Source organism: Triturus cristatus, chromosome 7, assembly GCF_964204655.1.
Source record: "Triturus cristatus chromosome 7, aTriCri1.1, whole genome shotgun sequence".
NCBI lineage: Eukaryota > Metazoa > Chordata > Amphibia > Caudata > Salamandridae > Triturus > Triturus cristatus.
The window spans coordinates 615,768,447-615,895,579 of NC_140590.1; the positions used below are offsets into that span (position 1 = coordinate 615,768,447).

Sequence of the window (127,133 nt, forward strand, 5' to 3'; positions counted from 1 at the left end):
TCACGGTGCAGTTTGACGTTTTCCAGCCAATTAACAAAACAAGAAATAACTGTGAAGCCAGACCTAAAAATGTATTTATTTTTTCATTAATTTTTTCAATTAAAAATTTTTGTATAGCGCGATCAAGACCCAATCGGGTATTAGAGCACTTTACATAGGCAGGTTGACAGACAAAACGAGGCGACAATAGGGGCAAATCAAGAATAAAATACAATAACAGTAATGTACAACAGTAATAACAGGAACGTAGAGAAGGATGTCAGAGCCATGCCATTTCAGAATATCATAGGTAGTCAGTTGTCCAAACAGGTTGGCCGGGTCTGAACTTTAGCCCAGAGAGGAAGTCATAAGTAGAATTTTCACTTCCTTTTAAAAGACTCTGTTGATGGAATCAGTCTAATTTCTGTAGGTAGGGAGTTCCAGATTCTCGGGGCGACGCCTGAGAAGGTACGATTGTAGGTTTTTGTTTTTTAAAATTTGTTAGGTTTCAACAGCAAGGTGCTGGATCTCCTAGAGGAGCAGGTTCCTCCCGAAAGGACTTGCTTATTTTCAAGGTATAGAGGAGTGTTGAAATGAAGTGCTTTGTGGGTCATAAATGCCAGTTTTAGTTATATCCTTGCCTCGAATGGTAGCCAATTTAGAGCTTTCAAAATCGGGGAAATGTGGTTGGATTTCTTGGAGCCCGTGATGATCCTTGGTGCAGCGTTCAGTGAGGCCCTGAGAGGGGCCAGCCTGTATCTTGATAGTCCACAAAGGGTTGCACTGCCATAATCGAGTCGGGCGAGCACTAGTGCTTGCACAGCAGATTTGAAGTCCTCGGAGGGCAGGAAGAGTTTGAGTTCCTAAGAATGCTCAGATGAAAGTTGGCTCCTTTGGTAGCAGCGCTGATGTGCGCTTGTATGTTCAAGTTTTTATCCAGCACTATTCCCAGGGATCTCGTAGAGTCTATGATATGCGGTGTGCAGTTGAGAGCAGAGAGATTATTTATAAATTTCTTCACAATGAGGTCTTGCTTGTGGGGGGAGATAAGGAGGAATTCCGTTTTGAGGGCATTCAGTTTGAGATGATTGAGGGTTAACTAGTTTTGTGTTTTGTGCAAGGTTCCGTTGAGAGTCGTGATATCGTCGGGTGAAGAGATTTTCAGGTTTAGCTGTGGCATCGGCATACATGTGGTAATGTATGTTAGGATACTTTGAGGATTTCAGTAAGAGGTTCAATGAAAAGAAAGGTTAAACAGGGTGGGGGAGAGAGATGACCCTTGGGGTATTCCCAGAGTGCAAGGACTGGGATTGGAGAGGGTTTGATTGTTTTTGACTCTTTGAGATCTGTTATTGAGAAACGAGGCAAACCATTCCAGAACTGTGCCAGAGAACCCCATCCTATGTTCCAAAAGGTTAAGGAGGTTATCATGTTTGACAGTGTCAAAAGCTGATGAGAGGTCAAGTAATATTAAAAGGTGGGATTCGTTCCGGTCAAGCATAGTAAGAGCGTTGTCAACTATATCTGTGATGGCCGTTTCGGTGCTGTAGTTGGAATTCTTCAATGTGGTTACATAGTTGTACCTGAATGCATTTCTCAAGACGTTTGGCCAGAATGGGGATGTTTGTGATAGGTCGGAAGTTGTCCAGATCCTCCGGGTCAGCCAATGGTTTTTTAAGAATAGGGAGCATCAGACCAGACTTTAAGCAGTCCGGGATTTCATCTTGAAGAAGGAAAGCATTAATAATCGTTGACCAGAGAGGGACTAGTGACCTTATCAGATCTTTGAAGAGAGAAGAGGGGAGGGGTCCATTGAAGTAATTAGAGGGTTTAAGGGTAGAGAGAATGTTGTAAATGGATGTGTCAATGAGGTGGGCGAATTGACTCCAACAGGCATTGTTTTTAGGGGAGTGACTTGCAGCCATCTAAGGGTACGAGGAGAGTTGGTATGTGTGATGGGTCCCTCAGGGCCGAGCTTAGCTCCGGAGCTAAAGGAGTTCCAGCGATGGAGAAGATCTTCATGCGCGTTCTGCAGATCTCAGGTTACATCTGTCGGAGTTTAAACCGTCATTGTACCATGGATTGGAATCTTTGTTGGACTTCCCTTTCAGTTTTAGAGAAGCAATTACATAGAGGACTTTCAGTATAGAGTTGTTGTAGTGTTCAGTGAGTTCATGACTGTCTGACATTGATGTAGGAGGAGGCAGGGCCAGATTACATTGAGAGATGAGCTTTTTCACTTTTGTGTTTTGCAACGTTCTTTTCTAGTGTCTCTGTTTCTTGGTTTGGCCTTTCTTAATGTTCCAACGTTCTAAAATGAGGAAGGTGATATAGAAGTGGTCCGACCAGTCACAGGGGGTAATTGATTCCAGCTGAATGGAGTTGGGGTTCGAAATGATTAGGTCTACGGTCGCGCCTAGGTTGTGCGTTGGGCTGTCACAGAATTGAGTCAAATTGAGGCTCATCAAGAAGTTTTAAAGACTGTTCACCGCCTGAACCGCCATGTGGGTTAATGACTGCCCTCCTCCCATCTCTGCTGCTTGAGAAAAACACCATACATTATCCAGATATATAGGACACTTAATAGAATTACAGTTTCATGTATTTGTGTAGAAGATAAACAGCGACACCAAAGTGTTAGTTTTATAAGAAGGTTTAATCAGTACAAGCCCACAACGCTCCCAGGCATCCGGTAGGGAATCCACAGCAGGAGTAACTGCTGTAGAACTAGACCATCGCCTAGGAACCCCCGAGGGAATTCACAACAATACATTTGAGGGCGTTCGGGGAAGCCGCGCGTCCTCAACAACAAGAGCAGTAGAAGGCAGTGTACACTACATCACCTTCCCCCTCACAATGACAAAGAAAGGAAGGAACAGAAGTGCATATAACAACATAGGTAAAACATGTCAATAAGTATCATGCAATAATGTAGAAGGTAAAAAAAGAAACAAAACACAACAGAATCAATACATCACAAAATCTCTAAATTTAGAAGGCAATTTTACATGACGGGACCTATATGTGGGAACATGGTCCACTGAAACGCCCTAGTCAGTTGAAGTTGAAGCGTGAAGCTCAGGCGAAGCCGATTGCGCCAAAGTAGATGGTTCCACCCAAATGGCACAATCAGATTCAAACATAAGTTTAAACCTGCTATTGATGATGTTGGCTTGTTGAGGAGTCAACTTGACTAATTGCCGTTTGTTCCACCACCCTCTTACTGTTAGTAGGACTGAAGCTTTGCCAGCTCTTCCCACCTGAACGGGAACAGAATAGGTGGATTGACCTTTAGTGACTTTCATAGGACTTTTTATGAGTGCCCAATCACCCACAGTAAATAGTTGAAATGAAACTCTGTTTCTTTGATCAAAGTATCTTTTCATGTAGGTTTGTGCTTGAGATACTTTGGAAAAAGTTCTCCCTTTATGGGACGCAACAATGTTCAATCATTCACCTAACCAAGAAGGAAACAAACTTGTATGGGCCTCTCTACCTCTAAGCAAAGGAAATGGTGTTACACCTGTGGTGCAATGTGGAGAGGTGTTATAGCACCACACTTTTGGCTTTTTTGCTTAAGAAACGTACCAACATCCATGTTACTAACCAGCGCAGTTTGAACACCTTCCTTGATAAATCTGTTGCCTCTTTCGATTAAGCCATTGGATCAAGTTGCATAGAAGGCAGTACGTAAGTGTGAAATATCATGCTGTCCAAAAAATTCAGACATGCGATCAGAAATGAAATGTAAACCATTGTCAGTAACTATTTGCTTAGGTGAACCTTCAATGTAAAAAACTTGTCTTAAGAATTCAATAGCTGAGACAGAATCTGCAGATTGCACAAAATAAAAATACATCCATTTAGAGTGATAATCACTTAACAACAGTTTGCCGTTTGTAAAAATGTGCAGAAGGGGTTTGTGATCTGTTTGAAGAATGAACTTACTATCCCAAATGTACATTCTACATTTATGGACAGCCCAGATGCAAGTTAACGCCTCTCACTCAATTGTGCTACATTGTTTTTCACACAGCTTGAGGGCACGTGAGGAAAAAGCAATAGTGCTTTCTTTACCTCAGTGTTTTTGGCTTAATATAGCACCTAGAAACGATTGGCTCGCATCAACAGTCATAACAGATATGAGGCCTTGAGAAACATTTAACGCAGGGGCTTGTTCAATGAGTAATTTGACCTGAAGGAAAGTAGTTTCCATGTCTTGAGACCATATGTATTTGGTTCCTTTCTTCAGCAATGAGCAGAGGGGTTCCACGGTTTTAGCATACATGGGAACAAACCTGCCGTAATATTCTGCTAGGCCTAAGAAAGAGCATAAAGCATCCTTGTCAACGGGTGCATTAGCTTCTTTGAAGCCTCTGCTGAGTGACATTTTAGGCTTTATGCCTGAACTAGAAATGGTGTGACCCAGGTAATGTAATTCATTAGTGGCAAACTTACATTTGTCCTTCCGGATTGTCATGTTTTTCTTTGAAAAAGTGTCTACAACTATGCTTAGCAAGCAATTGTGTTCTTCTAGGGTGTCAGCATGAATAAGATATGCCTGTACACTCTGCCAAACAGATGATCCATTAGTTTCTGAAAGACTCTTGCGGCGGATGCCAAACTGAATGGCAATCTGAGGTACTTGTACACTCCAAATGGAGTAACAAATATAGTGAGTTCTTGTAAGTCTTTGCTTAGAGCAAGTTGGTGATAAGCGGACCGCAAATTAATAAGTGAGACCCATTTGGAACTACCCAAGTTAGCCAGTAACTCATGTATCTTGGGAAGAGGATGACAGTCTATGAAGATGTTGGCATTGAGACTCCTCAAATCAGCGCAAAGTCTGATCTCCCCAGACTTTTTGCGAGCAACGACTATAGGTGCAATCCAAAGTGAGGAGTCACAAGCTTCAATAATCCCTTGAGAGCACAAGTTTTGTAACATGACTTTTAGCTCTTCCTTGACACTGAGGGGAATCGGTCTAACTTTGTATACAACTGCTTGACCATGAGGCTTGAGCCTAATGACATGCTCAAAACCTTTCACACTGCCTACCTCTTCACGAAATACATGCTCAAATTGTGTGAGTATGCTTTGTACAGGGTCTATAATGTTACAAATGTGGTTCAAGGGTACTTCACCTAAAACAATAGGATTGTCAGACCCTGGCTTCAAAATGATGGCCATTTTTGCTAAATCACACCACCCAATGAAGTTCTTGCCCTTGACTGCAACATACATTTTTGTTTAAGTCTCTCTGACCAAACAAAGCAGTTTTGTTGAAAAGAATCCTAGCATGTCTATATCCTTTTTGCCGAATGCTTTAGGATTCACATCAGTAGGGAGCAGTTCTTTGTCCCAGAATTCATGGAAAGTAGTGTCTCTTAAGATAGTGATGGGAGAGCCAGAGTCTGCCTTCATTTGCAAGTTTATGCCATCAATACTAGTTTCTCAGCTGTGACCTTTGATTGGTGTGTCTACAGAATTGCATTCTACTATCACAATTACGTTGCTGATGGAGTCATTGCACTCCTCTACTTGTGCATCGAACTGACTCTTACGGTGTTTCTACTTCTGCACACTGATTGAAAATGTCCCAGTTTTTTGCAGGAAAGACGTTTTCCAGAAGCAGGACATCCAGGAAAGTTACCATTGTGAATCTTCGATCCACATCTGAAATAAAAGAAGCCAGATCTATGCATAGTTGGTATGGTACTTTTGCACTTGGCGTTAAGAGCACAAACAAGATCAATCTGAGGTTTGGTTTCCGTTGTACAGGTGCTGACAGAGCCATCGCCATGTAGAGTTTTAGTGGAAATAAGAGAACGCTCAATGCTCTTAGCCAAATCGATGACCTCATCAAGTTTGGGATTTACGACAACTAAGGATTCTTTCTTGAATTTTACGTGATCGACAGTTGAATACAAACTGGTCACGTATGCTAGTTTCGATGGTTGGACCAAATTGGCAAGAGGATGCAAGAATCCTGGGTTTTGCTATGTATTCTTCTATGCATTCACCTTCAGCTAGTTTGCTTTTGAAGAACTTATGACATTCCAACATTATGTTGGGTTCAGTTGCAAATTGTGTTTTTAAACGCTCAAGAGCTTCAATGTAAATGTTCCATTGTGAATCATCAGATTCCTCAGCAGGAGCTTGAATAGGGGAAACATTGTAAAGTATTTGTTGGGCAGCACGTCCAAGACTCCCGAAAAGTAAATTGAATTTCCTTTGAGGATTGCAGTTGACAGCATCAATAGCGACTAGATAGTTTTCAAAGAGCCTTAGCCACTCTGACCACTGGTTTACCTGGTTTGGCTGGACAAGGAGGTGGCTGGGTGATTTGATGGGTAGTAGCCATGTTGAAAGAAGACAATGTGGTAAAATGAGATTGTACAGAATGTCCTTCTTAAAAATATATTTTTTATTTTTTTATTTTAATGAAATGTGAGAAAAATATTGATGAAATATTAAATGTGCGGAACCAGTACGTTGAAAAATACAATGTACATGAAAACGCTGAAGAAATCCTTTAAACGATGAAAAAAAAAATGCTTTAGAAACCAATGAAGAATTGAAGGCAAAACTGTATAAGATGGCCGTCACACTGCATGTAGAATAACGGGATGACGATGATAGGGGCACGCACAAAGCAGAGCTCAGAGCGCGCAGGTCACAGTTTAATGAAGAAGGCGCGGCTAAATAAAGGTAAACTCACTGTGAGGCACTGGAGAAGGCTCACTCCGCTCCATTCACTAAGCACACTCTGGTAGCGTTCAAGCTGATTGAAGTGGTGAATAAAGTATGAAGTGCACCGTGGCAGGTGGTAGGCGTAAAGACGGTCGGTGGGCTTGAAGTCCCGGTCGTCGCCAATATGTAGAAGATGAACAGTGGCACCAAAGTGGTCGTTTTATAAGGAGGTTTAATTGGTACAAGCCCATGACGCTCCCAGGCATCCGGTCGGGAATCCACAGCAGCAGTAACTGCTGTGAAACCTGACCGTCGCCTAGGCACCACCAAGGGAATTCACAAGAATACATTTGAGGGCGCACGGGAAAGACCGGGCGTCCTCAACAACAAGAACAGTAGTAGTATGTGTACACTACAATTTGCCCCTGAAAGTTCAATCTAAGGCAGCTGTATAAATAAACAAAACACAGCTGTGTGAAGGGAAAGCACTTTTTTTGGGAAGCACTCTGCCCAATTGAAACATGTGCTTCTTGCTCCAAACATCTAGGAAGAGCCAAAGCCCCTTTCTAGCGAAGCTCACATAACTGCCTGGTGACCGCTGCACTGTCATCAAAATGCATTTGCTACACCTTCAACATCACAGTGTAAAGTTGTCACCTTCCCATGGCATCTGGGATGTTTAAAAGTCCCGGAAACACCTGGGAGCCTCCAGGATTTTGGTGACCGTTCCACAAGGCACATCTGGGGAGGGTGGGAATGAAGTGTCATTGGGGCTGGGTGAAAGCTGGTCAGACATTGGGCAAACTGCTGACTGACCTGGTACTGGGATTGCTTGTACCCAATACATGAAGCTGAGAAGGCATTCATAGCGCTGGGCCCTATTAATTTCATTAGCCAAGGGGCAACTTGTTTTGAAGCACATGTGAACAGGTACCAAATATGCAGTTCCCACCCCTGAGTCTACCACAAGCTCACTTTCAGGCAATACAGTCGCTATGTGTGGATGAAGTGATCTTAGGGGATATACTCTATCCGCAGCCACAGGAATTATGTGGTAGGGAAGGAAGAGGTGTGGCGCCACGGCCAGGGCGACTAACTCTGGAATCTGGGGATCAGCACCATGTGACTCTGGGCAATAGCTTGCTTAATCTTCCCGACTGCCCCCAGCGCCTAGAGACCCTTACGGGTGATTGTTCACGCTTTATATAAAATGTTCTTAAATATATCCATTCAATCACAAACAAATCATGATTTTATACACATTCAGACAATATCTGAATGTGTATAAAATCATGATTTGTTTGCGATTGATGTGATAGTTTTGTTTTTAAAGTATATGTTTTTGATGAACGGATTATATTTAAGAACTTATTTTAATTGTATAGTTTTTATGCATTATGATTTTTTTTAACAACTGATGAAGGGTAAATGGACTGTGATAGTATTGAATAGTTAAACTTTGTTGTGATATTGAAGGATCTACGGTCGTTGGTCTATGACTATTCAAATTGTACAGACTTTATATATTAAATAGAATAATAACAATTTTTGTATACAGACATAAATACATATTTTTAAATAGGAGAAATGTGTTGATTGTCAATATTGATCATTGTAATGTTTCAGTGCATATTTATTGGATCTAATATTAGTAGTTACAGCACAAAAGGGAGTTTGTTTTTTAGGCCTACCCTGTCCCTTTTGGCTAAAGAGGGTGACTCTTACTTTTAGATCATAGTTAATTAAAGCCATCACAATATACAAACCGAAAAATAAAACCACTCAATTTTTAAAAGGCAGGCGAGATACTAGAGCGTTTAAATGTAATGTAATGTAAGTGTTTTTTGTAAAGCGCACTGCTGCCGAGGCGTCGTGGCGCTGTAGACCGCTGGGGAACCCGTCCTGGCTATCCCTGTGAGATGGTCCCTCCTGGGGATCTCCAAGGTGAAACCAGGCATCCCCAGCAAATGTGGGGGGCCGTTGTGGAGATGAGGCAAGCTAATGCCCAGAGTTGCCGAGTGTGATCCCTGGTTAGAGTGGGCACCGAGGCGAGAATTATCGAGTCCGCTGGCCCTGGTCCACAACCCTGCCGCGTCAGGAGTTGAACCCTGGTCCCGGGCCGTCCTCTGCTTCCGGGTCTGCCGCCTCTAACCAGTGAGCCACACTACTCATCAGATAGATGAAACGTAATTACCAAAATGATCTGAACAGGTGCTGTTTTCGGCTTTTGCGAAAAGGCAGATTCTTAACTGTTCGCAGAACAACCAGGGTTGAGTTGTTAGTTGATTGCAGTGTGTTCTCATAGATGTGTGAGCTTTTTTGTGCGAATAAACAAAGGGAGTAGCGGTTTAAAAACAGTGGCACCTCTGAGAGAACAGCAGGTTGATTTCTGTCCAGTGATGTTAAAGGAGCATTTAAAAATGGCAAGCTGTTAGAAATGATAGCCCTCAGAAGCAACGGTCTTGGTTGGAGTCTTTTCGTTCCCATAATCCTTTGTTCCAAACCAGAAGAGTAGTTATTTTTTTGTAAGTTAAGTGTGGGCAAACTGGGGCGTCCCAGAGCCATGTCTGTGCTTCCACTCGACAGTTTGTTTCCTACTAGTGCTAAAGTTTGAATAACTTGCAGTTTGAATGCGAGTCCTCTGGTTTGAATCAAGCTATCACTGTCTGTCTCTGCGTGCGGATCCCATGCTGGTGTGTGCTCATAGATGTGTGAGCGTGCTGTGCAAATAAGCACAGGGAGTAGCAGTGCATAAAGAGTGGTACCTCTGGGAGAACAGCGGATTGATTTCTGTCCAGTGATGTTAAAGGAGCATTTAAAAATGGCAAGCTGTTAGAAATGATAGTCCTCAGCAGCAGCAGTCTTGGTTGGAGTCTTTTGATTCCCACAATCCTTTGGTCCGAGCCAGAAGAGTAGTTGTTTTTGTGAGTTAAGTGCGGGTGGCCCGGGGTGTTCCAGTAGTCATATTTCTGCTTGCACTTGACCGTTTGTTTTCTACTAGTGCTAAAAATGGAACTAACTTGCAGTTTATCTGCAGGTACCCTGGTTTGAAACAAGCTATCACAGCCTGTCTCCGCATGCGGATCCCACGCTGGTTGAACTGCAGTTGAAGCAGGTGAGACCTCTCCTCCTTCAGGCTGGTATAGGTGCAGATCAGATGTGCCATGTGCTCATTGCCATTGCTGCACAAGCGGCGTCACAATGGTATTTGCCCCCTCAGCCATGGTGGGCGATGCAGCAAAGCGGGGAGTTTTCCCAAACGATGTCTCAGAAATGTTTCCTTGGGCTTCCTGGAACATCCCAGGCTGAAATATGACTGTGGTCTAAGCGATGTGTAGCACTGATTGTCATCCAGGCATGACCTCTTCCTGAGAAGGTGGCTTTGCCTTTTACTAGGGAGAGGCTCCTTATTGCCTTTTAAACCACTTTTTTAAAAACTGCATGTGTAGTTGGAGCTTCCCAGAGTTCGGTGAGCCCAGTGTTTGCAAGAGAATCCTGTAGGAAATTTCTTGCCGCTGATGTTGTTATGTGCTGCCAAAGTAGGTGATTTAAGCTGTTTGGGAGGGGCATTCCTGATTTTGTGCCAACAGGTTATGGAGGCTCCCTGTCTTGCTAGCTGTTGTTTGGTGAGGCCAAAATCCAGCCGAATCTGTGGTGCAGAGGCATAAGTTGGAATGTTGAACATGATGCAGTAGAAATGTGCTGTCCGGAGTTTTAGAGTCTCTTCCTCTCAGGGCTTCACTACCATATGTGATGATGGGCAGAATTTTGGATTGTACAACCTGGAGGAGAGGGGAGAGCATGGGGCCTGTCAGCTTTGATTTTAAGTGCCTCAGAGTTGTTGCTATGGCCATCCATTTCATTTTGATCATCTCAAGCTAGCTAGCGAATTAACCTCCATTATCTATAGTTACCCCTAGATATTTGTAACTAGATGTATTCTGAATTTGAGTGTTACTTGTTACTCAGGTGCCAGACATGAGGTTTCTCCCTTCTCCTTTTTATGGACATTGTTTGTTTTTCTCGAAGTTCACTTCAAGGAAGTTGTCTGTTTCATATCCCTGTAGAGTATGTAGGAGGCGTTGCATACCCACTTGCGTGTGGATGACTAAGACCACATCATCAGCGTATAAGATACTGGATAAAGCCTTGCCACCGATCCTTGGAGCATGTGCATTGCATGAGTTAAGGGTCTGTGTTAAGTCCGCCATGTAGAGATTGAACAGGGTTGGGGCGAGTACACATCCTTGTATAAGCCCTTTGGTGGTAGAGATTCACCTTGAAAGACGAGTGCCATCGCCCAGTTTTACCTGCACCCAGGTGTCTGTGTGTAAGCATATTAGCATGTCGAGCAGAGCTTGCAGAATGTTCCAGAGTGCCAGTTTTCTCCGGAGTCTTGCTCGATCTATGTTGTCAAATGCTGCCCTGAAGTCTTTAAAGCAAAGATGGAATGTGTGTTTGGACTATTTTGCCATGTTCATAAGCATTTACATAGTTAAGATGTTGTTTGTTGTAGCTACAGCTTTGGAAAAACCAGTTTGATTGGACAGTATGGTTTCTTGCTCTGCAGCCCAAGCCTGAAGTTCTTCCAAAAGAGTGTCAGCGAAGTACTTCGCTTCAATATCAAGTAAGGCATCAAGGCAGTCATTTTTTTGTACAAATTTGTCTCCACTCTTGTAGGTTGGAGAAATGACAGAGCCCTTCCAGGAGGCCGGTAGTTGTCCCAGTTGCCTTATTTCCTGGAATAGTGAGTCTAGGATCTCTGCCCAGATGTCTGAGTCCTGCTTAAAGATGGCTGGTAGAATCCTGTTAGGTCCCAGTGCTCCTTCTCTCCTGCCTTAAGCAATTTGATGTTTGATTGTTGTTGTGTGAGATGGTCTGTCCACATCCTGATGGTGTGTGTGGATTTCAGAAGTGTGTTTTTTCTGGAGGTCTCGGATTGTCCTCAAGTCAAATATTGCGGTTACCAGTCCGCTCTTAGTTTGTTGATTTAAATTAGTTGACAGGAAGTCTGTCCAGTTCTCTTCGGAAATGTGTGATGTCACCCCTCCGTCAGATGGGCGCATTATTTTGTTTACCGTGGCCCAGAATTGTGTGCTACTTTTGGCTTTGGTATCGCACAAGAGTTTCGTCCAAAGCTCATCTTCGCTGGACCTTTTGATAACCCATTTTAGCTTTTTGAGCATATTTCTCTGTTGTCGCAGTGATCATCTGAGATTTGGATCTCTGGGTTTGTGCCTCAGGAGTCTTAGCATTTTTTTTCATTGCTTTTAGTTGATTCCGTTGAATGCTGGGAAGCCATCCTGTTTCCATTAAATCGAGGGGCGGCCTTTATTTGACTATCGTTGAAAATGTACTTGATAGATTGGCGGTGAAAGTTTCCTATTTGCTGATGGGACTGTCTATGAGGTCATTTCGAGCCTTCGCAGCTTGAAGCACATCTGCTGTGTTTGCTAGTGAGGATTTGATTCTTTTAAGGTTGATTGGTTGACTGGAGTGAGGACCCCCCTGGTAGATGTTCTAAAGCTGGTCCAGTTGCCAGAAGGGTTAATCCTGCGGTCAATGGACGCTAATACCCTAAACTTAATGTGCTCTATGTCTTCCAGTAGGTGCCTGGCTGTTTTGCTCACTCTGCGTTGTGGGTTTTTGCTTTGTTCAGGAATGTTCCAGACCAAGGACTGTGCTCACCCCTTCACGTCTGTTGAGGAGCCTAGAAGATGCAGTTTTAGGTCCCCTGAGAGGACGAAATTAGGGGTTTCCTATTTCTTTATAGATGACAAAAGACAGTCCACAAGATGCCTTGAGTGTAAGATTTTTTTGTTTTGAATTTATTTAGGTGTTAAAGATTAACACCTCCTCCTTCTTCCCTTTGACAATGAGAGAGATCTTGATCGTGTGACAGTTTTTGAGGAGGGAATTTCTTTAATAGTGGTTGTACTAGTTATTGACACATAGGTTGCCTAATTGTGGCTGTATTGTGATTTCTTGGCTTCTTTTTGCAGATTTTGTCACTGGGTGCCCACAAGCCTGTAATAGTTCTAGTAATCTGCTGAGTGTCACAGTACCCAGGCAGTTGCTGTGATGGAGACTGGGGTCGGCTTTGGCGGACGCTGTTTACCTTCTCCCTTATAGATGATTGGCCCAGCGCTCCCCTGAGCACTGAACTGGTGGTTTTCCTGTTGTTGCTGGTTTTGTTCCCTATGTTGGTGAGTAGGGGAAAAGGGGTTTCATGCACTATGGTGGAGTGACATGACTTAAATATTTTATGTTCGTCTATCACTTTGTTGGCCAGCAACGTCGATCTCCATGTCGCCTTGGTGGTTTCTCTTTCTGAGTGCATCTGTCCTGATAAATTCTATTGAAAGCAGGTTGGTTGTTTTTATGTCTCTTAGAGTTGGAATAGCTGCAGAATGTTACCTCTATTCAGGACATCACTGTTTTTCTTTTGACTTGCATTCAGGTTTCAGAAGCAAGGTAGATTAGTCCACTTGCTGTCTGGTAGGGCTATCACTTGTGTCATCTTGTCACCTTGGTTGACGTCTAGGTGATTGCAGATTCAGTGCCCCGTTTCCATGGTTGGGTTGCGCCGTCGATATGGGGTTATAGTTAACTTGTGGTGGTCCTCTGCCTGCCGACCGCCGACCAGACGGGCCTTCTGTGCCAGCCGCTCTAGGCGCTTGGCCCCCTGTGCTGTCTGGTACAATTGGGAGGCCAGAACTGGGTTCATACATAGCTGTGGTCATTATGTCCCGGCCCCTGTGATTTATCTGTGCCACTCTTAGGACTGTGCTTTCTCTATCGCTGTCAGTTGCATGATCTCTGGCAACTGCTGAGTCTCTGCTGGGGCCTCCCTGTGGGAACTGGGCCTGCACTTATGGTAATGTGCTAGTTGTGGTGCTTAGAGTTCTAAGAGAAGTGGCTGGTGCCCTCAGAGGGATTTTGGTCTCCTCCTTGTGTCTGCTGTGAAGCTTTTGGCTTCTGTATTTGAAGTGGCCTGCATGGTGGACTCCCTATGCTATCTGTTGATGGGATTGGCCTCCTGGCTGGAGGCTTCTAGATTGCTTGATGTTTGAGAAGGTGTACTGGGTTCACGCTGTGTTCCGTTGTTGTGAGCAAAAAAGTGGGTATGCTTATATTTGACGCGTTTCTTGGCTTTTGTTGCAGCCTTTTATCCTGAGTTGTCGCCTTTGTTTGCCATTTTGGACCGGGACAGCTCAGGTTGAGGTGGTGTTGATCTGGTGACAGATGCTTCCCTGGATAGGCTTCCTGTATTTACTGTGTGTAGGGTTTTGACAGCGGCTTACAGTCTGTCATATCCTCTTTCAGATCACCAAGGAGAGTCGACAGCATGGAGCGAAAGGAAGATAGTTTCTCAGCAGTTGGTCCACAGCTGCAGATCATATTTGCTTCCAGCTGGGATCCAGTTATTAATGAGTTAAGAGTCCCTAATTTTTCATTGATTCCCCTGTTGAATAGGGCCAAGGTGTTGAGAAGCATCAGTTGTATGTCCATCTTGTCGGAATGGTACTGGAGGGCTTCCACAGTCCAATGCGTAGTACTTAGCAGGGAAGCACACATGTTAGTTGTTTGAGGTGGAACAGTGTTATTTGGAAGGGCTCTGCTTTTGGAGTCCTTTTTCTTCACTGCATTGACCAGAGCCAGTTTGAAGAAATCAGTGTGCAGGCCTTTTTGGGGGATCCAGCGAGTAAGATGCCACCATGTCAGCCCATTCATGGGTTCCCAGATAAGAAATGACTTCCAGCTCGTCCTCCTAGATCTTGTTGTCCTCCCCCCCTCTTCGGATCTTGGTGGGATCTCCATGGTCCAACGATGTCAACAACGGATTGAGGGAGTTTAGTAGGCGCTTTAGGGCGGTGCCGTTATTCTTGTTCCATAGATTCTCCCACTAACTCATTCTTGCTGGCATCCAGTTTTTGCATGGAGTGAGTTTCTAGGCTGTGAAGGTAAAACTTGATTTGGTGGGGCGAGTTTATCTGCACTGGTTCCATCACTTGAATGCCTCCTGTATGCATGGCTACATGCAGGCCGTTATCTGGCAGGTCTATTGGCGGATTAATGGCGCTTGGGCCAGGTGTGTCCCTCCCTTCTCAAGTTTCTTTCCACGATATGTGAGTCGTGGGGTGCCTGTCAGTCTCGTACACCTACTCAGCTGCTGCTTGAGGTTGTGGTAGTTGCAAAGCTTGCATAGTGTTAGTCCTGGCACCATTGGCGTGGGTCTCCCTTCCATTTTTTCCTTTGCCTCCTGTGTTTTGCTGTGTGTTGGACTCTATTTTTGCTAGTCTAGATGCTTTGGGCCCTTTGCCACTGCTGTTCAGTGCCAAAGTGCAAATGCTCCATTTTGTAAATTGTTGTTACGGATTAGTGTTTCCATGATTGGCTATTTGATTTACTTGTCAGACCCTAGTACAGTGCAATGTGTGTGCCCAGGGCCTGTAAATCAAATGCTGCTAGTGGGCTGCAGCACTGATTGTGCCACCCACGGAAGCAGCCTGTAAAATGTAACTCTGGCCTGCCATTGCAGAGCCTGTGTGCAGTCTGAGACTGCATTGTCGACGTCCCTAAACCTTCCCTTTTCTACATATCAGTCACCCCTAAGGTAGGCCCAAGGTATCCCTGTGGTCTGGGTGCATTGTATGTGAAAGGTGGGACATGCCCTGATGTGTGTGGCATGTCCTGATAGTGAAATACTGCCGATTTCGTTTTTCACTATTGCAAGGCTAACTGTTCCCATAGGACAAAATGGGGAGTTTGTTTAGAACATCTTCTAGACATGACTGGCCCTGGGAACAAGATCGAAAAGTAAAGCTTAGTATGCCTGAACACAGAATGTTAAAGTGCATCTTTTAGTGAGGGTGATTTTTACATTCCGTATTTGAAAATACCACTTTTAGAAAGTTGGTATTTTCTTGCCTAACCATCCAGTGTGCCTCATCTAGGTTTGTGTATTGCACGTTTGGCTTTTGGATGACAGGGGGCTGGAGAGGGGCAGTGGCTCCAGAAGTTTGATGAGTCAGGCCTGGGCTTCATTTAGAATAGGGGGAGGGGATTTCCCTTCACCTGCATGGGCCTGGTCTGCCTTCAACAATGCTGTCTCCACCTCCTGCCAGGAAGCTGCACCAGTGAGGACAGAACTGGTTTTGGCTGGGTACAGACACTCTCTGCCTTCAGAGAACAAAGGATTTTTGTGGATAAAAAGAGGGGCCGAGACCCTGGACATTTGGATAACTTCTGGGAATTAAGAGGAACCTTTGCCAAGGAGAAGAGCCTGAGAAGCTGAGGAGGAATACTGCCCCTGTGCTTCTTTGCTGTCTGGGGTTGACCTGCAGTGGCTGCTTGCAGCCAAGGAGAGGAGAAAAAGGACTTTGCTGTTTGTTTGTCACCTGGTTGAAGAAAAGATCTCCAAGGGTTGAAACTGAGCTTGCCTTCTGTTCTGAAATCTCAGGGACACAAAGACTTCATCACTTCTGACTCGCTGCATCTGGAACTGCAGTTTCAGCTGCCATAGAAGGAAATTACAACATCGATGCCGACGAGCGATGCCGTACCTGCACCGAAGCTGTGGGCACAGCTTGTGATGAGCACGATGCACTGCCCCGACTTGCACCGTAGGCCCGACGGAGCCCATCCTCGACATGGCTGACTCCTGAATCCATCGGCATTTCACTGTCGTAAGGAACCGCCACCTCGCCTCCATCCATGACGTCACCTCCCCGACACAGTAAGGAATCGACGTCTCACCTCCCCTGAGCTGTATTAAGGAACAGAGGCATCACCTCCCCTGGGGTTGTAAGGAACCGACGCCGCAGGCGCCAACAAAGTATCACCTCCTCGACACCATTCACCATCTTTGCTTTAACCAATCCAAGGTACTGTCCTTTGTGGTACTGTCCTTTGTGGGTCTGCTTGACTCCGGGCCCGATGCTGCGCATCTCGTGGTCGGTGCCATTCTTTGTCATTTTCATCTGTCACAACGTCGTAATAACTCCAGGTGGAGTTATATGTTGCTAGAAGCTTGATTTGAGTGAATAACCTATTTTTAAGGATATTTTTGACACTGTATTGTGGATTTTTGTCGTTTGGTCTTGTTTTGGTTTAGATAAAGATTACTTATTTTTCTAAACTGGTGGGATGTTCATTTGTAGTGTTTTCACAGTGTTACTGTATGTGTTCACAAATGCTTTACACACTGCCTCTGAGATGAGCCTGTGTGAACGTGCCAAGCTACCAAGGGGGTGAGCAGGGCTTATTTTAGGAGTGTATCCCCTTTACGCTGACTAGAAGCAAGGGTCCATATTTGGACAAAGGTGCCTAACTCTGCCAACTAGAGACCCCTATTTATCACATTGGTGGTCAGCGGTGAGGATCTGGACTTGCATTTGAGACTTACATACAGTGATTGGTGTACACTACTAGTGAGTGAAGACCAATACGCAACCACATATTTTTGTAGACTTTTTCCTTTGAATTTCTTGCATCCTGAGAACTGCCAATTTTCGCCATGAGTAAAGCAGCATCACTTGCATCTGTGGATCTTGAATTTGAAGATGAGAGGGTTGATACCTACGCTGTGCCACAACTTAAAAGCCATCTGCAAAAAATGTACAATCTCCGTGAGAGGCTTCACCAGAAATGAGGAGTTCCAAAAGTCGCTGAGGTCGTGGATGGAAGCAAGGAATGCAAGTGGCATACTGAGTAACCTTTGGTGGAGGGGGAGAATTTAGATGGGCAGCATGAGGGATGTTGGACCTAACTGGGTAAAGTTGCCTTCCAGGGGAGGCAGCATTGTGTTTGCAAAGGGTCTGTCTCCAGAGGAGTTGGAGGACAGAGAGAGAAGCAGAGTGCATCAATTGAAGCTTGCTAAGCTCAAGCTGGGGATTCAGGTTGACTTAGAGAATAAGAGGTTGGAGTTGGACAGCAAGAAATTGGCCATGAAGGAAAAGAAGATGCTTTTAGAGCATGAGAGAGGGTTGAGGGAGTTGGATCTGATGGCAAAGAGTTTAGAGATCAATCCCTCTGGTGGCAGCACCGCATCAGTGCCTGGGGAAGGAAAAGTATACATTCCCAATGATGTTATCAAAGATTTCATGGAGCATGAGGACATTGAGGCAGTGGTTTAAGCCTATGAAATAGCATTGAAGTCCCACCGGGTCCCTGAGAGAGATTGGGGGGGGGGGTGAGGTTGAGGGGCTGCTTCATAGGGGAAGAGGGAGAGACCTTACTAGCTTTGCCCACTGAGGATCAGATGTCCTATGCCCCCATGAAGGAAGCCTTAATAGTGAGGTATGGGTTGACCCCAGAGCTTTATAGGCAGAAATTTAGGAATTGCAACAAGCTTGAGTCAAGTACTTGGGTGGAGTATGTATCTTATTTTTGCAGAGCACTGGATGGATGGGTGAAGGGTTGCAAGGTAACTGATTTGCAGGGGCTCTAAGATTTGGTTGCATGGGAGCACTTGTCCAGTAGTTGTTTTCCAGAGCTACGCAAGCAACTGATTGATAGCAACCTGACTGACCCCAGGAAGCTTTGTGTGCAGACGGACCGCTGGGTCTGTACCGGGGTCCACAACGGTCCTGTGGGAGACTCCGCCAAAGGTGGGCAGGGTCCCCAGCAGAAGAGTGAGGGGGACAAGGGTAAACAAAAGGAGCTCCAAAAAGGGCCCCAAAGTAATCCCCAAGGGAAACAAGGTAGGGGTTCCCAGCTTCCTACTGAGAAGAAACCATGGGTCCCGACAGGTAAGCCTGTTTACAGGGGTCCCAAGATCTGTTTTAGTTGTGGTTGGGTGGGCCATTTCCTGGGGGATCCTAAGTGTCCCGAACCGGTTTCCACAGCACCCACTGGTGCACAGCCCCCGGAATTGGCTAGTGTAGCCTTGGGGGGAGGAGTCAGGTGCCTAAGGTGGGGAGCGGCCAGGTTGCGCCCCTGCAGCCCAAGATTGATACCATTCTGGCTTGGGAATCCCCCGAGACTCAGACAGAGGTGAGAGCCTTTTCAGGACTCACAGGGTATTACAGGAGATTTGTCAAGGGGTGTGGCACCATTGTTGCTCCCTTGACAGAGCTGACTTCCAGGAAGCAGCCCAAGAAATTGAATTGGACTGACGCCTGCCAGAAGGCTTTTGATGCCCTGAAATCTGTCATGTGCACGGCGCCCATGCTTAAGGCACCCAACTTCTCAGAAGAGATCATTGTGCAGACAGATGCTTCAGAGCATGGTGTGGGGGCTGTGCTCTCACAGCTAAATGAGGAGGGTCTAGACCAACCTGTAGCCTTCATTAGTAAGAGGTTACTTCCACTGAATGGAACAGAGGTGGAGTGGGATTTAGCATGAGGCCCCTCAGATGGTTGATGCAAATGACGGGTGAGAATCCAAAGCTGTTGAGGTGGTCCATGTCCCTACAGGGGATGAACTTTAGAGTGGAACACTTCCCTGGTACAGAACACGCCAATGCTGATGGTCTGTCCAGATTTTTCCGCCTTAGTGAAGAGAACTCCCAAGAGGGTGGGTAGTTCTCCCCACATTTCACACAATTGCGGGCTGAATGCAGTTTTAAACTGCTGATTCGACTTGGTAATATAACCCCCTTGCCAAGCCTTAAACTCCTATTTTATTGCATATAAGTAAACCCTACGGTAGGCCCTAAGTTGTAGCTCATGGGGCAGGGTGTATTGTAATTAAAAGGTTGGGCATGTACCTTTATGTTTTACATGTTCTGGTAGTGAAAAACTCCTACATTTGTTTTTCAGTACTGTGGGGCCTACCTCTTCAATAGGATAACATTGGGGTGCCTTATTATATTTAATAAGTGCTAACATTTGATTGCGAACAGGTAAACATTTCATGTTTAGTGTCTGAGAAATTGTAATTAAAAACCTTCTTTAATGGTAAAGTTGGATTTCAAGTTACAATTTATTTTGAAAATGCTACTTTTAGAAAGTTAGTAACTAGGGGGGTTAGGCCCAATGGGACAGATACCAGGTAGGGCCGTATTTCAAGTAGAACAAAGATGAGGACCTGGTAATCATTCATTTTTTATGCCAACTATTTTCAGCAAAGTCAAAAAGAAAATAATTCAATTTGATCTGGTTATTTATGAAACCTCTTTTCTTTATTAAACAATTTTTTTTGTATTTTTTTTTTCATTCTTGTATGAATAGGAATGTAACCTATTCATTCCACAGAGCCTTACGAAAATGATACATACATTTAGGGAAAACAACAATAATAATCAACATACATTTACAATGTATAACACGACACATAAATGAATTCATCCACCAATATCATTTCAACAATTGACAGGCCCATAACATTTCTTTAAACCAAACAGGGAAACTGTCAAACACTGGGAACGGTCTATGTGATGTTGTATTCAAAGGAGAGGGGATTAGGAATCTAGGGTTTTGTTATATTAAGGTCCAGCATACGTACCCCAGTACTTAAGTATAAACAACAAAGTATGCAGTTCCTAACTAAAGAGGCAAAAAAAAAATATATATATAAGGACAAAATTCTAACTGTAAAAAGGGATACCAGTGAACGACAGGAGAGTGAACTCCTATTGTTGGAATAAAGCCCTCACACACCTGACAAGAAGGTGTCTTGCTTCATCATCGGGCCCTGCTCCTACTCGGGCCGGCGCTGCAATGCCCGATCAGGCGCCCGTGATGGGGCCTACTTATCGGAGATCTTTTTCCAAAGGCCGTTAGGTGAGATGTAAGTGAAGGTCTTGGTGTAGGTGAATGGGTGAGTATGTGAAGTGATTTAAAATAGGGGAACAAATCCAATCAAAACTATTTTAATGTACATGGTTCTTCCCCTAGTTAAAAAATGTGAAAACTTGCGCGTATGTACACACAATGTTGTGTTTTTATATGCTAATTTATGTGGTCAACATGTTTCATGCCTATTTAATCAAGTAGATGGCAATTCATCAGGACCTAACCAGTAATCCTACCTACACACATTTTTTGGTGGTGGACACAAAACACAGGAAGTGAGGAGTGACCACCCTTACAGCACCCTAAAAAAGTGTGAGGGTACCTCTGGTATAATCAAAGCTAAATGTAACCTGTGGAAATAAAAAACAGTTAGAATAGTCAGGGATAAAAACCTTATTGTACCTCTTCACACCAACCACCATGATTGATTATGACAAGTGGTAGTGAATCACACGCGTGTAAAGCTCGTAGGCTGTGACATGCTGAATAAAAACACATCAACGTATTAGGAGATGGTAAGGTGATGGAGGGCAGTCAGGCAATCACAATGAGATTGATAAAAGACAAGAGAAAACTTACATAGTTAAAGGTTTGTTTGAACAAGAGCTGCGTCCTTACCCATGTCTCTAATGATCCGGGCCAAGTCGGTACCGGTCGCTGCGGACACTCAATTCTAGTGCCCTGATTTAATAAAGGTATGTTAGTGAGAAATATAGACAGCAGAAATAAGGGGGTGTACAAATATGCAGTGAACCCCATGAGGTTAAAGGAACTGACCAAAAACGGTCTTATGGGTCAGAGAAATGAAATAAATAAAACTAAAATGACAGAGGAAGTCATCTACACGCTTATTAGGATCATATAAGGTGCGGACCAACCAACTTATTTTACAAAGAGATGTGACAAGCACTCCAAAGTATAGGAGATGCTAGTCAAAACGTGCGTTTCCACAAGAAGCATTACCAAATGAGAACTCCAAATAGCTAGGCGGAAAAGCGAGTGCTTTAGGAGTAATACGTATTTAAAAAAAAAAAAAAAACCTCCCGCATATAAGCCGCCCCGTAAGGGAAATATTAAGAGGAAACACACTTGATGGCAGTAGGGAGTTTGAAGCCACAGGTATGGCGGGCTGCTGTTAGAGGATAAAACACAATATTGATGAGTAATTACTCACGGTTCCCTTGGTGGAAGTCAACTGACATCCTACCCGAGCAGCGTCACCGGTCCGTGCGCGCTGTTCGAAAGACTCCCACGCCGACAGGAATATAAATAAAGGGCGTCAGGGGAAATGACCAAAGGTGGCCAATGAGACGGAGCGAAACTAATAAGCACGCTGGAAACGCGAGTAACGCGTTGTGGGAATGGCGGGCACCTGGCAACAAGACGGTCATGTGATCGCTTGGCCAGCCAATCGTGGTTGTCCTATCGTGTGGTCGTTGTCAAGGTGAACACAAGACGAACGATCGGCAATCCGGCCAGTTACGGGAAAAATGTGAAAAAAGCATATAAGGTCTATGAGGCATGAGAGGCAGACCCCCAAGTGCAGTCAATGTTGAAGTAACAAAGAAGGTCAGTGTGGACCAAACCAATCAAGGACGTTTGAGACAAACATGAAAATAAAAATAAAAGTAAAAAAATAAATGCAAATACCACAAAAAACTCTGTTGATGGTGACAGTGTGTAAAGTTGGTATTAAGATTCATTAATTAAAGCAACTCCATTGGGTAGAGCCTTATGTAGAGGATGTACGAAGCATAAAAATTATGCGTATGTAATCTAGCAAGATGGTATTACTAAGACGGTACTGGATTATAGCCCATCAATGTATAGTCCCGATGATGGTCCTGGCGACTTCGATGAAGTAACTATGTCAAGAGATTCCAGGGAACGTTCTCATTCAGGCCTATTTTGTCACATGATAGTCTCAGAACCCATCGCTGTTCTAAGCGAAATAAAGCGTTTTTGGACATACCCGGATGCGCCTCTAAGACGTACCACTCAAAGGACTCAGGGGGATGTTGTCTTTCAAAAAAATGTGTCGTCATTCTAGTATTTGTTTTTTCACATCTGAAAGTGCTCCTGTGTTCCATTATGCATGTTTTTATTTGTCTGGTGGTCATCCCTATATAGTACAGGTTACAGATGCACTTAACCAAATAAATACAATTGGTAGTATTGCATTTAGTGTGTTTCATTAAACGCCAACATGTATCATTAGGAAGGTTCAGAACTTTGGACACCTTTGTCTGCGGGCACGCGGAACAAGATCCGCAGGGGTAGTGGCCTTGTACTGGCGGAAGGTCCCAAAGTGTATTCTGTGGTCGGGGTTGAGCTTTTCTGGGTCTGGTATGTATCAATAGATCTTTGATATTGTTGGTACGTTTGAATGCAAAACGGGGTACGGGAAAAATCAATGACCCAGTATTGAGAATGCCCCAGTTTTTTCTGATAATTTTCCTCAATTGATTAGAGTGGGGGGTGTACGTGGTGACACAAGTAATCTTGGTGTCCGAATTTCTAATCTTATCCTCCAGAAGGGCCTCTCGGTTATTATTCCTGGCTCTTTTGTAAGCGTCTGCAACCACCTGTTTGGGGTATTCACGTTGGAGCAAATCTTCTTTCAGGATGTTAGCTTCTTTTTTGTAGTCACCAATACTACTACAGTTCCTTCTAATACGAAGGAATTGGCCGATTGGTAAATTCTGTCTAAGCGCCTTGGGATGGTGACTGCTAAACAACAGAAGACTGTTTCTATCGGTGGGTTTCCGATATAGGGTGGTAGAAATGGACCCTGTTTCCAATCTGATGAGGAGATCAAGGAAGGGGATCTCACTCGTGGAAATTGTGTTGGTGAATTTCAGGTAAGGGTTAAGGGTATTTATCCAAGTGCAGAATTCACCGCATCTGATGGCGTTGCCTTTCCAAAGGATCAGGATATCATCTATAAATCTTCTCCATAATAAGATGTTAGATGAGAATGGATTGTCAGGGTGAAAGATTTTGCGCTCCTCAAAGGCTGACATGTACAGACATGCCAGACTGGGAGCAAAGGTACTACCCATTGATGTACCTTGGGTCTGGTGAAAAAGTTGGGTACCGAACTGAAAATAGTTCTCAGTGAGTGCCATGGTCGCGCATTCCATAATGAATGACACCGGGGTTGGCGAAACCCATTCTGAACCATTTAAAATGTCTTCAACGACCTCCAATGTTGCTCTCTGTGGAATATTGGTATAGAGGGCCTCAACATCCAAGGTGACTAAGAGGTTCACCTCATTAGGATGTTGGACCCCCTCCAGAAGACGCAAAACATCAGTAGTGTCTCTAACAAAAGATGGAGTCTGTTTCACAAAAGGTTGGATAAAATGGTCAGTGAATTTTGAGAGGGGTTCAAGTACAGAACCAATCCCTGAAACGATGGGACGTCCAGGTACTGGTGTCACTCCTTTGTGAATTTTGGGGAGACAATAGAAATAGGGTACCACAGGTTCTTTTGTTGTGAGGAACTCAGCCTCCTTCTTTGTGATCCACCCCATTGATTCAGCCGAGAATGTCATCACTGAAATCATGTTCTGTAATCTCTGTGTGGGGTTATCTCTTATCGGAGTGTAGTATCTATTGTCACTCAGTTGTCTCTCACATTCAGTATTGTAGTCAACTGTGTTCATTATTACAGTTGCTCCCCCTTTGTCAGCTTGCTTGATCGTAATGGATTCATCACTGGCCAAAGCCCTGATGGCATTAGTTTCGTCACTCGAGAGATTGAAAAAGGGGGGAACACAGGAGCACTTTCAGATGTGAAAAAACAAATACTAGAATGACGACACATTTTTTTGAAAGACAACATCCCCCTGAGTCCTTTGAGTGGTACGTCTTAGAGGCGCATCCGGGTATGTCCAAAAACGCTTTATTTCGCTTAGAACAGCGATGGGTTCTGAGACTATCATGTGACAAAATAGGCCTGAATGAGGACATTCCCTGGAATCTCTTGACATAGTTACTTCATCGAAGTCGCCAGGACCATCATCGGGACTATACATTGATGGGCTATAATCCAGTACCGTCTTAGTAATACCATCTTGCTAGATTACATACGCATAATTTTTATGCTTCGTACATCCTCTACATAAGGCTCTACCCAATGGAGTTGCTTTAATTAATGAATCTTAATACCAACTTTACACACTGTCACCATCAACAGAGTTTTCTGTGGTATTTGCATTTATTTTTTTACTTTTATTTTTATTTTCATGTTTGTCTCAAACGTCCTTGATTGGTTTGTTCCACACTGACCTTCTTTGTTACTTCAACATTGACTGCACTTGGGGGTCTGCCTCTCATGCCTCATAGACCTTATATGCTTTTTTCACATTTTTCCCGTAACTGGCCGGATTGCTGATCGTTCGTCTTGTGTTCACCTTGACAACGACCACACGATAGGACAACCACGATTGGCTGGCCAAGCGATCACATGACCGTCTTGTTGCCAGGTGCCCGCCATTCCCACAACGCGTTACTCGCGTTTCCAGCGTGCTTATTAGTTTCGCTCCATCTCATTGGCCACCTTTGGTCATTTCCCCTGACGCCCTTTATTTATATTCCTGTCGGCGTGGGAGTCTTTCGAACAGCGCGCACGGACCGGTGACGCTGCTCGGGTAGGATGTCAGTTGACTTCCACCAAGGGAACCGTGAGTAATTACTCATCAATATTGTGTTTTATCCTCTAACAGCAGCCCGCCATACCTGTGGCTTCAAACTCCCTACTGCCATCAAGTGTGTTTCCTCTTAATCTTTCCCTTACGGGGCGGCTTATATGCGGGAGGTTTTTTTTTTTAAATACGTATTACTCCTAAAGCACTCGCTTTTCCGCCTAGCTATTTGGAGTTCTCATTTGGTAATGCTTCTTGTGGAAACGCACGTTTTGACTAGCATCTCCTATACTTTGGAGTGCTTGTCACATCTCTTTGTAAAATAAGTTGGTTGGTCCGCACCTTATATGATCCTAATAAGCGTGTAGATGACTTCCTCTGTCATTTTAGTTTTATTTATTTCATTTCTCTGACCCATAAGACCGTTTTTGGTCAGTTCCTTTAACCTCATGGGGTTCACTGCATATTTGTACACCCCCTTATTTCTGCTGTCTATATTTCTCACTAACATACCTTTATTAAATCAGGGCACTAGAATTGAGTGTCCGCAGCGACCGGTACCGACTTGGCCCGGATCATTAGAGACATGGGTAAGGACGCAGCTCTTGTTCAAACAAACCTTTAACTATGTAAGTTTTCTCTTGTCTTTTATCAATCTCATTGTGATTGCCTGACTGCCCTCCATCACCTTACCATCTCCTAATACGTTGATGTGTTTTTATTCAGCATGTCACAGCCTACGAGCTTTACACGCGTGTGATTCACTACCACTTGTCATAATCAATCATGGTGGTTGGTGTGAAGAGGTACAATAAGGTTTTTATCCCTGACTATTCTAACTGTTTTTTATTTCCACAGGTTACATTTAGCTTTGATTATACCAGAGGTACCCTCACACTTTTTTAGGGTGCTGTAAGGGTGGTCACTCCTCACTTCCTGTGTTTTGTGTCCACCACCAAAAAATGTGTGTAGGTAGGATTACTGGTTAGGTCCTGACGAATTGCCATCTACTTGATTAAATAGGCATGAAACATGTTGACCACATAAATTAGCGTATAAAAACACAACATTGTGTGTACATACGCGCAAGTTTTCACATTTTTTAACTAGGGGAAGAACCATGTACATTAAAATAGTTTTGATTGGATTTGTTCCCCTATTTTAAATCACTTCACATACTCACCCATTCACCTACACCAAGACCTTCACTTACATCTCACCTAACGGCCTTTGGAAAAAGATCTCCGATAAGTAGGCCCCATCACGGGCGCCTGATCGGGCATTGCAGCGCCGGCCCGAGTAGGAGCAGGGCCCGATGATGAAGCAAGACACCTTCTTGTCAGGTGTGTGAGGGCTTTATTCCAACAATAGGAGATCACTCTCCTGTCGTCGTTCACTGGTATCCCTTTTTACAGTTAGAATTTTGTCCTTATATATATATATTTTTTTTTTTGCCTCTTTAGTTAGGAACTGCATACTTTGTTGTTTATACAACGGTCTATGTGAAACAAGCAAAAACGGGGGGATAATGCTTTCAATTCATTTCCCTCACGCTGTACATAAATCCATCAATTATAATTCCTCAGTGTTAAATGAAATGCCGACGCGTTTCGAGACCCGGTGAAACTCCAGGGGCTCTCATCAGGGCTTCTGATTTACAAATATTGGTGTGATCTAAAAGAACAAATGAAAAAGTGTAACTAATTTTAAACTACTCTCTTGTTCTCAGAACCCATGAGTCAAATGACAAAAAACGTTACCTAATGGGAGGAATTTACTCCATCAAGGTTGCGCTTGTTTTTTTTGTTTTTTTCATAAATCTGCAGAAAGTCCTAACAGCCCTGTTTAAGAAAAAGCTATTATCAAAAACCTGTGTGTTTAATTTTGGAACACGAATACGCACGCAAGTTTAAATAGTGCCTACCTTCACTGACGGGGGGATAGAGTATTGTTCTCATCCAAAATCAACAAAATGTATCAGCCCAACTTTTATGATAAAATCTGAAAACAAGGGATACACGTGTAAGGAAAGTCTCACACATAGAAGACTGCACACTACTGTTTTAAAAGCAGTGCTCCACATTAAGGTGTTTGTAACGTACCTTTGAGTGTTTATTCTTTTATTTAGCAACCGTAACTCAGTGCAAATGCAAGCTCGGGAAGGTATCGATGTTTTCTTTAACGGTAACTCTTTAGTTTTTAGACGTAACTTGACGCCATCCCGACTTCGGGAATATTTCAGCGTTTCTGAAAGAAAACGTGAAACGAGTTGTCACTATAACTTGCTCGTGTGAGAGCGTTTTCTAAAAAAACATTGCAGTTGAAGCTAACTTACTTGTATCTAGTCGGGCTTTCTGTGTCAGTGGTCCTTTCTCAGCATAGAACTTCGCATGAGCAATAACAGAGGAACTTCCTGTTGGCATTCAATTAACTGCTCGGTGTGACATGATGTTTCATGGGACTTGTAGTCTGATCAGAGCCTCTCAACAAACTGAACTTATAACTATTCCTTACTGTGCCTTATGGGTCTTGTGGCGCAGATATTAGAACTAATGCATGAAATACAAATTAATGTGATTCATTTACATGAACACGAAGTGGAGGCGTAACCAACCTTTCCCAGTCAATGCATCTCAACACAAATTATATAAATTGAAAAGGTAAAGCTTAGGTTTTTGATAGCTCAGTCATTTGTTCAAACCCGTAGTGGCACTGTTGAATTTTAGAATTAAATAAGCCTCTCACTGCAGGAGTGAGGCACTGAAAATCTTTCTCAGTATGTGCATTTGCCAAGAAGTGCTCAACCATAGGGGCTGCAACCATTTTCTTCTTGATTCTGGACCAGTGCTGCGTGATCCACTGATTTATCTGTTGGTTAGTTTTCCCAATATAGATCTTGGTACATGGGCACACCACAGCGTAAACAACAGTTTTTGTCTTACAATTGGTAAAAGCTGTGTGTCTCCATTTGATGCCTTGGTGAACAAACTCTGTTCCTTCTATTGTAGAGTCACAAGCTACACAATTACCACATTTGTGGTAACCTTGTATGGGTTTGAGTTTCCACTGTGTGCACAAACCTGCCTTTTGTTGAGGTTGGAATATGTCTGCCCTGACGATTTCTTGTCCAATGCTTCTATTCTGTTTCATGGCAAACAACGGCCTTTTGAAGGACATTGCAAATTTTGTAACAGATGCCAGTTGGTTAGAATAATTTGTCTACATTTATTGGTATCGGGCCCAAATGTAGAAACACAAACCAGTTGTTCAAGAGCGGGTTTTGCAAGAGAACCTCACAAGGTGTATACCAGGCTCTCTTTGTAGCATGTTTAAAAAAATTTTTAGGATTACCCCTCTTAATCATTTGTTCGCAGAAGGATGCCACATGTCGTTCAGAATCTTTCGATTTTTCTTTAACACATACTTTTAACAATATGTAATTAAGGTCTATTTGCATTCTCTTTACTTTCATAATAAACAGATCACTCCAAAGGAATCTGACATAACTCTTCACAATTAACTAATAAGACCTCTAACATTCACCATTGGCTACAAACTATATACAACTCAGGCCTACAGAAGCACACAGAAGCTAACAAAAATCAAGCATATATTTATAATATTACAAACATGTACAGAAACACAGTTGGCAAAGCAATATACAGCCCAGCAAGAATCTTCACAGTGAAGTTCTACTCCCAGAGTATGATTTGTCAGAGTAGGTTTCCAACACCATAACCCTTGCCTAATAAGGTAATCTATGATATTCCATGTTATAAAAACCCTATATGCAGACTTGAAAGTGCTAACAAGTAACATTGAAGAGCCTATTGATTTTAGTATATGCTTTTCACAATCTATGTCAGGCCTACTGCCTCTAGTGTAACTTTTCATATTAAACAATTAGTCATATAGCCTTTATCATACAGTCCTACGCCGACTCTAAACTACCCAGAACACCACCACCACATTCATCTGGAATATTCTGCTAAATAACCACATCCCTCCACACCTCAACAATCTTCACTAGCTCCCAGTCCAGAAAAGATGTAAGTTCAAGCTACTCACCCACACCTACAAAGCTCTCCTCAACACCAGTACAGCTTACCTGAACCACTGCCTCAACTTTTACTAACCCACCAGTCACCTTCGCTCTGCGTCTCAGGCAAAAGCACACCTCCCTCGCATCAAGGGGACCAGAAGCAAAGGATGCTCCTTCTCATACCTTGCAGCCAAAACCTGGACCGACCTCCAGAAACGCCTCAGAACCTCCACTTCCTCATGGACTTCCAAAAGGAACTTCAAGACATGGCTCTTCCAGACCAAATGGGCATGATCTCCTCCTCCCCCAAAGGCCTGCCCTACTCAGCGCCTGGATGTGCTCATGGTGATTAACTATGCTCTACATATTCACATAACATAAAATCAAGTGTCACCATAACCATCTTAATCCAATTGTATGGAGTATAAGCTTTCCACAATGCAACCATCTGGCATACAGTGGTAAAAGTACAAATGAATATAAAAGTACGTTTCGGAAAACAAAATATTATCTCTCCTAAGAGATCCTAATAAGGGATCAAAGGTTTCAAAGTTGCTCCATGCAGGTGCCGACGAGTGTTTCAGACCGGGTTTTCCAGCCAGCCTGTCAACGTGACCAAGCCGAAGCCGAAGTTGCAACCGCGAGTCCAGCAAGGAGCCGCTGCCGCAACCGCTGTGCCCCTAACGCTGGCATTGATTCTCCTTATCTCCTTATCAGACGGAGAGGGGTCCTGAGGATTTCCGCATAACCCCAGGGGCTGCATTGTGCGCTGTGCTCTGTGAGCGTGAGCTGGGAGAGGAGGAGAGGAGAGTCGCCGCCGCCTCAAGCAAGCATGCTGAGACTGAGGAGACTCTGCATTGCTACTGGGGGCTACGTTGAGCCCTGCTGTCTCCCCCCGCAGCTGAGCTATCAGGCCGTCCTTTACAGCCCTGAGGAAAGCAGACTCCCTGACTTTGCCCCTGCCTTGCCTGCCTTGGCAGGTGTTTGGCGGGTGATTGGAGGGCGCTGGGACTGCTGGCACGGCACAATACTTTAAACCAGCCAGCGGCCCCTCGAGGCCTCTCGAGGAGCTGGGGGGCTAGGGGCCCAGAAGACTTAAAAGGCAAGGCAAGTGAAACCAGCTCCTGAGCTCCTGAGCAGAGTGGAGCCTGGATTTAACAACGATCCCCATCCCAGCTCAGAACCAGCGTTAGAAGCAGGAACCAGGAACTGGGAGTCACTACATAGGTTACAAAAGCCGCAAAAAGCAAGTCAAGCCTGCGGTAAGACGCGCCAGAGATTGTTTTTTCTGGGGGCTAAAGGAAGCTTAAAACATCTGCTGGTACAGTGGGCGAACTGCAGGCAAAAACTAGACCTGCTATACTGAAACCTGACGCTATATTTGAATTAACTCCAGATACCTAAAGGACAAGCAACATAAACAACATAACTCCAGAAAACCAAATCTTAAAACGTCGCCTTTTCCAGCCAAAAATAGATACAAAATGTTGCTTCCTAAGAAACCGCGGGAGACACTCTTCTCTTAGGCTTGACACCAACAATGGACCTTTTGACTCCCCTCCAGCCCCTACACCAAATGGAAAGTGGAGAGAGAGAAGGAAAACTAGATCAAAGTAGTAGGGCAGCGAGTTCTGGTCTACTCAGTCCAACCACTCTAGTCAGTTCACCAATAATCCCACCAACAATCCTACAGTGTCAAGCTATCTCAGCCTCCCGGACGTCTCAGACCCTCGGAAATAAACCTAAAGAAGTTGTTACGGGGATGACTTGTGAGTTGAACTCAAAGAATGGGACCAGGGTGAGGAAATATTAATTTTTATGGTCAATTGTGTCCCCTATCTAGACCCCAACGGCTCCATGTACATGCTACAAGTACATGTATGTTCCCTCCACTTCAAGCTATGAAGACGCAAATACAATTGTGTCCAACGTTAATATGTACTCTTTCATATCTGCCATGAATGGGCCAGATATTCCGTTCCTAAGTATGCCTTGCCACCGTCTTTATATGGTATACTTTTCACGTTTTCCAGCTCTGGCAAGGTAGGCCCTGAATTCTGCCATCGAGCTTTTTCCTGCTTCTGCCTCTGAATGCTCCAGCCTGGACCTGCATCTGTATCCATGAACTTTGTCTTACTTCCTGCGCGGCTAACGGTGCCTAGCCCGGCCTGTTGCCTGCCAAAACTGTATTCAGCCTTCAAGTTATCTTTTCCGCTCCTCAAGAAATGCATTCTTGTCTAGTAGCTTAGGTAAACATTCCCCCCCAGCTGCAGAGTAAAGGGCCCGGCCTTACTGTCTCCGTGCAAGTAATTCATGACTCTCGTTACCATGGTAGGCCCATGCCCCCTCGCATCTCATGTAGACACTTAGACGCTTGTACACGCACTAGCAGTCAGTACAGAATAGGATCTGTCCGAGAAGACCTTTCCTTCCAGATAATATAGTTCCTTAAACGCAAGATATTAGATATGATTTAGGACTAGGTTGTCCTGACACCCCAGACTTCTGTCTCCTCATGTAGGGCTAAATGTCAAGTTCCCTTCACCCTCTAGTTACACGTCAATCACACGTCATGCGGCTGCGCGCGCATCTCTGCCATGTATTTTTGCTGACTTTGCAGAATTCTCTTATGGATCCACCCACTTGTGTCATCATCATAATGACGTTTTTTAGTATACGCCTCTATGCACGCCTATTGTAACGCCTTTTCTATTACGTATGTGTATTCTTATCAGCTGTTACGCCTCCTGCATCTGTCTTTACTGTAATGCATTTCTATATATACTATAACCTGTCAATAATGTATTGCTGATCCCTTCCTGAACCTTCGTGGTGACGGAACTCGATTGCCTGGTTCGAACCATCATTCCTTTGTAAGGAATAAATTCCCTATTATACCCTCGAATACCACGGATTCTGCCTCTTATTTTTACTGAGTTATTCGTATTGTATTTTACCGCATAAATTAAGTCTAGGTAATTTAAATTTACCACATAATTGGCGCCTGAATAGGGACACCTCTCACACCCCACGCGCCGGAGGTGCGTTGCAGACCCGGTCTCCTGCCACAGCCGAACGGACAATTACGCGTACCCGCAGGATTTCCTGTATCTCCCTCAGGCCAACGGGGGCGACTGAGGCTGCGATCAACACCCAGACGAGGCGGTGAGGAGTGCGGAGAATCCCGACCAGAGCCTAGCTGAGAGAGCAAGATCCGAGGTATACAGAGGCCCACCAGATTCCGAAGTTCCGAAGTATCTAAGTCACGAGTCGAGTCCAGTCCAGTTTGGTCTAGTCCAGTCCAGACTTCCGAGGCCTTCCGTTCCGTGCTTCCCGGTGAGTACCGTTGCTGGGGACGCATCTAGACGTGCACATTAGTTTGTGCCGGTCAAGACGGGTCTGGGTACACAGACCTGGTCTGCACTGTTTTAGCAGTGTATCTGTGCTGTTTAGCAGTACATACAGTATATTTAGCATTATGCAGTTAACTAGTTTCATTCTAATAATTATTGTTCGTTCTAAAATGTTTTGATATGTTTTAAATGTCGTGGTATGAGTGATTGTTCGATCTTCCTTATTGTGTTTATTGTAATTATTGTGTTCAAGACCGAGTAAGAATTAAGTAGCAAGGTTCAAGATGCCGTTATTTTCAAAATTAAGACAGATAAAAACTAGAAAAGGGATACTCGAGGAAGCTGTTCCCATCCCACCTAGGGACACCCCAGGGTACTTTTTGTACCATAAACATGGCCTAGATGCCGTATTATATCTTGATCTATGGGTGGACTACACCAAGGATTTAGCAGAGAGTCAGAGATGGCCCGCTGCTGGAACATGGGATGCAGATTGCATCATGAGAATAGAAGAAGTACTATGGAAAAAGAAAGCCAGACAGTCACAGAAGGATGCCATTGAACTATGGCGTAAAGAATCGCATAGACGCACAGAGAAAGCGCTCAGAAAGGAAGAGAAGAGTAGGGAAGATTCAGAAAAAGCCCGAGAAAACATATTAATTGACGAAGGTACCCGAGTAAAATCAGAACAAGTAGACAGACAACGAAACACTCTTATGAATGGTATGTATCCTCTTCTGGCCGAGGGTTTGCCTAAGGCCACCTTGGAGGTACCAAAAGATCTGCCACCTCCGTTACTCCCGATTAAAGTACATCCCAAGACCGCAAAAGACATTTTCCTTTCTTCCTATTTAGACGATGCAGCCCCCGAATATGCTAATGGTGCGCAGCCACGCACACCACCCGTTAACGACGCTCAACCCCAAAATCAGCTGCACCCACCTCCGCAGCAACAAACTCCTACTCAAGTTCTAACCATTCCATCTGTTTCTACAGTCCTTCCTGCACCCACACTCTCTACCCTACACCCAACAAATCCTTTTGGACTTGGCACCTCAGGAGGTGCGACAGGAGGTTTTTCCACGCCACCGCCAACAACTAGATTGACTTATAGGGATTTAGCATACCAACGTACACCCCAAAGAATATCAGACAATATATTAAATGAGCCTCTTTCCGATTGTAGATATGATCCAGTGCCAGGAAAACACGACAGAATGTTGCTGTCTTCAGTACGTTTGCGACGAGCTGCAAACTATTTAATGACGTTACCAGGAATGGTTGAACATCTAGACAAAATATATCGCTTTATCCAAACAGGGCAAGGTCCTGAAAGTATTGCCGAAGCCATGGAATACCAGAAAGTAGACATGCAAAAATTATTGTTACGCTTTTTCATAAACTGCTTGATCAGAAACAGAGACAGGCCTGAGGTAGATTCGGAGGAAATGCAAGTACTTACCAAATGGGGTCAGAATATAACAGACGGGAGACATGATAAACAGAAGTGTATAGAAGTCATGTGCCGAAGGATCAGAAAAGAAGTAGAACGAATGCATGAAAGAAGAGAAGAAGCAGATAAAACTGAATCAGAGGAAGAGGAGGAGGAACAGTCAGAAACGAACACAGGACAATTTGAATTACCAGCTAAACAAATGATAGCTTATGTAGGAAAAGGAAGATCTTTTAATAAAACAATACGTCCGATACGTCCAGAATGTAACAGAATTTTTCAAACAGTTATCTCAAATACAAGGACCCCTGAACACTTATTCCAGGCTACTGATAAATTACTTCGAGAACGAAGGGGGTACCATGTGCTCGATTCTATGGATGAACAAGAATTAGCCAGGTCAGCAGTACAATGGGCTGACAACTCTGAAAAATACAGTGATGATGCGCTAGCACACACGTTTCTGAATCTCGCCCCAGACGAACAGCGTTTAGCTAGTATATACATGATACAACATCTCCTTATATTATATAAAGGCCAACACTCCGATCCTGGTCCCCTACCTGATATATTGATAGAACTACTCATGAATAAATGGAGAGGTTTAGGTACCGATCTAATTAAAGTAATTCTAGAATACCGACATAGATATAGTGCCTTTTTGTGTCCAGAACATGATCCAGCTCCCCCCATGGAGAGAAAAACGTATTACATAGACAGACAGAATCCCTTACGCGAAGTACACCCAGTTAGAAATGATGACAATACGTTTAGACGCGTGTTTGTGTACACGCCCATAACCAAAATAGAACTATTGGAAATGAAAAAATTAGTGCCCAGCCATGACAAAGATCCAGCAGGTTTTCACCGTGAACTAAAGGACATGTTACTCATGGGTGATTATACCTATCCTGACATTATGAAAATATTGAAAGTATTATTGCCTGCCGGTATTTATGAGAAACTCAAAGAAAAAGAATGGGAGGTGGGAGACCAAAAGATTGATTGGACCGCATTAGAAACTGAAGAAAATAACCGAACTGCAGGCGTAGGGCTTGGGGACAAAACAAAAGCATTGCCAGGTTTATTAGTACAAGTATTGCCACGTTTATTAACTACGAAAAAGGAAGATTGGGGAGCAATCTCAGCTTGTAAACAGAAACCCGAGGAAGACACTAGTGATTTTTATTCCCGATTTGAAAAATGTTTTGGTATTAATAGCGGCCTGAAAGCAAATAGCGAGTCATATCCACATCTTTTTGTAACAAAACTAGTCGAGAATTCCCTACCACAGGTTAAAAACAGAGTATTGAAAGTTGAGAGCACTTGGCAAGCTAACACTCCTTCACAAATGTTACAAATGTTACAGTATCACCAGAATAGAATTAGAGAAGAACAAGAACACGAACAAAGACGTATGAAAGACACGAAAATGAAAATGCTTGTCGCTCAGTCAGTTCCAGCTGACGGTCATAAAAAGGGTGCGACACAGTCCAGTAACTCAGCGGTTCCCGTTAAAGGGACATGCAACTATTGTAAACAGCCAGGTCATTATATAAACGATTGTGCAGTTCTAAAACATAATATCTCCACGGGTAAAACAAAGGAGAGACCACGTCCGCCTAGACAGGATCAGATCCAACAACAAGCACCTCAACATGCACAGCCTATGCCGGTTCCACAACAGACCGTAGTGGTTCCACAACAACAGCCACAGCCTATCGCTGCAACACAAAACACGACACAACAGATGTACCAGTATGCACAAAATGACTATCCAGAGTATCAGCGCTACACATGAAACAGCCTAGAGAGGGAAGTTGGCTTACCCCTTATTGAGGTTCCTGTAGATCAAGAGGGTCCTTATGTACAGAGTCAAGTATTAGGGAAAGACAGAAAGTTTCTACTTGATACAGGGGCAAGCAGAACAACTATAGGTCACGATGAAGTCCCAGGGGCACCCCTCTCAGGCTCACAAAATATTTCCCTTGGTTTTTCAGGAAAGCCTACTATTAACGAAGTATCGCAACCACTTGCATTTACAGTCGGTCCATTGACACGGACTACAGATCTATTGCTTACGAAATCATGTCCAGAAAACTTGTTAGGTATAAAAACATTGAAAGCTCTAGGAGCTATAATATGTTGTTCTCCGGACGGAGTACGACTATTTTTGCGTGACTTTAAAGGTCACTACGTGTCTAGAGACATGGATCACCGGTTACAGAATCTACCTGCACATTTATGGGCACAAGGCCCCACTGATGTAGGTTGTATGCACATTACACCATATCGAGTTACACTCAAAGCAGGAGTGGTACTACCACGAATGCGACAATACAAGTTACCGCCAGATGCTGTAGTGGCTTTACTGCAAATCATTGACGAGCTCATTGCACAAGGAGTGGTTGTAGAAACCGACTCCAATGTATGTAATTCTCCGATCATTCCGATTCTTAAACGAACCGATCCAAAAGCACCCCCAGTATATCGATTAGTTATTGATCTGCGCGAATTGAACAAATGCATTGTACCACAATATCCCGTGGTCCCAGATATCTCTTCATTACTGACAGCTATTGATTCAGAGGCAACGTTCTTTACTGTAATTGACCTCAAGAACGCCTTCTTCAGCGTCCCAATCGATCCGGAAAGCCAATATTTGTTCGGATTCAGTTTAAATGGACGAAGTTTTAAATTCGCACGCGCACCTCAAGGATTTACAGAAAGTCCTAGCATCTACAGCCAAGCACTGAAAAGACAACTTGACAGTATCCACATGCCTGTTAACACTGCACTGCTTCAGTATGTCGATGATCTGCTGATCACCGCCCGAAGCGAACCCGATTGTGAAAAAGCATCACTGACGGTTTTACATTTCTTAGCCGACAAGGGGCACAAGGTGTCCCCTTCAAAGCTGCAATTCTGTGCCCAGCAAGTTGTGTACCTAGGGCACTTGCTGTCCAAATGGGGGAGACAGCTCACACCTGACCGCATCCAGTTAATTGTAAACATGCCACCACCCAAGACACAAAAGGAGGTACGGGCCTTCATAGGCCTCACTTCGTACTGCAGGCAGTGGATTCCCCAATATGCATTTGTAGCAAAACCACTCATTCAGTTGACAACCCAGGAGGCAGCGACATCGACTGTCCTCCCTTGGACTCCAGAACATACACAAGCTTTTGAAGACTTAAAGAAAGCTTTATGCCAAGCACCTGTTTTAGCGACACCATGTTACAGTAAGCCTTTTACACTCTTTGTTACAGAACGCGAAGGTACTGCCTTGTCAGTACTCACGCAGGAACAAGCAGGATCACACAAGCCATGTGCTTACTTTTCTAGCACATTAGATCCCGTAGCTCAAGCTCTTCCTGCGTGTCTGAAATCAGTTGCAGCAACAGCTCTAGCGATCAGACAAAGCGATTCCATAGTATTAGGACATCAATTGACAGTACAAGTACCACACGCAGTAGAAGTTCTCTTGAACCGGACACAGACACAACACTTGACTATAGCACGACTGACAGGTTACGAACTCACATTGTTTCAGCCACACATAGAAATCAGACGTTGTAGTACATTAAATCCTGCCACACTTTTGCCATTAAGTGGAACAGACCCACTGGCACATGATTGTATTGAAGTCATTACTATTACGACGAAACCCAGACAAGACTTGACAGATGTCCCATTACCAGACCCAGACCTGACACTTTATGTAGATGGTTCATGTATGAGAACAAGTACAGGAAAGTTAGTGGCCGCTTATGCAGTCACGACAGACACCGAAGTCATTGAAACAAATTGTATCGACACATTATCAGCTCGAGCAGCAGAACTTATTGCTCTAACACAAGCTTGTATTCAAGCCGAGAATAGAAAAGTTAACATATACACAGATTCACGTTATGCTTTCGGAGTTGTACACGACTTCGGAGTCCTTTGGCGAGAGAGAGGTTATTTGACTTCTCACGGTGCCAACATTCAACACGGTCCCCTCATTCAAGCCCTGTTAGATGCAATACATCTACCTACTTCAATATCTATCATGAAGTGTAAAGCTCATACAAAAGTCACCGATATTATTTCCCAGGGTAACGACCTAGCAGACCGAACAGCTAAGCAAACAGCACAGAATCAGACTCATGCAACTGACTTGACAAAGACAATAGTTCCGACGCCGACACACTGCATGACAGTTAAGGATCCCGCCCTTGATGTAATTGACATACAGACACATGCTACACCAGAGGAAATAAAGAAATGGACTGAATTAGGAGGGATCCAAACAGATCAGGGATGGATGACGAAGGGAAGATCTATATGGTTTCTTCCCGACTCAATGGTTCAAGTCATCATTAACACAATACATAGTCCAGCACATCTAGGAGAGAAAGCTATGTTAGACAGTATTCAACACATTTGGTTCAACAAACACTTACGAGCTGCAGCCAAACAGAAAGTCCGAACTTGTATGATTTGTTGTCAGTTCAATCCAGGTAAAGGCGTACCTGTAGAGCAGGGTGGATTTCAACCTCCCGATCACCCTTTTGAAGTCCTCCAGATGGTTTATATCCAGATGGAACGATGTCGAGGATTCAAATATGTTCTCGTAGTTGTATGCGCTCTCTCCCGTTGGACAGAGGCGTATCCCGTCTCAGATTACACTGCCCCAACTACTGCCAAACAATTAGTTCGTGAATTCTTCCCACGGTATGGTTTGCCCCGTATCGTGTACTCAGATAATGGCCAGCCGTTCTCATCCGAGCTAATGAAACACATTTCACTCTTGTTAGGCTATCAATGGAAATTCCACTGTGTCCGACATCCCGAGGCAGCAGGTCTCGTGGAACGTCATAATCAGACCCTGAAAATACGACTTTCTAAAATCTGTAGAGAGAAAGGTGTCGACTGGATAGTAGCATTACCGGTTGCACTATTTTACATGAGAATGGTAGCACATTCTCGCACAGGGCTATCCCCGTACGAGGTGGTCTTCGGTAGGCCACCAAATATGTGGGGGACGCCTATACCTCGTAAAATAACTGATGTTGATTGTAATATGCTGACAGATTACCTTGCTTCCTTGATGTCTGCACTACAATCTTGCCGTTCACAGGTAGCTGCAGCTTTTCCCGACAACACGGAGGTAAAGCCCCATGAAGTGGTTCCTGGAGATCTAGTTTTCGTCAGAAACTTCGACAGGAGGAGCCCGTTGGAGCCTCGCTGGCAACAACCAAAACTGGTTCTACTAACGACGAGGACAGCAGTGAAGGTCGAGGGTCACAAGGGTTAGTTACACTCGAGTCATATCAAGAAATTTCATGGACTACCATCCGATCTGAACTCTCAGCCCTGCCCCCTTCCAGAGACTGATTCAAAACTCCCCCTGGTTGAACAGACCGAATCTCAAAACTATAAACTGAAACTAAGGTCTAGCAAGTCAGACAATTCGATTGTTTAAGTCCTCTCCAAGGTGAATCGGTTGAATTAAGTCTTTGACATGTATCCTCTAGACCGAATGAGAGAGAGAAATAGACAGAAACAGCTCAAGAAACATGCATACTGTAAATCACTTCATAGTCACTGTATAGTGACATTGTTGATTATGTTTTTTCTAAGTCTTTTTATTATTACTGCAAGTATACTGTTACACATGTACTATCCTATTTTCAAGCGTGCTTACAATGTTACAGCCGAACATTCTTTTAGTGAACTACCTCCACATGAGTTGTCCTATAGATTTGCGCTGCGCAACAACACATTCATTAGTATGTTACATCATTCCCATCAGACCAGCAATGCTACAAATTGTTGGATATGTGGCCGACTCCCTCCCTATCAGAAATACAAAGGAGTTCTGCCTCTCTTTCCGTACCCGTTTACACACAATGGTTCCTGTGGAGCATGGTTTAGTTTGATTAACTCTTTAGATTCAAACACTGTAGTTTACCAGAGCAACTGGGTATGGGGAAACCTGAACTTAGTTTTGCTTAAGGCCTGTTATCCTAACAAGGAGGGACTTCCCAAAAGAACAGGAACTGACCTAGAAAATGAAGTATATGGATTAGGTAATTTTACACTTAACCTCATGATTCTGAATGTTGAATCTGAAGCTACACTAGTCTTGCCTGCTATGTCTGTATTAGCAGTCAAAGGTGAATTATGTGTGAGAAAGAATGGTTCAGTACACCTGGGTCATAGTAAATGTACTACTGTGATCGAATTCAGTGATAAAGGCAAGTCTACATTTAGAGCTTCCCGTCACTCCTACTTCATCTGTGGTCACACCGCATATATACGCCTACCCCTAGATTGGGATGGTACCTGTTACATTGCATTTCTTCTGCCACCTGTTTTCCTAGCCCCTCCTGATTATCATAGAAATACCAATCTAGTACACCATAGACCCCAGAGAGATATCCCGATTGTTGACTACACCGAAACAGCATGGGAACAATATACAGACTTCAATAAAGGTCTCTTTCCTTACATAGGTGTTGTCTCAAACAGTAAACTGATACGTAGACTAACCAGAACCCTTGAAGCAGTAGTGAATGAAACTACCTCTGCCCTAGGCAACTTAACAGAGGAGCAGTCTGCGATGCGGATTGTTGTTCTCCAAAATCGTCTTGTCCTTGACGTCATCCTAGCAGATAGGGGCGGAGCTTGTAGGGTCATCGGATCAAGTTGCTGTGTTTTCATCCCAGAAAACGCGCCATCCGTATATAAAGCCATAACTCGTCTTCACAAGATTGCAAACCAGATACATCAGAATGCAGGCACCTGGACATGGTCCGGTTGGTTCTGGAGCGTGTTGTCAGCCTGGGGATGGAAAATCCTATCCTTCCTAGGTATTGGCCTTCTCATAGTATTCAGTTGCTGCCTATGTCTACAATGTGGACCAGCGATTTGTGGCCTGTGTGCCACATCGTGTATTCCACGTTCAAGTTTTCATTCAAGATCCCGGAAGAAGAAAGAAGAGCAAATGATGTTACATGAACAGATTGATGGATTCCTGAAGATCGATATTTCATGAGGGTCCGTAGGGGACAAGGAGGGAATGAGGAAATATGAATTTTTATGGTCAATTGTGTCCCCTATCTAGACCCCAACGGCTCCATGTACATGCTACAAGTACATGTATGTTCCCTCCACTTCAAGCTATGAAGACGCAAATACAATTGTGTCCAACGTTAATATGTACTCTTTCATATCTGCCATGAATGGGCCAGATATTCCGTTCCTAAGTATGCCTTGCCACCGTCTTTATATGGTATACTTTTCACGTTTTCCAGCTCTGGCAAGGTAGGCCCTGAATTCTGCCATCGAGCTTTTTCCTGCTTCTGCCTCTGAATGCTCCAGCCTGGACCTGCATCTGTATCCATTAACTTTGTCTTACTTCCTGCGCGGCTAACGGTGCCTAGCCCGGCTTGTTGCCTGCCAAAACTGTATTCAGCCTTCAAGTTATCTGTTCCGCTCCTCAAGAAATGCATTCTTGTCTAGTAGCTTAGGTAAACATTCCCCCCCAGCTGCAGAGTAAAGGGCCCGGCCTTACTGTCTCCGTGCAAGTAATTCATGACTCTCGTTACCATGGTAGGCCCATGCCCCCTCGCATCTCATGTAGACACTTAGACGCTTGTACACGCACTAGCAGTCAGTACAGAATAGGATCTGTCCGAGAAGACCTTTCCTTCCAGATAATATAGTTCCTTAAACGCAAGATATTAGATATGATTTAGGACTAGGTTGTCCTGACACCCCAGACTTCTGTCTCCTCATGTAGGGCTAAATGTCAAGTTCCCTTCACCCTCTAGTTACACGTCAATCACACGTCATGCGGCTGCGCGCGCATCTCTGCCATGTATTTTTGCTGACTTTGCAGAATTCTCTTATGGATCCACCCACTTGTGTCATCATCATGATGACGTTTTTTAGTATACGCCTCTATGCACGCCTATTGTAACGCCTTTTCTATTACGTATGTGTATTCTTATCAGCTGTTACGCCTCCTGCATCTGTCTTTACTGTAATGCATTTCTATATATACTATAACCTGTCAATAATGTATTGCTGATCCCTTCCTGAACCTTCGTGGTGACGGAACTCGATTGCCTGGTTCGAACCATCATTCCTTTGTAAGGAATAAATTCCCTATTATACCCTCGAATACCACGGATTCTGCCTCTTATTTTTACTGAGTTATTCGTATTGTATTTTACCGCATAAATTAAGTCTAGGTAATTTAAATTTACCACAAGGGACAAACAGGAAGCCACTACCGGAGGAACAGGCATTTATAACCTTGAAGTAATAGACAATTCAAATGCGCCTTCGCCTGGGAGTATACCACGAAACAAAGCTGAAGGAGGAAATTGCGTTACAATAGAGGCATTAAGTATTTGTGAGCTAGACAGCCCCAAAGAAAACCCACTGGCAAGGAAAAGAACATACATGCCTGCAGATTAAATAGAAAAACCAAAAACAACAGTGGGTGAACCCGAAATCCTAAATGAAAATCTGGGCTCAGAGCACAAAAAATTGCTTGCAATATCACCAACTCAACATAAACCTGTGATATCCCATCTCAGCGAATTGGATGATAGTGAAGATCGGGACAAATTCTCATACCTCGACAAGGAGGAATGGGAGGGTGTCCTTGAAACCTACTCACAGGATAACTGAAGGAATAGCACCCCGGCAGATATAAAAACAGAGGGGCAAATGGGACATATGGCCCATAACGCAGGGGAGGGGATGCAAGTAAAAGCAAACCTACCAGGATGCCTAAAGAGTGCATCCGGAAATCAACACTAAGATATACACCAATCAGATAATGGGAAAGCCTGGGCAAGTCTGCTAAAAACAGTGCAACTTCTGGTAGTGGCCTTGCAATATCAATCCGATAAAATCGACACACAACTAACTTTAATGAATACTTTGACAGTCTTTGTGGTTGCAATTGACAGCAAGCTAGGCGCGTTGAACACCTCTCTGCAAAGCATCCAGGACTATGTCCTCGCTAATAGTCAAACTTGTGGATGCAACCTGATTATCAATAAACTAGCCACTCTCCCGACAATGTTGAGTGACTTATGTACACAAATCAAAAAGTGTTCAAATAACGGCCATACTGAACTGACAGTGGAACAATTCTTAAATGGAAATTATAAAGTCACGACAACTCATCCAAATGAAATCATCAAGGATGAGAACCTTCCCACCACGTTTAAACAAACACAAAACAATGGAAAAAATATGAACAGCCAAAAAACATACACACCAAGTAAAGTGCCGGATACCTCAGGAGAGGAGAAAGGGGAAAACAAAATGAATGCAAAACAAAGAAGCGCACAAAAACGAAAAAGTCGGAATCAAAAACAAATCTGTGATAAGAACAGATTTTTGCGCCTCTTCGGGGCAACATCAACCCTAACAGAAATAAATCAACAAAATCCATCCACGCCAGAAAAAACAAAAACAAAAAGTACTCAAATAAAGGTGGGATTAAGTCAAAAGTCTCCAAACAGGATCCAAGAAGTTAGAAAGATAGAGCAACCAGGGGAGGCAGTGGAAATAGAATCTACACAGCCACCTTCGGAAAGGAACAGCACTATAAATTGTTTCGAAAATATTTTAGTAGAAACTACGATGGGAACCCAGCTGTAAGACTGGAACCAGGATGACACTCCATCTGGAATTTCTCAAAATCCTAGTACAAATGGTCAAGTCTCTGGGGCATGCAAGGTGAGCTTGGGCAACCAGGAAATTAAATGCATAGAACCAAAGAACACAAGGAGGAGCCACTTTTTCAATAAGGTTTTGGTCCATAGGGAAATGGAGAATACAAGGACCTGTCATTTTCTCCATAAGGATATGATAGACACACAAACATCCTCCTCTATAAATATAGAGCATTACCAAGGACAGCATCCTGATGCATTCTCAGAGCCTAACCGAATTAGTTGGGAATTAAATCAGAGAGAATCCGCAGGACGATTGACGGAAGCTGAACAAAAGGCGCAAATGATAAGAGCAGAAGGGAACCTGCGGGGAACAGGAGGATGTCAGAACAACACTGCTGTTCAAATTACTAAGCAAAAAACTGACCCCAAAGGGATAAACGGGAAGGAAACAAGCGCCCTATGGTTTTTACCAGAATATACCTCTAAGGGATGGTATGATATCATGAATCGAGGCAACATAATCTGCTATCCCACGTTCCATCCTTGACTGAGATAAAGACAACTGACCTAGACTCGATTGAATTCATCAAATGCAAGGGCTCCATGGCAATTGCACAAAGAATATTTCTATATTTCTAGAAAGCTGCATTTTAAAGACCTGTGGGATAACTATTACCCCATATCTCATGCCAGGATATCCCGACCTGTTTAGGCCAAAGCACATAAGGGGAAAGGAGGTGATCGCAAACAGGCCTACTGCATCGGCACTGAATGGAGCCATGGGGCACTGCAAAATAAACGGAGAACTCACTTCAGCAGAATCTGAAACCTATTGTGACTCCATTACATTGCCGAATTGGGATTCAGATATAAGATGGATCTCAAGAACAATAAATAACAACAAAAATGATTGACAATTTCCTGGTACACTAAAAAAGGTCAGGCAGGAAAGGGTTTATACGGATATGCTCATGGAATGTGAACGGACTGGGAAATAAATTATCAGATCTGGATTTCATCAACCATATCAGGGCTTTTGATATTGTGGCTCTACAAGAGACCTGGCTGATTGATCCTCCTCATATGCAAGGATTCCTGCGTTTCTACACAAGTGCACTAGTAGGGGCAAAGTACGGACACCTCCAGGGAGGTCTGGTCATATATGTTGCAAGTACAATCAATCTTATCGCCTGTGAATTTGGTCCTACATCACCAGCTGAAGTACTGGGAATTTTAAGCCCAGCGGTGCAGGGGAACACACCCTATGACTTCGGGTTCTTCCTGTTTCAGACCTACAGAAACACAGAGTCTTCTAGGTGAAGTCAAAGATCAGTTTATTGGCTGCAGACCAATTACAGGTATCCTAGAAGTACAACAGCGTGTATGTTCTCAGGAGACTGCTGAAAATCACAGAAACGGGCTTCTCCTTAAATACAAAATATCCTGCTTCAGGCACACATTCCTTGGTTTACGATATGGCCATTACATGTATACATTACAAATGAAAAAGGCAGAGTCATGATGACCATCCCACATTCCAGTTAAGCCAGCCCGTAATTATTTACCCAGCAAGGCTCAGATACCACATCAGATATTGATAGGCCCCAATAAACATGAGCATGTCCTGTTTGGAAAACAAGCCATAAAGCAGGAACAGTCAGGTGCGAAAGAGATTAGCTGGAGGCTTGTGTAGGATGAAAAGACTTTATGGTGTGTCAAGCCCTGATGCTAATCACAGGTAGCCAGAGGACGGGGAACTCGTGAGACCGGACTGACCTGGGGCAGCAGAGCCAAGCTGCCCAGGTCACAGAAAAGTCAAAGGAAAGGCACATGTGCTCTAAAAGGCCCGTATTTGCTTCATGCTATGTAGCCTATGTGAGGGCAACCATAAGATGGCCACCGCTTCTAAAATGGAACCCACGTAGTGATGTATAATAGCGTATACACAGTGCATTCATAGCTAAAACGTTACAAAAAGCACTTGTACATACCGCATTAACCATTTGCGGTTCACTAATACCGGGATAGACAGGGGTAGGGCCCTGCCTCCTACGCGGTCCCAAATTCTAAAGTACGACAGACCCTCCTTTTGCCCTTACATAGGCAATAACTATACTCATTTCAATCCGAGTCTAGGTCAATAATCATGAAGTCATGGAGATGTTGGTGTAGCATCATCCTATTACTTAGCGCGTCCCTCGATACAGGTTTCCTTACACATAATGTAGCACAGAGGCCACATATCGCAGGAGCACACTGTATGCACAGACAGAACAGGAAAAGGATGGCTAAGATCATTCCAATGACCATCAGAACTTTCCAACCCCAGGCAGATATCAGTTCCCAGAACCACCCCACCAGTGACCAATCTCCTTTATCCACGTGTATGGACTCAGATATTTTATGTAGTTTGGAGATGGCTTGATAAACTGTTGGAGCGTTGTCTGGTATGAAAATGCAACAACTAGATTGGATAACCTTACATACCCCACCGCGGTCTGCAAGTATGACGTCTAGAACCATGCGGTTCTGCAAAGTCATGAGGCGATCCGCTTGGAGCTCAGCTGTCAAATTACCAAGGGCACCAGCCGTAACATTAACAGTGGATTCAACCACACGAGTCAGTTGTCTCAAGTTCCTACTATTGACCATAGGTCCCCAAAACGACAGGAAACCCAAAAAGAAATCTCCCGCTTCCTGACCGGCAGTATCCTCCTTACTAATCACGCCTCTCACAACTCTGGTCTTGTGATAGTCAGAGGCGGCAGTAAATGTTGGCGGTAGCAGATTTGCAATATAACATGTGCCCGAGAAGTCAGGGGGCAACCATGTATATGCTCGGTCATTGCAGATAAAATATGTACCCTTGGCAGCCAAAAACGCAGGGGAAAACTGTGACGGAAAAGTGTACGTTTCAGTACAGTCACTTCTTCCCAGTTGAGCTCTAGGATTCTGACCATTACCTTGCAAACAGAACCGACCTATGTGGGGTACGACCCAGATTGGGGATGAAATTTTCCGCTGTCTTTCACCCAGACTAATACTATACCCCGTCGCGTTCCACCCTACATAAGCTCTCAACTCTTCTTTGGGAATAGATGAGTATGCGTCGATATCTCTGCTCATATCGGTAACTCCTTTCATTAAAGCTTTGTTATTGGTGCTAGGTCTGATGGAACGCGGTTGTCGCGGGGAGTAGGCATCTAGTGCATAGAGAAACATGGTCTGGAATGCCCATGACGATCCATTGTAACTATACGGCAGCACTAGATAGGGAATACCCTTATTAATGGTATGTGGCATTAAACCACACACCCAGCAATTGGTTGTATTCATAACTAGTTGGTGCTGGTGCAGGAGCTGGATAAACGAGTTGTTTACAAATTCAGACCGTCTAGCTTGTTCATGTTCAGGCAGAGGGTGAAAAGAGTGTGAGGAGACAGTAGGAGGAGGTATAGGCTGTACAGTGGGTGCAATGGGCTCTTGAGAGGAGAAGAATACAAATCCTACAGTAAACACTACCATACTACATAATACAAACAGGCATAAAAATACAAAACGTTTGCTCTTCATTATTTTACACATTCTTGCTTTAAAGTTCATTTCCTCAGTGAGTCTCTCCATCTTAAAAAACTCCATCCTCTAATCGTGCCGCTCGCGGCGGGTGAGTTTCTTCTGCTAAGGAGTACGCCTGTCAGTCCAGGGAACGCCCTAGACCAACCAGAACCGTCGACCTAACGTCTTCGGCCTGTACCCCAAAGTCTTGGCACCGCGACCCTGTGGCTGAACCCGGATGGTGGTTCGAAAAAAAAAAAAAATCAAGAAAGTCCTTCAGATGGGAGAGCTCTGGTCATCAAAAAATAAAAAGGTAAAAGAAAGAGAATATTTATTTGTCCATAGGCCTTGGTCTTAGATTATAATGGAGACGGCCAGGTACTGTTTGATCTTGAAACAAAAGTTCAGGCTCTGTAGTGTCCAATCGAATTGACGGTGGCACAGCTTCTTGCAAAATATCGTCACTTTCCTGTGCTGAAGTTGTGCCTTTTATGCGTGCATCACTGAACGGCACAAAACGAGGTACAGTGTCTGTTTCAGAGTCTGCGATACCCTCCTGGACCCACTGGTCATACGGCAGAGGCAAAGGTATTCTCTTCACGTGGGCGCCGTGGATCCAGTTCTTTTTCCCCTTTACTCGAACAGCTGATCTTGTGGATAGGAGTACGAGATGAGGGCCGATCCAACGAGGCTCATCGTTGCTCTTGCGCTGAAAATTTTTCACCAAGACCCATGTGCCAGGGTCGATAGGGTGTCCTGGAGCCTCAGAGGCCTGGGGGAGAGTATCATGCACCTGTTGGTGTAAAACACGCAGTTTAACCGTCAAATCATACAAGTAATCAAGCAGTACTGGATGTTCGATTTCACAGAATTTTGTCGGTCTTGGCACACCCCATACATTGGCCAAAAACAATCTCGTAGGGACTAAGTCCCACTCGTGAATGCACAGTCATTCTGGTGGACAGGAGTGCTAGAGGCAGAGCGTCAGGCCATTTAAGACCTGAGCTCGCTTGGATTTTTGCCAGTTTGAGTTTTAGAGCGCCATTGTAGCGCTCTACTAATCCAGCTGATTGGGGGTGATTTGCAGCATGAAATTTCTGCTTTATCCCTACTCCCTCACACACATTCTTCATCACTTGACCCACAAACTCACTCCCATTATCACTCCACACCATTCTTGGCATTCCAAACCTAGGGAAAAATTCCTTCACAAGGGCTTTGGCTGTGGACAGAGCAGTGTTATCCTTTAGGGGATAGGCCTCTATCCATTTTGAGAAAGCGCAAACAACCACCAATACATATTTCAGGTTGTTGCATCTTTCCATGTGGATAAAATCCAACTGCAAAACTTCAAATGGATATGATGGAGGCGCAAAATGACCGGCTGGAGTTGGGGTTCCCCTACCAGGGTTGTACTTCAAGCATACCATACAATTCTTGACCACATTCTCTGCACACTTAGGAATTCCAGCATTCTGCCATACTGGAGCCAACAACTTACAAATTCCTTTCGTACTGATATGTGCCATTCCATGTGCCATAGTAACCACTGGAAGCACATATGCATCAGGTAACAACCATCGCCTATGTTCTGACAAATCAATCCAACAACCATTCTCATCCAACTTACCCATACTTTCTCTCCACTTGCTCAACTCTTTCTCTGTGGCTTCAGCTTGAAGGGACTTTACACTCTCTATTGTGTTATCACACATTCCAACATCACCAACCCATCTTGCAGGGCCTGCAACATACATTCGAGTCTTCACATCTTTTGCTGTTTCTTTCGCGACTTCATCAGCAAACGCATTACCACGACCAACATCATCAGTGATTTTCTTGTGCGCACTGCATTTCATAATCGCAACTTGCAACGGTAGGGTCAGCGACTCAAGGAGATCATTCACCAACTTGCCATTCTGAATCTTAGCTCCATGCGAAGTCAGGAACCCACGTTCCTTCCACAATCGCCCAAAACTATGAGCCACGCCAAAGGCGTACTGGCTATCCGTATATATGTTCACTTTCATTCCTTCAGACAACACGCATGCTCTCGTAAGGGCAATCAATTCTGCTGCTTGAGCCGAATTTTGTGGCACATGTGCAGTTTCCACAATCGTGTGCAAAGTCGTGATAGCATATGCAGCAGTCGTATCACCATTTGGAAGCTTGAAACACGAACCATCCACCCATAAAGTACCATCACACTCAGTCAGGGGAGTATCTTTAAGATCTACTCTCCCTTTTGTCTCTTCTTCTGTTCTGAACAGACAATCATGTTGCTCAATCTCATCTAGGTCTGCTGGAATTGGTAATAGTGTAGCTGGATTCAACGTGTTGCATCTCTTTATGTGTATATGATTTGCTAACAGTGTCAGCTCATAACCAGATAATCGCGCACTAGTTAAGTGTTGTGTCTTGGTCCTGTTTAACAATGTGTCCACAGCATGTGGAACCATAACAATCAATGTATGATCCATTACTAGGCCAGCAGACTGTCGAATAGACATAGCTGCGGCAGCTGTAGCTCTCAGACAACTTGGCAATGCCCTCGCTACCGGGTCCAAGGTTGACGAAAAATATGCGCATGGACGCGGTCTGTCGCCAAAAGGCTGTGTTAACACTGATAATGCGCAACCATCTTTCTCATGAACATACAATGTAAAAGGCTTGCTGTAGTCAGGGGTACCCAACACAGGAGCTGAACATAATGCATTACGCAATTCCCAAAAACTTTTCTGACACTCTTCAGACCATGGAATAGGATTCGGTGTGTCTTTGCATGTTAATGCTAACAAAGGTTTTGCCAACAAGGAAAAATTAGGAATCCAATGCCTACAGTATGAAGTTATGCCCAAGAAAGCACGCACTTCTCTCTGTGTTCTTGGCACACTCAACTGTGCAATGGCTTGAATTCTTTTTGGGGTCAGTTTCCTTCCCTCCTTCGATAAGAGATGACCTAAGTAGGTCACTTCTTGTCGACAATATTGCAGCTTTGAGAAAGACACTTTGTGATGAAAGGCAGACAAATGACGCAACAATGACAAGGTAGCTTCTTTGCAAATCTTTTCAGTATCCGCGGCGATTAGTAAATCGTCAACGTACTGAATGAGGATAGCGCCACTGGGTGAAACCAGTGCATCAAGCTGCGCTTTTAAAGCCTGACTGTATATTGATGGACTTTCACAGTAGCCCTGGGGAGCGCGTTTAAAGCGGAAACTGCGACCTCCTAAACTAAAACCAAAAATTTCTCTGCTCTCCTCTGCAATTGGGATGCTAAAGAAAGCATTCTTCAGATCGATCACTGAGAACCATGCAGCCGAGGCTGGAATCATGGTTAACAAGGCAGTTATATCAGGGACAACTGGAAACTGTGGTACAACAATCTTATTAACCTCTCTAAAATCAATCACAAATCTGTAAACAGGTGGCTGTGAAGGGTCCGTTCGTTTTAAGACAGGTAAAACAGGACTATTGCAAACGTTGCCTCTTGTCTCTTCAATTACACCCTTTTTAATCAAATCACTGACAATTGCTAACAATGCTTTCTGACCTTCATTGGAGATCTTGTACTGGGGAATACGTGGCAATCTGACATTGGCTTTTAAAGTGACCACATATGGTGGTATTTCCAAAAGACCCACATCATTGGGACCAGTAGCCCAAAGGACATCCGGAAGGGATGACAATTCAGGTGGCATTGCATTTTTACACAAATACATCGGGGAAATCACTTTCTTACCTAATGTAAGTTGTACTCCTGAGGGAGAACAATATAGCGTTGCATGCAATCTTTTTAGCAAATCTAAGCCTAGCAAATTTTCACCACAACCTGTCGTTAGAATGAGGGGTGCTTTTAGCTCACAAGGTCCAACAGAAAGTGACATAGGACTAGAAATCGGGTTCCTAACTGGGGCGCCAGGAAAACCTACTGAGACATTCATTTCGCCAGACAAAGGCGCGCCAGGGAGTTTCGAATGCATGATTGAACTCTTTGCAGCACCAGTATCCAGCAGAAAGGGCTCCGTTACATTTGCTGTAGTTACTTTAACATAGGGTCCACTCTGAATCACTGGCACTGAAACAACTCCCTCTCTCTGTCTATGGATGTCCTAGTAATCATTATCTTCTACATTGTCATCTTCTGCATAATAATCATTATTGTAGTACTGAGCTGTATTACCAGTCACGTTGGCTTGCTGATCAAAGCTATTTATGGTATTTTGAGGCGGAAGAGGACGCGCGTTCTGGGGAACATTTCCACGCCCTCTGCCTCTAGGAGCTTGCTGACCACCTCTACCTCTTGCGCCATACGCATTACTGTTACGCTGCATTAATTTAGGGCAATTATATTTAAAATGACCTTCCTCTTTGCAATATGAACATTGGTTGGGACCTACAGGGATTCGTGGTTGATAATACCCGTTCATTTGCTGATTATTCTGAAACTGTTGGGGCTGCTGATAGATACCTTGTGTTTGCCTATAATTACTCTGTCCTCCACGCGGTGGGTAGGCCTGCTGCAAGAGGACCTTTGTTTTTAGTTCTTTCGTTTTCTTATCTGTTCTATCCTTCTCATCTTTGTCTCTATTCTCATAATACTGTGCAGTAGCCAGTATTTGCGCTGAAGAGGAAACAGCCCAAGAACTTTCTGAATCTTTTAATTTTTTACACAAGTCGGGAAGTAGATTCTGCACAAATTTATCAACAAATAACCGTTGGCCACCTTCAGTGCTCATGTCTTGACCACTGTGGTCGATAAACGTTTCTTCAAACCTGGTAAAGAAATCGGACACTGTCTCATCTTTCTTCTGCTTACATGCGGATAGTGTATCCCAATTTACGCGCATCGCGGGCATTATAGTTTTCATGTAGGTAATAATTCGACCAGGGAGTTCTGCTACCAAAGGCTCAGGTTTTGCACCACCAATTTGTCTAGTGTCTGCGGCAATAATATTAGCCCATGTAGCACCTAGTTCTGCATCGTGATCTACATTGCGAATTGACCCCCACAAAGGCTGTGGAACAACATTTCCAAACAAAAATGTCAGCTAAATTCATGATACATGATCCTGCAGTTTGTGATAACTCCTTATAATATCCTGCAGGGTTTTTACGGGGATCAGGCAATGTCTGTTTAAGCGCTATTACTTCAGATCGTTTCCAAGGGACATGCACCAAAACACGCTGAAAATTTGCTGGCATAGCAGCAATACCATGAGCGGCATCAGCCGCAACAGCTTCCTTCCATACCGGAGGGACTTCTCTCATAGGGTATTGTCGCGCTTTTCCCTTTCTCCCCACAGGGAAATCTTGTGCAAACAACGACTGTTGACAATCATCATTCCTCAAGGATAATAAGATCGCAACTGCTCTATTGACATCGGGGCCCACAATCGTACCTTTTCCAAAATCGAATCTCACTCGACACAACTCCTGCGGGCTTGGACCTCTACCATGATCATCCAATTCCTCACAGAGGATTTCACACATTTTCTCGAACACATACCTCTGTTTCGGGGCATCCCATTGATGAAAAACGTCAACAACTGATTCCACATCATAGAGTGATGAAAAAATAATCTACCTACGCGCCATATGATCTAATGTCTTTTTCTCTTCAGGATCAGGCAGCTGACTGCGCAATTGCTTACGCTGTAAATCAGGAGTCGCACTAGATGACCCAAAGAGAGGCGACATTAAACTAGTAACTACATTAGCTAGTCGTTGTCGTGCTGAAGGAGAAGTTGAGGCGAAAACAGGGGGATAGACAGAGGGAAGAAAAACGGATTCAGATACAGGTACCGGGGTAGTGCAAGAAGGAGCGCCAGAGGAGGCCGCTGGCGTGCTAGGCAAAGTCGCAGGAAGCGCAGGGGCAACAGGTAGCAAAACTGGCGGCCCTTGAGAGGGCTGCACTGCAGGAATAGGAGCCGGCTGAGGAGGAGCTGGCGCCTGTGGGAAGGCTTGCGGCATATTTACTGGAGGTTGCGCATTTACAAGCTGTGGAGGTGCGGTGGCATTTTGCGCATATGGGGGTGGCGAACTTAACAAATGGGACATTAGGGAATCTTTCTCATTCTCTTTTGTCTCATCTTGCACAAAGGGTGACAAAACAGGGTAACATTTATCAATCCCTAGTTTGCGCTGTCTATGTAACTGTTCCTTCATTTGTTCCTCCTCATTATCTTTAAATTGCACAGCTGCTTGCATCACTGACATACCTCTCTCTCTCTTATTTCTTTTCGCTAGCTTAATTTCCTTCTGTTTGGCTTCCTTTCGCCATAGGCGGAAAGAATCAAACATCGCCGGCCGGGCTTTCTTTTTAAACAATTTAACTTCCAAATCAACTAAGATATCTGTATCGAAACTACCATTTTGGGGCCATTTTAAAACACCGTCCTTTCTGGTGTATCGGATCCATATTTTATTATATGCAATGGGGCCCACGTCATGTTTTACATAAAGCTCATAAGTTGGAGTTCCAATTGGAGGAACCGGACATGAATCCTCTAACTGGAAATCCCTTCCACAACCCAAACAAAACAATCTACAAAATACACTAGAACCAGGCATCTTCGCTCACTAGTCTAGTTTCAAACGTCAAAGGATTATCGAATACGATAGTCTCGTGAATACACGAGTCCTCTGGCTTTGGGACTTGCAAGCACCAAATCAAAATGATCCCGAAGGATACCAAATTCAAACTAGGAGACGCTCCACTTATACTTAACTGAATATTGATGATCGATGGCGTCACCAGAAGACTCTCTCGATTGTTTCGCTCTACCAAAAAATCGTCAAGGGTCCAAAACAGGGCGATTAATCAGGGCAGCAGTCCTTCGTAGCCGTCGGGACGCGGAGAACCTCGCAGAAAAGACTTTTGGACCACGTCGACATGCAGGGGTCGATGAAGTGGCGGCCTTCCTCCAGAATTTCCACACGAAGCTCCTCACGAACCTCTGGCTTGGACCGGTACCGCTGAAATCGTGCCGAGTTGGGCGCCAACTGAAGTACTGGGAATTTTAAGCCCAGCGGTGCAGGGGAACACACCCTATGACTTCGGGTTCTTCCTGTTTCAGACCTACAGAAACACAGAGTCTTCTGGGTGAAGTCAAAGATCAGTTTATTGGCTGCAGACCAATTACAGGTATCCTAGAAGTACAACAGCGTGTATGTTCTCAGGAGACTGCTGAAAATCACAGAAACGGGCTTCTCCTTAAATACAAAATATCCTGCTTCAGGCACACATTCCTTGGTTTACGATATGGCCATTACATGTATACATTACAAATGAAAAAGGCAAAGTCATGATGACCATCCCACATTCCAGTTAAGCCAGCCCGTAATTATTTACCCACCAAGGCTCAGATCCCACATCAGATATTGATAGGCCCCAATAAACATGAGCATCTCCTGTTTGGAAAACAAGCCATAAAGCAGGAACAGTCAGGTGCGAAAGAGATTAGCTGGAGGCTTGTGTAGGATGAAAAGACTTTATGGTGTGTGTTAGACCTGGCATCATTGGCATGAGTCTCTCCTCCATTTTTTTCTGTTTGCCTCCTCTGATTACGATGTTTTTGCTGGATTATTGCTTTGGGCACTGTGCCACTGCTGATCAGTGCCACAGTGCAAGTGCTCCCTATGTTAAATTGTTACATTGATTGGTGTTACCATGATTGGCTTGGTTGACTTACTGTTCAGACCCTAGTCTAGTGCACTGCGCGTGCCAAGGGCGTGTAAGTTAACTGCTGCTGGTGGGCTTGCAGCACTGGTTGTGCCACCCACAGAAGCAGCGTGCAAAATGTGTCTCAGGCCTGCCACCGCGGCGCCTGCGTGCAGTCCCCGACTGCCCTGTCGACTTGGTAAGGAAACCTACGTACCAGTCTCTAAACCTTCACTTTGCCACATTTCAGACACCTCTATGGTAGGCCCTAGGGCAGGGTGCATTGTTGGTAAAAGGTAGGTCATGCCCTGATGTGTGTGGCATGACCTAATAGTGAATTACAGCCATTTTCGTTTTTCACTATTGAAGGGCTACCTGCCTCCAATAGGCCAGACTGGGCAGACTGATTATTAACTCCATTATAATCTATCTGACTCAGGGAGCATGGTAGCAAGTCGAGTTTAGTATCCCTGAACTCAGAATTTAATAACACACCCTTTAGGATGGATGGTTTTTAAATTCTATGTTTGAAAATAGCACTTTTAGAAAGTGGCTATTTTCTTGTCCAACTATCTACCGGTCTCTGCTGGTTTGGTGTGTGTGTCAGGGGCTGGGTGGCTCCAGAGGTCTGACTGAGTCAGTGTGGGGTTAATGGGGCGTTTACACATAGAGTGAGGGAAGAGTAGCCTGCCCTGCCTGACACAATACTGGCTCCGCCTCCTGCTGGGCGACTGATAGCCCTGCTCCTGCCAGTGACAATACTGTCTCCGCCTCCTGCTGGGCGGCTGAGGACTCTGCCCTGCTCAGTGAATAGGCCAGGTGCCTCTGCCTGGCAACACCCACAACAAACCTGAGATGGTGGGAATCGCCCTGCTTGGACAAAGGGAACAAAGGGAAAAAGGGGTATAAGAGAAGGACCCCTGAACCAAGAACTCAGATCACTTCTGACAAGGAAACCTGTACCAAGGACAAGAAGCCTGCTGATCTAAGGACTTGCCTCCCCCTTCTGCCAGAGTGCTGTTTTGCTGTGGAGGAACCTGAAAGCCGCTTCTTTATTTTTGCCAAGGAACAAGGAGAGAGGAACTTGGTGTGTACTCTCTGAACACTTGCTAGGAAATCTCCAAGGACTGGAAGAGTGCCAGTCTCCTGCTGAAGTCACAGGGCCAAAGGACTTCACCATTTGCTGAATTGCTGGAAAGTGTTGTTTCCAGTACACAAGGGAAAATCTGCAGTCCCAACGCCGCCGGGCCCGATCGACGCCAGCAGCAACGCCAGTGAGCAGTGGGTATCGGCCCCGGCTCCAAGTGACCCCGTCTCGACGCCGGTATCGACGCCAGTGAGGAGTGAGTATCGGCTCTACCTCCAAGCGACCCCGTCCCGACGCCGCTGCTGATCGCATCGACTCGACGCCCTTCTCGCCGCCGTGAGCGCTGCTCCGGCCCGACATCCCTCGACGCTGCTGCAGATCGACCCGATTCCGAGGCACGACCTCGACGCCGACATCTCGACGCCGTGGATCATCGTTTCTTCGTTTTCTCAAGGTACTGTACTTGTGGGGTCTGTTGCGACTCCAGGCTCGACGTAGCGCTCCTCGCGGTCGACGCCGAACCTCGGGAATCTTGTAGACTCGACGTCGTGTGACTCCTGTGGGGGTTACATTGTTGCCAAAGAACTGTGCTCAGAAGAATACTTTGCTAAAGAATTATTTGCCAAGAAGAAACCTTACTTGAACTATTATTTCTTTCCTTCCAAAGAGTATTTATTAAGACTGTGGTATATTTTTGTCGTTATTTGGTCTTGTGCTAAGCCTTATATAAAAATACTATTTTTATAATACCTTCTGTGTCGTGTCCATCTGTAGTGTATTCACTTTATTACTGTATGTGGTCATAAATGCTTAACACACTGCCTCTGAGATAAGCCTGTCTGCTCTGCCAAGCTACCAAGGGGGTAGCAGGGGTTATCTGAGTGTGTAATCCCCTTGCCCTGACTAGAGTTGGTTGGTCCCTATTTGTCGGAAGTGTATACCTCTGCCAACTAGAGACCGCCGGTTCTAACATTGGTGGTCAGCGGTGAGGATTTGAACTTTGCATTTATGACTCATGTGCAGTGATTAGTGTACGCTACATAGTGAAAGCAGACCATAACGCAGCCACATTCGGTTTTGGTAGGATTGCCTATTTTTGTTCTCCGCTTTCCTGGATCTGATTTTTTTAAACACTGCCAGTTTTGACCATGGAGAATGCCAGAGCTGCTACACCTGTGGAGATTGTTGTGGGGGAATTTGATAAGGAGAAGATAGATTCCTACGTGCTAAAGGATCTAAAAGGATTTTGCAAGCAGTTTAAAGTTCCTACCACAGGTCTCACAAGGAAAGACGACTTCCTCAAAGCGCTGAAGGCCTGGTTAGAGGCCAGAAATCCCTCTGACCCGGTGGTGGTACCGGAAGAGGAAGAAGAAGAGGAAGAGGAAGAGCCCACAGGTGGGCCAGTGTCATCTCCAGGCAGTAGTGCGTCCTCTAGGAGCCTTTCCCCCGAAGAATTAGAAGACAGGGAGAAGGAGAGGGGGTACAAGTTAGAAATGGCGAAACTTAAATTAGGAGGGCAGTTGGAATTAGAGAATGCGAGAAGCAAGAGAGAAGCTGAAATGGAGAGCAAAAGATTAGATTTTGAGAGAGAGAAATTAGCGTTTGAACGTGAGAAGATGGTGAGGGAGATGGAGCTTAAAACTAAGAGTTTAGAGTTGAATCCCTCTGGTGGCAGCACTCCATCCGTGCCTGCAGAAAGTAGGTTCTATTTTCCTAAGGATGTGATCAAAGATTACAGTAAGAATGAAGATATTAGCCAATGGTTTAAAGCGTATGAGTTAGCATTGTTGGCCCACCGGGTCCCTGAGAAGGATTGGGGAACGGGGTTGTGGAGCCGCTTTACAAACGAGGGGAGAGATACCTTGTTGAGCCTTCCTGCTGAGGATAGGATGTCTTATACTCATATGAAAGATGCTTTAATGCTGAGATATGGCTTAACTCCAGAAAAGTACAGACAAACCTTTAGAGAATGTAAGAAGTTGCCTGGTACTACGTGGGTTGAATATGTGTCTTTTTTCTGCAGAACCATGGATGGTTGGATAAAGGGTAGCAAGGTTGATAGTTATGATGCTCTTTATGATTTGTTTGCTTGGGAGCACTTGTCTAATAACTGTTTTCCAGAGCTACGCCAGCACCTTGTTGATAGCAAGCTATCTAACCCTAGAAAACTTGCTGAGGAGGCGGACCGCTGGGTCAGTACCAGGGTCCACAAGGGTCCAGTGGGAGACTCAGCCAAAGGTGGGCAGGGTCCCCAGCAGAAGAGTGGGGGGGACAGGGGTAAACAGAGGGAGTTTCAGAAAGGGCCCCAAAGTAGTCCCCAAGGGAACCAAGGGAAGGGTTCCCAGCCTCCCCCTGTAAAGAAGCCAGAGGCCCCGACAGGTAAACCTGTTCACAGGGGCCCCATGACCTGCTATGCCTGTAAGCAGGTGGGACACCGTTATTATGATCCCCAGTGTCCCATGAAGGATTCGAATGCACCGCCGCGTGCACCCCCTCGTCAGGTAGCGAGTGTAGCCCTGGGAGGGGAGGAGATGGGTGCCCCCGGTGGGTGGGGTCCCGCAGAAATGTCCCTGGTCTCTTTAGGAGACGTGGAAATGGTCCCTCCAACCCCTCTGCCTAGTAACACTAAGAAATATAGGCAGTGGGTGACCATTAATGGCCATAGGGTGGAAGCTCTCAGAGACACCGGAGCGAGTGTGACAGCTGTCAAGTGTCACTTGGTGTCCAGAGAGCAGGTGGTCCCTCATGCATTCTACCCCGTTGTAGCTGCTGACAACTCACAGAGTAAGTGTGAGGTAGCTCAAGTTCCTTTTGAGTGGGGGGGGGGTCTCAGGTACTCTTCAGGTTGCTGTGAGGCCCGCCATGCCTGTTGATTGTCTCTTGGGCAATGATTTGGAGGACTCCCCTTGGGCTAAGGTGGAGAGAAAAGCGCATCTGGAAATGTTGGGTCTGCCTGAGTGGGTGTGTGCGACCACCCGGTCCATATCAGTCAGTAAGGGTGTTGATGGGGGCCCGGAGCCTGAAAGTATGGCCCAGGTCCCAACCGTGAAGAGAAGAGGCAGGGGGCGCGGGAAACCGTCCCCCATCGTTCCCGCGGTCCAGGAGGGAGCAGAACCTGAGGGGGATGCCCTGGAACCGACAGGAGAACAAGTGGCCGAACTGGGAGACCTGCCCGAGCTGACCCATTGGCAGCAGGATGGTGGTCCCTCCAGGGAGGAATTTTGTGCTGAACAGAAAGTGTGCCCTTCTCTTGTGGGTATGAGGCAGCAGGCCTCAGCCCAAACGACAGGTGAGCAGTCAGGATCACATTGGGTCTACTGGGAGAACGACCTCCTGTATAGCGAGCCTAAGGCTGCTGAACCTGGGTCAGCCCGTGTGCTGGTGGTACCCCAGCGCTTCAGAGCCTTCCTACTGGGGTTGGCTCATGACGTTCCGTTAGCTGGACATCTGGGGCAGGACAAGACCTATGACAGGCTTGTCACCCATTTTTATTGGCCTCAGATGAGAAGGGATTCAGATATCCATTGTAGGACCTGTCAAACTTGCCAGGCAAGTGGGAAAAGTGGGCGGAAGCAGAAGGCTCCCCTCCAACCTTTTCCCGTCGTCAGTACCCCCTTTGAGCGAGTGGGAATTGACATTGTGGGGCCACTGGACCCCAAGACAGCCATGGGCAACAGGTTTATCCTGGTCTTGGTGGACCATGCCACCCGGTACCCGGAAGCCATCCCTCTCCGAACAGTGACGGCCCCCGTGGTGGGACGGGCACTGATGGGTGTCTTCTCCCGCATGGGGTTCCCCAGAGAGGTGGTGTCAGACCGGGGCACCAACTTCATTTCGAATTATATGAAGTCTCTGTGGAAGGAGTGTGGGGTAACCTACAAGTTTACCACTCCTTACCACCCTCAAGGTAACGGGCTGGTTGAGAGATTCAACCGGACCCTAAAAGGCATGATCATGGGTCTTGAAGAACCAATGAGGCGTAAATGGGACGTCCTCTTGCCATGCCTGCTGTTTGCTTATCGTGAGGTGCCACAGAAGTCTCTAGGGTTCAGCCCCTTTGAGCTTTTGTATGGTCACCCGGTAAGAGGACCTTTGAGTCTGGTCAAAGAAGGCTGGGAGCAATCTCCCAGGAAACCTCCCCAGGATGTATATAGTTACATGCTGGCCTTTAGGAACCAGACTCGGCGCTTCAGAGATCTTGCTCAGGCAAATCTGGAGGCCAGCCAGGAAGAGATGAAGCGGTGGTACGATCAGAATGCCACTCTGGTTGAGCTTCAACCTGGTCAGAAAGTTTGGGTCATGGCCCCTGTGGAACCTTGTGCGCTCAAGGACAGGTGGACCGGACCGTTTGAGGTTGTGGAGAAAAAGAGCGATGTCACCTACTTGGTGGACTTGAAGTCTCCCAGGAACCCCTTAAGGGTCCTGCATGTCAACCGGTTAAAACCCCACTTAGAAAGGTCCGAAGTGGGCATGCTCCTTGCCACAGATGCTGGGATGGAGGAGGAGAGTGAGCCTCTTCCTGACCTCCTGTGTGCAAAAGAAAAAGATGGGTCAGTGGATGGTGTTGTCCTCTCTGACACACTGACCCCTGAGCAGCAGCAAGATTGTCGCCATCTGTTGGTACAATTCCCTGATCTGTTCTCCTTAATCCCTGGTGTCACTCAGTGGTGTGTCCATGATGTGGACACCGGGGACAGCACTCCTGTGAGGCACAAGGCCTACAGGGTGACTGACAAGGTCAGAGCATACATCAAGGAGGAGGTCTCCAAGATGTTTGCCTTAGGGGTGGTTGAGTCCTCTAGCAGTCCTTGGGCCAGCCCAGTGGTCTTGGTCCCAAAGGCTGCAGCGCCTGGTGCTTCACCAGAACTTCGGTTCTGTGTGGATTACCGAGGACTCAATTCGGTCACCAAGACTGACGCGCACCCCATCCCCAGAGCTGATGAGCTCATCGATCGGTTGGGGGCTGCCCGGTACCTTAGTACGTTTGATCTAACGTCTGGGTACTGGCAGATCGCCTTGACTGATGGGGCAAAAGAGAGGTCTGCATTCTCCACACCAGATGGGCACTACCAGTTCCGTGTGATGCCCTTTGGGATGAAGAATGCCCCTGCCACATTCCAGAGGTTGGTTAACCAGGTATTGGCCGGGCTGGAAGATTTCAGCGCCGCCTACCTGGACGATATAGCAGTGTTCAGCGCCAGCTGGGAGGAACACTTGCGCCACCTCCAGGAAGTGTTGTTGGCCCTGCGCAGAGCAGGCCTCACAATCAAGGCTAGTAAGTGCCAGATTGGGCAGGGTTCAGTGGTGTACTTGGGGCACCAAGTAGGGAGCGGCAAGGTGGCCCCCCTGCAACCCAAGATAGATACCATCCTGGCTTGGGAACCGCCCAAAACCCAGACTCAGGTGAGAGCCTTCTTGGGTCTCACGGGTTACTACAGGAGGTTTGTCAAGGGGTATGGCAACATTGTGCACCCCTTGACCTCGCTGACTTCCAGGAAGCAGCCGAGACTTGTGATCTGGACTGACGCCTGTCAGAAAGCCTTTGACACCCTGAAAACTGCAATGTGTACAGCACCGGTCCTCCAGGCACCCGACTTTTCAAAAGAATTCATTGTCCAGACGGACGCTTCAGAGCATGGTGTGGGGGCTGTTCTAGCACAGATGAATGAGGAGGGCCGAGACTTACCTGTAGCCTTCATCAGCCGGAGGTTACTTCCCAGGGAACAAAGGTGGAGTGCGATAGAGCGTGAGGCATTTGCTGTGGTCTGGGCGCTGAAGAAGCTAAGACCCTACTTGTTTGGGTCTCACTTCCGGGTTCAGACGGACCACAGGCCCCTCAGATGGTTAATGCAGATGAGGGGTGAGAACCCAAAGCTGTTGAGGTGGTCCATTTCCCTACAGGGGATGGACTTTACGGTGGAACACCGCCCTGGTACAGATCACGCCAATGCTGATGGTCTGTCCAGATTTTTCCGCCTTAGTGATGAGGACTCCCTGGGTGAAGGGTAGTTCTCCCCACATTTCAGCTGGAGGGGACACGTGTTAGACCTGGCATCATTGGCATGAGTCTCTCCTCCATTTTTTTCTGTTTGCCTCCTCTGATTACGATGTTTTTGCTGGATTATTGCTTTGGGCACTGTGCCACTGCTGATCAGTGCCACAGTGCAAGTGCTCCCTATGTTAAATTGTTACATTGATTGGTGTTACCATGATTGGCTTGGTTGACTTACTGTTCAGACCCTAGTCTAGTGCACTGCGCGTGCCAAGGGCGTGTAAGTTAACTGCTGCTGGTGGGCTTGCAGCACTGGTTGTGCCACCCACAGAAGCAGCGTGCAAAATGTGTCTCAGGCCTGCCACCGCGGCGCCTGCGTGCAGTCCCCGACTGCCCTGTCGACTTGGTAAGGAAACCTACGTACCAGTCTCTAAACCTTCACTTTGCCACATTTCAGACACCTCTATGGTAGGCCCTAGGGCAGGGTGCATTGTTGGTAAAAGGTAGGTCATGCCCTGATGTGTGTGGCATGACCTAATAGTGAATTACAGCCATTTTCGTTTTTCACTATTGAAGGGCTACCTGCCTCCAATAGGCCAGACTGGGCAGACTGATTATTAACTCCATTATAATCTATCTGACTCAGGGAGCATGGTAGCAAGTCGAGTTTAGTATCCCTGAACTCAGAATTTAATAACACACCCTTTAGGATGGATGGTTTTTAAATTCTATGTTTGAAAATAGCACTTTTAGAAAGTGGCTATTTTCTTGTCCAACTATCTACCGGTCTCTGCTGGTTTGGTGTGTGTGTCAGGGGCTGGGTGGCTCCAGAGGTCTGAGTGAGTCAGTGTGGGGTTAATGGGGCGTTTACACATAGAGTGAGGGAAGAGTAGCCTGCCCTGCCTGACACAATACTGGCTCCGCCTCCTGCTGGGCGACTGATAGCCCTGCTCCTGCCAGTGACAATACTGTCTCCGCCTCCTGCTGGGCGGCTGAGGACTCTGCCCTGCTCAGTGAATAGGCCAGGTGCCTCTGCCTGGCAACACCCACAACAAACCTGAGATGGTGGGAATCGCCCTGCTTGGACAAAGGGAACAAAGGGAAAAAGGGGTATAAGAGAAGGACCCCTGAACCAAGAACTCAGATCACTTCTGACAAGGAAACCTGTACCAAGGACAAGAAGCCTGCTGATCTAAGGACTTGCCTCCCCCTTCTGCCAGAGTGCTGTTTTGCTGTGGAGGAACCTGAAAGCCGCTTCTTTATTTTTGCCAAGGAACAAGGAGAGAGGAACTTGGTGTGTACTCTCTGAACACTTGCTAGGAAATCTCCAAGGACTGGAAGAGTGCCAGTCTCCTGCTGAAGTCACAGGGCCAAAGGACTTCACCATTTGCTGAATTGCTGGAAAGTGTTGTTTCCAGTACACAAGGGAAAATCTGCAGTCCCGACGCCGCCGGGCCCGATCGACGCCAGCAGCAACGCCAGTGAGCAGTGGGTATCGGCCCCGGCTCCAAGTGACCCCGTCTCGACGCCGGTATCGACGCCAGTGAGGAGTGAGTATCGGCTCTACCTCCAAGCGACCCCGTCCCGACGCCGCTGCTGATCGCATCGACTCGACGCCCTTCTCGCCGCCGTGAGCGCTGCTCCGGCCCGACATCCCTCGACGCTGCTGCAGATCGACCCGATTCCGAGGCACGACCTCGACGCCGACATCTCGACGCCGTGGATCATCGTTTCTTCGTTTTCTCAAGGTACTGTACTTGTGGGGTCTGTTGCGACTCCAGGCTCGACGTAGCGCTCCTCGCGGTCGACGCCGAACCTCGGGAATCTTGTAGACTCGACGTCGTGTGACTCCTGTGGGGGTTACATTGTTGCCAAAGAACTGTGCTCAGAAGAATACTTTGCTAAAGAATTATTTGCCAAGAAGAAACCTTACTTGAACTATTATTTCTTTCCTTCCAAAGAGTATTTATTAAGACTGTGGTATATTTTTGTCGTTATTTGGTCTTGTGCTAAGCCTTATATAAAAATACTATTTTTATAATACCTTCTGTGTCGTGTCCATCTGTAGTGTATTCACTTTATTACTGTATGTGGTCATAAATGCTTAACACACTGCCTCTGAGATAAGCCTGTCTGCTCTGCCAAGCTACCAAGGGGGTAGCAGGGGTTATCTGAGTGTGTAATCCCCTTGCCCTGACTAGAGTTGGTTGGTCCCTATTTGTCGGAAGTGTATACCTCTGCCAACTAGAGACCGCCGGTTCTAACAGTGTGTCAAGCCCTGATGCTAATCACAGGTAGCCAGAGGACGGGGAACTCGTGAGACCGGACTGACCTGGGGCAGCAGAGCCAAGCTGCCCAGGTCACAGAAAAGTCAAAGGAAAGGCACATGTGCTCTAAAAGGCCTGTATTTGCTTCATGCTATGTAGCCTATGTGAGGGCAACCATAAGATGGCCACCGCTTCTAAAATGGAACCCACGTAGTGATGTATAATAGCGTATACACAGTGCATTCATAGCTAAAACGTTACAAAAAGCACTTGTACATACCGCATTAACCATTTGCGGTTCACTAATACCGGGATAGACAGGGGTAGGGCCCTGCCTCCTACGCGGTGAACGGACTGGGAAATAAATTATCAGATCTGGATTTCATCAACCATATCAGGGCTTTTGATATTGTGGCTCTACAAGAGACCTGGCTGATTGATCCTCCTCATATGCAAGGATTCCTGCGTTTCTACACAAGTGCACTAGTAGGGGCAAAGTACGGACACCTCCACGGACACCTCCAGGGAGGTCTGGTCATATATGTTGCAAGTACAATCAATCTTATCGCCTGTGAATTTGGTCCTACATCACCAGCAACTTTGGCTGTAAATGTATTCTCTCCAACATCAACACATGTAATGGACATCAACATCATAATAATAAATGTTTATATTCAACCAAAACAAAACAGCAAAACAGCAAATTAATAAAAGAAATGTGTAATTTTGTAGAAACATGTATTAGAGAAGGGCCTACAACTGATCTTATTCTTACAGGGGACCTAAACTTAAATCTAATGGGCTCCTCCATGGATGAAGAAGTGTCACTACAAAATACAATTTGGAACATCCCAACGCAAGGGAAACTGCATCCATGCAAACAAACTAAGGCTGGACAGTCGGCCCTGGAGGAACTGGAACATCTAAACTTAAGAGCACTAAATGGCAGAACAAGAGGAGACAATCCCCTTGTAACAACTCACAGCTCAACAAGAACGAACACCATACTGGACTACACTTTTGTCTCCCTAGAGTTGTTCCATCAAATTATCTCATTCCAACTGGGTGATAAAGGAGATAGCGATCACCGGCCGCAAGAAATCGAGCTCAGAACAATTGTTTATATGTTCGAGTGGTGCCTGGCGCCTCGAGGATCAGACTTCACTATTGACCTTAAAAGAATCAAATTTGGGACTGCTACAGATTGCAGAATGCTGGGAACTGCAAAAGAACACTTTGACTTGAGGGCTGGACAAGACGAAGTCAGGAAGTGGGTACATTTCACGGAAACTATGGCAGTCTATGCGACTAAGATCAAAACCCCAAACCCAGCCGAGATTTGGAGGAGTGAAGTCCATATCACAATCCGCAAAGAAAGAAATCCAGCATACCAAGAATTCTATCTATTGCTCATTGAAACAGCTTCGGTGTAAGCCACATGATACAATACAAATAAACTTACTGCGAAAGAACAAGGCTCTACTGAAAAAACAGACAAGCATTGGCACAGCCAATAGGTCTCGCCTTTGGGACCTTATAAGTGTTTAGCCATGCAACAGTTGCATAACTAAACACTTATAAGGTCCCAAAAGTGAGACCTATTGGCTATGCCAATGCTTGTTTTAACTGCTTCAATCTATTGAAGCCTCACGAAGAACATCAAAGCGGCCGCGAATGTGATCGCGATCAAACATCGAAGCGGCCGCAAAAGTGAAAGTAATCGCGGTAAAGCACGACGCGTGTGCCCGCGCACATGCATTGTAGCTCTAAGCAGGCCTGGTAGCACTTTTTGGAGCCCTCACAAAATGTCTCGCCAGACCAGCGCCTGCGCTGGGTCAGGCGAGACCTAAAAAGGGATGCTAACAGAGAAGCAGAGAACGATCTCTGGGCAAAATTACATGCCGACATCAAACAAAATAACAGCGCAAGTTCTTGGAGAACCATAAATAAATTTGTTCATCCTAACCACGATGGGATTTCTTCGAACATTTCGGAGGAAGTATAGGTAAAATATCTTAGGTCTCATTTCCATCAATACAGAGTCTAGTGTAAAGGGGAAAGATTTCTTGGTTGTATCAGAAGGTCTTACAACCAGCATGGCGTATGCAAAAAGCAACCAGACCGCACTAGGGAAAGCAGATGGAGATGTCTTAAATGAGGATCTGCCAACGTAACGAATTAAGATTATTTAAAGGCAAATAGGCAAGGGCAGGAGAGAAGGAAATGGAATACCACCGGTACTCTAAATGCGTGTGTCAACTTTTTGGGCTGAAGTGCTAGAACCACTGTTCAGGGAAATAAGGATGACAAACATCTTGCCAGACTCTTGGAAAGGATCTATTATCTCACCAATTCACAAGTCAGGGGAAAGGTCAACCCCACAGAACTATCGGCTAGTGGCATTAATGGACAATGAGGCAAAATGTTTTGCTGGAATGTTACTAGAGGAGCTACAGGCATGGGCAGAAGAGAAATCCGCAATCCCATTAAACCAGACTGGATTTGCGAAAGAAGTGGGGACAACCACAAACATAATAACAATGGCAATGCTTTTTGACAAGGCCGAAACTGCAAGGAGGTCCCTGCATCTATGTTTTATCGATTATAAAGCAGCCTTTAATCATGTCAATCGAAACAGACTATGGTCCAAACTGCATAGCTGGGGGCTCCCCCAATCTCTTTTAAATGTGCTGATAAATCTGCATACCGAAACTTGGGTTCAGATTAAGTTAGGCGATGGATCATTCCTGTTGAGACCCGTACCAACGGACAAAGGGTTTAAACAAGGATGTGTTTTAGCCCCTACACTCTCTTATCTGCTTATAGCTGATCTTGTACCAATACTAAATGTCTGTAACTCACACGCTCTTAAACTGGGAGACATCTCATTGCCATGTCTCCTATATGCAGACAACATAGTCCTGATTAGTCAAACTAAAGTAGGCCTTCAACATCTTATGAACACGACACAGGACTATTCCAAAGAGAATTGGCCTAACGATAAATCTTGACAAAACAAGAACCATGACAGTCAGTAAAAAAAGGGAAAAACCTGCAGCATGGTTCTGGGGGAAGACCCGAATTGAGGACACTTTGGAATATACATATCTTGGCGTGAAGATAGACAAAGGCAGACAATTTCTTGTGCAGAGGAACAGCATCAGGCATAAAGGCATGGCCCAGGCATGGCCCAGGCAACTTCTTTAAAAGCTTTGAACTCTAAACTAAACGGTCTATTGATTCTGCCCATAGTGCAGGTGGTTCGTGCAAAGCTACTGCCAACAATCACTTATGGCAGTGACGCGCAGAAAGGAAGAGATGCCAAATTACTTGACTCCTCAGTATCAACTATGTATAGGGTCATATTTGGGCTGCCTAAATATACTTCACCCTCACAAATAAGACTCGAGCTTGACATACAGAAGCAATCTATCGCGAGACATGGGGCGTACTGGGAAAAGTACGGAAAGCCCCTGCGGGAATGATAAATTAACAGCTATGGAAAGAGATAGAACGCCATACCGCTTCTCCTACAGCAAGATACCTTAAAAACGGCTTACTCAAATTGGGATTGAACCAACTCTGGGAAACACCTACAAATACCAGCGTGTTTAAGAAACTGGTTTGGAAAACAGTCAAACATCTTTCGTGGCTGGACGATAAAGCCTCACTCTCAGAAAGGTCTCACGGATAGATGAGTCTGAATACCTACTGTGAGCCAGTTGCTCAAAAGTACTTCAATTTGGGTAATGCCAAGCATATAAAAATTAGCTTTGTGAAGTATAGATTTGGTATGCTACCCTGCATACAGCATCTTCCATCCTGACTAAAGGAGAAGGCAGACCCCAGGTGCCGCTTATGCAGTTCAGCACCGTAAGATCTGCTGCATCTACTCTGCTCCTGCAAAGAACTTTTACAAGAACGGAAAGAATTGCTGAAAGGTAAATTTAACCAGCGAGGGGTTCGAACCAGGAGGTGGGCTGTTCTGATATGTTTTACACCTAGCGACCCACAACTGAACTGTTCCTTGGTAAAGTTCTTGAGGATATGCAAGAAGAAAATGCTGGACACTTTTGGTATTGGAAAAAAATTAAACCGCACACGCAACCCAGTCACATGGAAAAATGTAGGAATACGAGGAGTTCGATGTCAAGCACTAATGAGCCCTATTTTTAAGCCAAAAGCACCTCTTTTTGTATGTATTTACTTTTGATATACATAGGAACATACAGACTTAAATCAGATGCCTTGGAGAATAAATGAAATGGGCATAGTCGGACATAATGTGGCTAAAAACTTGACAATAGATTTGTAAATTTGCACAATTATAGCACAGTTTTTTTAAAGAATTTTAAATATAAGTTTTTAAAAGTATGGAGTTTTTTACATATAGATTGTTTTGAAATTAAATATTTTTGTATTGCAATAGTTTTAACGAATTATGCAAATAAAATAAACTTGAACTTAATAAGGATAATTATAGTGTGTATTTTCTATACCCACAGTTTCTTTGGGTAGATCCCCAACACCAAAAAACCCAGACCTAGGAAAGCAAACTGTGAAATTCCATGTAGCAAAGTTTCTGCCTACATACTTTAGCACAGTGGAATAACAATCAATGCTTAAAATGTCTATTGTCATGAATGCATGCTTTTCACCATAAGTAGGTAAGGCCTGCTAGCTGTATAATAACATTTCATAATAAACAGAAAAAACCTATGAAATCGGGTATGCTGTTCTCAATGACATGCTGAAGCTTTTACCCCTTTGACATTGGATTTACACTTTACCCAACATCAACCTATTTAAGTGCACATAAATTGCCAACCATCATGCATATAGTTACACAATTTTAAATATGTAGAAAAATACAGCTTGCAAAAAAATATACAACACCTCTTAACAGGGCCTAACAAGAACCATAACAGTGACCCCCCCCCCCCCCCCCCACCCCCATGATCTGCATAATGGGTGGCCAACATCAAAATCCTTGCCTACTACAGTAATCTTTGAGATTCTGTGCAACAAAATACCTATCTGTAGGCTTTACTATAGAGTAATAACAATTCACACCTAAATGCCAGAGAAAAGCACTACAAATGATTGGGTTATCAATATCATGTGTGTGCCCTGAAAGCTCAGTTCAGGCAGCTGAATAAATAAACAATATGATCACAGCACTGTGGGGGGCAAGCACTTTGTTTGTGGACACACCCAACGTCTGCCCAATCAAACCATGAACTCCTGGCTCCCAACATGTGGGTGAAGCCAAAGCCCCTCTACTGGTGATTCTCACATAATTGTCTGTCAAGAGCTGCACTGTTAAGCCACACCTTTAAAGAAGACTGCGCTGCTCTCAGGCTGCTAGATAAAGCAAATGCTATAAGTATCCTTAAAACCACGGACTTGTTGTGAAAATCTGAGCAGCGCAAAAGTGACCTTTGACCACATATGTTGTTTGAAATCAGTGTTAGATCTACTGCAGCAGCTGTTTATTTCAACCTAAAGTGCCTGTCAATGCATAAGGCACCACTAGCCTAATAACATGCTTCCTCCCCTACTGGGGAGTGCTTCATCATTCTGGACAGTATTAAATCAATCCAACACTATCCTGCATAAAGATCTTTTGTCACTCATTAAACATTTTTGCCATGTTTCAGTTGTAAAAGGCCACTTAATGGAAGAAACAGTCACTACCGCCTCACAACAGCCTCACCAGTAGAATGACAGGAGACAACCTCTGGAGCGCACAGCAATAATGTTACAACACTAAGTCAACTTTGTTTATAGATCTGCAAAGGTTAAAATGCTCTGGTTATATCTTGGTTAAATGCTTACCTTAGAATGCCAGTTGATTCCTTTCAGCAATATTTTTATTGTTATTGACCACTCCATGGAAGTTCATGTGTTTCCTTGCTTTCTAAGGGACATATCAACAAGGGCTTTATCTCTGCTTTTTTGGCTTTAATAGCCAAAATAGGAGAGATAAAACTAGCGCCCTATCAACAACAGGGTGCTAACATGCAAATTTGCATGTTAGCACCCTTTTACTCTATGCTTCCCCTTGCATCTCTAATGAGATGCAAAGGGGGCGTTCCAGAGTAAAATAATAGGAGAAATGTCGCTAAGCGACATTTCTCCTATTATCAAGAATGTCGCTAACCTTGTTAGAGACAAAAAAAGCAGCGCTAACCGCGGTTAACGCTGCTTTTTTACGTCTGGTATTTTTCTGACTTAGCCATGATATCCTATGGAAGGAGGATATCATGGCTAAGTTTGCCTGTCCCTATCAACAAGGTGAACGTGAGATTATCGCTGGGTTTCCAGCGATAATCTCACGTTAGCCTGTTAGCGTGAGGATTTTTATCGCTATTGAGATAAGCGTTGCTAATAGCACGCTGTCTCAGCGATAAAAATTCACGCTAGCCGGCGATAATTATCCTAGCGCTAAGTGCGCTTAGAGATAATTATCGACGGTTGTTGTTGATATGGCCCTTAATCCCTTAGCACCCGCCTGTTTTCTTTTTGACTCACCATCCCTTCTTCATTCTGCTCCCCATTCCACTGGTTGAGTTCATTAGGTCTCGCCTGACCCAGCGCATGCGCTGGTCTGGCGAGACTTATTGAGAGGACTCCAAAAAGTGCTACCAGGCCAGCATAGAGCTACAGTGCATGTGCGCGGGCGCGCGCGCCTCGTTTTACCGCAATTACTTTCGCTTTGATGTTGATCACAATCGCGATCACTTTCACTTTCGCGGCCGCAAGGCCGCTTGGCATAGCCAATAGGTCTCGCTTTTGGGACCTTATAAGTATTTAGTTATGCAACTGTTGCATGGCTAAACACTTATAAGGTCCCAAAGGCGAGACCTATTGGCTATGCCAATGCTTGTTTTTATGTTTTAGGAGGGCCTGGCAGCTAGAGGGTTGCTGACTTCCACATGTTTAGCGCAGTTAGTGCATTAAAGACATGTTTTCATCAGCATGCTGCTACAGACTGGTGATAGTAAATGTTCACTTGGCACCCGTATGGTATTAGTCAGGACTCTGAGTAAGACAGAGGCTTAACAGACAGTCAAAGCTTAGCTTAGCCTCATTTTCATAAGGACCTCTTGTAGTTAGAAAGCAGACAGCCATGTAGGAGTGACCTATGGATGATGGCAATTGGATTTAATGTAGATTTTCCTAATAATTTATGACGGAAAATCCTAATTTTATTAAAGACACGGAGGCGAGTATTATGCTTTCTTTTCTTGCTTTATTCCAATAGCAGCAAGATAAAACTACTCTTCCCAGAAGGCTTGGAGAAACAACTACCAGCCAATGGGAAACAAAGAAGCAAATACTGACCAATCACATCATAGATAATAGTATAAGGTGTATCGTGACTGCAAACAGCCCTCTTTTCTTATGCGAGCAATCATAGAGTATGGAAAAATAAAGGAGAAACAGAGAACAAAATGCAAAAAGTCAAAGTCCACGTAAAAAGTTCTTTTCCGAAGACCACCAGAGGAGAGTCGGAGAGAAGATCCAGTCCAAGGACAGAAGGTGCCGTATCAGCAGGAATGATCTTGATAGAATCCATGAGGACCTCAGGATGATGCCGGTGGCAGCGCTGGAGTTCCTGTGGGGAGGGAGAACACCAGTTAGAAGTGTTGTGGCGGGATAATACTCGCCTCCGTGTCTTTAATAAAATTAGGACTTTCCGTCATAAATTATTAGGAAAATCTACATTTTATGGCAAGACCGGAGGCTCCTATTATGCTTGTTTAAAGCATATCAACCACCATAGAAGAAGCAGTAAGAACAGGTTTGCAATAAAATGTACGGAACACTGAATCATTAGACCAATCTGCTGACTTCAGGATATCCTCCAGACGGGAGCCAGCCCAAAAGGCTTTAGAAGCCATGGCTCCTCTAGTGGAATGAGCTCCGAAAACGGAGACGTCAATACCTGCCAGGGACATGACCCAACGAACCCAACGGGCCAAGGTAGCAGCAGAAACAGGATGAAAGGGTTTACGAAAGGAAATAAGGAGTTGGGAGCTGGAGGAAGTCCTGAGAGCAGAGGTCTTACTTTCATAAACTTTTAAACATTGGCCTACACACAATTTGGGATTGGAGGGAAAATAGGGATAGAACACAGACTGTAAATTGGTCTTGGTACGTTTATGAATATGAAACATTACACCAGTAGGAGTAAATTGTCTAGAAGAAACATCTAAGGCCTTCACATCAGATACTCGTTTAATGGAAATTAAACATAATAACATAGTAAGTTTAGCTGAGATCATTTTTAATGAAAGAGCAGAGTTATCAGGCCAGGTAGAAAACAATTGCAAAACCAAATTGACATCCCATAAACTAGAATACTTAGCCAAAGGAGGTTTTGAAAAACGAATTCCTCTTAGTAGTCTGCATACCAAGGGATGCGCCCCCGCAGGTGTTCCATCAATGTGGGTATGATTGAGTGAAATGGCAGATCTATAGAGGTTGATGGTACGATAGGATTTACCCGAGCTAGCCTCAGAGGCTAAGAAGTTAACCATAAAGTTTAAAGAGGCTGAAACGGGATCGACAGATTTCTGCAGACACCAGCTTGACCAAAGAGACCAGGCGGACTTGTAAGCCTTGGAGGTGCCAGGGGCCCATGCTCGACTAATAAAGACTGAAGCTTCCTGTGAAATGACGAAATCAGAAGAGGAAGGCTGGAAATTTTCCAGGCGGACAACGTCAGAGACTGGTTGACCATTAAAGGATGGGGGTTGCCCTGAGGATCCGAGAGAAGATTGGGGAAAGGAGAAAGAAGGACGGGGAAGTCTACCGCCAATTCCAGGAGAGACGGGAACCAAATCTGGGACTGCCAAAAGGGAGTTATTATTACCAGAGATGTCATTTGGCGACGCACCTGCGATAAAACCCTGTTGATCAACAGAAAAGGAGGAAAGGCATAATTGAGGTGAAGGGACCAATCTTGGAGGAAGGCATCGGTCGCCAGAGCCAAAGGATCCGGACGCCAACTGAAGAAATGAGGCAACTGGGAATTGAGACGGGAAGCAAAAAGGTCTACTGAGAAAGGACCCCACAACTGAGAGAGGGAGAGAAACACGGAGGGAAGAAGCTTCCAGTCGCTGGAATCCCGGAGGAAGCGAGAATGCCAGTCGGCCACAGCGTTGAGATCTCCTGGGAGATATTCCGCAGAGAGCGAAAGTCTGTTGGAAAGGCAAAACTCCCAAAGGCTTTTTGCCAGATCTGCTAGAGCCTTCGATTTTGTGCCACCGAGATGGTTTATATAACGAACCGCAGAAACATTGTCCATGCGTAGAAGGATGGTACAACTTACTCTGTCTTTTGCCAGACTCTGGATTGCAAAGGAACCTGCAAGCATCTCTAAACAGTTGATGTGCAATTTGGACTCCTCTTTTGACCATGTACCGCCAGTCGATACTGGTCCACAACGGGCGCCCCAACCCGTCAGACTTGCATCGGATTCTAATACAAGATCTGGGGCGGAAGCGAAGATGGTTCGGCCGTTCCAAGCCTCCAAGTGGTTTAACCACCATTGCAGTTCCAGTTGAGATTCGAGATCTAATTCTATTTGATCGGAGTAAGCGAGACCTTGCCGAAGATGCCTGATCTTTAGGCGCTGAAGAGCGCGATAATGGAGGGGACCTGGAAAGATAGCCTGAATGGAGGCTGATAAAAGGCCGACTATTCTCGCAAGGGTTCTGAGAGAAATGAGTGGACGGCGCAGAGCCTGGGAAATCTCCGTTTGAATTGTGGAGATCTTGGATTGAGGAAGAAACAGGGAAGCCAGGGGGGAATCTATACGGAACCCCAGAAACTCCATGCTCTGAGTCGGGATGAGAGAGGACTTTTCTAAATTGAGGAGAAACCCCAATTCGAGAAGAAGAGAACGTGTAGTGTTGAGATCGTTCAATAATGCCGATTTGTCTAGATTCATGAGGAGAATGTCGTCGAGATAAATGATGAGTCTGATCCCCAGAGATCGTAGATAAGCTACGACCGGTCTCATTACCTTTGTGAAGCACCAGGGTGCTGAAGAAAGACCGAAGGGCAGAGATTGAAAACGATAAATGACGTTTTGCCATTGGAATTGGAGGAACTTTGTGTGCGATTCGTGAATAGGAACAGAAAGATAAGCGTCTTGGAGATCTATGCGGACCATCCAATCGTTCAGACGCAAAGTGTCTCGCAAGTGAAGAATCGTTTCCATTTTGAAGTGGCGATAAACCACGAACTGATTGAAGAATCTGAGATTGATCACCGGTCTCATCTTTTTGTTTTTCTTTTGAACAAGAAAAAGAGTGCTGAGGAAGCCGGAGGGATCGAAGGGGGAGACCAGAATAGCCTTTTTGGAGAGAAGGGCCTGTATTTCCGAGGTGACCAGCAGTGACATTTCTGTTGAGAACACTAGAGGGGAAGGAAGAACATGTTGAAAAGGAGGAGCGTAAAGCTCGATACGATAACCCTGGACGGTGTCGAGAACCCATGGATCCGCAGTGAGAGTCTGCCATCTGTTAAGGAAAAGGGCTAAACGACCCCCCACAGGTATAACCGCACTCACCTTGTTGGGAGTTGTTGTTGTTGTGGCGGAAGCCACGTTGGCCCCTGCCCCTGTAACCTCGACCTCGTTGGGGGTAAAACTGGGGCTTGAAATCCTGCTGGTTGGAGTTGAAGGCACCACGGGAGCCTTGGGACTGGAAACCACGGCCGGTAGAGCGGCTCCTGCCTCTTCCGGCCCTGCCAAAAACCCGAGAAGGAAAGACCTTCTTGATGGACTGCTGCGCCTTGTCCAATGAGGCAAAGGTGGTGACAAACCGACTTAAGTCCTTTACTAACGAATCTCCAAAGAGAAGACCATCAGCCTTGACGCCAGGATCTAGGGGAGCAAGGTTGGCAAGCTTGGGATCTAACTTTATTAAGAGACCCTTGCGGCGCTCATGAGTCAAGGCCGCATTAGTGTTTCCCAGGAGACAAAAAGCGCGTTGGACCCACAGCGAAATCTCCTCTGGGTTAAGGTCTGTCCCATCCAGACGAGCTGTTTCAGCTAAATCAAAGATGCGGGCCAGTGGTCCCACCAAATCAAGCAGTTTGTCTTGGCAGGAGGACCAAGCTTTATCCACGCCTTTGCGCGGGTCCTTGCCAAACTTCGAGAAGAAAGTGAGGAGAGGTTGATCAATGGCAGGGGTAGAAGTTATGTGAGAAGGGAGAGAGGGCTTAGGACACTCGGACTTTAATTTGGCCCGGACAGTTTTGTCTAAAGGGAGACGAAGTCTGGAGGTTATATACTCTCCGACATGGTCAATAGGGAACCATTCGGTAGAATTAGGATGCCTGATAGAAGCCGGGTCAAAGAGAGGGGTACCTTCAGGATCCAGCACCGGCTCCGACGCAAAAGCGTCGAGTTTCAATTTCTTAGGAGGGGAAGGACTCACAATATTAAAAATATCATCAAGGTCAGTGGCGTCATCCATATCATCATCTGTGTCGTGAATTGTTGAAATGACCAATTTCTGTGGTACCTCGGGTTGTTGGACTTAACCTTGCGTTTACCAGATAAACTTTTTAACCCCTCCTGAACAGGAGGCCTGGGAGGAACCACGTCCTCTGTCATATGTGAGGAAGACTCACCAACCACTCTTGACGCCAAAGAAGAAACCTTGGAGTGTACCACTGTAAGTTTTCTGCTATCCCCCGCAGATTGGGCCATTGCTTTGGTCATTATACTTAAGAGAGAGTTCTCCATAGTCTTGGAAAAACGCTTCATAGAAGCTTCGACCGCAGTCTCCACTGAGGAATTAATAAAAGAGCTCAAATCTTCTTTGAACTCTTCCCCTTCATTGTCATGAGGCTCATTAGAAACCTGCATTATGAAAAATAAACTGGAGCCTGTTCAAAACCTGACAAGAAAGGGTTAATTTATGCTTGTGCAGAAAAAAGGAGTGGGCGTATGAAAAAGGAGAAACCCCTCCCCTTAGGGGGCGTGTGAAATATACACGAAGGAAACGTGGTGAGGAGCCGGTAACAGCGCGTCGAACTGAGGAGCCGTTCTGGAGCGCTGCGCCACAGAGGAGGCGGAAACCGGTGAGAGAGAGGCGCGCGAGGGGCAGGCAATGCGTGCAGGGCACGGGGGGGAACGTAAACTGAAAGTTGTGCGCGCGTGTGAGAGCGCGAAGAAAACGGGAGCAACAAGTTGCGCTACAAAGGCCAAAAATACTGTAAACCGAACAATACCATGACAGTAATTCAAATAAATTAACTTCATATGAATGACAGGAAAAAAGGTACTTATCTTGACTGCGAGCAGCAAGAAAAGAGGGCTGTTTGCAGTCACGATACACCTTATACTATTATCTATGATGTGATTGGTCAGTATTTGCTTCTTTGTTTCCCATTGGCTGGTAGTTGTTTCTCCAAGCCTTCTGGGAAGAGTAGTTTTATCTTGCTGCTATTGGAATAAAGCAAGAAAAGAAAGCATAATAGGAGCCTCCGGTCTTGCCATAAAATTCCATCTTTAACTTCCAAATATATGCCACTGTAGAAGAAAGAAGGCATTTTGCAAAATGCCCTCAGATCCATATGATAGTATGGGTAACCCCAAATATAGAGGTGTACAAATAATCACTAGTCAGTATCTTTTGCACTTTTCAGAAATACGTAGTGTTCTTCATACTCATTTTCATTCATTATGTTTTACCATATGACTTGCTGTAGGTACACAATGAAAAATCATCATATGCTACAGTTCACTTGTTGGCTCTGAGTAAGTCATGTTTTTGGAGAATCTACAAATCCTATATATCTCTGTTACCAGAAGGGTCTATCAGATGTAACTGTGCATTGCTTTTTGTAAATCGACCGTCGTGACAAAAATTACAGATGAAAACATTTTAACCAATGTCTATATTTTGCTACTTATTTTCATTACTTATTTATTTCAACAATTAGTTTCTTTTTAAAAACCATGAGGGGTCCACACAAATGTCCACTATCTGAATTCAGGATTGTTGTATTTACTTTCCAGAAAGTATACGTTTTCCGGGATCACAAATGTGCTTCATACCAGTTGCCACTACAAACTGCAAGTAGGTTGAAACCACAAAACGTAGGGAAAATGGGCTACCTCTAGCAAAAATGCACAAATAGTGGTAGAAATAGTGGACGCTGGGAAGATGGTGATCCTAATACATAGCAAACCATGTGTTTGCCGTTTTGCTGAAAAGAACAAAAAACCTGGGGGGAAAGCCCTAGCAGTCACGTTGTTAATTATATGACTTATTTCATGTTAAAACTAATGAAAAGTGTACTTTAAGAAAGCCTTGCAGAGTAAATTACAATTTGCCTCTTTTCTTTTAATTTAACTCCACGCCTCCACTTTCCTGCTACTCCAACAAGAATGATCTTTTGGCGCCACCACGTGGAGAAAAATAAACTCGTCCTTTTATACTTAAAACGTGTACGTCACGGAGGCAAGAAATTCGAGTAAAAAACACATAATACGTCGAACAACAACATATTCAGACGCCCACCGTGAAACCTATGCGGAAAAAACTAATTATCGGTGGCGCAAGCAGGTAATTTGTTCAAGAAACATTGTGTGGCGTTCTTCGCAGCCTGCTGTTGCTGTTACTTCTTTCTGTTTTAAAGTCCGCTACTGGATGCTGACGTTCTCTTTTGGTTGCGAACATGAGCTTCTCTATGCTGTCCTTTTTTCGTGTGGTATTTTTACTTTTGTTTTCGCTGTTCTTTGTATGCTATTTTCCCCCTGTTTAGTACATCTAAGCTGCAGCACGGACGCATTGCACTTCTAGTGACTATCCGAGCCTCCTGCTAGCCCGTCAGGCGCGGTGGCCAAGTGGTAAGGCGTCGGTCTCGTAAACCGAAGATCGCGGGTTCGAACCCCGTCCGTGCCTACAAACCATGGTAGTGGATCCTGGCCTCTTTTTAAAAATAAAAGCTATTTTATGCGGCTGGCACACTAAAATAATGTATGTAAAAAAAATATAGGGAAAAATTATAAATGTGAATGTCGGAGTTTGTTTCCACGGACTCGGCGGTGCCGTTGTTTACTTCCTGATCCTGCAGACTCTTCCTTCGAACAAAACGTCCGTAAAGCGAACGCTATTTGAATTGGTGTGTCCAGGAGCTTACGTAAATCTTTAGTAAGAACTGATCAGCGCAGTTTGGCTGTGCATATTGTGGAATTATCACATTTTTATTTTTAGGCAGAAAACAATATATGCGAATTTATCATGTGTTTTGCGGCCCTAAAGCCCTCCTTTGTATTTAGTTCAGGGAATTTGCGGTAATACTGCAAATTAGTAATAAATTACCATACATTGAGCTTTAAATTGGGACTAACTTGGAAAAACAGTGACGTACATTCAGTGGTCGAAGAGCATAAAAACAAGCATTAAAAATGCATTAAGTTAAAGCCATTTGCGTTGCTATGCAATACCATTAGCAAAGCAAATGGCTTTAACTTAATCAAAGGAGAGACCTATTGCATTTTCAATGCTTGTTTTAAATGGGATGGGAAGAGGGCCCGCACATGTGGCGGAAAACGAATGTGGCCGCAACGAAGGCGAGAGGGGTCTGTAGGGTTTATTTTTTTTAAGCAGGCCAGAGAGGGGAAGGTATGCAAATGGAGATGAGGGTGGGCATTGAGTGCGCAGCGGGGAGGGGTGGGGTTAGTGAAGTGGAAGGAGCAAATGGGAGAGAGAAGAGGAAAAAAACACTCCCATGGAATGCTAAAAGGAACAAAAGTATTTGAATTTAAAAAGCACAAGAATGCCCTCAGTCATCCAATCAAAACATTATAAATAAATAAAAAATGTTCCAGAGGCAGCGCAAAAAGAATAGAAAGAAAAACCAACAAAAGAAAAGCAGATACAATAATTGGATAAGAAAGCTGTCCAATCAAGGTGCTGACCTAAAGCCCTCCATATAAATAAATTCACTGCAGGTATGTTGGTTATATGCAAGATCTGAAAAGGACATTTTGGTGCTGCCGTCGAGGTGAACTATGTAAGGCAATGATAGTAAATTGTCTTTAAGGTGACTAGGCAATTGGGAGGCACAATTGTGAGCACAAATATTGTTAAAAAAACACCTGTTAAAACAAAGCTGTGTGCAGCCATCGTACATATTTGAGAACTGCCTTCGTCCGCTACACATATTAGTTGTCTGAAAAACAAGAACTAGCTGGAGATCACTCATGTGACATCACAACGGTTGCATTGGTCCAGCCTAACCATGTTACATTAAAGGCTACAAGGAATAGTAATTAATCAAGAATCTAAGATTTATCAGCGTTAATATATAAAAAAAGAATACACAAAGCATCATCATGAAATCTTTTATGAACTGAAAAGGGCAACTAGAATATACATGAGATTTTTTACAAGTACAACTAAGGGAGGGCAGAACGCGGATTGGGTGGACAAAGGGAAGAGAAAGGGATAGAGTATAACATGCCTCATTCCACATTTCAATCAAGATGTTTCAGCAGGTTTAATCCTGTGAAGCGAATGCAGACTTGCAAGGTTGCTCTCAAAACGTAATCCCAAAGTCATAAGCCAATTCGATTGCCTTTCCAACTAACACACACTGTAAATTCTTTCAGGAAAATCTACCAAACCTGACTCTACACCATGGCCAAAAAGTTGTTTGAAAAAATTAAACAGCCGCACACCCAAGCCAGTACGCCTGGTACCCATGAGATCTCCAAGTCAACATATCATCAAGACATGTTCATAACTATTTTGATTATAAGAGTGATTGCTAGCATGGGAAGATACCACTTACACAATACAAGCATTGGCAAAGCCAATAGTTCTCACCAACGCAAGATCTATTGGTGTCAATGTATTTTAGCTCTGTTGAACAGCCGCCCAACTGTTTTTTTTCCTTTTTAATTGCTATTACAGCCAACGCAGGCCGCGTCATAGCGCTTTGTTTTACTTTCAACCATCCTGCACCGCAGCCATACAACTTGGCACAAATGTAAAAGCCGTATGGTACAGCTATTTGGCTTTGCCAATGTTTTCTTTGCCATGTTGTACAGCTGTGTTGATGTTGTGCAGCATGGTTAGATGTTGTTTTTTTTAAAACACCCAATAAACTATAAAGCTACCAGCGTTAACCATCATAGTGCTTTTTTTTCCTTTTAGCCATGCTGCACAGCAGCTGTACTGCTGTATAACAGGACTTAAAAAAAGCCAACCCTGACGAAGTCAACAGACCTCACAGAGGCAAGACCGATCTGCTTTGCCAATGTTTGTAATGCCACGGGGTTATGTGCTTCAGCCCTGGATATAAGGTCTTGTCCCAGGTGTGACCACCGGAACCGGACACAATCTTCACCATGAGGCTTGCAGACACTGTCAATATTTTACCCACAGGTGAAAACATGTTTCTCTGACTCCCCACTCTTGGTTGGTGGAGGAGAGGTATGATGGATAGTAGATGGACTAGGAGGATGGGGGGGGGCTGCAAATATTCTTTAGATTCCTGAAACTCTGGCATGGACCCAGCTCCCTCTGACAGACCTGCGCTGGACACACCTAAGAGACCTGTACATCACTTGAACGTATGACACACTGCAACATGGTGCGGTAACAGTACACAGGTGCAGGCATTCTACAAATTACGTCAACCCCTCAATCAGCGTCTGTCAATGACAGGACAACGCACAGATTACGTTAGCCTTTCTTGCACTTTTTATCTTATCTGGCAATGTCAAAGTATCGCAGGTTAAATATTTGCTAATAGGATGCTCTAATAGCAGTACAATGCACTGGCACAAATTCCGTGTCATCCTAGCATGTAGTAATACGTTTTAAGCACATCGACTCCTATTGAATGTTCTTCAAAAGACTGTGCAAATACCAGTCCAATGTAGGGGACCACATGCGTTTCACTGGTTTATTTTAAACCAAAGCACTGTAAGAACAGCCTACTACATGCTATGGGTACATTATGCACATTACTACATTGAGTGGTTAAACTAGTACAATGCACCAGAGTGACTTTAAATAGAGGCTGGGTGTGACAATACAGCAACTGACTAAGGCAACTCTGACCCCCACCCAGCCCCCTCCCCACCTTCCCCAGACTACATGCATCAGAACACAAAGAAGTGTCTGAGGATCAGATGAGATATCTGGACTATGTATCCGAGCAGGCAAGGCCAGGCCCCTGGACTCAACAGACCAGAACACAAAGGATGAATTGGGAAAAGGATGAGCTCGCCCCTTACCTGGCTTGAAATATGTTGATATCTGTGGCACTACGCATCCTAGAATGCGCTATGTTTCGCTCAGTAAAGTCAATCTACATAATGCAGCATCCTTGTAATGCTCCTGGACTTTCAGCCCAGTAGTGGGCCACAAGTCGACGAACAGCACTAGCGAGACAGGACAAGCAACGGCGATATGTCTGACAGATTATTTATAAGATGTGTGTATCTGTCTTTGTTTCGGTCTGTGTCCCCATGTGCTTGAGTGTATCTGCGTGACTGCAACGATACATGTGCATGCATTTTTTTGCATAGGCCTGTGAGTTTCTGCATGCCTCGCTGTCAGTAACTGGGTGCGTCTTTGTGTGTCTGGGTTTTACTTGTGTCCACATACATCCATGTGTATGCCCGTTTATTGCTCTGTCTGTGTATGCGTTTATGTGTCTGAGTGTATGGGTCTTAGTACGGATAAGTCTATGCGTGGGCGTCTGTGTCATTGTCTGTATGTGTGTGCTTAACATTATTGTAGCATTTGTATAGCGGTTCCCTGTGTGAGCCCGACTGTGACAGCATGTGTGGGTATTTTATATGCTGGTGAGATTTATTTTTGCAACAAAAAAAGGTTTTGCTTTCTAACAAATCAAACCTATAGTGCACCTTTAGGTGGAAGTAGTACCCGCGTAACTATCAGATCGTCTAACGTATACTAACCCTCGTATCTTTGCATGCAAATTAAATTCGTTCAGGGTCAACACAACTTGCCGTTTCTCTTACTAGTGGCTGCACATGTTATATGACCCTTTCCTCAGCAACACGACTGTGCTTCACTTCACAATTCGGTAATTTGCACAACCGGTGTTCACCTCAAACAATGGCGGGTGAAATCAGCAGTCCGCTGTCGCGTCGGAGCCGGACACAGGTACTGTAAACTAATGACGCGTCAGAGCATTTTTCGGCTCCTAGCAGTGAGCATCAAACTCTGGCATGCACGCCCCGGGCACGAGTTTTGGGGGTGGCGGCCTCATACCCATACCCACCCCCCACTCGCCCTTACCTGTGGCTGTACCGGGGCGGCAAACACAAGGACCGCCACGGGCAGCCAAAGATGTAGCTACGCCGCTGTCTCGCTCCAGTAAAGGAAATGCTTTTATCCCATCGATATACAAGTACCCTGACAAAGAAAGGCTTGAAGGACTAGGAGGAGATCAAGAATATCTTCCCTCTTCGAAATAGCGCGCTCCACCTTGTCCTCCATTGAGAGAAAAGTGCCTCACGGCAACAGCAGGAGACAAGCTGTCTCCGTGGAGCCGACGGGGGGAATGGAATGTGAAAGTGCATGAGGCTGCTGAGGACGGAAGGGGGACAGGAGATGTGTACGCCGCGTGACTGTACACGTTACATGCAAGCGCGTCCACAGACTACAATCGCCAAAAGCCCTACGTGTGCCCATCTCCTGTCCCACTTCCGAGGCAAGTCAGCAACTATAGATCTCGTTAGCGACAACGCTTTCGCGCTGCGTTCGCCAGGCGAGACCTAAAAAGTACGTGAACTATGATGTTGCACACAATGGGGGCCCGGTTAGTGAGCGTGGGAGCGGAGTCAAAAGGGGGGCTAGCAAAATAAAATATGCTATTACTTTTTTCGGTCTTTCCCCTTCACGTAACTACATATAAAATATGGCACAGATTAAATTAAAAATAAATGCAAGTTAATTTAAACATTGGGTAATGCACTATCGTACATCATGAAACCTCTGTTAGATTAATTTTATTTTATTTATTGCGATTTTATATAGCGCAAACTTTGCCCAAAGGTGTCAGAGCGCTTTACAAAAGGACCAGTTACATTACATAAGGATTTCGGATTACATGAGTTGCTTAAAAGATACAGACAAAAAAACTCTAAATTCACATAAGAATGGTAGTAAGTACAAAAGTCTACTACAGATACTAGTGGTTAGTGACACATGTATACAATTTGCAAATTCACTCGAGGAAAGATACAAACAGGTAAGCTCTAAAATCACATAAGAATGGTAGTAAATACAAAAGTCTCCTACAGATACTAGTGGTTAGAGTTACATATATACAAGTTGCAGATTCACTTGATATTACATTTTAATAAAAGTAGAAGCGGTTAGGGTTGGAGAAACAAAAATACAAATTAACAAAGCATGATCTTCTCGCCAATGCTGGGATGGGGGCCTCCTCATCGTTCCTGTAACTGGCGAGTCACGAGATTGAGGGAAACATGAGGTGGCAACCTTGAGTCAACAGTCTGGAGCACTCCTCATCAGTCCTGCATCTGACGAGGTGTACTCTTGAAGGAGGGGGGAGATGGCACATCAGCGGTATCAAGCCACGGGGAGTTGAAAGTAGGGGGCAACTGCAGGATCACCTCCTGTCCCCGTTGTTCTTCTTGGCATCATCTGCACTCTCCAAAATGCGACCTCTCCACTTCCGGCGCCGCACCCTCCGCGACTGTCTGTCTGGCGCCACGCTCCAGCAGTCTGCGGCACCATGGAATCACTCCGGAAACATAGTCTGCACCATGCGCAGTAGGATGATTCTTGCCACCAGCCTGGGGCGAGCAGGGTGGCGACCAGGCAGCCACTGGTCCGAATGGCAACGGGCCGGACCTTTGGTGCTTATGGCATCCCTCCTCGCTGCCCCAGGCACGGAACGGACCTCCAGAGCCGCAAGATGGCCTCTTGCCCATCCCACCCAGGGCAGCACTCGTTCAGCGCGGCCGGAGTGCAGAGGAGACCAGCAGTTGATATGAGGGGGTGAGCTCCAGGGGGGCACCGCTGCATCCCCGAGGCTCTGCACGATACAGCCTCCCTTATCCATCAGTGGTTGGGAAGGGAAGTGCCCGGGGCAGGGCCAAATGTCCAAGCTACAGCCGCCGCCACCATCACCACTGTATATGTGGCAAGTCATGGGGGATCTCTCAGGACTATGGGCCCCCAAGTATTTTACCGGTAAGGGGGTCCCTCCCCAGCAAAAATGTACCACTGCAGTCAGGAAGCCAGGACATCCTTCGCGATCAGAGTGGGGCTGCCATCTTGGCTCCGTCGCGAGTGTAGGAGCCGGGATGATCAGCGCTGCCCCATCTCTGCGTCATGCTCTCGGGGTCTCAAAGCACACCGCCGGTGACTACGATAAATCGGCATGCCTCTCCCATGGAAGCGGGGAGGCGATGGCTGCTAGGTGTGAACAAAGGAGATTGCGGCCGGCGAGGAGCATCATGCATAGATAATGCATTGCAGAGATCTGTGTCTGTAACCAGAGAACCACAGAATCGAATCATGGGTGATGGAGGGGAGAATAGTGACTTGCATATGTTTAATGCTACGAGGTCCCAGTCTGTGACTAAATGCACTAGGAATATGTGTCATTATTTAAAACATGCATCACACAATATAAGATAGGCTGCTACAAAGTGTGCAAAAATGTTGAAGAGAAAGTGCTTCCGAAAAAATATAGATTTTAGTAATACCCACATTGTACAAAGTGATTTTTTTTGTAACTGTCCAATAAAAGCACACATTTCAAAGCTCTGTTGGTAACTCCCTTGCAATAATACTGTCACCAGGAAGCTTCAAGTGATTACATATATTAAAGCCAATACCGACTTCCAAGTACCAAGTCCCTTCAGGTTTGCAAATTAAGCAGGCACCATGGCAAGATGGCTTGTTTAGCTGTCTGCCCTCCCTCGGATTCTAAGCACAGGAGACTCCCTGCCTTACACTTCTGCAGATGCATTTAAATGCTTGGAATTAAGTGTCCTGGGACAAACCTATTTTCTCAAAAAGTAGGGGGACTGTTATACTTAAATTAAAAAAGTAGGGGCACATCGTGCTCCTCTGATCCCACCCACTTTGACTACTGGGCATATTTACAAAGATATGATGCAGCACGCTGCTGCAAGCAATTTAGCAGTGCTGCGCTGTGCCATTAAAAATAACGCAGGGATGCGTCGCATTCACAAGAATACGGCGCAATCTTGTGTTTTCTCTTGGGCCGTGCTAAAAATCTGCCTAGCACCAACACAGACACCCTTGCGCCATGGTGCCAAAGGGCCTGCGTTGCAGGGATGATTGTTTATGTGCAGGAAGTGCAATCATTAAAGGCAATTTGCTCCTTCTATGTGTGCTGCAGAATGCAGTACACATTGAAAGAGCAAAAAACTAGGAGAAATAGAAATATTTCTCCTCGCTGCACCACTCTAAAGCCTGCTTTTCGATGGCGTTAGTATTTGGTGCTGCCTCGGTTTACAGATCCTTGTAAATCTGGGGCAGTCAAAAAGCAATAGGTGTTGCAATGGAATGCCTTCAGCAACACCCATTGCACGGCCCTTTGACGCAGAAAACTGCGTGAAAAGGTATGATATTTACAATGCAGCTTTAAGCCACACAAAGTGGCTTAGTGCCGCATTGTAAATATGGAGCAGGCCATTGCGCCATCGGAGCTTCGTAAAAGTGGCGCTCAGGTCGCACAGTGCCCTTGTAAATACGCCCTAGTGTTTCTGTGTGTTTTTACCCACTGAAAGCTGCAGAATTAGGAGAAGCTTTTTAAAAAAAATGGTGCACTGGGCACAACTTTGTCGTGCTGTGTAGTAGTAACCTAGCATTTCACATGACTTTTTCACATTGTAGACTGGCTTTACAAGAGCCTATAACTTAAAATGCCATTGAAATTGCATTTATATAGCACTTACGCTACTTGGGAAGCCAAAGTTAACGGTCAATCCATTCCATTGACATTAGTCTTGTGCTCTTAACGAAATTATTCCATGAATTAAAAACTGTTTCTTTGTTGGACATTAATGACTGGGGGTTATGTGAGATGCAAACGGTTAATGGAATTAATTTTATTTGTTAGATTGCAGGGATATGGTTTCAAAGAAAGAGATTAAGATAGGCATGCAATTTGGAATAGTCTATATCTACAGAAGGTAGAAGTGAAGGAGCGAAGCATTCAATATTAATATGGGAGGAAAAATTGAAAGTTTAAGTCAAGGTACATTTTTCATGCAGGGTTTTAGTAATATAGAAGATAGACTTTTGCATAGCATACAGTCTGTGGATGTTAACTGCAGAAAACAACACATTTTACTTAGCACTTTAAAGCAATTTGGCATCTAACAGTTTTCTAGAGACACTTTAACTTCCAAGAGGTGGCACATACTTGTCTCGTCGCAAAAAGCAACTTGGGTGCTTGTTGACATCCTTTTACGAGCCACCGTCAAGCAGTGGCATTTAAGCATATCCCAGTACCCGTAATTATTATTTGACTTTGACAACACCATTAAGAAAGCTCTTGTGTGCATCACCCCACTTTAGGTGCAATATAAATACTTATATACCCAGAAACGAAAGCTGTATGTACCTACTTGCAAACCATGTTACATCGTACAAACTACACATATAAATATGTTATGTACACACTCGCGAAAAATTACAAGGCAGTTGATAAACATGTTGCAGCAATCACAAATAGTAAATTCAGTTCATAGTTTATAAGAACCATTCATTACCTGGTTCAGAAGGGGGTGGAAAAGTGCTGTTCCCTGCCCCACACCCTGAAGAGCACTGGGCCCCACATATAAGACACCACAGTCCTCAGAATGAATGCATCACGTGGTCTCAGCATGCCATTGCAGCATTCACCTTGCCTCGTAGTGAGGGCATGAGGTGTTACACACCATGGGGCATATTTACAAAAAAAACGTTTGGAGCGCGGAGCTGCGCCAAATTCACAAGACTATGGCGCACCCCTGTGTTTCCCCTAGTGCTGGCACAAAAAAGCTGCCTAGATCCAGCACATGCACCCTGCCGCTGCAAGGATGCCTGTGCTGCCAGGCGGGCGGAGGGGTATTGTTTATGTGCAGGAAGGGACACCTGCATATAAAAAATCAACAATGGCAACTTGCTCTTTCTATGTGTGCCGCAGAATGCAGCACACATGGAAAGAGCAAAAAACAAGGAAATTAATAACTTCTCTTTGTATTGCCATTCTAACACCTGGTAATCCATGGCGTTCAAATGGCGCTGTTTTTGGCACTACCTCAGCCTTGTAAATCCGGGGCAGCATCTAAAAGCAATGGGTGGTTCGGTGGAACCCCCACAGCAACACCCATTGCACAGCTCTTTGCTGCAGAGGACTGCAGTGTGTCGTAAATAAAATTTTACGCGCTCAGAATTTCTATAATATCAATATGATCATGCATAAAGCAAGAGGCTGAGTCTGTGGTATCAGGTTCAAAAGGGCTTTATTCCAATAAATCGAGTTATAGGGAGAATAGTTCCATCACCATAAGGGATCAGGAAGGGTCTTCTCAGAGCATTCTCAAACTTAATTCACAGAGTACAGTATATATACATTTGATATTATACGTAAGCAGGAGTGCTTCAGGCGGAGCAAGAGAGAATGAGATAAGAGCATGTGGGTGTGTAAGTAGGCGTGAAGGTGGGCGTCCACTTGATGATAATAGGTGAGTGTCATAGGTGGGTGGATGCCTGGAGGGGGTTGCGTGATCAGCTGGAACTTTACTGGAACTTTGCCTTACTTGTGCTCAACTCGAGCATGACGTGTAACTGACGTGGGGAAGGGTTGCTGTGCAACCGGGGAGTCTGGAAGTGAGGCCTTCAGTGTCAGGACGACCAGCACATCTTGTATTATCTGATATCTAAAGTCTGGAGCAAGGACTGATTTGTGACATAGGTTGCCCATCACCAAGAGCCGATGTGGCATCTATTTCTTCATTCACTGCGTAGGCCTTACATGGGGGCTATGGGCTTTTCACCGACGTGAGCTTTGCAATCACATGAAAAGAGACAGAAAGGCTAGGTTTTCTCCTTCGCAGACGGGTGGTGTTTATTCCTCCTTCTCCAGGCAGGAATGTGGTTTCAGTAGGAGTAAGCAGATAACCGTGCTCAATACTGTCTCGGCACCTCGGACAGGGCCCCTTTGGCTGAGGCCCAAGTGTGCAAGGCCAAGGATACGCAGCTGCAGCTTTCAGCGTTCTGAGGCCTGAAACCTCTTTTCGGCTCTGGCTGAGCCACAAAAATGGGCTTTCATGAAATGACACGAGTACAGGAAAACATGATGCAAAACGTGTAGGCCTCAATGCAGGTTTGTCGTTTCTCTCATGGGAGACTGGATGATGGCAGGCCACGTTATAGCATAAGCATCATGATAGACAGGCCATGGAGGGGAAATGCATAGGTTACATGCATGTGCACATGAGTGACGGGGAACACACGGGGACACATAGGCCTTATGATATTTTAATTTCCTCATTCCCTCCTTGTCCCCTAGTGGACCCTTCATGTCACATCTATTCTCATGAGACAGTCAATCTGTTCTTGCAGCATTATTTTACCATTTTCAATGCTTTGTAAATGGGGATGTGGAACGCATGCAGTAGCACACAGGCCGCAAATGGCCGGGCCACACTGCAGACATAGGCAACAACTGAATATCATCAGTAGTATCAATCCACAGACGGTCAACACTTTCCATCCCCATGCCGATATTACTCCCCAGAGCCAACTGGACCAAGTCCACGTGCCTGGGTCTTGATGTATGCTTTGGGCAATCTTGTGGAGTCTTTTTATTGCTTTGTATACAGACGGTGCGTTATTAGGGATGAAAACGCAACAGCTGGAACCGATGACCCTACAGGCCCCGCCCCTATCCGCCAGGATGACGTCAAGAACAAGACGATTCTGAAGAACGACCATTCTCATAGCAGACTGTTCCTGGGTCAAGTTCCCCAGGGCTGATGCAGTCTCATTAGCAACTGTTTCTAGAATCCTTGTTAGCCTGCGGATAAGTTTACTATTCTGGACGGGACCTATGAAGAAAAAGAATCCTTTGTTGAAATCTGTATATTGCTCCCAAGCTGTTTCAGTCTGGTCAATGCCAGAGGCATCGAGCCCTCGTCTGTGTCTGATAAGTGCTAGTTGGAGATTTTGATAATAGTTCGATGGGGCCAAGAAAACGGGTGGTAAAAGAAATGATATGTAGCACGTCCCACCCCAGTCTAAGGGCAGTTGCACATAGGCTGTCTGGCCACAAATAAAGTAGGTGTGTCGTGATGCTCTGAAATAGGACTTTCCTTTGTCTTTAAACACTATTATAGTATTACACTCGCTGTGCCCCAAATGTACTGAGCCTTCTTTTCTGACACACAAGTTCCCTTTTACTGGCAGGACTGTAATTGAGGATGGACCTAAATTGTGTATGGGCTTGACATTCAACACTATAAAGTCGAGGGTCGCATTTCCTTGCAGATACTCTTCATTTTCTAGATCCGCACCTTTCCTTTGGGGAAGACCTTCTTCATCTGGGAAACATGCTTTATTCATGACTTTATTCAAGTTACCCCATACCCAGTCGCCCCTACACTCCTTGTCTTGACATTCTTTGGCATCACCGTTGATGGATGTCATTAAGGCAAACCATGCTCCGCAAGAACCATTATGGGAGAACGGAAAAGGGAAAAGAGGCAACACTCCCTTCACCTTCTGATACGGGGGAAGTCGGCCACAGATCCAGCAGTCTGTAGCATTGCTAGTCTGATGTGAATGGTGCAGCATCTGAATAAAGGTATTGTTGCGTAAGGCAAGTCGATATGATAGCTCATGGGATGGCAGATCACTAAATGTGTGCTTTATGGTATCATTAGTAGAAGAGTGTAAGAGTGAGGCAATAGGAGGAAAAATAGCATGTAGTATTAAGCTGATACATATCATCGTGATGCACAGAAGAAATAGAAAAATCAAAGTCACTATACATCTACCACGTAATATTTTACAGTATTTGCTTTTCATCTTGCTCTTTTTCTCATTATGATTGTTCGAGATCTTATGCAAGCCAGAATACATGTTCAACCGCTTCACCACCTAGTGGACTTAATTGATCAAACGGGTTCTGACTTTTTAGATCTAAGTTTAGCTTTGTACTCCTGCTGGGGAGTCTCCTCTAGTAAAGGGGGCTTAAAGTCTGGAAAGTTCGTGTCCTTTTTAAAAGAATCGTTATTCCCGAAGTAGCGTTTACAATGATGAAGATGAACCCATCCTTTCCGTCCTTCGACTTTAACAGCGGTCCTCGTGGTTAATAATACCAACTTGGGCGTCTTCCACCTCGGCTCAAGAGGGCTTGTTCTATCAAAGTTCCTTATTAAACCATAATCCCCAGGAGCGAGGGAATGTTCTTTGACCTGGGTGTTGTCAGGGAAGGCGGCAGCAACCTGCGAACGACAAGAGAGTAGTGCAGACATCAAGGAAGCCAGGTAATCTGTCAGCATGTTACTATCAACATCAGTGATCTTTTTAGGCATTGGAGTGCCCCACATATTCGGTGGTCTACCAAAGACCACTTCATAGGGAGATAAACCTGTTCTAGAATGGGCTACCATTCGCATGTAAAAGAGGGCAACCGGCAGGGCTACCATCCAATCTACACCTTTGTCTGCGCAAATCTTTGCCAGTTTTATCTTTAAGGTCTGATTGTGTCTTTCTACAAGGCCTGCTGCCTCAGGATGTCGTACGCAATGGAACTTCCAGGTATACCCTAACAGAAGGGACACCTGTTTCATGAGTTCAGAGGAGAAAGGCTGACCGTTGTCGGAATATACGACACGCGGTAATCCATAACGTGGGAAAAACTCTTGCACCAATTGTCTGGCGGTAGTTACAGCAGTATAATCAGGAACTGGATAGGCCTCTGTCCATCTTGATAGTGAACATACTACTACCAGGACATATTTGTAACCTCTACATCTGTCCATTTGGATATAATCCATTTGGAGGACTTCAAAAGGATGGTCAGGTGGATGGAATCCACCTTGTTCCATCGGAATGCCTTTACCTGGATTGAATTGGCAACAGATCATACAGGTTCTGACCTTTTGTTTCGCTGCTGCACGCAGGTGCTTGTTGAACCATATATTCTGTAAGCTGTCTAGCATTGCTTTCTCTCCTAAGTGTGCAGGACTATGTGCGGTATTTATGATCACTTGTACCATCGCATCAGGAAGAAACCATGTTTCTTTGCCCTTAGTCATCCAACCCTGATCAGTCAGTACCCCTCCTTGTTCCGACCATTTCTTTAATTCGTCTAGAGTAGCATGTGTCTGTATGTCTTGTACATCCTTGGAAGGATCCCTGACTGTCATGGCTTTGGTCATTGATGGTACCTGTGATTTTGTCATGTCTAGTGGGGTCTGAGCTGTCTGTTTAGCTGTTCGGTCTGCCAGATCATTGCCTTGAGAAATGGTATCTGTGGCTTTAGTATGTGCTTTGCATTTCAGGATAGCTATGGCTGTCGGTAAATGTATCGCTTCCAGAAGGGCTTGTATAAGGGGGCCATGCTGTATCTTGGCCCCGTGAGAGGTCAAGAAACCTCTTTCTCTCCACAGTACTCCGAAGTCATGAACTACCCCATATGCGTATTGTGAGTCGGTGTAAATGTTTACTCTCAGGTGCTTAGCTCTTATGCACGCTTGTGTCAGGGCAATGAGCTCTGCTGCTTGTGCTGACAGTATGTCTATTCTTTTAGTCTCTATGATTTCAGTAGCAGTGGTCACTGCATACGCTGCCACTAATTCTCCCGCCCCCGTCCTCATGCATGAGCCGTCAACATAGAGTGTTAGGTCAGGGTCTGGGAGTGCAACATCTGTCAAGTCTTGTCTTGGTTTAGTCACGGTATGTATCACTTCAACACAGTCATGTGGGGAAACGTTTTCTGTACTGGAGGGCAAAAGAGTAGCAGGATTCAGTATGTTGCATCGTCTGATCTCTATGTGTGGTTGAAATAACGTCAGCTCATAACCTGTCAGTCTCGCTACAGTCAGGTGTTGGGTTTGTGTTCGATTCAAGAGAACCTCTACTGCGTGCGGTACTTGTACTGTCAGGGGGTGGCCCAGCACTATTGAGTCACTTTGTCTTATGGCTAAGGCTGTTGCTGCAACAGATTTTAGGCACGCAGGCAAAGCCTGTGCTACCGGGTCCAATGTACTAGAAAAATAAGCACAGGGCTTGTGTTTTCCTGCATGATCTTGTGTTAGGACAGATAGTGCTGTTCCATCCCGCTCTGTCACAAAAAGCATAAAAGATTCTTTGTAATCAGGGATTGCTAAAACTGGTGCTTGACATAAAGCTCTTTTTAATTCTTCAAATGCCACAGTGTGTTCTTGTGTCCAAGGGAGGACTTTAGTAGAAGCTACCTCCTGTGTCGTCAACTGTATTAGGGGCTTGGCTATGTAAGCATACTGGGGAATCCACTGCCTGCAATATGAAGTGAGGCCAATGAATGCACGTACTTCCTTTTGTGTCTTGGGCTGTGAAAGGCCAGAAATCAATTGAATACGTTCTGGTGTCAGTCGCCTACCCTCCTTGGATAGCAAGTGCCCAAGGTACGCCACTTGCTGTTCACAGAATTGTAACTTCGAAGGGGACACTTTGTGCCCCTTGTCAGCTAGGAAGTGTAAAACAGTGAGTGATGCATTTTCACAGTTAGTTTCCGATCTTGCAGTGATGAGAATGTCATCTACATACTGTATCAGTGCTGTAGTGGTAGGCATATGAATACTGTCTAGTTGTCTTTTGAGTGCCTGACTGTAGATGCTAGGAATTTCCGTGAAGCCCTGTGGTGCTCTTGTGAATCTGAAGCTGTGGCCTTTTAAACTGAAACCGAAAAGATATTGGCTGTCCGGATGTATTGGGATACTGAAAAATGCGTTCTTCAGATCGATAACTGTAAAGAACGTAGCCTCCGCATCAATGGCAGTCAATAATGAAGAAATGTCCGGGACCACAGGGTACTGTGGCACCACACATTTGTTTAATTCTCGCAGGTCCACAAATAATCTATAGACAGGTGATGTATTGGGATCAGTTCTTTTAAGAATAGGAAGAACAGGTGAATTGCATATGTTTGAATCTGTCTCTATCACTACCCCTTGTGCGATTAGTTCATCGATTATTTTCAGTAACCCTACTTCAGCCTCAGGTGGGATTTTGTATTGTCTAATCCGTGGCAGCACCACTCCTTCCTTGAGGGTGACCTGGTGTGGTGTGATGTTCATGAACCCTACGTCAGTAGGGCCTTGTGCCCATAGGTGCTGCGGTACATTTTGGAGCCTGATGTCAATATCTTTCATTACAAAATGGCCCTTGAAATCACGTAAATACAGTCGCACTCCTTCTGGCGAGCAACAGATAATTGCTCCCAGTTCCTTTAACGTTTTTATGCCAAGTAAGTTTTCTGGACATGATTTAGTAAGCAGTAAGTCTGTTGTATGTATTAGTGGACCAACTCCTAAAGAGACTGGTTCTGAAACCTCATTAATAATAGGCTTTCCTGAAAAGCCCAGGGATATACTCTTTGAGCCCGAGAGGGGTGCCCCTGGAACCTCGGAATGACTGATGGTAGTTCTACTCGCCCCATTGTCAATCAAAAACTTTTTATTTTGTCCTAGTAAACGTGCATGCACATAGGGACCCGCTTGGTCCACAGGAACTGGAATAAGGGGCAAGTCGAATTCCCTCTCTGGGCTGCTTCATGAATATGCTTGGTATTCTGGATAGTTAGTTTGAGCGTGCTCATACATTTGTGTTGTGGCGTGGGCTGGTGCAGGTGCATGGACAGGCGGCGGCGGCGGTGGAAACGTATCTGATGTCTGATGTGTGTTATTTTCTTTGGGAGGATAAGGACGTGGCTTTGTTTTACCTATAGCTATATTGTGTTTCAGGACTGCACATTCATTTACGAAGTGGCCTGGCTTCTTGCAATAATTACAGGTCCCATTACTTTGTTTCGTGCTATTCTTGTTCGTGTTTGTGTTTGCCGGTGTCGATTGGGCCACCAGCATCTTCATCTTTGTGTCTTTCATGCGTCTCTTTTCCTGGTCGTGTTCTTCTCTAATTCTGTTCTGGTGGTATTATAACATCTGTAACATTTTGGAAGGGCTGTTTGCTTGCCAAGTACTCTCAACCTTCAGTACCCTATACTTCTCCTCTGGTAGGGAATTTTCTACTAGTTTGCTCACGAAAAGATGGGGATATGAATCACTACCGGGCTTAAGACCACTATTGATAGTGAAACACTTCTCAAACCTAGAGTAAAAATCGCTAGTGTCCTCGTCTGGTTTCTGTTTACAGGCTGAAATAGCATCCCAGTCTTCTTTCTTGGTAATTAATAATCTGGGCAAAACTTGTACAAGGAGTTCAGGTAAGTCTTTAGTTCGGGGACCCAGACCAACCCCCGGGCCTCTTCCCTCTTCCTCTCTTTCCAACAGATCCCAGCTGAGCTTTTTCTCTCCCACCTCCCAGTCCTGTCCTTTCAGCTTCTCGTAAATACCAGCAGGCAATAGTACTTTTAATAACTTTAGAATGTCAGCATATGTATATTCTCCTAAGCGAAGAATGTCTTTTAGTTCTCGGTGAAAACCCCCCCGGGTCTTTATCATGGGATGGTAACATTTTTTTCATTTCCAGTATCTCTAATTTTGACAAGGGGGTGTAGACATACACCCGTTGCAGTTCATTGTTTGCATCCTTTACAGGATGAACCTCTCGTAGGTGGTTCAGCTTGTCGTATGACTGTCCCTTAACCTGTGGTGGAGCGGGAAGCAGGGACCTAGTCACGTATACTATATATTTGTGTCGCTGATCCAGGATGACATTAATCAATTCAGTACCCATGTTCATCCACCTGTCTAGTATTATGTCGTCCAGCAACTTATACAATAGACCAGGACCAGAATATTGACTCTCATATAACGTGATCAAATGTTGGACCATGTAAACACCAGCTATGCGCTGTTCGTTTGGTGGGAGGCTCAAGAACGTTTGTGCTACGATATCATTATTTTATATATCATATTGGGATATCCACAGGGTGGTTGACCGTGCTAGTTCATTTTCGGTCGGGGTGAGGGGCTGATCGTTACCTAACCATTTATTCACCGCTTTTTCGGTGATTTGGAACAAACTTTCAAGGGAATATCTTTCTTTTATAGCCGTTCCCTGTTTACGGTGATTGAGGCCCTTGGGCCTTTCGAATCGCCGGGCATGGCCCACATAATGTATTCTGTCTTTGTCCCCTGCTTCGTCATCAGATGATAACTCAGCCTTTTCGTTTGGGCCTCCTTCGTGTGACACTATTATTGCCTTTCGGATTTTGGTCAACATGTTGTCTGTCTGGCCTGATTTATCATGCTGACCGGCATCTATGCGATCACTCCAACCAATATAACAACGGTCTACGTCCCCGTCACCTTCGTCTTTTTCCCTGATCAGACAGTTAATTAGGAAGCGAAGGATATAGTTCTTAATAATTACTTTTCTATTTTGTACAGCTTCTGCTATGCACTCAGAACCTTCCCCTGTTCTTATGAATGTGTACATTTTCTTTAGATGTTTATCCATATCTGGTAATTTTTCCAAATCTGCGACTGCTCGTCTAAGCCGTAGTGAAAACACGAGCATTCTGCCCTTTCCTGGATCTGGGTCATATATACATTCGGAGATGTCTACTTTTACGGCTCCCCTCCTGATGTTGCCCCGGATCCTCCCTCCCCGCCGTCCTCGAGCTCCTGGAGCTGTTCTTGCGTTGGGGGTGCAGGGAAAAATCCGTCCACGTATGCTGGTGGGGATTCCTCTAGGTAGGTGTTAATGAACGTTTCGGATGCTGTTTGTTTTATTTTTCGGGGTACTTGCGGTGGCACTCTAATGGGTCTTTCTACTGGGGCCACTTTTGCTAGTTCCTCTGAAAGGACGGGGTAAATACCAGCAACGACAGTATTTCTTTTTCTTTCAGTCTGCTCTCTTTTTACCCGTTCCCCTTCCTCCTGTAATTTCTCTTCTTTGGCTTTTTCGGACTCCTGTCTACTTCTCTCTGCTTTGTGGAACCCTTTCTCTGTTCTTCTATGTGACTCCTTGCGCCATAACTCAATGGCATCCTTCTGAGCAGGTCTAGATTTTCTCTTCCATAGCTCTTCCTCTACCTTCATGATGCATTCCGCATCCCACGTTCCCGTGATGGGCCATCTATACTTTGTCTCTAAATCCTTCGTGTAATCCACCCATAGTTCTAAAAACAACACGGCATCTAAACCATGCTTACAGTACATGAAATGTCCAGGTGTGTCTCTAGGCGGAATGTTAACTGGTTCCTCTAGTACACCTTTTCTGGTACATATCTTACGCAGTTTTGAAAATAACGGCATGTTGGAATGTAACCGAAAACAAAAATCACAATGAACAAAAAATGAAAAACCACAATGAAACAAACTTACATAAAAACCTGACACATTCAAACCTAACTGAACCTGGCTAAGACAATAACATTCATACAGTTATATCGGTGCACCTGAAAACTTGGACTTTAATTCTTTAATTCTTTAATTCTTGATGCATGCTCTTGAACATACCGGTCTCACAAGTGAGACACGTCTTTACTGTGTTCATTAAATGAACCCGTCTTTATTGCAACCCCCATGAAAAACTCACCGGGAAGCAGAACTTGAACTTGAACTTGAAGGCCTCGGACACTTGACGCTGCGCAGGGAATGGCGTATCTTAGGTGGATCTCTAGAAACCTCGGACACAGCTCTCTCGCAGGGTGGGCTCTGGGTCGGGACGATCCGCAATCCTCACCGCCTCGTATGGATGCCTGGTCGCAGTCCGTCTCCTTCGTTGGCCTGAGGGAGTTGGCGGGAAAACCCGCGGCGTGTACACTTGAAGTCCGTCACGGCTGTGGAAGGGGGCAAAACTGGACCTTCATCTCCGGCGCATGGGGAAGGAGATTTGTCCCTGTTCGGGCGCCATTAATGTCGTAAATAAAATTTTGCGCGCTCAGAATTTCTATAATATCAATATGATCATGCATAAAGCAAGAGGCTGAGTCTGTGGTATCAGGTTCAAAAGGGCTTTATTCCAATAACTCGAGTTATAGGGAGAATAGTTCCATCACCACAAGGGATCAGGAAGGGTCTTCTCAGAACATTCTCAAACTTAATTCACAGAGTACAGTATATATACATTTGATATTATACGTAAGCAGGAGTGCTTCAGGCGGAGCAAGAGAGAATGAGATAAGAGCATGTGGGTGTGTAAGTAGGCGTGAAGGTGGGCGTCCACTTGATGATAATAGGTGAGTGTCATAGGTGGGTGGATGCCTGGAGGGGGTTGCGTGATCAGCTGGAACTTTACTGGAACTTTGCCTTACTTGTGCTCAACTCGAGCATGACGTGTAACTGACGTGGGGAAGGGTTTCTGTGCAACCGGGGAGTCTGGAAGTGAGGCCTTCAGTGTCAGGACGACCAGCACATCTTGTATTATCTGATATCTAAAGTCTGGAGCAAGGACTGATTTGTGACATAGGTTGCCCATCACCAAGAGCCGATGTGGCATCTATTTCTTCATTCACTGCGTAGGCCTTACATGGGGGCTATGGGCTTTTCACCGACGTGAGCTTTGCAATCACATGAAAAGAGACAGAAAGGCTAGGCTTTCTCCTTCGCAGACGGGTGGTGTTTATTCCTCCTTCTCCAGGCAGGAATGTGGTTTCAGTAGGAGTAAGCAGATAACCGTGCTCAATACTGTCTCGGCACCTCGGACAGGGCCCCTTTGGCTGAGGCCCAAGTGTGCAAGGCCAAGGATACGCAGCTGCAGCTTTCAGCGTTCTGAGGCCTGAAACCTCTTTTCGGCTCTGGCTGAGCCACAAAAATGGGCTTTCATGAAATGACACGAGTACAGGAAAACATGATGCAAAACGTGTAGGCCTCAATGCAGGTTTGTCGTTTCTCTCATGGGAGACTGGATGATGGCAGGCCACGTTATAGCATACGCATCATGATAGACAGGCCATGGAGGGGAAATGCATAGGTTACATGCATGTGCACATGAGTGACGGGGAACACACGGGGACACATAGGCCTTATGATATTTTAATTTCCTCAAGTGGACAAGGGCATATTTACAAGGTGACATGAAGCCACATTAAGTGGCTTAGCGCCACCTTGTAAATATGGGAAATGGCGCTACGCCACCGGAGCGTCAAAAGTGGTGCTCCGCTGGCGATAGGGGCTTGTAAATACGTCCCAATGGGTGTTGCGGTGGAACGCCCACAGTAACGCCCATTGCACGTCCCTTTGCCGCAGAGGACTGTGACAGAAACGGGCATATTTACAAGGTGGAGTTAAGCCACGTGAAGTGGCTTAGAGCCACCTTGTAAATATGGGAAATGACACTACGTCACCGAAGCGTCCCAAAAAGTGACGCTCTGATGCAATAGGGGCTTATAACTATGCCCCCATATGTAAATGTTTACAATAACGTACATCTTAGCTGCTAAGTGGACCAATATCTTATGTGACATCACCAGCGAGCCCTTTTTAGTCAAATGCAGTCAATGTACGGTGAATTCTAGGATTCATATTTTTAGCTTTAAAATTTTGATTTGGGGATCCAACATCACAGCATGCTAAGAGTGTATGGTTGAAATTCAAGAACTGGCAGATGGTATCACACATGGCATGGGCTAGATAGGAACTAAGAATGGTTATAAGGTAGCCACAATTCTAGGATACAGATGTGTCAAAAGTTTTTGTTTCTAAGTTAAAACAAGAATATTACAAAGCCAATAGGTCTGGCTGAGGCAGGCTAGTGCAGTTGTTTTTTTTATTTCAAGCATATGCCAAAAAAGTAAAAAGAAGAATAACGTGAAAATATTATGGCACCTAAGCATAGTGGCTGTATGCTTGCAATAAAAATTACAGATGAAATAAACAATAACCATTGCATATCATTTTAATTGACAAGTAAGGATGTTTTCTAGCAGGCGGGTGTACTTAGAACAGGTGTGGAAACCCCTTTTACTTCAAATCGCTATTATAGGACTCTTAGTGGCATAAAAATGCACTGTTGGTGTTGAATTATTGTAATCAGAAGTTATAGTTTAAACTTGCAAGGGTGATTCCTAATTAAATTTAAGGAATGGAAAGAAAAAAAACATTAGCAAAGTAATATGTGGGCCTACCAGGCTTGGACCGAAGGGTACTCATTTTAGGTGGTTGTCCAATACTGATCATTCAGGAACAATGCTCTGGTGGAGCAGGTAAAACGAAAAAAATGTTTATACCTTCTCTATTTTGCATGAAAACACTAGTTACGTAATCAATTTAAATATTAACCCATATTAATTGTTTGCAGTGTTAATACTAACCAACATTACACCTTAGCAAACACGAATTACACGCGGGACTAACTGCTAATTGCATGGCAAAATGACTTTAATGACTAACCGTGGTACACATATTAACTATAGAATGTGTTGTGATAGAAATTGCATGATTTGTGTTGCTTTGTAATGGTTTGCGTTCCTGGTATGGGAGAATGGTGAGTATTATTGGTTTAAATGGTCCTATAAGCTAGGAAAATACTAATATATAAAGCTCTGTGAGGCTTTGGGTGATTCGCATTACAGCTGAGTGCGGAACCACTGCGAGGACTCGCTTAAGGAGCCCACGTAAGACCTATTGGAGCGAGCTGGTACGCGAGGCCATGGCTCACTAAGGTCCCTGAAGAAAAAACTCTAACAGTGTCCCGTGTCTGTGCCAAGCGACTGGAGCTGCCCTGACGAAATCGCCATAAAAATATTGGGCGATGAAACATGTTGGCACTACATAACGGTATGCATATTAGGCAACCTTTTTAATTGTTGACTTGGGTGCACATCGAAGGAAGAATAAAGTTTGAACCTATTGAGGTTGCATCCTCTTCAACCTTTTATCTTCACTATTCAGTCGCTTTTGGTATGTGATTTCTTCACCACGTACCATCACAGCTTTGGTTTATTTTTGGACACTTTCTTTATTACTTTTTGAAGCGTGATGGCAACCAATGATGATAAGAGTGGGCAGAGCTGATGAGTACCAATCAGCAGGCTCAATTGGTGGTGTGCACGTGAGGTGCCATCTCGTCCCTTTCACATTTTTTTCATATTTCTTCTATTATTTGTATTAGAAAAAACACCCGGTGTAGTCTACGTGTATTCATGCACCTTGAGGTTTGTCAAGGGGATTGCCAGAGGTAAAACTCTTATTTTAAAATTGAAGGTGGCTAGCTTAGTTGGTGACTACCCTTTTTTAAAAAAAACGGGGAGTATCATATACCTAAAGTAATAGGATTTGAACCACAGCTAACAAGAAATTACCTTACCTTCTAAGTCCTAGGCCTATGTTGATAGATCTAAATCACCATCAACCAGTCCAACTAATTGGTCCGTCGACCAAGTGGTGGAGTGCCTTGATTTTAAGGTTAGGATTCTATAGGTACTGATGTAAATACTGTATATAATGTAAAGATTTTTTTCCTATAGGTAATAAAGTACCCCCACATGTCCAGCGCTTCTTTCCTCCTGTGTGCAGATTCGGAGTGAGACGTATGCGTGTTGGTGTTATGGGTCCCACCAATGAATGCATGTATGAATGAGTTAGTGTGATGACAGGTCTGTGACGTAGGGAGGAGAAGAACCGGGATTTAAACCCAGCGGCGCAGGGGACACGCCCGAAGTCTTCGGGTTCACCTATCTTAGAGTACAGAGACATGGGATTCTTCTTGGTGACGCCAAAGATCAATTTTATTAGCTGCAGCCAGTAACAGAGGTCCTAGAAGTACAACACGGTGTATGTTCTCAGGAGACTGCTCAAATTCATAGGGCAGGGCATCGTCTTTTATGCCAAAAATCACGTTCCTGGCTAGCATCAATTACTTACAAATTGACCAATCAAAGGATGACATTACCGGAGTATCACATAACGACAAGCCCACTTTCAGTTGTCCAGCCCCCAAAAATGACAAGGCAAAATCCAGCATTCTTACTCGAACAGGCCGGACGGGCCCACCATAAAAGACCTCAACCTAAATCAATAATTAGGCCATAAAGAAGGAAACAGAAACAGATGAGGAGCAAGATAGAGGGGTGTGTGCGTGTGTCATAAAATCAGCAATGTCCTGCTCTCTGATCTCTATCTGACCACCTGCTTGACAAGGAGGAGGCTCAACAGTTTAGCCTCGGGCAGCAGGGTCAGTTCGTTCAGGTCAAACAGAAGTCAGCAGGAATTCACGCTAAGGTGTATGTGTCCCTAGAGACCCGTTTGGCCACGGTCATGCTGTAGTCATCAGCCTATGTGAGGGCAACCACAAAATGGCTGCTATGCGCAAAATGAAACCCAAGGGTTCAGACTAGATCGTAAAATACATAGTGAATCCATCGGTGTGACATGATGAAAACACTCATGCATACCGCACTCGTCGTTTGCGGTGCGCTGATGCCAAAATCGTCACGATTCGACAATCTTATTTGAACGGGTTCAGGATTCACCGAACCTCAGAGGATATGAAAATTTGCCCTTTCTGCTGGAGCAGCTCCATGCTGTATACTGCGATAGGCTAGAGCACAATGTAAATAACAGTTCAAAAACCAATGGGTGACGAGGGTTGATCCAAAGCCTTTCTAGGTATCAAAAATTTAAGCATTTTTCTTTTGTTTATTGTTTAGTTTATGGGAGGCCAGTAGAATAGCTAAAACTATCTCTAGGCAACACCTAAGAAGAGGCAGCATTGAGAAAATCAAATATTGAATCTGAAAAGGGAAAAAGACGGTGGGAGTGCAGCTTTGCAGCAGGTTACAAAAGGCATTTCTTGCTTGTCTATCTATAGTGCAGCGAATCACTCATACTCAACATTCACTGGTTTACTGATATAATCCATTCTATAAATAAAGAGGAGCCTCTGCACAGCATTTGTGAGTCCAAGTTCTTATCGATGGCTGTTCGTAAGATGCAAAATTCCTATTCTGGAAAGCTATATTTTGGGGTAAGGTTTTCATGTTGGACAGACTGACAACAGATAGGGAAGGCCATGATAAAGTCATGAGTTCTGAATAAAACATTAACAATCCCGATAAAGCAAAGAACCAAAACAAAAATGATTGCTTTCTGCATACTGTGTGTGGATGAGATAAAGTATTCAAAGTTAAATTATTGTTTGTACTTTTATGATAGTTCCTTGAGAATTCCTAAGCAAAGAATGCATAGGAGGTGGAATAATGCAGCAAACCACCAACAGCATGAGGTGAAAAAGTAATACTATTATCTTGAGGAGCCGAAGCTTTCTCTATGTATACATTTAAATATTGTTAACTGTATGTCATTATCTAACACACCCCAGTGAGTGATCCATTTACAAACTTGCAATAAAATGAGCTCCAAGCCAGTTGCACGTTTAACCCACTATGCCCAATGAACATAGGCCCCAGGTTTGGGCTAAGCATGACAAGGTGCAGGGCTTTGTTTTTTCAGAGTTTTGGGTTGCCTATGGTGCAACATTGGTGCATGGCGATAGCAATGTTTTCTCTTTTTTCTGCTTGTTATAGCTCATGACGAGAAGCTCACATTGTCAGTGTTAGACCTATGAGCCTTTTGGTGGTCATCCCCCAAATTGTTTGCCTACTTGCCTCCAGTTTTTGCTGGAATTCTCTTTTATTGGAATTAGGAATCTGTGCATGTTACTACTGCTAACCAGTGCGTAAGTGCTTGTGCACACTCCCCTAAACATGGTTGGATTGGCATACACCTAATTGGCATATTTCATTCGCATATAAGTCCCATGTAGGGTGGTATACCATATACCCAGGGCCTGTAAATTAAATGCTACCAGAGGGTGTGCACCACTTATTGTACTACACAATTAAGTAGCACTCTAAAACATGTCCCACGTCTGCCTGTGCAGCCTGAGTGCAGCATATTGACTTGGCATTTAAACCCCTTGAAAAGCCTTAAACTCCCCTTTTATTACACATGTCAGCTCAAAGGTAGGTCCTAGACAGCCACCCATAGGGCAGGGTGCTGTGTAACTAAAAGGGTGGACATGCACCTTTAAGTTTAACATGTTCTGGTAGTGAAAAACTCCTAAATTCGGTTTTCATTACTATGAGGCCTACCCCTCCCATAGGATAGCATTGGGGATTCCTTATTACTTTTAATAAGCTGTAATTCCTTATTGGGAGCAGGTGGATAGGTCATGTTTGGTACCTATGAAATTGTAATGAACAACACTTTTCATGGTAAAGTCAATTTCTTCATTACAATTTTGAAAATGCCACTTTTAGAAAGTTGCCATTTTACCATCCTAAGCCTTTTGTGCTTGCAGCCTGTCTTGGGTCACATGACTAGGTGTTGCTGACAGACTTTGTGAGGTGTGCCTCAGTGGGCTCTGTGCTTGCAGGATGGGGAAGGGGGGTTGGAGCTGAGCACAGCCCGCTTACAACTGAATAGCCTGTGCTCTGCTTTCACTCAAAGGGCCTAAAGACACTGCACTGTCACTGCAGCCTGCTTGGAGTCAGGTCAGGTGAGCCACGAAATTACATGCACATCAAATAACCTTTCCAGAAGCTTCTCCCATCTTCCAGAAGAAGGGCACCAGGATATAAAAGTAGGACTTTCAGACCCACTCTTCATTTCACTACTGGACCTAGGGAAGGACTCTCAGAGGACTGCCTGCTGCTGTGGCCTGCTGTGCACTCTGCCAGACAGCTGCTGTACCAGGAAGGCCTGCCTCGTTATTGAGCCCTGTAAATTCACCTGCACCTAGGACTACCAGAAATGACCCCTAGGGCTAGTTTGCTGACCTCCTGTTCAAGCCATAGGGGCATAAAAGGCTCCTACTATCTTGAACCCGTACCTAGACCCAGACTGAGTGAGTCCTTAACCCCCAAGAGGTGTCCCACCAGTCATGGACACTTGGTTGTGGTGCTAAAGATGCCTAGATGGCCAATTGCCAAAAAGTGTGGCTAAAAACTTCTATGAGAACTAGGAGGAGACCGGGACCAACCCGCTTGCCTATCCACCAGAGGTGCATCGCTGGGCAGATTGACTTTGCGGCTTCTCCCGCTATGTTCTTCTCTGCAGCAACAAACTCTTTCCAGCAGTCATTCCCCAAAGGGGTATCCGACTTCATGGAACTGTCTTCGGCTCAGCCTTTGACCTCTTCCTGCTGGAGATTTTCGACTTCCATTTCGGTAACTAAGTCAGAACATAGAAATCTTCACTGCGGCTTCGACCCAAGGTCATCCAACAATGACGCTCCCTATGCGGATAACTCCTGCAGACTTGCCCCACTGAACTTTGCCTTCTTAGACACTTTTTCTTATAATTTCTTCCAAGTCTGAACAGAGCCCAATCCACTTCTTTTATCCGAACCACGTTCCATCACAGTCGGTCATATTTTTCGACTTTGACCGGTCTTATGTGACAAGATGTCTGCTGTTGGCGCTTTGATCTTTTAGGCACTAGATTTTTCTAAAAAAAATCACTACTCCGGTTCTACTGATTGAATTTTTGTCAATTTGATGTCAAATAATTTATTAACATTTGCTCTATTTTGTTTTAATACTGTTTGTGTGTTGCATACATACTTTACACATTGCCTCTAAGTTAAGCCTGACTGCTTTTTGGCGGAAGCTAACCAGGGTTAAACACAGGTTAATTTACTGACTTTTTATGGTTCACCCTGAAAGGGATTGTGGCTGGTGCATGATCAGGGCTCACACCCCAGTCAACCAGCAACCCAATTCCTTACAATCAGTGTAGCATCAGAATTGGCTTGTCTCACTAAGATGAAAACATGTGACCTATGGGTGATACACAGAACTCAGCAGTCCGTGGAGCAACCCCTTCAGCTTTCTCACTGTGAGTAGAACCTTTAACCGAAGAAGACAAGACAGTGGTTGAGGTAGTTAAAATAAATCAATGAGCTTTGAGCTAGTCTTGAAATTGGTATTATGCAGAATATGTACAGATCTCTGACACCCAAGTACTTCACATTAAAAACGGATGTCTGCAATGGACGGTATTGCACTTCTATTTCAACCTGTAACATGTGAAACGTTTATTTTTCAATTACTTTTTTCCCCTTAAATTCTAAACTTTTCAAGCTGTGATCCTCTTTGCTTATATTCTCTCTGTTGTTCCCCTTTCAATTGTGGGTGTATCATTAGCCAAGATTATTTGTTTTTACTAAAATGATATAAATATTATACTTACTTCTTATAGGTGCTTATAGCCAGCCCTCTCCATTCACTGATCTGTTACTGTGTCATTCACACTTTCCTTCTGCCCATTACTGCAAACAGCTCGGTGCAGTGGGTCAGCCCATCTGAGCCAGTAGCTAATATCAGTCATGATTGAGGTATTTTCCTCCTTGACAAGGAGCACATCTGTGCAAAAAGTAGTTCTATTTATAGTCAAGGACTGTTATGGCAGTGGTTGCTTTTTTAGATAAAAACAAACCCAAAATATTGTTTTCCTTTTAACCATTTTTTTTTATATATTATTGAGGGGTTGCAGCTCCCATAACAATACATAAACCAGAATAAAACAAAAGAAAATTTGACAAAGCCCAAAGGCTGACAGCCAGCGCAAGAACAGTTAGCTTTGCCATTGCTTATTTTTCTTTTGATTTCCTTATTTTTTCATTCTTTTACTTTATTTTCCCAGTTTGTGTTTCTTGAGTCTAGACCTGTTCCATTTCTCTGTATTGTGTATTTCTTTAGTTCTTTTGATCTCTAGTTTGTTGTACGAAAGTGCACCTTTTGGCATGGTTACCTCCCACTTTTTGCCTGACTCTGAATGCAACTTTGGCTGAATGTGCACTGGGTACCTGCTAATCAGGTTCCCAGCGCCTGTGTCCTTTCCCAAAACTGTACCTTTGTATCCGCAATTGGCACCCATCTGGCATAAATATAAGTCCCTTGTAAAAGGTACCAGTGGTACCAAGGGCATTGTGACCAGAGAGGTTCTCTAAGGGCTGCAGCATGTATTATGGCACCCTAAGAGACCTCTTACTAAACACATGCACACTGTCACTGCAGCCTGCATGATTTGGTGCAGCATAAAGTGAAGAGTCGACCTGGTACACTTCCCTGTGTGCCAGGCCGGCCATCACTGCCAGAGGCACAGGCAATTCACCCCTACACCAGGCCGTACAGCCTTGAGTTATGGTGCACTATACCTCCGGTGAAGGCATAACTGCATGAGCAGATATGTCAATATAGTGTCTAATTATATTCTTAGGCATTGTATGTGCATGGTGAAGCCATATCTAGTACATTTGCTGGGAGCTTGTCAATACGAGTTCCACAGCTCCATGATGGCTTCACTGAATCCCAAAATGTTTAGCACCAACATATCTCAGATTAATGAGCGCACACTGATGCCAGTGTTGGACTATTTAATAAATGCACTCAGACGGCACCTCAGAGGTGCCCCCTGAAAACCTAACCTACCGCTAGTGTGTAGCTGACTGGCCTGCACTAACCTGCCAGACATGTTTCTGACCCCATGAGGTAGGAGCCTTGTGCTCTTGTGGGTCAGAAACAAAGCCTTTCTCGGTTAAGGTATTTCACACCTACCCCCAAGCAGGAACAGTATTCAAGGGCCATGAACCTCAAAGGCTTCATTCCCTTTGTTATGCTAGCAAGGGCCTATTGGAAATGGCCCTTTTCAGGGTTATCCCCAAACATTTTGCTTCTTCCTCCTATTCTTTCTGACTTGCTTTGGTTGGCTTAGGACTCTGGGCACTTTACCACTGCTAATCAATGCTAAAGTACATATGCTCTCTGTGTAAATTGTTATAACTTTTGTTCTCCCTGAGTGGCATATTTGATTTACTGGTATATCCCTAGTAAGGTGCACTGAGTGTGCCAGGGCCTGTAAATCAAATGCTACTAGTGGGCCTGCTGCACTGATTGTGCCACCCACATGAGTAGCCCTGAAAAGGTATCTCAGACCTGCCACTGCAGTGTCTGTGCACAGTTCTAAATTGCCATGTCGACCTGGCAAGTGCACCCACTTTCCAGGCCTTAATCTTCCCTCTTCTTACATGTAAGGCACCCCTCAGGTAGGCCCAAGGTACCCCCATGGGCAGGGTGCAGTTTATGTGAAAGGTAGGACATGCACTGGTGTATGTGACATATCCTGATAGTGAAATACTGCCAATTTCATTTTTCACTATTGAAAGGCTATCTGTTCCATAGGATAGCATGGGCGATACTTTGTAACAACTTATAAGTATAACTTCCCATTGGGACAAGATAAAGAAATAAAGTTTAGGCTCTCTGAACTCAGAATTTAATAACACATCTTCTAGTAGAGATGGTTTTTAAATTGTGTGTTGGAAACTGCCGCTTTTAGAAAGTAGTTTGAGAAAAAAGGGGGGAACCTGATACCTTTGTCAATGTTATAGCTAATTCTTTGAAGCAACAATCAAACACATTCCTTTTAGTTTGATCAGGTTATTTATTTAACCTTTCCATTTATAGAAATTCATATATGTTTTTCAAAGAAGTTCGAATGTGAAAAAGAAAACAACACGTATTCATTCCAGAGTCATGTACAATAACCAATAAAACATTTGACAATTACAAAAAACATCATAAACAACCAGCATTAAAAAAGTGACACCACTACATAACACAAATAACATGCATATTCTTACACCATTTCATAATTTGCCAAATAGGCAACCCTTGAAGCTACCAATTCATCAAACTCAGTACTGCCCCTTTGCTGTGTGGGGTTGGCCTACAGTTACTGCTTCTACCAAGGGAAGGACAAAGACTGGAACTTTGCTGTGAACCTGCTTGAAAAAGAATCTCCAAGGGCCTGTGTGTTCTGGCCTCCTGTTCCGAAGTCTCAGGGACACAAAGACTACACCCCAGCTTCCCTGAACTCCATTGCTGAGAGTTCTGACCTGCCAGGAGGTGCCTATTCCAGTGTTAGGCCTCTAGAGGTTGTTCCTGCTGTTGGGACCTGGAAGTAACTTGAAAGAAGTTTGAAAACCTGTCTCCGATGCTGTCAGCGATGCAGCTGTGACACTGCGACCTGCACCGAGGCCAGGGGCAGTGTTCGTAAAGTGCACAATGTACTGCCCGGCCTGCACCAAAGCTCCGATGCCCTTTGACGCCTGCAGTTATCAGCATTTCCTGACGCCAGCGCTCACACCAGCGCCTGCATCCTGTTATCGCAGCACCAATAACCGCTGAGGGTGACTCCGCAAACTCACGGACTTCGCACTGTCACCGGAACCGACACCTCACCGCCGACGCAACCGACTTCCGCTGTCCTGGATTCGACACATCGCCTCCTCGCGGACAAGATGCCTCACCTCCCCGTGGCAGCCGGGGCGCCGGCCTCGGCACCGATACCTCACCTCCACAATGCTGTGCATCGTCATAGACTGCGTTACCCAAAAGTACTGCTTGTTTGAGGGTCCGTGTGACTCCATGCCTGATGCCGTGTACCTCGAGGTTGGCGCCGTTCATTGGATTTATTGCTGCCATGACGTCGTAATAGGCCCAGGTGGAGCTATCTGTGTTCTACGAACTTTATTTTGAAACTTACTGCTTTTAAGTACTATTTTACTATCTGTATGTTGGATCTTTGTCAGTTTGGTCTTGTTTAGTTTAGCTAAAGATACTTTATTTTTTCTAAACTAGTGTGGTGTCCATTTGTGTTGTTATCACTGTATTACTGTGTTTGGAGAACAAATACTTTACACATTGCCTTTGGAATAATCCTGTCTGCTCATACCAAGCTACCAAGGGGGTGAGCAGGGGTTATCTAAAGTGTGTATCCCCCTTACCCTGACTAGAAGCAAGGGCCCCTAATTGGACAAAGGTACCTACCTCTGCCAACTAGAGACCCTTATTTCTAACAGGCCTCTCCAGCTAATGGAGATGTCCACCCCCTCACCAAGCCCCACTTTTGGCAGCAAGGTCGACAGGAAAATTAGTCAGGAGAGGTGTGTCCCGTCTCAGCCAGCATCACCCCTAAGGTGTCCGAGCTGAAGTGACCCCCTCTTTTGAAAATCCTCCATATTGGTTGTGAGGATTTTAGCCAATAGGCTTAGGGGTATGCCCCCTCCCCAAAGGGAGTGGGCATACGAAGGGTGTAGTCACCCTAAAGGTAAGTGTCCCATTGGCTACTACCTACCAGCACCTGTAACTCTCCTAAATTGAGCATTTAGAGGCACCCCTGAATCTTGATCTTCAGATTTCTGGTGACCTAAAGAAGAAGATGGACCGAAGAACCATGCAGCAGTGAAGGCTTCAGACAACAACTGACTTGACCCCAGCCCTACCAGCATGTAGAAAAAGCAACTCGTCCTGCAGGCCAAGTGATCTCCACAACCCTGGGAGGACTGCCTTATTTCCCCAAGGACCAAGAACTCCCAAGGACAGCGGCCCTGTGCACAAAGAAACCCTCAAGAAGAGCTCCAGTGCCCAGCTGAACCGCCCAACCAGACCTCTGGGCCTACCTCTGCACCCAACTCCTCTGGCCCGAGTCCAAGTGGCCCACCTGTTCTAAGACGGTTTCCCAGCCGTCCTGAGCTCATGTCTACCCCAGAGTGACCTCTCCTGGACTCCACGACGACGCCTTCAGTCTCAACATAAAGGACCCCTAACCGCGACCGGCTCCTGTAAGTATCTCCCGGCCTCAAAGGACACCGGGGGTTGGAGAGCCCGACCGACAGTGCTCAGGTGCACTTCAACATCCCAACTTACCTGCAGAGCCACTTTTCCCTTGATCCAGCCTCCTGGTCTGAACTTGCAGCCTTTGTTCACAATATTCAGTCTCATTTGATTTCCAATGGGTGCCCGACGCTGTGTTGGCACTCTGTACCCGGCTGCCACTGTGCCACTGAAGGTGTGTGTTTGGTGCTGCCTCGTGGCCCCCCGAGTGCTGGTCCTAACCCCCGGTGATTGGCCCCCAAATCCAATTTACCTACCTGCATCCAGCACCTCTTTCTGTGCCCCCAGTCTCCATTATATAAAATTGGGCCCAGTGACCAAATTTGACCTCTGTGTCCGACATCCCCAGTGTGGCTACTGGTGCAGTCTCTACATTTACCTGATCTTTGCCAAGTGTTGGTCCTAAACCCAGAAGACTGTATTTGTAAGTCATGTGCTTACCTGTTAAATTGCATGGTTGTTTTCCTTCTATAGGTTATCATAGAACTGTTTTTAAAATACACTGTGTCCACTTTTCATACTTAAAAACTGTGATATCTCAAAATGTAGTTTACTGCAACAAAGTATCTTTGGTTCTAAGTAATGAACATTCAAAAAAGTTATATTTTTAAAAACAATTGGTCTCGGATTAAGTCATTGAGCGTGTGTAATCATTTCTTGCCTGAGTGTGTACAACAAATGCTTAGCCCAGCCCAGTTGGTAGTGTCTCTAACAAATGGCTCGAACCCAAGTAACCATCAGCTGAGCCACTGTCTCAAGAGAGTGGTAAAATGGATGTCAAACAGTTGTTTGAAGCTAAATGGTGAAAAAAGTAGAGCTTATGATATTGGAAAATCTTACCATTCACGCACCCCTGACACAGTGGCCCCACTGTATGGGAGACACACCTATCCCTAAACCAGCATAAATAACCTGTGAATCTGGCTGGAGGATATACTCACAATAGATGGTCAATCTAGGAAATTATCAAGAATTTGCTACTCGCTTCTCAAAATGTGGAAAAGAACGGTCATTCAGTCTCTTATAATTTCACGCTTGGACTACGGCAACTTGCTTTATGTTGGCTCGCCTAAATATGTAACAAAGAGACTCTAGGTGGTGCAGAATGCGACGGCCAGACTTTTATTAAAAATTCCCAACCGTGTGTCTATTAAAGAATCACTATAACATCTTCACTGGTTGCCTATCGAAGCAAGAATCAAGTTTAAACCCTCTGTATGGCATATGGGGCCATTAACAACAAAGGTCCACGAAAGCTCCGGCAATTGATATCTAGGTTCATCCCGACCAGACATTTAAGATCTTCCCAGGAACAGCTCCTCAAGAAAAGGGCTAGATGGGGAGGCAGGTCATTTGCCCATTAGGTACCAAAGCTGTGGAATGCCCTTCCATTTGAAGTCAGAGCCCTACCAAATGAAACCTCCTTTGGGAAAAACTAAAAGACTTGGTTGTTTCCCCTTTAAGTACCTGAAGGACCATAGGTTTACAAACAGAACTCTCCAGCGCTGGGAAGCCTTCGGGCAGCCATGCGCTCTACAAATCCTAAACATAAACATAAGCCAAACTGCTTGACCATACTACCACAAAAGAGAGCATTTAGTATTCTTTACTTTAGTCTCTGTTAAGCTTGTAGAGAGCCACTAGACTCTCTGCACACTATACCTTACTTTGGTAAAGTATATGCAGAGCCAGCTTCCTACATTTGTGCTCTCTGCTTTTATTTTTAATTTCCTTTTTGTTTTTCTATTTTCTTTCATTTCCCTGCCTTTTTTAGTTCTGTGTTTCCTGTTGTTTTTTTTCATCTCCATTTAGGCGTGTGGCTACTTATGACATTATCAACTGACGAGATGCTACAGAAATTAGGTTTTCCTGTAAAACAATCTACTTGTCTTATTTGGTATCACTTGGGAACATAATACATCAATATTTTCATTATATAAGAACTATGATAATACCAGAATCTGATTATTCCAGGGCTCATAATACAGCTGGGGGCATATTTACTAGGAATTCATGCAATGCAGTGCAGTAAGACAGATATGGTGCTCTTCAGCTTCTTCCCAGTGTTGGCACACTTGTGGCTGCTTAGCGTCAATGCAGGTACCCTTATGGCATGCTGCAAGGGTGCCTGCATCACAGGCAGGCTACAGGCGTTACAGGAATGTTAAGGGATACATTCCTGCATAAAGACAATCCAGAGAAGCATTTTGCTCTTTACTGCGATGCAGAATGCACCACGCAAAGAAAGAGGAAAGGAACATTTCCCTGCATTATACCTCTTTGTGGTAGGCATAGCAATTTTGCAAAATTCCAGCTTTACAGATCTTAGTAAATCTGGAATTGTGTGAAATCCATGGGTGGATGCATGGAAATGCCCATGCTTCACCTATGGAACCCCTCCCACTTGGATGCAGCATGATCCTCTGTGGTGGGTTACTTTTCCTTACAAAGCCAAGCAAGGGCACACAAATCAGGCCTTGCGTGGCTTTGTAAATCCCAAATAAGCCTTTGCTTGCCCTGCGTTGCCTTCCAGTAAATCTGCCCTCAGGTCTTTAGATTGTCTAAGAATCTGCTTATGCCATGTTTCTGATTACACGAAACTGTGAATATGATACTTAGGAGTCTGTGGGTCTGCCCAGAAGGTACTACCCTGAAGAAGTAGTTTCGAAATCACCAGGTACCTAAGGGTCTGTGGACATTTGTGAAGGGGCTCCAATGATACCAAGTGGCAGAAATGCAGGGTCAATCAACCTTGCCCGGCAAAATATATACTTTTCTGCTGAAAAGTTCACATGAGCGCAATGCCAAATGACTTTGTGTCGCGTGGAAGCAAATCCCTGAAAAATAAATGCAATGGGCGTACAACAAGATGGAAACAGCGCAAACACCCATTGGATTAATGTCACTCACTTTGACATATACTTCATGGGTTTGCAAAGAGGCCTTCTATTTGTAGGTCCCTGACATCCCCTTATGGTATAAAAGGTTTTTCTGGAGTCAAGGTATGCACAAGCACTTTCAGAACCTGACAAATAATGTTCCTTTGGTTGTCCTCCTTGTTGGTCAATCCGGCTTTGGAACCCGTCTGGCCTCATCAACCCCTCTCAATGCCATGCTGGCATGGATGCTTGCCTTTCTTGGCATGGCGGAGAGCGAATTGATTATTAATTTAATAGATGCCAACATAAGCTCTATTGCATGCTGCTCACCCATAATCGCTCAGCAAGAGACAGCCTCCTTGATATTACCAGGACCCGAGGGTAACCTTTATTGCACAGCAATCCAGGACGCTCACCATGCACTCTATTTCTTTTGTATGGGAACACGTCAGAGGCCTCACTTCACTCCATGTGAATATATCTATGCAGCTGATATAGGCGTGCTCTTACACACCTGAGACATCTGCTTCTTCTCCTAGGCCTCTTCCAGTTTATTCCACTCTTACTCTCACCAAATGTTAGATCTCTTTCAGATCCCGCCACTCTAACCTGCTAAAAGACAGGGGGGCAGATTTACAAGAAACTAACACAGCGCAGTGACGCAAGTCATTTTGCTGTGGCGTGCTGAGTTAGTTTTGAAGCACAGGAATGTGACATGTTTACAACAATATGTCACATCTCTGTGCTTCCCCCTACACTGGCGCACAAGTGCCATTCGCCGGCGCAGGCACCCTTGCACCATGGTGCAAGGATGCCTGCGCCGTGAGGAGATTGTTCTTGTGGCGGAAGGAGTACCTTCCTGGACAAAAACAATAATTTGAGGTGATTTCCTCTTCCAAAGTGTGCTGCAGAATGCAGCACGCAATGAAAGTGGAAAAAAACGAGGAGAAATGAAAACATTTCACCTTGTTGCACCTCGCTACGCCATCCCAAGGGTGACATATCATTCTGGTGCATTTTCAGATTTAACGATTCCTTGTAAATCTGGAAATGCATCAGTGGACATGTGTGTTGCGTGGGAACACCCACAGCAACACTCATGTCACGCCCCTTACATGCAAAGTGTTGCGTGAAAAGGGGCGCACAGCTAAAGTCAAGCAGGGTGGCTTTACCTGTGGTTGTAAATATCACTCAGCAGGTTGCGTCACCAGTGCGTCACGCAGCATGATGTACCGGCGGCGCAAGGGGCTTGTAAATCTGCCCCAGGAAGGTTAGTTTATGGACGTGGACCATGTACATGTGGATGCAAGAGTGTGTGAGCATAACTGAGCAAGGTGAGCCACAGCAAGCAGGGAAACTAGCAGAAAAGCAAGTGAGGTGTCTGCTGGCCACACAGCGAGGTTTGAGACTACTAGCCTTCTTTGCAGCTTTCTTTCCTCTGCACCGCTGTAGTCCAATCAGGCTAACCTTTCATCATACATCTGCTCTGGCTCCTGCCTGTAGAGCACCATCAGGTCTCCAACCCTGCCTGCTTCAGAAGCCCTGTCAGCTCCTGTCTATCCATCGCCTCTCTGCCTTGCTGCTACTCTCCACAGCTCCCCAGCTCTCGTCGGCGCCCCCAAGGCTGTCTCAGGCTGCTTGCACTATTATAGTATGCCAGGAGCAAAAGCTTGCCATCACGCCTGTGGAGGCACTGCCCTTCTGGCTGTTGCTGACTCAGCCACAACAAACAATTTTCACATCTCCGTTTTCTACCTATTTAGTAATGTTAATACCAAAACTGAAGTTTCTTTTAGTTTTTAGGTCTCGCCTGAGCCAGCGCCTTAGCGCTGCTCTGGCGAGAGCTATATAAAACGGGGATTTGGAAGTGCAAACGAGTGCTTTTCAGGACCCCAACTACAGTGCATGTGCGCCGGGCGCACGCACCAGTTGGCAGCCTGCGTGTACATTTCGCGGGCGCTTTGATGTTCTCAGTGAGCCGCGTGGCCACTGCGAACATCAAAGCGCCTGCAAAATGATTACTTTCACTTTAACGTTCGCACCCACTTGGCAGACTGGTTCTCTGTTGCTCTTTCCTCCTCTACTCTCTCTCCTCAGAGTCCGTCCCTCCCCCTGTTGCAGCCGCTGGCATTACACGGGGGAGGGTGGCTCTTCATGCCTACCAGGCCAGTGGCACTCTTCGTAGTCGCATTAGTGGCACGAAGCGCTTTATAAATTCTATATTGCAGTAGTAATCGGAGTTACACGCCTCAAAGCGCTTCAGCGCCTCGTCAGAGGCAATAAGCGCTATAAAAATCCAGTTACAGTACAATATTTCCGCAGAAGCCCCTTATAACGCAACCAAACCTTCTTCGGGGCCCAACTCATGCAGAAGGCATGAATGGTGTGCTCAGGTGTGGGCCTAGGGGCCCATACTGAGGCTTGAAGGTCTCACCGGCACCAGCACGCTCCAGGGGCAGGCCTTCCCGTGCAGCCGTCTCTGCACCTCTGTGTCTCTTTGCTTAAACCGAAGCCCCGCTCCCCCCCCCCACCCTCCCCCACTTGTCTGTTATCTCTCGCTTAGGGCTAGTACCATATAACTCTCTCCGCTCTGATAAGGCAGGTCTCTGGTTTGAGTTCTCGAAGAACAAACAATACGTGTTTTTATTCTTTCCTTTCTGAAATATTTTACAGCCCTGTTTATGAGGGAACTACCAGACACTATTTATATTAGGGAACGTAAAATGCTTTTCTTAGTCTGCGGTAAAAGACTTCAAAAAGAAAACACCGTTTGCCTGCTATCGAAAAGTACATCTAAAGGAAAATGTGTCGGCTTTTCACTTGCAGATGGAATATTGTATTTTTTATTTTTGTAAAGTGCTGCACAGTGACACATGGTCTTTACTACTCGTGATTAGCTTTCATAATTGGATACATGCAATGTTTAGATTATACTAACATTTAGCAAAATAAAGCATCTATCGCCTTAAATTAGACATATATAACAATAGAGTGATAACACAGCCATGTTATACGGTTCCGCGGCTTTTTGGCCCTGTAAAAAGCGGGTGTTGCAATGCAATAGGTCTCGCAGTTATACGAGTTTGAGCTATTAGCATTATAAATGACAGTGCCTTTTATTTATGTTTTAAAAAAAACAAACTTAAATAAAAAGCATTGTCATTTACAATGCCAATAGCTCAAACTCCTATAAATGCGAGACCTATTGCATTGCAAATGCTTGTTCATCTTTGTTTATACCCTGGGTCACAACCCTTAAGTATAACCTTTTCCTTGTGTTGATAGGTACTCAGGGTAAAATAAGCCGGAAAAAGGCAGTATAAAGAATTCTTGTACGCTATGCTGCCCCGATCATGTTTAGAGTTCTATATAAACCTCTGCAGAAACTTGAATTGCGAAGACTTCTCACTCAAGAGTTACAGTAAGACTATTATTGTAACTAGATTATCGTTCTTGCTGGAAGGAACACATATTTAAGAGCATGTTTCTCAGTAGGCAAGTGACCTGGTACTTATTTACATATTTCCTTGTAGGGAGCTGGCTCTGTATATACTATACCAAAGTAAGGGTTAGTGTGCACAGAGTCCAGGGGATCCCCAGAGACTTTACAGAGGCTAAAGTAGATAATGCTAATGCTCTCTTTTGTGGTAGTATGGTCGAGCAATTAGGCTTATCAGAAGGAAGTGCTAACCATTTGCTGTACACACAAAGTCAATAAATGATAACACACACTCAATGACTTAATCCGAGACCAATTGGTTGTAAAAATATTACTATTAGTATATTTATTTTATAGAACCAATGATAATTAATTGCAGTAAAACTGATTTTTGAATAACACTGTATTACAATGTAAAAAGTGGACATTGTGCATTTTTCAATCAATACAATGTTATCCTAAAGGGAGGAAACACTATCAGCAATATGCAGGTAAGTAAACTATCTGCAATGTTGAGTTTCTGCATAAAGGATCAGTAGCAGGTAAGGTTCCGATTAGAGACAAAACTCCACCACCAGCAGCACTGGGGCGGCTGGGTGCAGAGGTCAAGCTGGGGACATGGTGCCAATGTTATCCAGTGGAGAAAAGGGGCAATCAAAGTGGTACACCTTCAGTGCTTAATTTGTAAGATATTAAGTGCCAGGGCTCTGACCAGGAGGCCACTGCAGCTCACACCATCCATCACCCTTGACATCGCTGCCAAAACAACTGTTAACCATCTCTCTCGCATGTAAATGCGACAGTTCAGATTATTCCAGGTTCCCAAAGCTAAAGGAAATAGCTGGGGATGTAGGTGGTACCAATTTTTTAATGTATATTGTATTCCTAAACAACTGTTGTTCTGCACATCTCCAAATGAAATGAGCAGCGCCACCATGTGGTAGACTTTTCTAAATATGGTGTTGACAATTAGGTGCCGGTGCTGAGCACCGGAAACCAAATAAGTGCCGGTGCTGAGCACCGGAAAGCACGGGCTCAAATTAAGCACTGTAATACTTGCAGGTGAGTAGCATGGTTTTGGAACCCAGTCTCCAGGGATTAAGGTAAGCACAGGGGAGGGGGCCACAAGGCAGTGCCAAACTTATACCCTCAGTGGCACATGGGCGGTTGTGTGCAGAGTGCCAACACAGCGTCAAGCGTTCAATGCAAACAAATGGAGAATCTTGGAATCAGAAAAAGGCTGCAGGCTCAGGCCAGGAGGCTGGACAAAAGAAACCTACAGCTGCACAGGTAAGTTGGGATGTGCTGGAATGTCAGGACACCATCTGTAGATGGCTTTGGCGTTAGAAGTAAGCATACCGGTGCAGGTCGTGTTGGGTGAGTCATCTTGCAGAGGGTGCAGACGTCGACTTGGAATTGGGGGGGGGGGGAAGGGGCAAACCTTGAGGGACTCTTGCTCAGGATTGCTGGGGAACCCTTTCTGGACCAGTGGGCCTCTTGAACTTGGGCTGTGGGCATCGGGTGCAGAGGTGGTCGACTTTGCGATTTAGCACTAGGTCTTTAAAGTTTGTCTTCTTTTGGACAGGTCCGCTGTCCACAGGAGATTAGGAATCTTTTTAGAAGGCAGGCAATCCTCCCAGGGTTCTGGTGGTCACTTGGCTGCAGCACAAGCCACTCTTCAGTAGCAGGGTCTTTGAGGGCAGCAGACAGGCTAGTAGGGCTAGGGCCAAGTCAGTTAGTGTCTTCAGTCTTCGCAGCTGCACATCTCTTCTTTGTCCTCTTCTTCGTAGATTATCGGTAATCTGAGGATTAAGGTCCAGGGGTGCCCCTAAATACTCAATTTAGTTAGAAGGTAGGAACCAATGATCTACGTACATTTAGAGTGCCTACACCCTTTGTATCTCCACTTCCTCTGGGCAAGGGGCATATTCCTAACCCTATTGGCTAGAATCCTTTAAAACCATATGGAGGATTTTCAAAGGAGGGGATCACTTCAGCTCAGGGCACCTTCGGGGTGGTCCTGGCTGAGAATGGACACACCTCTCTTGCTTACTAATTTTCCAGATGACCTTGCCACGAAAAGTAGAAGTCCTGGTCAGCATAACAAAGGGAAGGAAGCCTTTGAGTATCACTGCCATTCTATACTTTTCCTGCTTGAGGGTAGGTGTGAAGCACCTCCACCCAGAGCAGGCTTTGTTTCTGACCCAAGAAAGTGAAAGGCTCCCACTTCAGGGGGTCAGAAACATGTCTATAGATGGCAGGCTGATACAGATCAGTCAGGCACACACTAGTGGTTTGGTAGGTTTGCCTGGGGCACCTCTGAGGTGCCCTCTGAGTGCATTTATTAATGAATCCAACACTGGCATCAGTGTGGGTTCATTGATCTGATATGTTTGGTACCAAACATCTTGGAATTCGGTGAAGCCATCATGGAGCTGTGGAACTCGTAGTGATAAGCTCCCAGCCCATGTACTCAGTATGCCTTCATTGTGCACCTATAATGTCCAAGAATGTACTTGGGGCATATCTGCTAATGCAGTTATGCCCTATATAGGGCAGTATAGGGCACCCTGCGATAGAGGTGTAAGGCCTGCTGTAGGGGTGACTTACCTATGCCTCTTGCAGTGCTGGTAGGTCTGGTGCACAGGGATATGTGCCAGGTCGACTCTTCACTTTTATCTGCACCAAAACACGCAGGCCGCAGTGGCATTGTGTTTGTGTTTGGTGAGGGGTCTTTTAGAGTGGCACAACACATGCTGCAGCCCTTAGAGACCCTCTCTGGTCACAATGCCCTTGGTGCCTTTTACAAGGGACTTATATGTGCGACAGAGGTGTGCCTATTTTGGAAACAAAGGTACAGTTTTGGGAAAGAACACAGGCACTGGGAACCTGGTTAGCAGGAACCCAGTACACATTCAGTCAAAGATGCATCAGTCAGGCAAAACAGTGGGGGTAACCATGGAAAAAGGAGTACTATACCATACTCCTTACCCAGGTTTTCATCCTATTCAGACAGATTTCAAACCTTGAGAGTAAATGGGAGGTCTATGACAAAGAAAGCCTTAAGCATCCGCAACGTGGGCTAATTTTAACTCAAAAACCGGACATGAGAGATTTGTTTCTACAGAGTGAAAGTTGAATACTCCAGCTTGAAGTTATGAAGATTTCTGGAGACACAACATGTTTCTAAAAAAACACCCGTCTTCATTAATTCTATTGGAATTTGGTTTGATGGAGAGAGCAAGAATGTATATAGAGTTTCTCAGCAGAAGTTATGCATAAAATTATCCTGTAGGTATGTACATCTTGGAAATACAGCTACAAGGATAAGTATCATTGAAACGAAATAACCAAGGCTCATCCTAATACCTGGCCAAAGAGATTTGTGGGATTCTCTTGTACGGTTATATGCACACATGTATGTTTTTTATATGTGTATATCAGTGTTTAGAAAGAAGAAACAGACCTAAAGTGCAACAGAGCTATGACCATAAGTGAGGCTCCTGAGGTACGATTTAGCATTATTAACAATGATGCACATTGCTTTCAGGTGATGATACGTATCATATAAAAATGTAGAAGTCTTTGAATAGGTAGGAGAGTTTCAGCTCCTTTCTGAATTGCTGGAGAGGTAGGTCAATTCTGATGATCATAGGGATCTTGTTGCAGAACCTTGGGATATAGATGGAGAAGGCCTGCCTTGTTTTCTCTTTTTTGCAGTTTTTACTTCCAGTCTGGCTATGCTCTAAATACTGTGTAGTGCTTTCCAAATGAGGTTGTTAGTTTCTCAATCAGATATGCATGGGCCTCAACATCTGGTGCTCTTAAATGTGATGCATCTGTTTTGAATATGATTCTGACTTACACAGGGAGCTAATGAGGTGCTTTCAGGGTTGAGGTGACATGGTCGAACAGCTTTAAACATTTTGCAAGGTGTTGCAATATGCAGGATACATTTTAGGGGTGCCACTGTGGTGTGTGGGAGAGGCATAGCAGAGCATTCACACCGTTCATGTGTGAGAGGAGTAAGGCTTTGGCAGTTGTTCTGATGCTGGTTTTGGGGAAAAGAGTTTACGTTCTTTAAGAGAGGCAGCTGGTACAATACTGATCTGCTTTTGTTGGTGAGGTAGTAATTGAGTGGGAATCCAAGTTATTGCATTGTGATTGCTTGTGGCTGCTGGTGCTTGACATCCAGTTCTGAATAAGATCAAGGCAGGTTTTCAGTCACTGAATGTTGTGGGTAATGGAGATTTTCACTAAGAGTTTCATATTGTGAATGAATGAATGAATATGTATTTGTAGAGCGCATGGCTACCAAAGGCCTCCCAGCGCTAGCGACAAAGCAATGAGTCGATAAAGGAGCATTAAGGGAACAGCAGGGTCTTCAGAGCCTTATGAAAGGAAGAGTGATTGGTCTCAAGCCGAATCCTATCTGGAAGTTGATTCCAGCTCTTCGCTGAGATGGTGGAAAACAACCGACCCCCGCTCCGGGCTCTGTACACTCTGGGAGCTATAGCGAGGCGTTTTGTTTCTGAACGTAATGTTCTCTTAGGAAGGTAGGGGGTGACGATAGTTCTTAGGATAGGTGGTGCCCTCAAGGACATTACCTTGTGAGCAACACAGAGGGCCTTAAACTGGATTCTTTCCGCGACTGGCAACTAATGCAGAGAGGCAATCAGGGGCTTCACCGAAGCCCGATAAGGAGCCTGCAATAAGGAACGGGCTGCACAGTTTTGCACCATTTGAAGTTTTTTTATGGTGGCACACGAAGCTCCAAGGTAGAGCACATTTGCATAATCAATCCTGGATAGTATCAGGGCCTGAACCATCAGTTTCCCGGCACTAAAAGGCAGCACAGGAAGAATTTTCCTTATCATTTTAAGGATTCCAAAACAAGTAGCTGCCACTTTTCGTGCTTGTTCATTGAAATTGAGTTTATGGTCAAACCACACTCTGAGACTTTTTATGCGATCTTTTGGCGTGGGCATTACACCTAGGCATTTCGGCCAGAGAACACCGGGGTTAATATTGGTGGGTTTCCCTAGGAACATCAACTCTGTTTTCGCACCATTTAATTTTAAGAAAGAGTTGCCATCCAGGTGGCTATTCTCTCCAGGCAGTTGGCCAAGCAAAACTGTTTCTCGTCCAGCTGGTTGAGGGACACAATCAGCTGTGTATCGTCTGCATATGAGACGATCTTAACCCCGAAGGGCTTGACCAGTTCGCCCAGAGGTCGCATATATACATTAAAAAGCGTGGGGCTAGGGGAAGATCCCTGAGTAACCCCACAGCGCAACGTCATTTTCTCTGAGACGGAGTCATTCTCGAAAACTTGGAAAGACCTATCTCTGAGGAAGGATTCCAACCATTTGAGTAGCACTCCTGAAACTCCGCTCTCTCTGAGTCTTTCCAACCAATATATGATGGTTGACAGTGTCGAAGGCCGCGCTGAGGTCAAGCAGCACGATGGCTACAGACCCGCCAACATCTAGAATTTTCCTTGATTCTTCCACCACTGTTAGCAAGGCCGTTTCAGTGCCCTGCTGAGGTCGGAAGCCAGTTTGAGAGGGGTGCAAGCAGTCGTTCTCTTCCAGAAATGTGGAGAGGATGGTATTGACATATTTTTCGCATATTTTGGCAAACCCTGGTAGCAGCGAAATGGGCCGATAGTTTGCGAAGATTTCCGGGTCCAGGGAGGGTTTCTTCAGGAGGGCTCTCACCATAGCCTGTTTCCATAAGGAGGGAACGACCCCCGTGGATAGTGAGAGGTTAATGAGGTCAAGAATGGCTGGACCGATGAAGTCAAAAACCTGGGCGATGAGAGCAGGGGCAATCACATCATTAGGGGATCTGGATTTCAGCTGGTGAGCATAAACTTTAAAGATTTTCAAGTCCATAGGGGGGATAGTCTCGATTCCTAGACATGACAGTTGGACTAGGCTTTGTGAAGGGGGAGCACCTCCTTGTCCTGATGGGTGCGGGAAGGTAGAATAGATTTCATCAATCTTTTTAAAGAAGAACTGAGCCAGATTATTGCACCGCCCTAGGGGGTCGGCAGACGAGGGAATAGGCTCGAGAGGCTTGATGAGGGATTTGGCAATTTTAAAGATTTCCCGGGGAGCGTTGGCAGCAGAAAGAATCTTCTTCTCATAATATTCTGCTTGAGCTTGCCTAATTTCCGCTTTGTAGGTCTTGATGGTTTCTCTATACTTCAGTTTCTTAATCACAGAGAAATCCTTTCTCCAACTTCTTTCCATGCGTCTACAAGTTTGTTTCAGCTCTCTAAGTTTGGGGTTATACCATTCGAGACCATGATTGTCTCTCTTATTAGTGGTAAGTTTTTTAGGAATTAGTGAATCTAGAGAGGATTCCAGCCAACTAATCACTTTCATATTGGCTCCTTCGGGATCATGACCTAAGAGAGGTGTGGATTTTTGAAGGGTCGATGTCCAGAGATCAATGTCAAGTTTGGACCAGTTTCGCCTCCAAATTTTTGTCTTACCTCGTGACTGAACCCCATCCTTGTGAGTCCAGGTAAAGGGAATCAAAAAATGGTAGAGGAGTATGTTTTCCTATATTAAGGTCCCTGCTATTGGAGAAAAGTGGGTCCAGTAGGTGACCTTTTTGGTGAGTGGGGCTGGATACTTTAAGTTTCAATGCTAGGGCACCTAGGCAATCAGTTACGGCTACAGCCTCCATGGATGATTCCTTATCAAAGTGGAGATTAAAGTCTCCTAAAACGGTAAAGTTTGAAAATGAACTGACCAGTTTAGATAGATTGTCTGGGAGGTCCCTAATGAAATGGCCACTGTATCCAGGGCGTCGATATATAAGAACACCAGAAAAGGTGCACGTGGGGGAGAACCTGAGGGAGAATAAACAGCTTTCACAATCAGTAATTTTGTTAGCTGACATACTACAATCATATTTCTCCTTATAAATGATGGCTAATCCCCCCCCTTGGTTATTTCCCGGTCTAGTCTTTGAATCAGATAGCCCGGGGGCAGGGCTTGCACTACTGCGGGATCTGAAAATTCAGACAACCAAGTTTCAGTGAGCCACAGAGCGTCGAGTTCTAGCTCATCCAGAAGTAAATGAAGCTCTTTGGCATGTTTGGGTAGGGAACGACAGTTCAAAAGTGCCATTTTGAAGGTTGGTGTCAATGCTAGGATAGAATCAATAGAACTAGAAGTAGAGACTAGTTCAAAAGGGCAGTGGGGGCATTTGTTGACATAATTTATTGGTGATATATAGTGGGCACAAAGGGGGGGGTAGTCTCTGTCTGTGCGTGACTAGCTGGTCAAAGGTGTAGCAGAGTTTCTCTTTAACCAACGGTCCAGGGGTCCTGGCCCCTGGTCCCGGTCGGTCACGGACGGGCGCAGACGGGCTTGCCTTAGGCGCGCCTTCGGTGCACGGCCGCGTCATCCGCCCCTTAAGAGGAGTGGTGTGCGTGCTTGCCGTCGCAGCTAGAATGCGCAATTACGTAAGTTGAACCCTTCTATTCGTCCCCCCTGAGCATTGAACGCAGCTCCTTTGGCAATAGTGCAAACAGTGTCACATGTGCAAAAACGCTATGTTTCAAGATTTAAAAATTACTTTCAATGCAGATTAAAACCTTTTTCAATACATTTTGTCCCAACAAGCCCTTAAGTACAGTTTAAAATGAGGAGAGTAAAAGGTAAAAACAATTCCTTTCTGCAAAGCTCTATAGCCTTACCGATCCGCTAATGAACGGCAAAGGCTTTGTCTAGCTGCATGGCCGCGTCATCCGCCCCTTAAGAGGAGTGGTGTGCGTGCTTGCCGTTGCAGCTAGAATGCGCAATTACGTAAGTTGAACCCTTCTATTCGTCCCCCCGGAGCATTGAACGCAGCTCCTTTGGCAATAGTGCAAACAGTGTCACATGTGCAAAAACGCTATGTTTCAAGATTAAAAAAATACTTTCAATGCAGATAAAAACCGTTTTCAATACATTTTGTCCCAACAAACCCTTAAGTACAGTTTAAAATGAGGAGATTAAAAGGTAAAAACAATTCCTTTCTGCGAAGCTCTATAGCCTTACTGATCCGCTAATGAACGGCAAAGGCTTTGTCTAGCTGCGCGGCCGCGTCATCCGCTCCTTAAGAGGAGTGGTGTGCGTGCTTGCCGTCGCAGCTTGAATGCGCAATTACATAAGTTGAACCCTTCTATTCGTCCCCCCGGAGCATTGAATGCAGCTCCTTTGGCAATAGTGCAAACAGTGTCACATGTGCAAAAACGCTATGTTTCAAGATTAAAAAATACTTTCAATGCTGATTAAAACCGTTTTCAATAAATTTTGTCCCAACAAGCCCTTAAGTACAGTTTAAAATGAGGAGATTAAAAGGTAAAAACAATTCCTTTCTGCAAAGCTCTATAGCCTTACCAATCCGCTAATGAACGGCAAAGGCTTTGTCAGCCCATTGATGGATTTTAATGGTGCTGTCACTGAGCAGGGTTCCAAAGTGTTCCATGAAAAGGTTGACTATAACACGATGAGGTACTCTACAGGAGATGAGAAGCTTCTGAGATCTTGAGGTTTTCATTTGGGAGAATTGGTGGCAGGTCGGTCTTGGAGAAGCACTGGCTTCTTTCCAGTTTGTGTACCTGTACTTGGTGGCTGACTGTTCCAAAGACTGTGGAGAGGCTCCCTAGGATCAGATGGCAGCGCTCATTCTTGTTGACAACCAGGAGGCCATAATTCTCTACTTCGAGGATAGCTGTCTCTGTGCTGCAGCATGATGTGAAGCTAGACCGGTAGTCCTGGGTGATTTGTCATCACTGATAATGTTTTGGAGTGGAATGGAGACTGTTTTCGCCATTATTTTTCTAATTAATTAAATGTGTGTGATGGGTCAGTAGCTGCTGAGATCATCTTGGATCATTGTGGGATTTTCCAGCATAGTGTTGATCTGTCCTGTTTTCAGTTCATTGGAAAGTTACCTTGGGTGATGAAGAAATTGACGATGTACACTACTCCAAGAACCCCAGGTTATTTGCAATTCTATGGTTATTGATTAATGTTGGTTATTGGGATTAGTCCTGCACTCTCAAATAAATATTACATGCATTTGCACCACATTTGTTGTGGTAGATTAGATTTGTAGGAGTTAGCTGACCTTTAGCTGGTGGTATGAAGGTTCTTGTAAATGGTTGGTGTGATGCATATATAGGCTAGATGTTATTAGGTACGGTTACGCTGCATGGATATAGTTTCAAAGAGGGGAGGTTGTGATCAATGAAGTATGGAGTAGGCAATTTGCAGAAATACAATAAATGAAATTAAGGTAGACGGGCACAGAACTTAGAGGAGGCTATACTCAAAGAGAGGAGTCATACAGAGGAAGGAGGGGCCTATTCAAAAGAAAGTAAGGAGGGAAAATGGAAAGTTGAGGTCAGCTCATACATTGAGTGATCTATGGGCAACTACCCTGCCTTGAGTGCCCAACTGCATGTGCATCTGGTAGGCTGGCTTTTATTTTTTGTTTCTGGCATCACTAATCTTGCATGTACGATGAGGACTAGGCCTGTTACAGACAACAGAATGTCCAGCTGCAGTCTTGTGACCTGGAGTCATGCACCAAGCATGCCCTTAGCTTAGGCAGATAACTACTCTTCCTGTCATGGATTTAACAGATAAGGTGGTTGCATATTATGTTTGATGATGTCATACAGGTGACTGGACCTTTTTAACTGGGCCAGTGAGAGTGTGGCCTACTGACCCTTCTCATGTAAAGCTCCTCCATTATGTGTAAACACAGTACTTTGTGTGGACACATGTGTGTATGTGGAATTCATTTTCATGTGCAGTATGTGTGTAGCACTTGTGTAATAGTAGGACCCCATGTGTGAGTGAATTTGAGTACGGAAGCCAGTGAGATCCCTTGTATGCCACTGGTGTTAGCATGACACAAGACTGAGGATGACAACAGCTTCTCTAGATAGTGGTATTGCATGCATTCCTGTGGCTGGAGGGTGGACATCAAGCCACTAAAGTGAGAAGGATGAAAACACGGCTACCCGTAGAAATTCCATGAATTCTTTGTAAGCAAGGGTCTACTGATTATTTCTTCTGGAGCGCTGGCATTTAATAAATGGTAGGGGTGAAGGGTGGAACTGTAGACAGCCATCAATCTGTTGAAGGATGTGTTGATCCCTGGACACAACTCCTCACCCCTAATGGCCTGTTAATAAATGTTTTCATATACTAAGCCCAATGGCTTCTTAGCCTTAAAAAGAACCAGCGAGTCCCACAAGTCTTTGCAGTCCCAGAGACACCTGCTATTAGACAGATCCTCCACACAGTACCTATATGTCAATGGTTCCAGAGGAACTTTCTGCAGCCGTACCGTTAACTACGTAAGATTGTTAGGAAACTGATGTGTTACCCCAAGGAGCATGCATCCTATTAGGCAAAACCCAGAAAACACTACTGCCCATGATGACCTCTCCATATCTCAGCATTAGTTACACTGTGATGGTGCCTAGAAGCCGCAGGTGCCCTAGAAGTCCTCCAGCCCCCCTTATTTTCTCACATACTGTGAAAATACTCTGCCACAGCTCCCACCATCCACACAGCCTTCTCCTGGCTGTATGCTCCTGCAAAGCTATTTCCACAGCTATCTGCAGCATGGCCCAGGATGTTGAAACCTGTCCATGCAAGGGGGGTTCATGTGTGCCTGGGAGCCATTGTGTGTCTCTTTGATGCTACTGATGCAAGTTCTTGTTTGTGTAGTTACCTGGGGAAGGGCACTAGGACCCTGAAATGGAC

General features: G+C 44.9%; 1 non-coding gene and 1 pseudogene across 1 annotated transcript; one reads left to right on the plus strand and one right to left on the minus strand.

The window, feature by feature from the left end:
- Positions 1-20,750: 20,750 nt before the first annotated feature.
- Positions 20,751-121,648, minus strand: LOC146810210 (uncharacterized; annotated as a pseudogene).
- Positions 78,024-78,095, plus strand: TRNAT-CGU (transfer RNA threonine (anticodon CGU)). The gene has a single exon. It is a non-coding gene; the product is annotated as a tRNA-Thr (tRNA).
- Positions 121,649-127,133: the final 5,485 nt, after the last annotated feature.